This window comes from Vigna unguiculata, chromosome 8 (genome assembly GCF_004118075.2).
Source record: "Vigna unguiculata cultivar IT97K-499-35 chromosome 8, ASM411807v1, whole genome shotgun sequence".
Taxonomy (NCBI): domain Eukaryota; kingdom Viridiplantae; phylum Streptophyta; class Magnoliopsida; order Fabales; family Fabaceae; genus Vigna; species Vigna unguiculata.
In genome coordinates this window covers 5,403,991-5,548,169 of record NC_040286.1, presented here as the reverse complement: position 1 = coordinate 5,548,169, position 144,179 = coordinate 5,403,991, and the positions used below count along the sequence as shown (strand labels likewise).

The 144,179-nt window shown below is 30.9% G+C and overlaps 13 protein-coding genes across 22 annotated transcripts; 7 read left to right on the top strand and 6 right to left on the bottom strand.

The window, feature by feature from the left end:
- The first annotated feature begins 12,892 nt into the window (after nucleotides 1–12,892).
- Nucleotides 12,893–13,652, top strand: LOC114193006 (TPD1 protein homolog 1B-like). Its single transcript, XM_028082688.1, has 2 exons — nucleotides 12,893–13,008; nucleotides 13,153–13,652. The coding sequence occupies exons 1-2, from the start codon at nucleotides 12,954–12,956 to the stop codon at nucleotides 13,455–13,457; spliced, it is 360 nt and encodes a 119-aa protein (XP_027938489.1). The 5' UTR covers nucleotides 12,893–12,953; the 3' UTR covers nucleotides 13,458–13,652.
- A 10,055-nt stretch (nucleotides 13,653–23,707) lies between these two features.
- LOC114193134 (NADP-dependent glyceraldehyde-3-phosphate dehydrogenase-like) lies at nucleotides 23,708–27,859 on the top strand. Its single transcript, XM_028082838.1, has 9 exons — nucleotides 23,708–23,901; nucleotides 24,103–24,296; nucleotides 24,492–24,620; nucleotides 25,015–25,134; nucleotides 25,278–25,414; nucleotides 25,760–25,915; nucleotides 26,434–26,812; nucleotides 27,110–27,226; nucleotides 27,519–27,859. The coding sequence occupies exons 1-9, from the start codon at nucleotides 23,757–23,759 to the stop codon at nucleotides 27,630–27,632; spliced, it is 1,491 nt and encodes a 496-aa protein (XP_027938639.1). The 5' UTR covers nucleotides 23,708–23,756; the 3' UTR covers nucleotides 27,633–27,859.
- Nucleotides 27,860–36,782: 8,923 nt separating this feature from the next.
- On the top strand, nucleotides 36,783–40,516 carry LOC114194315 (ubiquitin carboxyl-terminal hydrolase 22). 6 transcript variants are annotated; one of them, XR_003606373.1, is made up of 5 exons: nucleotides 36,784–37,931; nucleotides 38,602–38,720; nucleotides 38,865–39,656; nucleotides 39,763–39,860; nucleotides 39,999–40,516. XR_003606373.1 is itself a non-coding variant. In XM_028084454.1 (4 exons), exons 1-3 carry the CDS (start codon nucleotides 37,162–37,164, stop codon nucleotides 39,638–39,640), a joined length of 1,665 nt encoding a protein of 554 aa, XP_027940255.1. In that variant the 5' UTR covers nucleotides 36,783–37,161; the 3' UTR covers nucleotides 39,641–39,656; nucleotides 39,999–40,516. The 6 variants fall into 6 exon arrangements, 3 of the variants coding, with proteins under 3 accessions (XP_027940255.1, XP_027940254.1, XP_027940253.1); XM_028084454.1 differs by lacking the exon at nucleotides 39,763–39,860 and having other exon boundaries at nucleotides 36,783–37,931; XR_003606372.1 differs by lacking the exon at nucleotides 39,763–39,860 and having other exon boundaries at nucleotides 38,865–39,762.
- A 5,924-nt stretch (nucleotides 40,517–46,440) lies between these two features.
- Nucleotides 46,441–50,003, top strand: LOC114193040 (probable folate-biopterin transporter 2). The gene is made up of 5 exons (XM_028082733.1): nucleotides 46,441–47,168; nucleotides 48,306–48,565; nucleotides 48,654–48,749; nucleotides 48,818–48,988; nucleotides 49,320–50,003. The coding sequence occupies exons 1-5, from the start codon at nucleotides 46,787–46,789 to the stop codon at nucleotides 49,920–49,922; spliced, it is 1,512 nt and encodes a 503-aa protein (XP_027938534.1). The 5' UTR covers nucleotides 46,441–46,786; the 3' UTR covers nucleotides 49,923–50,003.
- A 9,108-nt stretch (nucleotides 50,004–59,111) lies between these two features.
- Nucleotides 59,112–60,455, bottom strand: LOC114194292. The gene is made up of 5 exons (XM_028084421.1): nucleotides 60,445–60,455; nucleotides 60,277–60,327; nucleotides 60,078–60,171; nucleotides 59,793–60,023; nucleotides 59,112–59,690 (listed from the first exon to the last, which is right to left on the bottom strand). Exons 1-5 carry the CDS (start codon nucleotides 60,453–60,455, stop codon nucleotides 59,112–59,114), a joined length of 966 nt encoding a protein of 321 aa, XP_027940222.1.
- Nucleotides 60,456–68,110: 7,655 nt separating this feature from the next.
- Nucleotides 68,111–70,533, bottom strand: LOC114193012 (L-type lectin-domain containing receptor kinase IX.1-like). Its single transcript, XM_028082696.1, has one exon. The coding sequence runs from the start codon at nucleotides 70,507–70,509 to the stop codon at nucleotides 68,398–68,400; it is 2,112 nt and encodes a 703-aa protein (XP_027938497.1). The 5' UTR covers nucleotides 70,510–70,533; the 3' UTR covers nucleotides 68,111–68,397.
- Nucleotides 70,534–73,873: 3,340 nt separating this feature from the next.
- Nucleotides 73,874–78,834, bottom strand: LOC114193014 (protein phosphatase 2C 50-like). Of its 4 annotated transcripts, none has more exons than XM_028082697.1 (6): nucleotides 78,692–78,834; nucleotides 78,501–78,556; nucleotides 77,004–78,284; nucleotides 76,586–76,903; nucleotides 76,399–76,504; nucleotides 73,874–74,972 (listed from the first exon to the last, which is right to left on the bottom strand). In XM_028082697.1, exons 3-6 carry the CDS (start codon nucleotides 77,910–77,912, stop codon nucleotides 74,635–74,637), a joined length of 1,671 nt encoding a protein of 556 aa, XP_027938498.1. In that variant the 5' UTR covers nucleotides 77,913–78,284; nucleotides 78,501–78,556; nucleotides 78,692–78,834; the 3' UTR covers nucleotides 73,874–74,634. The 4 variants fall into 4 exon arrangements, with proteins under 4 accessions (XP_027938498.1, XP_027938500.1, XP_027938499.1 ...); XM_028082699.1 differs by having other exon boundaries at nucleotides 77,004–78,063; nucleotides 78,692–78,823; XM_028082698.1 differs by lacking the exon at nucleotides 78,501–78,556 and having other exon boundaries at nucleotides 78,692–78,829.
- Nucleotides 78,835–93,758: 14,924 nt separating this feature from the next.
- Nucleotides 93,759–95,831, bottom strand: LOC114193015 (protein ALP1-like). The gene has a single exon (XM_028082702.1). The coding sequence runs from the start codon at nucleotides 95,654–95,656 to the stop codon at nucleotides 94,019–94,021; it is 1,638 nt and encodes a 545-aa protein (XP_027938503.1). The 5' UTR covers nucleotides 95,657–95,831; the 3' UTR covers nucleotides 93,759–94,018.
- Nucleotides 95,832–103,739: 7,908 nt separating this feature from the next.
- On the bottom strand, nucleotides 103,740–110,877 carry LOC114194775 (peptidyl-prolyl cis-trans isomerase CYP57). 2 transcript variants are annotated; one of them, XM_028085183.1, is made up of 10 exons: nucleotides 110,550–110,877; nucleotides 109,076–109,254; nucleotides 108,501–108,599; nucleotides 108,291–108,397; nucleotides 108,047–108,188; nucleotides 107,588–107,798; nucleotides 106,609–106,654; nucleotides 105,526–105,721; nucleotides 104,713–104,850; nucleotides 103,740–104,418 (listed from the first exon to the last, which is right to left on the bottom strand). In XM_028085183.1, the coding sequence occupies exons 1-10, from the start codon at nucleotides 110,767–110,769 to the stop codon at nucleotides 104,278–104,280; spliced, it is 1,479 nt and encodes a 492-aa protein (XP_027940984.1). In that variant the 5' UTR covers nucleotides 110,770–110,877; the 3' UTR covers nucleotides 103,740–104,277. The 2 variants fall into 2 exon arrangements, with proteins under 2 accessions (XP_027940984.1, XP_027940985.1); XM_028085184.1 differs by having other exon boundaries at nucleotides 106,609–106,651.
- Nucleotides 110,878–116,962: 6,085 nt separating this feature from the next.
- Nucleotides 116,963–120,655, top strand: LOC114195413 (U-box domain-containing protein 34-like). Its single transcript, XM_028085877.1, has 8 exons — nucleotides 116,963–117,255; nucleotides 117,515–117,597; nucleotides 117,905–118,059; nucleotides 118,234–118,422; nucleotides 118,549–118,768; nucleotides 118,903–119,004; nucleotides 119,193–119,621; nucleotides 119,728–120,655. Exons 1-8 carry the CDS (start codon nucleotides 117,093–117,095, stop codon nucleotides 120,487–120,489), a joined length of 2,103 nt encoding a protein of 700 aa, XP_027941678.1. The 5' UTR covers nucleotides 116,963–117,092; the 3' UTR covers nucleotides 120,490–120,655.
- Nucleotides 120,656–122,574: 1,919 nt separating this feature from the next.
- Nucleotides 122,575–123,458, top strand: LOC114195415 (proline-rich receptor-like protein kinase PERK2). The gene is made up of 2 exons (XM_028085880.1): nucleotides 122,575–122,963; nucleotides 123,018–123,458. The coding sequence occupies exons 1-2, from the start codon at nucleotides 122,588–122,590 to the stop codon at nucleotides 123,260–123,262; spliced, it is 621 nt and encodes a 206-aa protein (XP_027941681.1). The 5' UTR covers nucleotides 122,575–122,587; the 3' UTR covers nucleotides 123,263–123,458.
- Nucleotides 123,459–133,381: 9,923 nt separating this feature from the next.
- Nucleotides 133,382–135,333, top strand: LOC114194290 (protein MAIN-LIKE 1-like). Its single transcript, XM_028084416.1, has 5 exons — nucleotides 133,382–133,673; nucleotides 133,767–134,404; nucleotides 134,492–134,573; nucleotides 134,670–135,079; nucleotides 135,151–135,333. Exons 1-5 carry the CDS (start codon nucleotides 133,382–133,384, stop codon nucleotides 135,331–135,333), a joined length of 1,605 nt encoding a protein of 534 aa, XP_027940217.1.
- Nucleotides 135,334–135,552: 219 nt separating this feature from the next.
- Nucleotides 135,553–137,969, bottom strand: LOC114194289. Its single transcript, XM_028084415.1, has 5 exons — nucleotides 137,537–137,969; nucleotides 137,153–137,399; nucleotides 136,706–137,077; nucleotides 136,120–136,267; nucleotides 135,553–135,717 (listed from the first exon to the last, which is right to left on the bottom strand). The coding sequence occupies exons 1-5, from the start codon at nucleotides 137,967–137,969 to the stop codon at nucleotides 135,553–135,555; spliced, it is 1,365 nt and encodes a 454-aa protein (XP_027940216.1).
- Nucleotides 137,970–144,179: the final 6,210 nt, after the last annotated feature.

The following is a 144,179-nucleotide window of genomic DNA, read 5'->3' as shown; positions in this document are numbered from 1 at the left end:
TTGGTATACATGACAGCCATTGATTGATTACAGCTAGCAACACACAATCACATCATGGAGTTTGTAGGGTAAGCTATATAAGTTATTTTGATTATTTTATACCATACTATTTTTGATTGGAATACTCTTATATGATACATTCTTATTCTTATTTTAGATTTTTTTTTTAATTTCCCTAAGCTAGTGTAATCCCTTTCTAAAAAAAACACTTCAAATCACACTAAACATTTTATGATATGTTTAATAAAACTAGCTAATAAGATTTCAAAGGGCAAAACCGTCAATTAAGCACATTTTTATTCATAACTCATTCATAAACTAATTTTTTTTCTAAACTCATCAATTCCACATTTACTTTTGCTATAATTACTGTACTCAATAACTGCAATTTTTTGAACACCACTCACGGTGACAATTATCAACCCGCGTTTCATGGACCATGTAAGGACACAAGGCCAGAAAATTATTGAACCCTGATTTCTTATAGTCCAAAAAAACAAGCATTTAATCTTACTTCTGGTTTTTAAACAATATCATGGTTTAAAAAACATTGTTGTAATGGTTGCATTGAACAGAGAAAAAAATTAGTGTAGTTAAAAAAGGAGAGTAGTTGAAGTAAAACTACATGTCGGTGCCAATCATTGAAGGAGGTGTTTGATGTGGTTGTTTTGAAGCCAAACACAAAATACATGTTGTGAAAAAAAGTAGAAAGTTGAAGCCATTGTCTCAGAGACTATGAAGTTAACCTTACACACATGTTTCTATGTGAAACGAAACCGACACGTGTATATGAACATTAAGTAACCCGAAAAGTTTGGTGTGTGCAATAAATATATCCGACATGTTTCCATTTTTTCCCCACCAAGATTTGACCATTGAAAAAACACAAGATTCTATTTTTCATTGTTTATGAATATTGGCATTGATATAAGGCCAAGAACACCTATTATGATAATAGTAATAGCAATAGAGAAAATGGTAAAGAAAATCTTTTATGAACTTAATTAACCATAAAAGCACATCCTTTTCCTCACCTAAGAAATCCACCGCCATGAAGGACTTGGAATGTGATCCTCTCTTGAGCTTATTGGTCAAATAGCTAGGCAGGATGCACACCAGTCGAAGGCCTCTTTTAGTTCTCAGGAAGGGGACCATTTTACCCCTAATGTACCCACTTAACTCCATTGGCTTAAAACAATATGTGGTTCTTCTCTTTTATTCTCTAGTTTTTTTTCAATTTTATTTTTTAAAATTGAATTCTTTGTCACAATATTTGATTCGTTTTGATTTTTATATTTGATGACTCAATAGAATCCTTATTTTTATAAAATGATTCATTGTAATTCCTCTTGTTAGATTGATTTTTAATTATTAGGAAGTTTCAGTTGTTAAAATCTAGGTTTGATAAGTGTCAAAATATGGTTCATCTTTTATCTTGAAATTCATTTGATTTTGACATGTTATACATTCATATTACAAGATTTACTTAGATTTTAAAACATGCTAAACCAAAATTTTGACACGTAATATTTACAAATGATATTAAGGAAATCTAACAAAAGGGATCTGACTCTTTTTACAAAAATAGAGACTTAGTTAATTTTTTTTAATAAGAATTCAATTGAGTAAAAAAAAGATATAGATACCAAAACCAATCAAAAGTTTAAATATAGGAATCAAATAACTAATTAAGCCACTATAATAAAATTCTTAAATAATGACTAATTTTAATGACAAAAAATATGTTTAGAGGACAATTTCATAATTAGAGATCAATTATTTTGGTAGTCAAAATCTTGATGGCTAATGTTAGTAACTAATTTATAAATCAATTCATAATATAAACTATTTTAGTTACCAATTAAAAACCAATTATAATTTTTTCGAAACTATTTTAATTACCAATAATTTTTAGTTTATAAATTGAAATCTAAATTGGTCACTATAATGATTACTTATTTTTCATCACTAAAATTGGTCATTTTTTAAGGATTTTCTTAAAATGATCCAATTTCATTTTATCAAATTTATTGATAGGTTTTAATACATAAATTTAAAATTGAAGCTTAACTTACTGAATTATAATTATTTCACTACTAGAAAAAAAATTAGCCACCAATGAAATCAGTCACTAAATAGTTAAAATCCTTATAAAGTATATATGGCGTGCATTGATGTAGGGACTCAGAATTTGGAAGTTTATCCTGACACTCTACTAATCATTCAAACTCATGTAGAGGAGAATGAATTAGGAGTGGAGAGTAGCAGGAGGTCCTGGTTGGAAGAACCATTTGTAATTCTAGGAATCTGTACAGGATTAACCTTGTGGGTGAAAGTTATCCATCACAAGTGCCAAAACTTCCAAGTAGTTCTACCTCAATACTTGTTATCCGGATAACTAAATCTAATGAGTCTTTTACAATGTGATTTGTGATTTTAATGGTGTGAATTACTTAGTTTCCTAATATGATTCGGTTCATGATTTATGACACTTCTTTTGTATACTAACTTACTCTCTCTTGTCCTTTTGTCTTGTGTTTGTTGTATTTCTTTTGCGATGATCACCTTTATTGGTAGAAGCAGATGAAGAAGTAGATAGTGAGGTACTCAGGAGGGAGATGTTGATGCAATTGTCTAGTTCTTAGATTAAAACTTCTTAGTTATGTGATGTTTTTTTTTATATATATAAGTAGTATATTGACCCATGCGTACGCAGGTGACATATTTGTTTTATTTTGTATATTAAAATAATAAAATAGTGAAAGTATTATGTAATAAAATATTATGAAAATTAAATTATATTGTTGTAAATGATGTTATTAAAGTAATTAGTAAATCTAAGTGATGGAATAGTAATTTCAATTTTAAATATAATAAATAGAATTGATATCACAATATAATATAGTTAATTGATTTATGAAATAATTATAATAGTCTATGATCCGTGCGAATATTTTTTTTTTATTTTTTTTATTCTAAATTTTTTTAGAATAATAATATAATTGTTATTATATTTATTTAACCATTAAAAATACTAATAATAATTGTGACATCCCATTTAAATAGATTAATCTACTAAACAAAACGTCGCATAGTTATAATATTTAAGAGCAACGCTGACAAAAGAAACCAGAGTTAAGGAGTGTACTTTAACAGTCATCCATAGGAGTACCTAGAGGAAAACTTGGGCATACAACCATGCCATAAACAACACAATTCTAAAGTTTAACAGTTGTGCAAAAGAAATGCTCTAGGAGCATGGAATTACAAGGCACTAGGGCCATAGAACTTCTTCGGAAATCATAGCAACGGGCCCACTAGGCTGCACTGCTACCACCCTCAGGCCTACCTCCAAAAGTATTCCCATCTGCTCCCACCAATGGTGATCATCGCAAAAGAGAAACACAACAGGAACATACACAAAACGCAAGGGTAAGCTAATATAATAGGAAACTTATCATAGTGTAAAAGAACAAGTACATAAACATTCTCAGGCATACAACACAGAGGCACATAAGTCATGTTATGGCAAACAAGCAGGACACTATGACTCAATTATCCGGATACATATACTAAGATCGGATTCATTGGACGCTTGCACTTGTGGTGGCCTCTACTGCTCTGCAGAGCCATTGCCAATGGGTTTCACCCTACCACACACAAGGTTAGCCTTTAAGCGTCTAAGGCCATTATCCTGCCAAAGACTAGGGCCTCCCGCTACTCTCACCACTTGGGTCAGTTTGCTCTACTTGAGACTCACTGACCCTTTAGAGTTTCGGGATGCGATCCTTACTTGAATCCTTATCTTAATATATACACTACACGCCACCATAGAGTCTCCCCACGAAACTCATGGAATTACGCCTATCTCACAATCAGAATCATGTTTCTCATACAATTCTCACCTCTTTTTGGTCATTCATCCAATTTTTATGTTAAAACATCACGAAGCCACAAAATCATGACCAATCTCATACTAAGCATGCCAATTTCGTTCATAAAGACCCAAACACCCAAGTATAATCACGTACATCATTTTTAGGAGGAAAAAGTCTAACCAATAATTACAACAAATCACCCAAACAGTTAAGAAAACATGTCACACATTCGCAAACTCGCTCAGGCGAGACGCTGGCCTCACTGACGCAGCGGATTCTCGCCCAGGCGAGATGAGCAACGTGGGATTTTCACGAATTCTCGCTCAGGCGAGACCTCCTCGCCTGAGCGAGACATGGCGTCGCTCAGAACGTGGACTGGTCGCCTAGGCGAGTTCTCGTGGCAGTGAGCACTCTGCTTCTCTCGCCTAGGCGAGACGAGCTCGCTTGGGCGAGAATAACAGATCTCACCACTGTTTTACGCATGCAAGGCAGAAAAACAATACTACCAACATCCAAGAGCACATGCAACTCAGTTTCATTTGATAAAACACACTACTCAAGCTTATAAACACAGATCAACCCAAAAAGAAACATACAATGACTCGGACTGGCGAATCTAGCTTCCCTTACCTGTTCAGGAGAACAACCAAAACAACAGATTCGAACTAAGGCACCACAGCTCCCGGAGTTAGGAAAGAGCTGGAACCTGCAGATTTGGTATAGAGCGAGGTCAGGAAACTAAAACCCTAACGTGACCAACGCGCACAACTGTGAGAACTGAGGAAGGAATGGGACAGAACCTCCAAGACTCCGCTTACCTGGGAAAAGGAAGGGTTTTGGTAGCTCGGAGACGAACGGAAGTTGTGCCCTAGCAGAGCACTTTGCTGGAGATTAGAGTGTTTTGAGGGAGGGAACCTGCTTCTGTAAGGGAGACAAGAGCCAATGAGACAACTGAAAGGGTATAAGGTCCTACTGAAGGGCTGGCCTTGGGCCTCCGAAAAGGCCAGGCCCAAAACTCTAAAGCACAGAAAAGGGGCTTACAATAATATTAATATAAATTATAAAAATTTTAAAAGATTAAAACTCTATTTAGCAAGTATTTAGTATAACAACATTTTCTATAATTAAAAAAAGCATACTTATAATAATAACGCCATTATGAATAGTAATAATAATAATAAAAATAATAATGATACCAATAATAATAATATTTATACTATAAATATCAATATTAATGCTAACACTAAGGCTAATGTCAACTATAATAATATATAATTATATATATAAAGATATACATTAACAACAAAACAAATAAAAATAAAAAGTAATTGAAATACAATCACGTAGTAAATTAGTTTAAGATGTGTGTCTAACTATAATAATAATACCATTATAATAATATCTCGTAGTGATAAAAATAATAATAATATAATAACTACATATATAAAGAGATATACATTTGTTGTTTATACAATTTTATCCTCTTAATTATTATTTGTTGAATTAAAATAATGATTCATAATAAAAAATATTTGTCCATTTTGTCATTTTAATAATTTTAGTAACTATTTTTTTAATTCAAATAATTACACAAATATAAAAATAAAATGAACAACAAAGTAAATAAAAAGTCCAAGTAATTGAGATATAATCTCGTAGTAAATAAATGTAAAAGGTGTGTTTAACTATAATAATAATAATAATAACACTAAAATAATATCGCGTAGTGATAAAAATAATAATAATAATAATAATAATAATAATAATAATAATAATAATACAACTACATATATAAAGAGATAAACATTTTTGGTGTCCTTTTTTGTTTTTTCAATTTTATCCTCTTAATTGTTATATTTTAAACTTAAATAATTATTTAAAATAAAAAAATATTTTTCATTTTTATTATTTTACTAATTTTAGTAACTATTTTTTTGAATTAAAAGATAACTAAACAACAAAACAAATAAAAGGGTTAAGTAATTGAAACATATTCATACATAATAAGTAAAAATAAAATGTGTATGTAACCATAATAATAAAAATAATAATAAATATTATACTAATTATAGTTCTAATTAATAATAGTAGTAGTAATAATAATAGTAATATAATAATAGAAATAATTGTAGTTAATAATGATAATAATAATACTTATATTTGGTAGTAATACTAATCGTAATAATTATTTTTCATAACAACAATTATAGTTAATAATAATAATTATTATTATTATTATAATTAGAGTTGATAATAATAATAATAACAATAATTAGAGTTATAACTGATAATAATAAAAATAATATAAAAATAAAATAATAAATATCATGAAAATTAGATTATATTTTTGTAAATGTTATTATTAATGAAATGAAGTTGTACATTCAGTTTAAAATATAATAAATAAAATTAATATCACAATATGGTGCAGTTAATTGATTTTACAAAATAATTATAACAGTATATGACCCATTTTTTTATTTATTTCAAATATGTTTAGAATAATAATATTATTGTTATTATATTTATTTACCATTAATAATAATAATATTAATATAAATTATAAATTATAAAATTTTAAAATTTTAAAAAAATTAAAAGTCTATTTAGCAAAAGTATTTAGCATAATAACGTTTTTTATAATTAAAAAAAGCAATTATACTAATAATATCACTATGAATAGTAATAATAATAATAAAAATAATAATGATACTAATAATAACAAACAAATGATAATGATAATAATTTTTATGCTATAAATATTAATGTCAATGCAAATATCAAGATTAATGTTCACATACTAATAATCTATAATTATATATAAAGATATACATCAGCAACAAAACAATTAATAATGACAACTAATTGAAATATGGTCTTGTAGTAAATAAAATTAAGATGTGTGTCTAACTATAATAGTAATAATAATATTATAATAATAATAATATCCTGTAGTTATAATAATAATAATAATACCATTATAATAATATCCTGTAGTGATAATAATAATAATAATTATAGTAATAATAATAATTATAGTAATAATAATAATAATCCACTAACTAAATATATAAAGAGACACATTTTTATTGGCCTTTTTTGATTGGGTATAGGGATGTACATATCCGTTTCGTCCCCGTCTTCATATCCGCCATAATACCCGTCCCGGCTATATTTCCGTCTCTGTTTAAATTATTAAAATATTCACAGTTAATTAATTAACCTTATATATATATATATATATATATATATATATATATATATTCTATTATTTTTCTTCTAATTATTTGGTTTGTCAATGAAATTCATTCGCATCTCCAATATATTTTTCATCTTAACCTTTATGTAATTATGTTAAAATGATGTATGTCAATCTAATATTTATGTCTCACATTTGAATATTTCTATTATTTTTTAATATTTTTATTTATTGTATATTTTCTTTTCACATCAGAATATTTAACACTCTCAATTTAAGTGTTTAATAGCGTAAATCTTTCATTTATTAGAGAATATAAAAATATTTCTTCTTTACTTATTATTATTAATTTCTATTTCATTTGAACAACTCTTTTTCTTCACTAAAAATTTTTTTGTTATTTCTCAATATATATGTTGATATTTAAAAAGTTTTCTTAGATCTCTAAGGTATTTTTTATTTTATCATATCCTTAATTATACATTTATTTTACTTTGTGTGATTTCATTCAATAGTCTGTCAAATTGTTTCTATTATTTCTAAGACACACAATTGTTAATTTTTTAATATTTTTACTTATTTTTTATTTTCATCATGTAGAATACTATTTTGATATATTTTATAAATTGTTTTTTATTTTCTAAGTCATTATCAATCATACTGTAATTTTGTCAGTATAATTGTATAAATAAATTTTATTTACTACAATATAAAAATTTAGTATAATTGCCATGATTTTTTTTATCACTATCCATTATATATTGAAGTTCAAAAAATACAAGATGGATGTTAAAATTTTATTATTATTAGTCTAATATTTGTTCTTTGCATCATTCTGATCAAGTTATGTATTATAACTTTTATTAATGTATAAAAAAGAGATTCATTAGAATTTGAAAAATTGAAGTAATAAAAAATTTAAAATATATTTTAATTTGAATATTTGTTTTTCATTTATGTTTTTTTAAATATTTATAAATTTTATCAAATAGGTTCTATTAATGTTTAAAAATTTAATAAATATTTTGATTCTCATAAAATTTTATTTGATAGTCTAAGTTAATATATATATATATATATATATATATATATATATATATATATATATATAAATGCAATCTTTGCTTTTACGTTGAAATTGGTACAAAAATGAGACATTTGAGGTTGTCGTAATCATATTTTATTAGGATTAAATATGTTTTTGTCTATTAATTTCAGTAAAAATTGTATTTTTTTGAAATCCATGAATTTATTCATTTAAACCAATTTTGTTTAAGTTTATTTGACGTTTTAAACGTATTTCATGATTGTATTTAAGTTGTTTATACCCTTTGATACACTTTCACTTTAATGTTAATTCAAATAATATCATTGAAATACGTTTGAAACATCAAATAAATTTTACAAAATTTGATTTGAAGGACTAAATTTACGTATTTCTAAAGTTTGAAAAACTAAATTAATCAAAGTTTTAAAAAGAAACTAATTTCAATTTTTACAAATTAAACTATAAAAAGATATTTAACCATATTTTAATATGATATAAAATATGTTACCCTAATTCTTTCTTAATTAACGACCATAACAGAAAATAATAATAATAAAACGATTCTGATTTCAAATACAGTAATAGAATTATTGTCGATAGTATATATCCAACGTATTATATATTTTGAAATATGAAGTTTTTATCACGATTAAAGCGTTTCAGAATATAAAAGAAAGGAAATAAACAAATAATGTTACTAGGATATCTCTGTTAAAAAAATGTTAACTTTTAACTTTTAGTATCCACGGAAGATGATAAATTGATTATTAGCTAATATAAAATTTGTGTATTTTTATTTGAAATAAACACTAAAAGTTATCTTTGAAAAAGAAATAAATGTAAACATCAATGAGATTTACTAAATTCTAGTTTTAAGAATCAAAATATTAATTACAGTAATTCCTAAGTTCCTAAAAAATACCAATGATAATTTTTTAGAGGGTCGCAGCATGTTTTTTTTAAGTGTTATATAGATCTTAAAAAAATGCACTTAATACGAGGATTTTATATTACAAGAAACTAACAACTTCAACACGAATTTAGGATTTAACTGTAATTTTCTCTTATAATGTTAGTATTTTACTTGCCATACAAAAATCGCTCCCTACCATATATGTTTCATATATGTTTGGGTATTCGTTATGAGAGTATTTGCATAATTTTTTAACATCTACGAATATTTACGAATATTCACGAGTATTTATAAAAAAAAATAATATTTAACCACAACTTCTAATTATAATTTCAAATAAAAATACAATACATAACATCAAACAAAGTGCAAATAAATCATTTAATAAATAGTGTTGAATGACAATTAACAAATAAATGAAGATATTTTAAAATCAATTGATAAAAAATGACCTATTTAAAATCAATGTATTAATGTTTTAATCATTTTTTAATTTAAATTAGAGTATAGTGGGTAAAGATATCTACGGGAACGTATATTATGATACCTGTACATGTTCCGTTAACATGCGGGTACAAAAAATACTCGTACCCGTTATCTACGAGTATACATTTTCAATATCCATTTCCTACCCATTGCAGATTTTATCCGCAGATACATATCTTTTTAACATCCCTATTAGTACTCGTTAATAGAAAAATTAAATCCACAATTTTTCAACCTTTACTTTTTATATCACCAAATTGTTAGTGGGAAATTAAACTCAGAACACGAATTTGGGATTTAACTATCATTTGAATTTGTTGAAAGAAAGTGTAAGCAACTTGAATTAAAATACAGTTCTGTTATTGCTTTCAGCTAGCTGCAATGTTAGACCAGAATAATGCATTGGTGAAAAACAGCAGAAATAATTTTGTTTCTTCTTCAGCGTATACATTCATTTGTTGAATGGATTCATGGCATGAGTATACATAGACTGATATAAAAAAGGTAAAACATGTGCTAACTTTTGCAGACTCAGACTGTTACTAAATGGGTCCACCTGATTCAACAACAAAACACAACCAAAGCAGTGACAGAAATTCCATTCTGATAAAGGGAGAACCAACTTTAACGAAGGGCACCATCCCAAGAATTTGTAGGGTTATGCTCATGAAAAAAATCTACTATTTTGGTTTTCAGTTATACAGTGTTATTTATATAACAGATGACACAATGTTTGATTCAAACTCAAACATTACAAGAGGGAAAAAGAAGATAAGTTAATTGGATAAGTATTTTTTTTTAAATGTTTAAATATCATTAATTTAACCGATATTATGAATAAAGTTGATGTTAATGGTCAATTAATACACTCCTTCGTCCTTCCACCATAGATCAATGAAGACCCTTACGCAAAACTTGCATTGTTGGTTTCGTTTTTTTCATGATCTCTCTTTTATTTTTTGGACGATTTAAAAATTTGGGAAGCTGAAATAAAATTAAGAATAAGACTTTTTACTTAAAATTTATTTTTCAAATTTTTGTTATATAAAATTATTTATTAAATTGTCGAAATTAATTTTATTTAATATTTTTTAAAATATAATAAAACTAATCTGTTTAATCTTTTTTATATATTTTTAGTTGTTATCACGAGTTTGTGAATCAAACTTATCTTCATTCAAAGAGTATTCACTCGTGTTTCTAATTCATTTTTCTTATCTATTTTATAAATCTATTCATAACTCCTCTTTGTTATGCAATTAAACCTTCAACTTCTCTTATGCTCGATTTCTGAATAACTTGATTCAAATTTTGTAGTTGACATATTTATATATTTTTATATGAAGTAAAAAGTTATAACATATAAAACACTACTAAAAGTAAGTATTGGATCTACCCGGCCCAATAAAAGATGCTAAGTAATGCTGTCTAATAAGGTCCAATTAGCCTTGTCACTAAAAAGACTACAAAATATTCTAAGATATATTTATCGGGGTAAATATTCACATATTAATAGTAATTATGAAAAATTTTGATAGTTTGATTACGTCTTGATATTCCTCTATACCAAATATTTACAACATAATTTTATATCAGGTAAGGTGTCACATTACTATTATATATTATTATTTTTTATTTGAGGTAAGTCGTTATTTTATTGATATTGCTTGATATTACATTACCTGTTTTATCACATGGATCAAAGCCCCAAAGACCCTATAAATACATATAGTATTCTCCAAGGAACACATCCTTTCATACTCATTCGATCTTACTCTTAAAGATCCAAACTCTCGTACTCATTTGAGCGTCAGAGAGTTTTTTGTTGGTAGATCTTTCCTTGTGTTTCAGTCCTCCGTAGCATACATCTCCAATCCATTCAGATCTTGCCACTTGTCCAAAAATTTACAGGTTGAATCCTGGTAAGAACATTTGCCTCTACACTTTATACAATCCTTGCATAATGGCATAACTCATTATTAAGATTAATGTTGAAGATTGTCCATAACTGCTCATAATTAGCTACCATTAATATTTATGGTCATAATTTTGCAATGCCTTGTAAGAATGTTATCTTGACACTTTATTTATTTCATTAACTATGTTTTATTCAAATTTGATAAATAATTAGTGTCAAAAATATGTTTTCCATTGCTTTGACAACTGACTTAACAAGTGCTCCAAATTCTAATGGTGGCCTCATAAGATAAAATGCATTGAAAATAACATTTGAGTTGCACAAAATATTTTTTTGGATATTTTAATGTTTATTAATTTAATTGAAGTTATGTTAATCTTATATAAGATATGAAAATAAAGAAATTACAAAACATCTTCAAAATAAGGCCAAATCACAATGGTGGCCTTGTGAGATAAAAATGCATCAAAAATAGCATTTGAGTTGCACAAAATATTTTTTTCAATATTTGTTGATGCAATGAAATTATGTTTTTAACCATCAAAATATAATAAAATATCGTAAAATAAAATAAAATTTTGTAACTATTTTTAGTCGTTAGTGATTTATTTTCTTGTTCAATATTATTGACAATCAAATATTTTTTTGCCATAAATTATTTTTGACATATGTAAGTCTCACCGATAATTTTAAAGCTGTCAAAAATTTCATTTATAATGATCTTTGACTTCTCAAACTTATAATTTTAATCGTGCCTCAGTTATCATCAACTAAGAAATTCTGCATTATAGCATCTAAAACTGATAATGTTATTCTACACAAAAAAAATATATGAATATATTAGAAACTAACCTTGTATTATGATAATAAATGATATTTAAATGTATTGATTTATGTTAATCTTATTTAGTTTTTAAAATATTTTATTTAAATGAAATACTTTAATTTTTTTTTTTGTCAATTAAAAATATATTTATTACCATTAAACGTAAAAAAATTATTTAAATATGAAATAATTATTAATAAATTAAAAATATTAATATCAATAATGTTATAATTGATTTTAATTAGTGTCATTTATCTGTTGAAGTTCATCAAATTTTTGAATTCATATTAATAAGGATTTTTCTATATTGATATCAGTTAAAATTGATTTTAGTTGGTACGTTTATTTAACTTATATGAAACAATAAAGAGCCACAAATTAGAACATGGTATTATTTGTGTACATTAATTAGGCTTTAAATTTATATAAATAATTTTTCTATTAATGCACTATCAATATTAATATTAGACACACAAATCCATTGGATTTTTCTTTACAACAATCAATTCGCATTAATTGTGATTGCTTTCCACGGAATCATAAAAACTTGTACGTTTTTTCTTTATTATGACTCTATATGTTGCTTTGAGTGTAATTTGTGACCTATAAATAATGCAGCTTATCAGTGTCAAACAAATCCAAAAAGAATTTCAATATCAAAGCTTGCATTTTGTGTATCTCTGCAATGGCTCGTTTGACAATTCTTAGCATCATTCTCCTCCTTCCCATCATTTGTGAAGGTAAATTTTCTTCTCACAAATTTTTGTATCAACTTTATTCTCATACATTATGAATGAATATATAACATCTTTAATTATTAATCTATTTTTTTTATATAAAATGTGATTCCTAAACTCTTCCATGGATCATGATACGATGTTCAGGTTCATGTTCTTTGAGAGATCTGTCTATTACCCAAACCCTAACTGGAGTTAAAGTAGAGGGAAAACCAGAATGGATAGTGAAAATCACCAATAATTGTGCTTGTGTTCAATTGAACGTGATCTTGAATTGCAAAGGATTTCAAAGTGTTGAGAAAATAGATTCATCAGTTTTGAGAAACTCCTCTGGGCGTTGTCTTGTTAACAATGGTCAATCTGTCTATGGAGAAGATGCTGTTCAATTTAAATATGCTTCGGATAAACAATTTCCATTCACTCCTATTTCCTCACAGATTGCATGTTCTTGATACTATGTAGTTTGTCTTACAGATTATAATCCATTAACAATACATTGCCTTTTCATATCTTAAATTTGCTTCTGCAATGTCATTTCTAAAAGAGAATAAATGGTTACTCTTAAATTAGAGAGAAATATTTGGACTGTTAGAATCCATTCTTACCTCTTGACAAATACAAGATTCAAAGTGTTATATATTATGTCCTGTGAGTGTATGTTTTTAGTCTATAAACTTTGAAATAAAATTAGAATTTGTCTTTATCTAAATTTTTATATATTTTTATTCTCAAATTTAAAAAATTAATGGACGTAGTATTTTAACCCAATTATATTAAATATTATTTTATGTGTAAAATGTATCTCAACAAACATTGAAACGTAAATGTGTCAAATGATATAAAATTACATTTTTTCATTAGACCTCGTAAAGGGAATGCGCCAAATGATATATATAATTCAAATTCCAGCATGAAACGCATTTGACATAAAAATATTTCACATAATTGGATTAAAAGAATTATATCTATTATTTTTTTAAGTTTGAGTATTAATATATAAGATTTCGGATACAAAAAATTTACAATTTTGTGTCAAAAGTCCAAATATATAATTTTATATTCTAAAGTTATATAATATGAAGAAAAAAGATTATATTTTGAATTATATATTCTAAAATATAAAAATTTATGGGATGCAAGTTGAAATTATGGTGATACAGGAAGAAATAACCCATCTTTATTCTTTTTTTCTCTCTCTTTTTATGTTATAAGTTAATGCATATGATGATGGGTTTTAAAGTGTAGTAACATCTTAAAATTCGAACTAAAACAAAACATGTTCTCATGTAAAATAATTGATGATTTAATCTTTTAGTTGTCAATAAAAATATATTTAAAATAAGGAGACAATGTACTTTTACTTACACCTCTCCATATTTAGTTTATACTAAAATGCATACATTCTTTTAGTTTTAAAATAGAATTTTATGTTTTAATTCTATAATAAATTAATTTAATTTTTATTTGAATTTTTATTAAAATTTCAAAATTATGATATAAAAATTATAACATTATAAGATTATTTTACTTTCAGTTTTATTAAAGATTTAATTACTTATCATTTTTAAAATTTATTATTTATTTTTTTATTTGTGGTTTAATGAACAAGTTTTTTTCTTTAGAATTTATTTTCTCTTATTTTTTACCTTCAAGCATAAAAATAAAATTATTGGTTCTAAATACAATTCTTATCATAACTTGATTTTGAATATATATATATATATATATATATATATATATATATATATATATATATATATATATATATATATATATATTCAAGGGTCTTATTCATGAACATATAGTGAGACTTAGAAAATTATTTTATTTATCAAGTGAACAAATTGTCCGTCCGTACATTTTTTTACCATTCAGAATCTCAATCCAACTATATATTAAATTTGATTTATATGTAATTTTTTTTTTAAATGTCAAGCTGAATTTATTTTTAAAAACTTATCTAGTATAAAATTAGTTCAAATGAAAACAATTTACTTTACAAAATTAAAATACTATTTTTTTTTATAAATACTTATTGATAGTGTTATTTTCCACCTTATATTTAAGTTAAGTTTTATGGATATAATCAACTCCTTCATAATTTTTATCTTGTTTAATCCTCAAGTTTGTCTTATTTTTGCATTGTTTTTTGTATTTTAGTTGTTTAGTGCTTTTTTATATCTAATATCTATTTTGAGTGTGTGAAATAGAAAACCATCTTAGTGGAGGAAAACAAGCTCGACCTCAAGAGAACATGTTTGGATAAGAAAAAAATTGAATTTTAGGTATATACTCGTGTCGAGCATAATGGTGGATCTTGACCCTCTTATTTAAAGGAACCAAAATAATTTACTCAAAATTTATATATCAATATATGATGAAGTAAGATCTGTCTTATTTTCATCTCTATGGGTATCCTTTTCTATCATTTCTAAAAAAAAATGAATCTATTATTTTATTCTTCATCTATATATCTATTTAAAAAAATAAAAAAATAGTTTATCAAAATCTAATACAAAATTGAGAGATATATCTATTAAAAAAAGATAGTCACATCATAACTAAAAAATGGTTATGAAAAAATATATACAACATAACTTTTTATTCTATATATATATATATATATATATATATATATATATATATATATATATATATACACACACACGATTGGGAAAAGAGAGACTGTCTGGGGAGCAAGCTATGACTTCAAAGCGCTTACGTAGGCTAGTAAGGTGCGTTAGCCAGCAAGCAGCAAGCAACGACCTATTACGTTACGTGAACACATTTTTACGAGTCCCGTGAGCCGGCGAGAAGAGTTTTAGTCTTATAAAAGCATTGAAGGGATAAGACTAGTCTAGAGCCAAAGTAGCAGTAGGCATAGAAGTTGTCTTAGGACCAATACTAGCTCTTTATGTCTAGCCTGTTGCTGGTAGCTCTATGCTAGCAAGAGCTAGCCGGTCTCAAAAGCCTAATTCCTGAAAGAATGGTATTCACTAGCCTTTCAACCATCGACATATCTGTTCCCCGATCCTTCCACACCCGAGCAAACCAAGTCACGTTGCAGGACCTGCTCTCGCATTTCTTTCATTAGAAAACTATGAAGCTCCGACACGGCGTCGGAGCCACGCTTCCCCGCGTCGGAGGCGCACCGGACACGGACACTTGCCGGAAGCGCACACGACGCGGTGTCAGAAGCTTTTTTTTTACCGGACACGGCCTTCTCTCTCGATGCAGAAAAGAAACGTTTGTGGTGCTGAAAAAGTGGAACGTGGACGCCTTGCAGAGTTGCCTGTTGCATAATTGCAACCAAATTCGCGGAGAGGAGAAGGGAAGATAGAAGATAGGAAAGGGAAAGTTAAGCAAAACAAAAAAAATCTGAAAAGAAATACATCTGTTCAGATTTCACTTTATCTAAAATTTTCTTAAAATATTTTATTTAAAGAGATTTTAACTTGTTTTATCATTATATAATATATTATATTATAATTAATTTTAATCTATAACATCTTTCATTTTTTATACGTAAATAAATATAAATAAATTACTAGATACATGTTCCATATTTCAAATAAATATAAATAAATTACTTTATATATATATATATATATATATATATATATATACGTGTCCGTGTCCTACATTTTTTCGATTTAGACGCTTCCCCGTGTCCATGTCCGTGTCGTGTCCGTGTCCGTGTCCGTGTCTGGGCTTCATAGTTAGAAAACTCCAGTTCGTGATCCTTTGTCTTCAACTAGCGGCTTTGATCTTCTCTTCCCGATTCCTATACCATACGCATCTATCCTCATTTAGAGCAATGTTGTGTCCATCTTCTTGAACTAAAGGACATATGCAAGTTTCAAGTCGAATTCCATATCCATCCCACAGACAATTATGAACCAAAAAGAGCAGGAGCAGGTTCGGGCCCATCTAGCTCAGCTTTTTATGGCAAGACAAGACAAGCAAAAGCCATAGGGCTGGCATTGAATGGTACACCCCCTTAGCTCGTTAGGACATGGAGTCTTAGTATTCGTAGCACTCATAAGAATAGCCTCGTCAGATAGAAAAAGATTGACGCTACCCTTTTCTTTATCTTTTCCCCTTTGCCTGTTTTTGACCAAGAAGAGAACCCGCTATATCCTGGGGAAGAAAAATCTGTATCCAAGCTATCCCAGTCGTGAATAAGGAAAGAAAGACATTATGGTTCGTAATAGATAAGCAGAAAAAGTTGCTATTAACCAAGAAGGGGACCCCCAGCTTTCATCTATCCAAACTATGCTAGGGTAATTGTAGTAGAAGCTAAGCCAATAACGTTGGGCTTTCATCTTTAAGAGCTATCTTAACTTAAGTAAGGGACCAACTGATTGAAGCTTAAAAACATGTCTTTCCATTCATATGATCCCATTCAAGGGGCTATGCTAATAGTAAACCAAGCTTTATCCGCGCCAGGATAGGATGTTCACTCATCAATCGATCATATTTGCCTTTCTTCTTTCTAACTCTTCCACTAAGATTTGAAGCAGATGGAAGAGAAGGCATTTACTGCATACTGGGGTGCTTTCTCCCGATTACTTATTAACAATTTCCTTCCACCAGCGTGTTAGTATGATTTTTTCTTACCTACTAAAGCAGTCAATCACGCTATCCTTCCTTACCCTTCAACCAACCCCTTCGATTTTGTTTCTGTAGTAGTATAGTTTATCGCCCCCTTACCTTGATGCCTACAGCTCAATTTGTTTTCTAGTAGTGATGGCAAGAATCTGCGAAAAAAATGTTATTTATCCTTTTTTTGTGTTCTTTCTGAATGGAGCTACACGAGGGAAAGCTCAGCTTTCTACTCTGCCGCAAAAGGGGGGCCGCTTTCTTCTCTAAAAAAATGCAAGTTCCGCCATCCGGGCCCAACAAGCAGCATAATTATGTTCCAAGGCTTCGTTCGTTTCATTCCAGCAAAAGCAGTATATGGTTCAAAGCGCCTTGTTCCATCCGGCGAGAATCCCCTAAATTCTTTTACTTTGAAAGGAAATACACCTCTATAGGAGGCCTAAGACGAAGAAACACAATTGCTCGATTGAAAGGTGAGGATGCAGAACTTCCCTTTTGGCTTTCTTCCGCTAGGAAATTGGACTCTGACTGAGTGTGGATGATCGACTTGGCATTCTCAATCGGCCTCCTTGCTACGTTGAAAGAACACAGGGAGTGGAGCGGCCCGTTTGAGTACATAAGAGATTGTTAACCAGAAGAGGTTGTTGGAGAAGTCCCTAGATAGGCAGATCTAGATAAACGAAAGGGGCATATATATATATATATATATATATATATATATATATATATATATATATATATAAGACTCGTGAGATAAAAAAAGTAGGTTTAATTATGCCTTTTGTCCTCATTTTTGTAGCAAAATCTCAATTTGGTCCCTTCCGTTAGTGGTACAGTAACATTGTTAAAGGAGGTGTCACGTGTCAGTTCTTGAATTTTTTTAACTTTTTTTAAATTTTTTTAATTTTTAATTTAAAAAAAATTGTCACGTGACAAATTGTCATCGTGCCAGTGGCAGTGATAGAGTAATGTGACAGTGACAATGCCATGTGTCAGTTATATGTTAGGTGTCATTTCCACATTCTCAATTTGGTCACTTTATTTTAATTTTTGTATCAATTTAGTCCCAATTTTTTAAGAATTGAGCAATTTTGTCCCTCTCCAAATTGAAATCAAATTTAATTTTTATATAAATGTACATAAATATTTCTATCAAAATTGATATTTCAAGTAAATATTTTTAACAAAATTAAGTTTATTTAATTTATATTTTACATTGAAATTTATTTAAAATTGTTAATAGAAAAAAATTCATAAATTATATTGATATTTTATTATATCGTACTTTAATATTTTTTTTTATTTGAATTTATATTTCAAATAATTGTATATTTTTAAAACGTGTAAAGTTCAATAATTTCTATACAAATATTTGAATTAGTGTAAAAATAACAATTTTAAAAATTTTAAAAATAATTTTAACTAGTTCATGTAACAATCAAAAACATATAAATTTAAATTTTGAAAATAATTTTAAATAAAGTTGAATGTGAAACACAAATTTAAATAAACTTAGTTATGTTAAAAATTTATAATAAAAATATCAATTTGAATAAAAATATCAAATTTAATAAAAATATTTGTATGAAATTTATATAAAAATTAATTTTTGTTTCAATTGGGAGATGGATGAAATTGCACTATTTTTACAAAAAATTAGGATTAAATTGAGACAAAAATTAATATACAGGACCAAATTGAGAATGAGGAAATGACACCTAACATAATACTAACACGTGGCATTATCACTGTCACATCACTCAGTCAATGCTACGTGGCAAGATGACAACAACTTGACACGTGGCAAATTTGTTATTTTTAAAAAAAAATCAAAAAAATAAATAAAAAAAAAATCCAGGAACTAACACGTAACACTCCATTTAACGTTGTTACTGTACCACTAACGGAAATGACTAAATTGAGATCAAATTTCTCAAAACAAGGACCAAATTGAGATAAAAATAAATAGATGAACCAAATTGAGATTTTGCTACAAAAATAGAGACCAAAGACATAATTAAATCAAAAAAATACTATTTATTAAATAATATTTCACTGTCAATCTAGACAAAATGGAGTTTTCTATTTTCAATAATGGAATACAATATATGAGAAATCAGAATACAAATGAGTTTGTGTCTAACTTTTTTTTTCATACACAAAAGAAAGCATATGAGATTAATAGATAGATATAATATGTGAAAAACTCAAAAGATAATGAGAGAGAACATAAAAATATTTCAATAAATTTATTTATTCTTTATTGCTTAATTTTATATTTCATTATTTATTAATATTAAATGTTATAATTTATAAAAGAAAAATAAGAATGTACATAATTTAATTTTCATAAATACAATATATATTACATATAATTTTAAAAAATTTTAAAATTTGGGTGGTGGGTGCATGAGATTGAAATGGATGAAATTTAGTCTTTAAATTTGGAAATACTATTATCTTTTGTTGCACACCAGTTATTTGATAAAAAAACTCAAAAAGAGTTTATTTGAGTTTTTATGGCTTTGTTATCTAATTGAGTTGTGAATTGCAAGAGTTATCAAGTGTTACACACGTTTCTTATGAGAGAACGATATGTATCACTTATTACATCGCGATCAGTGCACTTGGTGACCTATGTACTTGCAATTTCGTGCTAACAAACTTTTGGCGTTGTTGTCGGAGAACTGTGTTCCAACACAAGACAATTTAATCATTTTCTTACTCTTTTTCATTTTGTTGTGTTTGTTTTTGTTGTTTTCTTTTATGCAATTTGCTTGTAGATGTTTATGCTTTCTATTGGTTTGGTTTATATTTAATGCTTGAAAGGTCCTAGGGATGGTATTTCACACATCCATGTATCCTTTTCTCTTCCACCTATGATACACAGATACGATACGTGTATCAGATACGACACGTATCTGGTATGTTGATACATTTATTTTGAAAATAATAGAACACGATACGTGATAGATATGCGATATATGGATATTGAAAAGTGTGTATAATAATTCTTAAAAACATAATAAATATATGATTGTTATTTTGTTAATCCAAATTAAAACTATATGTACTAAAATTATCAACACAAAAAATATATATTATTGTCATCATAAAAGTATCACTATAAGAAAACTCTTAAATAATGATCAATTTTAGTAACCATAAATATGTTAGAGACTAATTTCCTAATTGGAGACCAATTTATAGACTAATTATTTAGGTAACTGAAACCTGGATAGCTAATGTTAATGACTAATTTAGAAACCAATTATTTTGGTAGTCAAAATCTTGGTAGGTGATGTTAGTGATCAATTTAGAAATCAATTCATAATAAAAATTATTTTAATTATCAATTTAGAGATTAATTATAATTTTTTGGAACTATTTTAGTTGTCAATAATTTTTAGTTTTTAAATTAATACTTAAATTGGTCACTATATAGTGACTAATTATTTTTATGGTATAAATACACATTTGGTACCCAAACTTTTTCGGAAAGTTCAATGTGGTACCCGAACTTTAGGAATGTTCAATTTGGTACCCCAATTTTCTAAAGAGGTTCAATTTGGTCCTCTCCGTTAAGTTGGAGTTAACACCGTGTCCGTACAGGACACGTGTCAAGCCATGAAATTTTTATTTTTATTTTTAATTTTTTTTTCATCAAATCACTACACCTAAATATTCAAATTATTTTATTTTTTACAAGTGTAAAAAATTTCATGTATAAAAAATTACAAAGGTTAAAATGAAAAAAATAAAATAATTTAAGTATTTAGGTGAAATGATTTGATGTATATATATTATAAAAAGTTATTGTAACATGTATATATAGGTTGTAATTAAGCTTATTTACTAATTTGGTCTCAAATGGAAGATGACGAAATTGAATGATTTTAAAAAATTGGGGTACTAAATTGAACCAAAAATTTAAATTGGGATACTAAATTGAAAACAACTATTACACTGCCACGTGTCATGCTTGTAAGCTGCCACGTGGCACGATGATAAACTGACACGTGGCAGTTTTTTAAATTTTTTGAAAAAAAAAAATTAATTTTTTGAGAAAAAATTAAAAAAAAAATAAAAATTTCATGGCTTGACACGTGTCCTGTACGGACACGGTGTTAACTCCAACTTAACGGAGAGGACCAAATTGAACCTCTTTAGAAAATTGGGGTACCAAATTGAACATTCCTAAAGTTCGGGTACCACATTGAACTTTCCGAAAAAGTTTGGGTACCAAATGTATATTTATACTTATTTTTATTATTAAAATTGATCATTATTAAAAGATTTTCTTGTACGGTATTACGACTTTGTAATTTAGATACTTAACTGATAAATGTCGATAAAGTATTTTAAAGTATCATATACGGATACGTGTAAGACACGGATACATGACCCTGACCCAAATTAAAGTATCGATACGTTATAGTCATCCACGCATAGCCTCCTTCCCTAATCGAAGCACAACTCCCTCCAACACTTTTTATTTTTTTTCTTAATAAACAAATATTTCGGATTGTAAAATAAAAAACACAGAAATAAAATTGTATTACGAAATACATTTTTTAATTTTTGTTTTGCATTGTATAATCAAAATATAAAATTTTATATTTCAAATCGTATTATTTCGAATGTAAAAATGTAAATTGTATTCCAGAGTGTATAATTTATGATTGTATAATTTATAATGTAAAATAAAAATAAATTCTGAATTATATACTCTAAAATGTAAAATTTGTATTCCATTTTTTTTATTTTATATATTGGATTGTATAATAGAAATAGAAATTTTATATTTTAGATTATATATTAAATATTATCGAATTGTGTACTTAGGAATTGAAAATAAAAGGAGTATAAAATTAGAATTAAAAAATGTATGAGGTGTAGGAAGAAATAGCCTGATCAAAGTTAATGCGGAGGCTATTGTTTTCTACATTCACTAACTGCGCCATACAATTATTCTCATTGTAATTCTCGTCGCCGCCGCTTCTATCACCACTCTACCGAAGAGGAAAAAGGAGAAGAAGACTACAAAGCTTATTCTACAATGCATTCCAGAAATTTCATTCTACAAAGCTTATTCCACAATGCATTCCAGAAATTTCAAAATTTCGTTCTGGAAAGTTCTATTTTAGAAAATTTGTTTCAAACATTCCAAAAAACTTGTTCAGGGAAAGTTTCTAAAATATGTATTTCGGAAAGCATTTTTAAGGGGTAACAGGAAGTAAAAGCCTAATGTAGATGGTGCTGCAAGATCTAATCTTAATCATTTTGCTAGTTTACGAGTTTACTTTAAGAGTTTACGAATTTACTTGCGGATTTACAATGCTAATAACATTGAGTTTAAGGTTTTACACATTTTAAGGTAATAGGGGTACTAATTGTCTTGCTTAAAATGGAGTGAAAAATAAGTTAGGTTTCTTTTGTTTTTTAATCTTTGTCCCTTCTCTGTATTTCAACTTTTTTTTTAAATAGACGTAACTTTCAAGAATTTAGATTTTATTAGTGTCTGTGGTTTTGGTGGTTGGTTTTTTTCTTAGCGTGGGTTTGGTTGAAACCTTGTGCTCGTTCGCACATTTCATGCTAAATCATTGTTGAGATTTTAAAGTGTCAAGTTGGCATGCAGTGATGTCTAAAGAAAATATAATCTTATATTTATAGATAAACTAAAAAAGTATTTAAATTCCTATTATAAATAAATCGTGTAAATCTGTATTACTTTTATGTTATCATTAAATTTTGAACTGACTTCTTGTTACATTTCTTAATAATTTTTTCACTCAATTTATTTGGTTAAGCAAATTTTCTGAGATATATTTTGGTCATGTGAGGTGTGAAAATACTAGTTAATAGGAGTGTGTCCTATATTTAATGAGCAAAATTAGTAATATAACAATGACTAAAAATTTTCATTTTAATTCCTACAAAACTGCATGAAGAGCACACTGATCGGTCAAGGACTAAACTAGACTTGGCACAAAATGTTAGCAGCATTTGTAGCTGTTCATTGACTCTGTCTGAACTCACTCCAATAAAAAATTTCCAACCACATCATCAATATCAATATAATCAATATAAATATATACATATGCAAGCCAAAGTTCACACCTCAAGTGATATAGAATCACTTGTTCAAGATGGCTGCCACTGATACCTTTGGAGAGATCATAGATGGTGATGTCTTCAAGTACTATGCACATGGCTGCTGGAACAAGTCCTCTTCTGGGAAATCCGTTCCCATCATCAATCCCTCCACTAGGAAACCACAGTTCAAGGTCCAAGGTATTCTTAACACACCCTAATATTCAAACCATGTCTATACCAATTTGGTTTCTGACAAAATGATCATTTAGTTTTTTCATGTTTTGTTGTTGGGAATCATGATCAATACAGCATGATGGTACTGTCTTTCTTGGAGTTTGTTTTAAGGGTTGTAAGGTGTGAATTGGGGATACTGATTCTCTTTGACTGAATCTCAAACAGCTTGTACCCGGGAAGAGGTTGATAGAGTCATGGAATCAGCAAAAACAGCTCAAAAATCATGGGCCAAAACTCCATTGTGGAAAAGAGCACAGTTGCTTCACAAGGCTGCAGCAATACTGAAGGAACACAAAGCACCTATTGCTGAGTGTCTTGTTAAGGAGATTGCAAAGCCAGCTAAAGATGCTGTCACTGAAGTATGTACATGTTCAAGACCTTGTTTTCCCCCTCTTTTTTTCTTTCATGTTTTAACTTCTAGCATTCAAATAACCATGCACGTAGCACTTAGGAATCCTTGATGGGAATATTGAGGTTTTAATTGCACGTTTATGAGATTTGTCCATTTTGATCTTGGTTTTCACTTTCCTTTTAAATGCTTTGTTTTTATGTAGGTGGTCAGATCAGGGGATTTAATTTCATATTGTGCTGAGGAAGGTGTAAGAATTCTAGGGGAAGGAAAATTTCTGGTCTCTGATAGTTTTCCAGGGAATGATAGAACCAAATACTGTCTCTCTTCCAAGGTATTTTGACCTTTCACTCTGAGAGAGATGTTGGCTCTAACACCAACCATTAACTATTGTTACTTTTTCCCTCACGTCGCTATGTCTAAAATCTTACAATTTTTTTCACCAAGTAATGACTCACATTCCACTTTTTTCACCAAGTAATGACTCACATTCCACTAGACAGTTAGTGATAAGATAAACATTAATTCTTATAAAATCTTTACAAAACCTATAAAATAATTACTATATTGAACATATCTCTGTTTCATGTGCTGTGGATTATCCAAATCTTATAAGGACTATATCAACCATATCTCTGACCCATGAGAGATCTCAACAATATCCTAGACTTTATGCATGATCTTGTTACTGTAAATGAGGCATTATTTTGGGATATTTCTGATTGTAGATTCCACTTGGAGTTGTTTTAGCCATTCCACCTTTTAACTATCCTGTTAATCTGGCTGTTTCAAAGATTGCTCCAGCGCTTATTGCTGGAAACTCCATTGTTCTTAAACCCCCAACTCAGGTATGCAACTATTTATTCAGCATATACTTATTAGTTATTGATAGTTGGTGTTACCATTATTTAATTCAGATAAAATCTCAAGGGCTACCTATATTTGAATGCTTCATGAGTCAGAAAACTTGCTTAGTTCTTAATCTTTACAGGGTGCTGTGGCTGCAATACATATGGTGCATTGCTTTCATTTGGCTGGTTTCCCCCAAGGTCTTATTAGCTGTGTCACAGGAAAGGGTTCTGAGATTGGTGACTTTCTTACAATGCACCCGGGGGTGAACTGCATAAGGTAATATGCACTTTTTTTTGCTATATTGTAATTGTTATCCTCCATTATTATATAATGGTTATTGTTTTCCATGTAATAATTCATGTGCTTCCTAATTTGCAAATGTAGTTCCAACTTCCAACTAGATATGTTCAAGCTAGATAAATTCATCATGTCTCATCTTTTGTATGCTGACATGTAGTAGTTGCAACAGTAATTTTAAGATATAACATGAAAACTATGAGTGATGTTGTACCAAATTATGAAGATAGAATAGTGACTGGGAGTTTTTTGGTTAGTTGAGAGGTGCTTTGTCATTGCATTTTTAACTGAGAATTTCCCCACCTAATTCACATTAATCCTAAGTTTTACTGGTGGAGACACCGGAATAGCAATATCAAAGAAGGCTGGCATGGTTCCTCTTCAAATGGAGCTGGGAGGAAAAGATGCATGCATTGTTCTTGAAGATGCTGACTTGGATTTGGCAGCCTCTAACATGGTGAAAGGAGCCTTCTCCTACAGGTAAATAATGGACTTTAAATTATGTTACAGGAGAAACTGCAAATTTGCTTCATTAGTCCTTTAGCATATGAACCTGCATTTGCCTATCGAAATTTGTATTACTTCCTTTCCATATGTTTAGATCTTTAAGGTTAACATTCATAGATGGAGAAATCTTTAGTGGAAGTAAAATGTTATTATATTATGACTAAAAATATCTTTATTTAATACCTTGAACCTGCACCACTAATAGTGTGATACTTCCTTCTCTAACCCCAAAAGGTAATTCATTCACTGAAGTTATTATATGGAATAATAATGTAAAGAAGGAAACAGTTCATGCAACAAAATCCACCAAAGGCATCTCTGAATTTCATGATTAATGTGGAACTTTCGCATATTCCCAAGTTTAAAACCTCAGTATGTGAACTTATTCATTTATACATTACAATTTTCTCATTGTGGCTGCATAAATTCCCTTGACAGCAATACAATACTCATAAATCTTAATACAAATGCTGTGAAAAATTTTATGGCAGTGGTCAAAGATGCACAGCAGTAAAGGTTGTTTTGGTCATGGAATCAGTTGCCAACACTCTTGTTAAGAAACTCAATGAAAAAGTTGCCAAGTTAACTGTTGGAGCACCTGAGAATGACTGTGATGTAACACCAGTTGTCACAGAATCCTCTGCTAACTTCATTGAAGGATTGGTAATGGATGCTAAGGAGAAAGGAGCAACATTCTGCCAGGAATACAAAAGGGAAGGAAATCTCATTTGGCCATTGCTGTTGGATAATGTTCGTCCTGATATGAGGATAGCATGGGAGGAGCCATTTGGACCAGTTTTGCCAGTTATCAGAATCAATTCTGTTGAGGAGGGAATCCACCACTGTAATGCCAGCAATTTTGGCCTTCAGGTATAGTACACTTCATCAATATGAATGCATACATTCAAATGTCAGAATCATTTCAAAAAAGGCTTCATTTTTATGTTTCTCTAATTTATTTTTTCTTACATGCAACAGAAAGTGTCTGTGGATTTCAATAGGATGTTTTTCTAAATAGCTAGTGTGTTAGTGGATTCTCCTTGTAAATCTAAACTTGTTTTCATCATATTCATAATCACATGAGTGACAGAGCATAATCCATTTTATCTACTCCAAAGCAGAAATGTTTTCTTTCCTTTGTTTCATTTAATCATATGTATAATGCAGGGATGTGTCTTCACCAAAGACATCAACAAAGCAATGTTGGTAAGTGATGCAATGGAGACAGGAACAGTTCAAATTAACTCAGCACCATCTCGTGGACCTGATCACTTTCCTTTTCAGGTGAAAATTGTTCTACATTTGCCAAGTCGCCATAAAATTTTGATACCTTTTTACAGGAAGCAAATTCAAAGGTTTCTACCAATGAAAAAAGATAGAAAAATTCCTTATTTATTTCAACACACCATCATGAATTGATGACTTAAATTTATATACACATGGAATGAGATTTATATACTGTGAGTGCAAAATATTCTGATGGACTATGACAGACATTGAATAAGATTTGATAACTTGACCATGTGATTTTATTTAATGTTTTTCTGTCTAAACAAGCAAATATGATTTGTGGCAGGGACTGAAGGATAGTGGAATTGGTTCTCAAGGAATCACCAACAGCATTAACATGATGACAAAGGTTAAGACTACAGTAATCAGCTTACCAGCAGCTTCTTACACTATGGGATGAGATGATTAAGAAACTATTAAGTTACTCAAAGTAGTGTTATCTAGTCAACCTTATAAATGAGGTGTTTTCCAATCTTCAACGTTTCATCTTAACATTAGAGTAGAGTGAGAGATTTGCTGCACGTAAGTAACTTTTGTTTTATGTGGCTTGTGTCTCTACAGAGAAATGGTAACGATTTTTTTGTACAAGTAGGATATGAATCTTGAATAAATTATGGTTTTCGCACTCTTTTTCTTCAACTTATGGTTGTTGGATCATCATGTGATAATTCTAGGGAGAAGTATGTGTTATAATTTAAATAACTACAAATAGAAATTGATCTTATGAAGAATGTTATTTCTAGACTAAATAAGTAGTTATAAAGGGGATAGTTGCAAAGGGAATATTTCACCATTGTCGTAGAAAGTAACATTTGACTAGAGATGTTAAAATGAGTTTCAACCCGTGAGTTAACCCGGCTCACCACGGGTTCGAGCCGGGTTGGGTTGAGAAAAATTTAACTTTTTCAAAAGTGGGTTGAACTCAACCCGGCTCACTTAACCCACAGGTTAAACGGATTCGAGCCGGGTTGAAGGTGGGTTGACCCACTTAACCCACCAACATTTTTTTACAATTTTTTTTAATTTTTTTTTAATTTTTTTTAATAATTATTTACTATTCCTATTATAGTTGTTCACAATTTCATATTTTTAAATACTAGAATGTTGCTTAATTAGATTTGAATAGTTTAAATGTTTAATTAATTTGATTGTCAAGTTATATATATGTTGATACTTTAATCTTTAACTATAATTTTTATAGTAAATTACTCAAGTAATCGTCTTATAAACAATTTTTTCTAAATTAGCATGAAAAAAATATATAATTTTTTTATTTATATTTTGTTGTATAGCATGACAGAAAATTTGTAATATTAGCCATGCTTCCTTAGACTAATGGATACTTTTTTGGAAATAATTCTTCATATATTGGCGGTGAGTATGATCAAAATATTGGTTCTTGATTTTAGTATGATTGTCATTTCATGAGTTACTTAAAAATTTATTTAAATATTTGAATACTAAAAAAATAAAAAAATAATTTTTTTAGGTGTGTTGGTGAGCCAACCCACTTAACCCACCAACCCGTGGTGGGTTGAACTGGGTTACAAAATTTCTGGCTCACCAGAAAGTGAGCCGGGTTGGGTTCATTCATTTTTAACCCGGCTCGTGGTGAACCAACCCGTGTGAGCCGGGTTGACCCACTTTGACATGTCTACATTTGACATTTTTCGTTGATTAGATTCATAATCAACATAAAGTATATTCTTTTCTTATTTTTAAGCCTAGAAATTGAGTAAATTGGAACTTTTTTTACGTTGGTTATTATATTGAAGTGACTTTTTCTTTTATGTAATGTAATATAACATAAAGGTGTTTTCTCTTTTATATCAATTCCGTTTAAGAGATTTAATTCGATCAATATAATTTTGTAATATTTTGTACCAATGAAACAATGAAGAATGTTATTTGTAGCCATTTATTGAGGTCGAAAATAATTATGTTGTGAAGATTGAAAAAAGAAACGAAATTTCAGTAAATAGGATTTTCTTTTAGGTTGAAAGTTTGCCAAATTAAATTTGGAGGCAAAATTTTTGCAGTGTAGTAGTGAACAGATTTGAATTTGAAGACAAAATAATCAAGTATATATCCAACTAATTTTCACAAAATAAAATTAAGTAATTCTAACCTTTTATTATGATTACTCCAAAATAGTTTTTCACACTTTTTGATACTTGCAACTGTTCTCAATACTAAGAAATAGATGTCCATAATGACAAATAAGTACAACCCCATAACTCATTCTCAGATAACCATAAGAAGAATTACATTAATTTTGTAACTCCCAATGATAGACCTAAATACAAGAAAAGAGGAAGAAGGTAATCTAATTCCACAAAACACCTTATTTATATACTATAAAATTGTCTTATTTAGAAGAGAATTTTAAGCTCAACCCCACAAAACTAGTTTGTAAGGCAAGGTTTGCAGCTCACTTATATTCTATGAAATTGTCTTATCTTTAGTTGATGTGGGACTTTCAACATAACCAAAAAGAACAAAGATGACACTTTCTGTAGTTGTTCTAATTATCATTCATGTGTTTATCTGAATATGCCAAATCATTATCCTTTTAACGATGTCAAAGTTAATCTAACGAAAAAAAAAAACTATATTAACTCATCTTAACAAAATTCAAGGCTATAAACATGTTAAATATGTTTTTTGTCCCTTCACAAAAATTGGAATCAGTTCATCTTCGAAACTTTAGCTTAATCTAGTCCTACAACTTTATAAATATGTGGATTCTTTTAACCAAATTCATGATAGTTTCTTAGCTAACATTAAAGAGTAAATGTGTCAAACAATGTAAGCAATTCAAATACTATCATGAAACGCGTTTGAAACGTCAAATAAACTTAACAAAATTTCATTAAAATGACTAAATCTATGCATTTATAAAGTTAGAGAATTAAATTTGGCCAAAGATTCGAAGATGTACTACTTACATTTTTCACTAAAAATAAAGAGACTAAAAACTTTTAGCATTAACTTAGCTATTGTATAGTGATGGATGTAAAAATAATTAAAGGCTGTCAAATTTCAAAATTTATATTTTTTTCTTGCTTATATTTTGTGCTCTAAATATATCTCATTTATGAATTTTAACTTTGTATATAACTATATATAGATTTAATTTTTCTTCTTTTTCTTCTCTAATAAATGCATAGTGTTATCATAAGGAATTAATGAGCTTATGTAAAAGTTTATACTCATGTTAGTTTGGAAGAAAGAGTTAATAAAAAAAAGTATACTTAAATGTTAGTTTGTGTGGAAGTAAGTAGAGATGGCAAATAAACCCGTGCCCGTGGGTATCACCCGAACCCGTCCCCGTTTTGACGGGGAATCCCCGCTTTAACTGGGTATGGGTATGGGTATGGGTAATACCCGAAATTTTCAACTGGGGATGGGGATGGGGATGGGGATATATATATACCCGCCCAAATACCCGTCTCCGCTTAAATTACTAAACTATTTATAATTTATTAAATAATCTAAAAAATATATATAAATAAATAATATATTTACACATAAAATATAATATAATATAATATAATATAATATAATATAATATAATATAGTATATATACATATAAATAAAATATACTTATATATATATATATATATATATATATATTTACACATATACATGTAATATAATATAATATAATATAATATAATATATATACATAATAATATAATATAATATATATAATATATACGTATAAAACAAATTAATCATTTAACTAGTGAGATCTTTTATAAACAAATTTATAACATGACAAATTTATAAAAATTTAAAAGAAATATATATATATATATATATATATATATATATATATATATATATATATATAAGCATAAAATATCTACGCATATACATATAATATATATACATAATAATATAATATATATTATTATATTTATATTATTATATAATATAATATAATATATACTTAAAATATATATATATATCTATAAAAATATATATATATATATATATAAACATAAGATATCCACACATATAATATATATACATAGTAATAATAATATAATATATAATATAATATAATATATATAAATAATTATATATATATATAAACATAAGATATCCACACATATAATATATATATACATAGTAATATAATATATAATATAATATATATATATATATATATATATATATATAACATATTTCTCATTCTCTTTGTTTTTTGTTATACACTTTGTTTACTCTCTCAATTGTCTGGTTTGTTTTTCAAGATTTAATTTTGAAGGTAATTTTTCTTCTTCTTATTACATAATTTTTACTCTCTGTACATGGTTATGTTCAAATAGGTGTTCCTCAATTTCATTCTATGAAATAATTTTTAGGTTACACATTTGATTATCTTTATTTATTTATTTATTTTCATGAAAATGTTTGACTCTTATTTTGTAGCTCTTCTTTTTGTTACTTTGGTTATACACTTTTTTACTCTCTTTTAATTGTTTGGCTTGTTCTTTAAGGTTTAAGCAGATCTTCAAGGTACTTTTCCTTTTATCATAATCTTAATTATACATTTTTTTTCCGTTATGTTATGTTCAAATGGATATTCTCAAATTTGGGTCACACATTTAATTATCTTTACTCCTTTATGATAATTTTATTTATTATTTATTTTTTGTTTCATGATAATGTTTAATTATTTACTATAGAGGCTTTGATGTGTACAAGAAGTTGGATATGAAACTCAAACCATCTAGGTAAGTTACTCAAATTTATTAATATTTTTTGTTAGTATTTTTTGTGAATTCTCATCTAATATTCTACATTTGGTGTTTGTAGGTGTTAAAAAATTAAAAGGAAAAGATGTTCTCATGAGTGAAAATGAATCTGATGAAGAAGGTACATTATATTCTAGTAATTAAAATTTTCAATTTCAATTATTATATCATATCTAATTTTTCATTTTTTTTCTATGTGTAGGTGGATCGAATGCAAATGAAACCACTGATCATTTGTAAAATTAATAAATATTTTGGTTATTATAAAATTTTAGTAATGTGTAATTTTTTAGCTTTTATATAATTATTTGAATTTTATTTAGTTGTTATTTGATACTTTAATTTGATATTTATACTATTATAATATTTTTCTTAATATTTGACATCATGAAAATCAAAAAGAGTATGTTATTTTAATATTGAATATTTTGATAGCATCATGATTCCGTTGGTGTGATTTTTAAATTTTTTTTATAAAAAATATTTAATTGATATATGAAACAATAAAAAAATGGGTATGGGTATGGGTATAAGAAAATACCCGTTACCCGGTGGGGATGGAGATGGGTCAAAAGTTGTATACCCGTTAGGTTTGGGGATGGGGATGAGGATGAATTTTTATCATGGGGATGAGGATGGGATCATGATACCCGTACCCGCCCCGCCCCGTTGCCATCCCTAGAGGTAAGTAAATCTAAATCATTGATATTCTTGCTAATATTGAGATTTATTGGTAATAGATATTAACTCTCATTAATTAGACTTGTATACCTTCTATCATTAATTTAGATTTATTGGTAATAGATATTAACTCTCATGTTTTATATTTGTATGATCGGTTTCTTTCATAAGATTGTTGCTAGTGTGAGAAGCTAACTAACATGTTAAAGTTTATAGTAATGTTTAATATATAATTTTTATTAACAAATTGATGAAATATAAATCTCGGTGGTATTAGTATATTATAATTAATAATTATATGCTTCAAAATTATTTGAAAAATTTGTAAAAGTTACTTACTTAATGCTAAATTTATAATTAATTAGTTTCTTTATGTCAATTTCCTATTCAGAACGTTTGTTAATAAATACGTAAATGAGTGCAAATAATATTGGTGAAAATGACTTAATTTATCTCTACAGAACATCAACAGTCATTCAGATCAATATGACGTATATTACAAAGTCAACATCAAAGTCTATTGTATACAAACAATATTATTTTGTCATCCATTAACTTATCACATCACCAATCAACTAACGACAACAAACTATAACTAATGTTTTCACTAATTGTGAAAAAACAGTAATAAGAAAGGAAAATGTGAGGGGAAAAAATCATGGCAAAGACCATGAAATGATAGAATAATTGAGTGTTTGAATTTGCAACTACTAAACCCAAATAGCGTTGATGTCTTCTCCAATTTTGTGTCAATTGCTTTTTGTAAAGAATAACAATTGCTCTTTTTAGAAAATATAATTATTAAAAAGGTTTGAAAGAATGTTAAAAATAATTTAATGAATCTAAATGTTGCTGATAAAAAATAACCAAGTTAAATAATATATAAAATAATTCATAAATTCAATACAGAGTTGAATAAAAAATGGTGTTAATTCTTTATCTTTATTAGATTAAAATTTTATATATATATATATATATATATATATATATATATATATATATATATATATATATATATATATATATATATATATATGTATAAACCTCCAATTAAAACACATCAAAAATAAAATATTATTAATCAGTTGAAAGAACAAGTTACAAGTAAAAAGATATATTTTTTATAATTATTGATCCTAATTATCTTAATTTTTTTATGAAACTGAGTTTTAATTATGGAAATAAAATTGATTAAATGAACACGAGTTTCAGTCTTACTTTTCATAATATATAGTCAAGTAAGCGTTTAGTGATTATCAACAATAATGAAAAAATATTTTATCATCATTCATGGAATTAACAGCACAAGGTCTGCACATATTCATGTGTATCAAATCAAAAGTAAAAACATTATATGAAGTACTATTTGGAAAAGGCAACTTTCATTACTTAGTTAAATGGCATATATCACAATTAGAATTGTTACGGAGTACTATATAAGGAAACCTCATATTAAGAATAGTCATCCTTTTATGAGAAGGGGGGATGAAGGCACATGTGCAAATATTGTGATTAATGACACTATTAAAGATCTTTGAGGAAAGATTCCATTGATTTAAGTGCCACCCTTCATCACGTATAGGCTCGAAGGAAGATTAGTTGTACCAATCCTCTTGGTAGCATTGACAACATTCGAATGAGTAGCTTAAACTTTAGTTCCATCTAGTAAACTAACATTTATAGGTGATATTTGTTTAAAAGAGATTAAATTTGAAAGGGAGCAACATATGTGATCCATGGCACCCAAATCTATGATCCAATCACTATGATTATTGAAACTAATAAAAGAGACGTGGTTTTTACCTTTGTCTATGCTACAAGCAACAATGGGACCAACCTGATTGGTAGAAATATTTTCATTGCCATTACCATTAGTTTGCTTTAGCATATTCATCAAGGTTTGGTATTGTTGTTGTGATAGTCTAAAATCATGATACTCTCCAATCGACTCATTCTTTCCTTCTTGATTAATGACAACATTATCATAATGGTGGTCTTGCTAGTTATTTTATATCTAAGAAGAAAACCATGCTTTTAATAGCAATTGTTGATGGTATGACCATTCAACCACAAAAAAGAGCAAACCTTCTTAACATACCTCATATTCTTGTTGTTAGTATTTTTGTTACTTGGAAACTCATTTTTCTTAAAGCAAACGATAGTGTGACCGGTCTTCTTATAGTAGCTACTAGTGACAACAACATTGTTGATGTTAACTTTAGCTTCATTCAAAAGGTTATTTCCTCCAATCTCCCTTTCTTGATGAACCACGTAGGAGAAAATCTTCAAAATGGGTGGAATCGAGTCCATCATCAAAACATGAGAAGTGACATTGTTGTATTGCTCATTCAGGTCCCTTAAGAACTACATAACGTGGTCTTCCAATCTCCTCTAATGAAAGGTATTAACCAAATTATAAGAACACTTAATAGAACAATTGCAAATTAAATCTAGACAAAAGTTGTCAAGCTCATCCCAAAGAACACAAATCTTGGTAAAATACTCAGTTACATATGAATTTCCTTGTTTAAGAGAAGAAGCTTCTAATTGCAACTTGGATATACGAAGTAAATTGCCTTGAAAGAACCTAAATTTGCGATCTTTCCATATTTGTTTAGACTTGCATCCATAGTATATTTTGTTTGATGGAAGGTGGGACAAAATGAGTCAACCAAGATACGATCATGTTATTACACCTCTTACAAGCCAAGTACATTAGATTTGTCTTAGCTGATTCAGTTAAAATAATAAAACTAGAAATTTATTATCTGTTTCTTTCATACCTCTTACTATGTCGAATAAAATTAATTTGAATTTTTAACTAAATTCAATCTTGCATTACTAAATTTAGTTATTAAAGACGTGGGTTGCTGAATTTTATACACCAAATGTTTCTTTTCAAACATGTTTAGGTATTTATTAGTTAAAACATTGTATAATGAGATTCCAAATTATTAATTTGTACTTATACACATATTTTCAAAGTTACTTGTAATATTAAAATAATATATAATAATAAAATAATTAAAATAAACATTTATGTTTTGATTCATTTCCATTATGAAAATTATGATAACTTTATTGTAGTATAGATAGATACTTATATAAATTACTTAAAAAAAAATCTTCTGTCACCATACTTGTTAAATACAACCATGCATAACTATAAAAAATTACCTAATTTATTTAAAATGTGACCTATAATCACGAAATAAATATTAAAGTATTTAATAATTCAATAATATAATAATACAATTACATATAATAGAGGTTCTCCTAATTTACTAAATTGAAAACAAATCTGACAATTGCCATTATATATAATAGAGTTTCTTCTGTTGCACACAAAAAAAAACACACACATATTTACAAATATCATTATATATATTTAAAAAATATACTAATAAAATGTTATTTTACTTATTCATCTGTAAAAATATTATTTATATCTTACCTAGTTTTTCTTTTTTTTTTTCAACTGTCATAACTTCCTTGCTAATCCTTAAATGTGGCCCTTAAATTGACCCAACCCAAACACCAAGAATTGGTATATAGCCACGTGACTATAAACAAGAAAGAAATGGTCCACAAACAAGATGATGACCAACAATTTTTTACCCTAAAATCAAGAACAATAGGAAGCCAACACACGCAACTATCTTTCTATCATCATCTTCTTTAACCACCGGTTCAGATTCCTCTACAATTCTGTTTCCTTTTCTTATTCTAATCTTCTTAATCAAATAAATACTACTAATGTTCTCAACCTTACTCCATAATCTAATTTCTTTCTATAAATTTTTCTTCATTACAACAAAATATGTTATTGTTTTAGAAACAATTATACTAAAATCAGATAAAATTAATATAACAGTAACTATTTTTCCTGGATGTTTGCTACAAAAGTAATCCATTTAAAGTTGTTAATCATAATTATGTGTTGGTTAATTACTGTTAAATTTATTCAGATTACTATAAAATGAGTTTAATGAACTTAATGTTATATTTACCCTCAGCACTCATCTCTTAACAAAAGACAATGATGTCTTTCCTTGATATTATATTATTATATGACCAATGACTTCAACAAGGTACTAGTCGGTTCTTTTCTATTTTTTTTTCATTTTTCATTTTGTTTTTTTTAATAGAAAAGCAAAAACCTCATAAACATTTCTGATGGGTCTTCTCTCCCCAACTCAAAAGCTGATAAAAAAAATATCCTTTGATTGAGGTGTGTTTCGGTTATTTTAGGTTTTGTTATTTGATGAATCTGATCATCTTTTCTTGACCGGAACAATAACTGTCTACTTCTATTTAGGTTTTCGGTTTCAATAGTTGTTGCTGTCCTTGTTCTTCTGATCTTCAATCATTTTTTTTTTTTATCACATCATCTCTGAAGAGACCATTAACAACCTTCAGTTTATGCTTCAATCATATATTTATATTTTTTGTTTTTTATTGTGTTTTTAAACCAAAAAGTAATGGAAATGTTCCTAAAAAACCCTTTATACACAAGCCCAGAACCTTGTCAGCACCTTGCTGAGTACAAGCTCAAGCATGGTTTCAATGGCTACAAAGCCATCCAAAAGCTCCTTGTGACCTCCCCAATTGGGAAAACCAGTGTGAAGAAACCCAACACGAAGGCACCCAGATGCAGCTTCTGTAATGGCTGTGAAGGGAGGTTGTATTTGTGTCTGATTTGCTCTTCATTCTCATGTTTGGATCACACCATTTTGCACCCTCAGTCAGAAACTGGCCATGCTGTTTTTGTGGACATTGAAAGGGCTGAACTTTATTGTGGGGTGTGCTGTGATCAGTTGTATGACCCTGATTTTGACCAAGTTGTGATGTCTAAGCACTCAACGGGGTTGACAAGTGGTGCCACTGGGAATGAAAGCATTGGGCAGAGGCTGATCAAGAGGAGGAGATTGGTTTCTGGGGTTGGGTTGAATTTTCAGAAATCTAAGTGTGGAGTTTCCACCAAAGATGTGAGAGCTAAATCATGTTATCCTATGGGGTTGAGGGGATTGAACAATCTTGGTAGCACGTGTTTCATGAATTCTGTGCTCCAAGTGTTGCTTCATGCTCCTCCTGTCAGGGACTATTTCCTTAGTGGTGGACACAGATTGGAAAATTGTCATCGTAGAAGAACCACAGACCTGATGTGTTTGCTGTGTGAAGTCAATGCTATTTTTTCAGCTGTGTACTCCGGGGATCAGAATCCATATACTCCTGCTCAGTTTCTATACAGGTCTGATACTGCTCTTTCTGTCATACTCATGCTATTGGGTTTTAGGTTTTGTCTAATGAAAAATAATGGCTGGCATTTATCAGCGGATCTAATGATCTGCTTCAGTATGCTTTTAAATGTTCCTGATAAAAAAAAAAAAAAAAACTGGCTGAGTTGCTTGATTCTTAGTTCTCTGATAGTTATTATGAGATACCTCATAGTGAATAGTAGTATCTTTTAGAATTTTGTCTTTGATAAAATTTATTCACATTGTGTGATCCATGTGACCTCATAGTGGGATCAAGTTTTTGTCATTGTTGAGTTTTCTGATATTCAATCAATAAGCTTAGAAAGAGGAAATTTGTTGATTCCCTGAGCCGGACATTTAGTATTATAAAAATATTCTATTTGGTCTGACTGAAGTAACAAAAGTAGCAACTTCTACAGTGAAGGTTTCTGTGAAAAAAGCAAGCATGTTTTTTGAGCACTTGTGTTATCAGTCAGCTCTAACTTGGTTGATGCTTAAGTTCGAAATTCATAGTTTGTTTGTATGAAGCTAGTTGCAATTTAGATGGAGCAATGCCAGTTAAAACCGAAAACTTTATGACTTTGGCTTTGCACCCATTGTGTTGCTTTGGTGATCAAATTCTTGTTTCTTTCGAATGGTGAAACTTTTTGTTTTTGTTTCAAGCTGGTGGCAGCATTCAGCAAATTTAGCGAGTTATGAACAGCAGGATGCTCACGAGTTTTTCATTTCGATGTTAGATGCAATCCATGAGAAAGAGGGCAAAGCAAGAAATGGAAGCAAAGGTAATTAAATATTGTAACTAAGAAATGGAATCAACAGAAAATATTGTAACACCAAATATTCATTCTGAAATTTTTTCTGTCTGGGAAACATTGTAACTAAGAAAATCTAGACTTGTTACATTACTCAATTGTTGTTTTATACAGGTAACGAAGACTGTCAGTGCATTGCTCATAGGGTGTTCTATGGGTTATTGAGATCAGATGTTACTTGCATGACCTGTGGATTTACCTCAACAACCTATGATCCTTGTCTTGACATTTCACTTAACTTGAACACCAGTGTCTCTTCAACAGAAAAGGGTAAAAAGCTTACCAAACGGAATGACGATGGAAGCATGTCTACACTTTCTGGTTGTTTAGATTTGTTCACAAGGCCAGAGAAGTTGGGTTCAGACCAGAAACTTTACTGCCAGAACTGTCAGGAAAAGCAGGACTCTTTGAAGCAAATGTCCATTAGAAAGCTTCCATTAGTACTTAGTTTACATGTGAAACGATTTGAGCACTCTTTCGTCAAAAAGTCTTCAAGAAAAATAGACCGCTACCTACACTTCCCATTTTCCTTAGACTTGTCTCCATATTTGTCCTCCTCAATCCTCAGAGCCAGATATGGAAATAGAATCTATTCTTTTGGGGGTGATGAATCAGATATGTTTTCTGAGTTTGAAATTTTTGCTGTGGTGACACATTCGGGCACGCTGGAATCCGGCCATTATGTTTCGTTCGTGCGTATAAGGAATCAATGGTACAAATGTGATGATGCTTGGATAACTGAGGTTGATGAGGCTACAGTCCGAGCTTCACAGTGTTACATGATTTTCTATGCTCAGAAAACTTTATATAATAAAGCAAATGAAGATCAGAGTCACACTCCAAATTCCCCTGGAAGAGAGCTATATTTTCCTATTGCTGGTTGTTGCTAGAGAGGATGATTACAAAGTGAGTACTTGTCATTCAAAGAGTGGAATATAATGTGTGCTTGTTGCTTTGAAAGCCAGCTTGATGTTCAGTGAGGGAATTTATTTCTCTTCCAATTTTCCATCAGGTTTGTAGAATCACAGATTATAGTTTACAAGATGGATTTGCAATATGCATCTCAGAAGTTTGTGCTGCTAAAATTCAGATATGGGAATGAGATGCCAGGTTGCTAATTTGATTCCAATTGAATATTTGCATGTGCTTATGTCATTAGCAGCATTGCAACAATGATCAAGGAGCCAGAAGTGACTCAACTCCTTCACAACTTTTCACACTATGCTCACTCAAATTCTTTAATTGCAGGTAGTCATGTACATGACCCTTTCCAATTGATGCTAACAAAAGCTGTTCAACAACCATTGTTACTCTCCTGTCACCACCAAGTGAAGTGTGGAGAAAAAGAAAGTTAAAGGGAAAAAAGAGACAATGTTGATGACTGTTTCTAATTCCTGTGTCTAACAAGGACACTGTAATAACACTCATGTCCAGTGTTCACTCTGCTTTGTTGTTAGAGTGCAGATTACTTAATTGGTTTGCTTCTGTGGTGCACAATAGACAAGGGTTTTGTTGAAGGCAAGTTTATTCCTTTAAAGATGATTTGAGGAATATTATCACTCCAACTTGAAGTTATGTTTGCTGGCTGAGAGAAAAATGCAGCTATATGATTAACAGTATCTTATATTGAACTCAAGAAAATAGTTAATTGATAATTGGAGGACAACATGTCACTGTATTCATATATGTTTAACACATTTAAAGATTAAAAAACATGCAAGATAAATTTGGAATCAAAGGGTGAAAATGGATTTCTCTTTGTCTGACTCCAGCATTTTTATTTTCTGTCAGTATCTTATATTATTTGGAGTTTAATTTCTATATATTGTTAAGATTATTTATGGATGAATGTTCTTTATATCACTTTGTTGTAAAATCTTACTGGATGTTTATACAAAAACAGTACAAATTCAGGATTTGGTGGTGTTTAAAGTTCAGAACCTGTCATCTGCTTAGTAACAGTAGTTTGGATGTGGTTACACATAGTAAAGGATCTATATTTTTGCAGTAGCAATGATGTTGTTGCAGTTAAAATTGGGAGAAAATAAAAGGAAAGGTGTTATAATAATAATGAAAGTGGTAAGTATTACAGAATAAAAAAATTCTGGTTCCTTCAAATGGGGCCTCCTAAAGCATAAAGAAGAGAAAAGATGTATAAAGGTTAATGTGAAGATGCTTAAAGATGAAGAAATGGTGAACTAAAAGGAAAAGCAATGATAGTCTTCCATAGACAGATACTTGATAGCAGAGGGTTCAAGACTGATACACTTTTTTTTTTCTATGTATGATTTGATCTAATGATGGCCCTCCAACTTTGGAACTATTCATCATTGAATGTCCTTCACCATTATTACTTCCACTTCTTGTTCTATAGTAAAAAAAGTACAAACAAATTGAGGACATAAAAAAAAAGATGGGGATTTTGGGACATAGAAAAGCAGGGTAAAACATGATCTCAATATAAAATTAGCAAATAAGAATGAAAGATTCTCTATATGCTAAAATTAAGAAAGAATATTTCAAAAATAACACAATGAAATACTAATTGAAACTGTGTGCTTAATATAACTTCTTGTGTATAAGAATGGAGCTTTCTAGAACATGGGATTAAACATAATAATGTTTTGAAAAGACCAATTTGTATGGATTCCCTATTTCTTCTAATATACTACTTAATATTATGAGAAGCATTTTAACTTGCAACAACTTGGCCATAAAATAACTATGATTATTAATAACATAGTCCTGGGAAAAAGTGATTAGATAAAGGGGAACCAAGTTAGTTGAACTACTTCTTAATGAGCAATGACCTAATGAAGTTAAAACTTTTTTTTTTATTCTTCGTAGTTTTAGTTATCTTATATAAAATAAAACATGAGATAAGAGTAGATACTAAAATATAATGAATATGTCAATTCGAATAAAAGTATATTCTTTTTAAAATTTATCTTAAAAAAATCAGAGTCTTAGTTTCTGAGAAAATTTATAACTGTTGGTTACATTATGAAGATTTATCCCTTGATCAAGCCCAATACTATCTCCATTCATTTGGATTCTTTATTGTCTTACATTCAAATTATGATGTTACAAGATTAGCTCACTCAATATTTTTTTTTTTTGCCAACAAAGTTCATATGTTTTTCGCACTATGTCACCGATTTTTCTAAAATCCTGAGTAAAAATTAATCTTGTTTGTGACACTGTAACTGTTTTTAAATAATAAGGGTTTGTAAATAATAAAAATTGGATTCCAGTTTTCTACATGAATAGCCAGATGAGTTAATATTTAACCTAAAATACTAAACGAGATATAAAAAGTAAAACGCTTGAAGAAATTATTTACGTATTATAGATCATGTCTGAATAAACTTCTCTATTGAGATTTCTTGGAGAGAAACATAAAAAAGGTGAAATAATTTATTTTATAAATTAAAATTATTTATTATCTAATTGCTCAAATTCATATAACTTCCTTAAAAATGTTAATTTGTTTTTAATTGTAATTTATAGAAAAAATTATTTTATATTTTTTCTTCTTATTTTGTTTTTCTTTTGATGGTTTTTTTAGAAGTTTATCTAAACATATTATAAATGTGTGTTTAATTTGATGTTTAGACTTTTGAAACCACATTTTGAATGCCATTTTATTTTATCTAGAGCATATTGTAAATGTCGACAAAAATCATGAACAAAGTCTACTTTTTTTAGATGTATAGATTTATTGTTCTTAAAGACTTGTCCGCGATGTATTATACAAGTTCTTCATAATACAACACGAACTTTTTGGATTTTCGAGAACCTCAGAATTGGCAAGAAATTCTCAAAAATTAAATAAACAACCTAGAATATAATACAAGAAATATAAGAGAGAAAAGAGAATGAGAGAGAGAGAGAGAGATTAGATGTGTGAAATTGTGTTGTAGTTTTGGAGGAAGAAGAGTGTGTATTTTAAGATGGAAGTTAAAAATAAAATTTTGGATTTCATATAAAATGTAATGCATCAGAGCTAGTATTAGCAAGTTATACGAACCAGTCCTAGAATGAGAAACGTAACACACAACATAGTTGGTATAACAAACTATATGAATAAAAAATACTTAGTGTGTGTTAGCGGTCTATCAATCACAATGCACCTCACAATTAGTGATGTTATTGTTGTATTACGCTTAATAGGCCATGTGCATGCCTAGTATTCATGAGTGCTTTAGAGATCTTGTCAAGATCTCATACAAGTGGTTCTACTCGACACTCATATAGGTGATTTTATAAGCATATGCTGCAAATCATACACCACCCATAAGGGATATGAAAATCATTAAAAACTTTGTCTAAACTAAAATTCTTACACCACACAGAATTTTAATTACAAAGTTTAACCTCTCAAGTCTCTAGCACACACACACCATAGGAGGACATAATTGATTTAAAATCAATTTAGTTTTATCAGAACTAACAAGTTACTTGTTTTTATCCATATGAACCTTATTATGGAATCTCCAATCACAAAGTTGGGTTACCATCACTTGTTTGTTTCCAAGTAGCTTGAATCATTCCCCTCGATGTTCTAAAATCATGTTTCTCTTTAAGGGTTTTGTCAAAGGATATTCTAGATTTCGTTCTGACTTTACACAATCAATGGAAATAGTTCAATTCTTTAGTAGCTGCTTCACCAAATATATCTACATTGTATATGTTTATTCTTTTCATTGTAGTTCTTATGTTTAGCTATAACTATTGTTGATTGACAATCACAATGCATTGACACAATGAGGTTGGTTTCATTTCTAGTAGAATGTTTGCTAAAAAAAATTTCAACCACTTAGTTTCACCAACAGCCATTTGAGAGCAACAAACTCAAATTACATTATTATAAGAGTAGGTTTATAACCTTGAGAAATTTGCATATAAATAGCTTTTTCAAGAATGTCATTTAAAAAGGCATGATTGGCATCTAATCTTAGGTATATTCTTCTTATAAAATTTGATTTTCAGATTTTCCCAAAATTTTGTTGTCACAAATTATTAGTACGGATCTAAGCACCATATGTTGGATCTTCTGCATAAGGTTTTGGAAACGAGTCATTCACAAATGTTATTTTGTTATTGATAGATATAAAGCCATCACCATAGTGTGACTCCAATAGTAGTGTAATTTTTGTGATCAAGAGTATGAAAAGTGAGAATAAGATTGAATCATCAGAGTGATAAAGAAATATATGAATTAAAGTTTTCAAGATATCCGCCATGGAAAAAAGAAAGAAGAAGAAGAAAACTAAAAAGGAAAAGAGAAAAAATACTACCAAGACAAAAAAAAAATCAAAACTTGAAACTAGATTCTTTTGATACCACATTGATACTCGATGAAAGAAAGAAATAAGAAAAAAAGGCAAGAATATATTGAAAAAACATAGAAACAAATACAAAAAGTTATATTTAGAAAGAAGGATAGCCTAAAATATATAAAGTACTAAATTCAAGAAACTAACTAGACTAAAACAAAACTAACAAAAATAAAAACCAGCAAACTAACGGAATTAGCAAAGATAAAAACAAGCAAAAAGTAGATAACACAATAATATTTCAAGTATATATTTTGTAAAAATGTAAAAAAATGAGCGTAAAATTCTTTAAGAAGTTTATAAATGTCAATAATATTAAATGGTTTCAACACATTATTAGCATCTTTCAAGATTTATCATATATAATTATGTTCTTTCAGAAAATAAATATTTATTCTTACAGGTAATGTATGCCACTAAAACAAAAAGGTTATGGGGATTATAATAAAAAGTTTGAATCGATTATTTTAAACATTCTACGTCAATAAAAAAATTCAATGTCATCATTATAAAAAGTAAAAGAATTTTAATATGAATGGAAAACTGATGTAGAAAATAAACATATTATAATTATTTGAAATATTTCACAATAACCATAACAAAATAAGCATGAATTAAAGAAAGGATATCAAAATAAACATGAATTAAAAAAGTGTGGTTATTGTGAATGAATAATTAAAAAAAAAAGATTAGAAAACATAATAGCAAAATAGGAGAAATCTTACATATAATAAGTCGTTTATTTATGTTTATTGATGACCTAGTTTAGAGATTAAAGTACTTAAAGAAACCTTCTGATAGAGGACACCAAGAACATTAACTTCGTGTTATGATCCAGAAGAAAGGTATTAATAAATATGAATTTAAGTCCTCTACAGTGTCAAAAAGGCATTTTAGAAAATATAATAACGATTGATTATAAATACAATGATTATGACTATAACTAGTTCTACGTTTTATTAAATATATTTGACTTCATTATAGTTTTAAAATGTTAATTTTGTAAGTTATGATTATAATTAATTTCGTGACTCATAAATAAAAAAGTTGAATTCTTCATCTTTTAACATTAGCTTGTTGTACGTAAGCTTCTATAGGCCTTTATGGTCTCACCTAATCACGTTTGACATATGCATTGCACATTAACACAACATATAATAATGTAACATTACTTACTTACGTTGACGTTAGACCAAACAGGGCAAATAGAAGAATGCGACAAAAAAAAGTTCAGATTGAGAGTAAAATAAATAGTTAAATATGTTTTTGTTCCTCAGTAAAAATTGGAATTAGTCCCTCTTTGAAATTTTGGTTCAATTTAGTCCTCCAACTTCAAAATTGTGGGAATTTAGTCATTTTAACCAAATTTTATTAAGTTTAATTGACGTTTCAAATACGTTTCATGATTTTTTCTTAGCTAATATTGAAACAAAAGTGTGTCAAACAGTATAAATATATCAAATGCTATCATGAAATGCGGTTGAAACATTAAATAAACTTAACAAAATTTGTTTGAAATGACTAAATTCACACAGTTCTGAAGTTAGGAGACTAAATTGGACCAAAATTTCAAGACTAATTTCAACTTTTATTAAAAGTTGAGAGATAAAAACGTATTTAATCCTAAAATAAATTGAAGAAAAAAAACACAACAAAGTAAAATGAAAAAGGTATTTCAACCCTATAAATTTATTTTTAAAATTTGAAGACCACACTTCTTCGATAACTTAACCCTTTCCAATGATGAGAAATGAAAATAATTCTATAATCTATATAAATTGTTGACTCATACGTATTATATCTTTGAAAACTAATTCTATAATCTTGAAAAATTTAGGTTTCTATTAAACAAAAAACTTTTGCTTTTGCACTCCAAGATCTTTTGGAATGGAATGAACCATCATCAGATCTAGTATTGGTGCTTTAACCTTTTGGACAGTTTGTGTTGAGTCAACAGCTACGTTGGCGTCAGCAGCAAGATCTTACCGATGTGGGGCCTCACTTTCGCTGTCTCCACCAATGGCGTGGCTCCACGATCTCAAAATCAACAAAACTGTTTTCCCTCTGATAACTATCAAACACATATGTCCAGTGAACTTCACAAGCACTGTTTGTTTTTACCTTAAACAATAACACCTTCAGAAAATCAACTGTGAAGGGTGGGGAAAATGTTAAATCTGAACGAAGCTTCTTGGTTTTGCGTGGTTGCTAAAAACTTAGTAAAAGGAACAAGGAAAGAGAAACATTAATAGAGGGAAAATGAAGAAAAAAAAAATGTAAATTTGACGTTTTCTCTTTTGATTTGTCGGATAGGGGAGTAATCAATATACCCATTTGTTATCTTAAAAGGTTAATGTTGACTTGTCTTTTAGTCTCTTTCAAGATTTCACCTACAGACACACTCAGAACCACAAGGCAAGAACCAAGTGGTGTGAACTTCCTATCCTACGCGTCGTACTCATGGTCGTTTCATTTCCCTTGATTTTATTCTTCTCTTTGTTTCCCTTTTCAACTGTGTACTGATCCAGCAAGCTAATTTGCTTTCCAAAGTCCCTTAATCATTCGTCTGGAAACTGAAATCAGAGAGAAACGTTGATCTCAGAGTTGACAGTGTTAGATTGGAATGATGTGTGGTTGAAAGAAGAAATCTTGGAGGAATTTGTTTGAAGGTGGTTTAATCTTTGGTGTGAAGGGTGCATGAAAGGTGAGATAATGCAGGAGGAGGGGAATCAGGAAGAGGCATATGGTGAATCTGTGGAGGAATATAAACCCAAAAGGGGGGTTCGGGAGTGTTTGTGCATCCCCATCCAATGGTTTAGCATGCTTTGTAGGGAAATGCATTGGAGCTTTGTGTTTGGGGTGGTGGTTATTTATGGAATAAGCCAGGGAATTGGTGTAGCTCTTGCTGAAGTTGGCACTAAGTATTACATGAAAGATGTTCAGAAGGTGCAGCCATCTGAGGCACAGGTTTATAAAGGAATCACATCCATTCCTTGGATTGTGAAACCTATTTGGGGTCTTCTCACTGATGTTCTCCCATTTTTTGGGTATCGCAGAAGACCTTATTTCATTTTTGCTGGTATGTAAGGCATTATGCACTTCTCTGATCTTCCCAATTTCAGAAAGGTTTCATTTATTCCAAATAATTATTGTTTTAGGTTGGAATTTTAGTAATTTTAGTATTTTTTTAAATATTTTGCAGCTTTGCTTTCTCTGTACCCTTTACTTCTGAATGTTTTTCCTAGATCTGTATCAGTTTGATAGAACTTAAATGATTGATAATCTGTCAATGCTGTTGCTTTTAAGCTCAATTATACAGAGTGAAAGCCCAACAGTGATAAATGTCTCTAATTGGATAGGAATATGGTCAAAATGTTCCTTATATAATAGTTTGGACAACCTTCCTCTATACTAACCTTTTAAGGTTGAGTTAAATTTAGCCCCATTTTCATTACACTCTATTAGGGGCTGGAAAAGTGATTCTGTGATATCAGAATAGATTTTGATGACTTTCCAAAGTACAGGGGGATAAGGACTACCATGGTCTTGGAGTGTGTCCAGCAATATAGAATAGATTTGATACTAAACCTAAATTAGACTTAGGTTTGGTCTTCTTCAGTTTTACAAGAATTGCATTGCTCAGCCTCTAGTTTAAATAAGACTAAACACATCTATTAAAGTGCAGGGTTGCCTAAACAAACTGCGATTGGTCTTTCGAGAAAGGATTATAAGAGAGATACAATACCAATAAAACATGAGCAATCCATATATTAAGAATTGATAATGCCTCCAATCCAAATTTTAAGACAATGGGTCTAAGAGTCTTATATGATGTTCAACTTTCTTATTTTTATTTAATGTGAAACTTAGACTCATATTTGGATTCCCAACTTCCCAACACTAAGTAACTGTTTCTTGACATATACGCTTAACAGGATATTGAGCTTGGAAATGATGTAAAATTAGGAACATCAATTTTTTACTTTTACTTTATGACAATGTGTATTAAGCATGAGTGTAATTAGCTTTTCTTCAAACAACCTTTGAAGGGTTACAACTAACAACCAGGATTGTTTGCATTTAATGAGTTTCTGATTGAGGATTAACTTTGTACTTTATCACATATCAATGATGCAGAGTAAGTATTGAAGAAGAGCTTCAGAAATTTCTTCACTGACATAGTAGCCTAAATTTTTTTCCTCTTTGATGGTTTCAGGTATCATAGGAGTAGTTTCCATGCTTTTGTTATCTTTGCATGAAAACCTGCATCTTGTGTTGGCCCTTCTGTCACTAACAGCTGGAAGTGCTGGGGTGGCAATAGCAGATGTAACCATTGATGCTTGTGTGGCACAGAACAGTATCTCTCACCCTTCACTTGCAGCTGATATGCAAAGTTTATGTGCCGCCAGTTCTTCCGTTGGATCACTATTTGGTTACTTCATCAGTGGTATCTTTGTTCACCTTATAGGCCCAATGGTTAGCCTCAGAAAAACCCTTCACCCGTTAAACATGCAAAACATTCCTTGTCTGTTACATTGTACTAAGAGAACATTTTTCATCATAGGGGGTGTTTGGTTTGATGACCATCCCAGCTGGACTAGTAGTTTCTGTTGGTTTTCTGCTTTCTGAGCCTCGCATGCACCACACATCATATAGACAGGTATAACTAGTTCATGTTATTCCATGATCCTAATGCAAGCATAAACTGAGTTTCCATGTCGTGTCTAGGTGAAACAAAATTTTGTTGATGCTTCCAAGTCCATGTGGACTACATTGAAGAGTGAAGATGTATGGAGGCCTTGTTTATACATGTATTTATCCATAACATTGAGTTTGGATGTTCGTGAAGGAATGTTTTATTGGTATACAGAATCAAAGGGTGGACCATCTTTCTCACAGGTAGTTCGTTTGATACATTCATCAATGTTGTGGTTGGATAAAAAATAGTATTCAGTATGTTTTGGTTCCTTAACTTTCGGTGAACATTGAAATTAGTTCATCTTTAAAACTTTAGACCAATTTAGTCTCTCATCTCTAGAAATACGTGGATTTACTCCTTTTAACCAAGTGCGTTTATTTCTAACGGGACTAAATTGGACGAAAGTTTCGAAGAGAGACTAATTTCAATTTTCACTTAAAGTTAAGGGATAAAAACATATTTAACTCTATTTTTTATAATTAAACTTTTTGAAGAAACTAAATGTGATGAACTAATATTAATGTGACACAGGAGAGTGTTGGTTTCATATTTTCAATCAGTTCAGTGGGGGCCCTTTTAGGTGCAATCCTATATCAGTATGCTCTGAAGGAATATGCATTCAGGAGCTTGCTGTTCTGGACTCAGTTGATATATGGTTTGTCAGGGATGCTTGATCTGGTTCTGGTGTTGAGATGGAACCTGAAGTTTGGCATAGCAGATTATGTGTTTGTTGTGATTGTTGAAAGCATAGCACAAATGACGAACAGGTTAAAGTGGATGCCTATGCTTGTGCTAAGTTCAAAGCTGTGTCCCTCAGGCATTGAAGGCACATTTTTTGCTCTGTTGATGTCAATTGATAACGTTGGACTTCTGTCTGCATCATGGGGTGGTGGCTTTGTTCTGCACATTCTAAGGATCACAAGAACAAGGTTTGATAATATTTGGTTGGCAATTTTGATCAGGAACATCTTAAGGATCACTCCACTTTGGCTGCTGTTTTTGGTTCCTAGAGCTGACCCCACCTCTTCCATTCTCCCAACAACTGAAACCATGGATTCCAAGGTGGCCATTGAGACCTCTGACACCACAAATGTTGAATTGGTGTCCCTTGTACACAGTGTTGATGCTAAATAGTTGAACCAAAGTTAGAGACATTCTTTTGCATTCTCAATTCCAAACACACCAAATTACCAAACTAGTGTAGCATTAAAATTACAATTTGTTTGCGTTTAATGAGAAAAATAAAAAATAAATGAAAATCTATGATTATGAGAAAACATAATGGTTAGAATGTATTATCACTTGGAAATATCACATTAGGGATAAATATGTTAGATGAACTATATATATCCTAAACCATGAATCAATTTGTTTAGTTGTTATTTCAAGCTTTAATTACTCTTTTTGGCTTATATTTTTTTAGTCTCAATTTGATTTTTAATTTTTGAAAAATGATATAATTTGATAGTTTTCGTCAAATTTTTTCAAACAAATCAAGGATAAAGAATTTTTTATCAAAATTGAAATTGTTAATAAAAATAGTTTGTTTTATTAGTATAATTAACATAATCTTATATAAAAAATCAAATTGCATGTAGAAATTAACAGAAGTTGTTTCAAGAAATTTAACAAAAATGATTAAACTATATCAGTTTTGCAAAAGTCGAGATCAAATTAAGACGACAAAAAAAATTAGATGACTAATTTACCATTTTTTGACGAAAATATAGATAAAAAAGAGTAATTAAATCTTATTTCAATTATAAATTAAATAATAACACGAATGTTTTTCCTTTTGAATAAACTTGGGAGTTGGATTTTGTTTCATCGGCAATGCGCGGTATATATGCAATGTACTTATCATTTTTACCCACTTTTTTTCAATCTTTAAATCTATAAATTTAGTAATCTTTAGAACTTTTTATTATAGTTTAATTTATTTTAAGATCTTAAAATTTAAATAAATAATTTTTAAACCTTTAAATTGGATAAAAACAATAGTTGTTACCATTTTAAAACATAATAGGCTTAATTACATTTTTAGTTTTAGATAGATTTGATAACTTTCAATTGATTCTTTATTCAATTTGTGATATATTGAATCGTTCAAATATTAAAACATTTCAATTAAGTGTTTGCAATTAGATTTTACCATTAATTATATGACTAGCAGTTACCTTATATTGTCATTCTGCTTATATATAATCACATTCCTAAAATATTTATTGCATTTAAAGAAAATAATTTTTAAAACAAATTAAAATTATAAAATATAAAATTAGATGATAATGAAATTATTAAATTATTAAATATAAATAAAAAATATAATTTCCTAATTTTAATTTCATATTTTTTTAATTATCTAATTTTATAATTTATATTTTATGTTCTATAATTTTGTAATTTTATAATGTCATAATTTCATAATTTAAAAATTTCTAATTTTTTAATCTAATAATTTCATAATTTTATAATTTTTTTAACTTTACAATTTCATAATTATATACTTATGTAATTATATATTTTTATAATTTTATATTTTATAAATTTATTATAGTTTAATTACAGAATATAAAAATATTAATGATATAATTACATAACTAAAAAATTATGAAATTATGAAATTAAAATTATATTTTTTATTTTATATTTAATAATTTTATCATTACTTAATTATCTAATTTTATATTTTATATATTTTTATTTTTTAATTTTCTTTAAAAATAATTTTCATTAAATAAAAGTTCTAGATTTTTGAAGACCGGACCACAATTATTTAATAAATATTAAATTAAAAAATTTTAAATTTATTAGAGACTCAACATAATTAAGTCAAAAAATGACTATAGATGTATAAGACATGTGACAAATTTCGAAGAGTATCACTTTTTACTAATTTTTTTTAATGTTAGGTATAAAAAATAGATATTTTTAAATTAAGGTTGATATTTTCTTAATTTAAAATATTCAACACATGTGATTAACCCAAACAACAGAAGAAATATAAATGTAATTGAAAATTGAATTTCGTAATGATGAGTTGTTACAGAAGGTTGATTCCATTTTAACAATTTTTAAGTTTTGCACCTTACGTCTACAAGCACTGTTAGAGAAAACTAATAACGTAATGGTGGGCTATTGGGCTTACTGTGAATTTGTGTGATCGGTCCTAAAACATTTACTCTAGGCTTTTACTTTCGACACCTTCATATTTTTACTCTTTGCCCCTATATTGTTTTTTCAAAATGTCCATATTGTTTTTTTTTTTCATAAATGAAAATCTTTGTTGATGCTCTTCATTGGTGCCTTACTTGTGATCCCTTGTTTTAGACATTGGATTTAACAAAAAAGAGTATTGTTGGAGGTGAAAGCGTTACAGAGGTTAACTAGTTTCTTTAGGTAAATTTTTCAATTTTTTTCAAAGGATTTGAGCAATAGTGAAAGTTACACCTGCTTACGACGAGTTATTTAATTCAGAAGTTTTCCAAATTAAAAAATATAAAATAATAATGTCATATTTAACGTGGTTATAAAGTAAACAATTTAGAAGACTAATTGTAGTATTTTAGATCGTACAGCTCGTAGTTTTGATGGATTAAGTTTTGAATTGCGGTTATTCCAGTTAGAAGAATTTTAGAATATGTAATGTTAATGGACGAAAATATTTAAACAATGAGATAAAAAATAATTAGTTACTATAATAATTAATTACATTTATTTTTTTATATTGGTTATTATTTAAGGATTTTTTTTTAGTAGTATAATTTTAATTTTAATTTTGGGATTGTGAAATTTATAAAAAAGAAAAATGTAAAATATTATGAAAAACAATACAAAAGAATAAATGGTTGAATTGTGTATAGAAAGTTTTTATAATGACATATAATATATGTAAAATAAAACTTTGCTTGATACACTTAATGTATTAAATACTGTATATTTCGATTTTCTTACCTTTGTGTACTTTCATTATGATATTATTAAAATGGAGAAACTTTTAAAATAAATTAAAACTTTGACAAAGTTGTGTCAAGTTAGCACAACTTTACAAAGAAGAAGTCATATCATGCCAGAGCGATTTTATTTTATTGGAAAGATTTCAGAATTAACACAAAAACATACAAAAGCAAAATTCAGATGAAATTTTTCCTAAATAAATAATATGTAAAATAATAAAATGCATAAAATAGATAAGGGAGGAACTAGTAAACACTAAAACCTGTTAACATGAACCTTAATATGGAGAAAAACTCACGGAACCTAGTCCAGTAAAATTTTCTACTAATAAAAATTAGGTTTAATTACTCTTTTAGACTCTATTTTTGTCCAAAAATGTTAAATTGGTCTTTCAATAATTCTTTTAAGTTTCAATTTGGTCCTGATTTTTAAAAAAGTGATTCAATTTTGTCATTTCCGTTAAATTTCTTCAAACGAATCAATGATTTTTTATCAAAATTGGTAACATGAATATGCTAATTATATCAATAAAGTAAATCATTTTTATTAACCACTTCAATTTTGATGAAAATTTCTTAATTCATTTTAAGAAATTTAACGGAAATGATCAAATTGCATTAATTTTTAAAAAAATAGAGACCAAATTGAAACTAAATAAACTGGAGGTCAAATTTGACATTTTCGGACAAAAACAAGGATCAAAAGACTAATTAAACCTAAAAATTAATGAGTATACCACAAATTTTTTTAGAGATTCCAAGGATCAATAGAGCATTATTCTTTTATCAACAAGGTGATAAGAAATATAGAGAGAACCCCAATTGCAACTTTTGTTTCTTTGTATCTCATCCCTATCTCTCATAACTCATAACAAATCAAATGTAAAAGTTGCATATTTAAATTATATAATAAATTGAAAGTCCATAAAAAATATCTCCCTTTAATTTTTCTTAATTAAATCAATATGAGCTCAATAAATTGGTAACTCATCTAACATATTTCAACTGAGATGAAGTCTTACTAAAATCAAGATGATTTTCATGAAAAAATTGAAATCGTCACATGTCTTCTGTGTTTTACAAAATATACGAAAATCGTATGATGTTTGCATATATTATTTTTTCTTTTTTTCAAGGTTTAATTAATCGTAAGGTACCCAGTTTGGTACTAGTGTGTCAAATTGGTACCCGCTTTTAAAAAAGTGTCAATTGCATCCCAACTTTTGAAAATTGCTTCAATTAGGTACCTTTCAGACAGAGTTGACTAACGTCGTTAGTCAACGTGCCACGTGTCAATCTGTGATTTTTCTGATTTTTTTTAAAATTTTAATATTTTTTTAAAATTTTTAATTTTTTTTAAAAATTTTAAAAAAATAAAATAAAAATGCCACGTGTCAAGTCCCTGTGTGACACGTGGCATTGTCAGTGCCACGTGACATTGTAATGCCACGTGTCAGTGTCACTATCAGATGCCATTGTGATGATTTCGATTTAGTCCCCATTTATGTTTTTTCGTTTCAATTTAGTACCTACTTATGTGTATTTGATTCAATTTTGACATAATAATTTTTAATAATTAAAATATTTTTTAATAAATTTAAAAGTAATTAAGTATAAAAGTTTTAAAAAAATTAAGTATTTAATATTTATATTAAAATTTAGTGGTAAAAGTCATTTTATTAAGTCATTTTTAATAAAAAAAATAGCATAACATTCATACAAATAATAAATTTGGTCTGAAATTGAGAGAAACATTATAAATATTAGTACTTAATTTTTTAAAAATATTTATACTTAATTATTTTTAATCTTATAAAAAATGGATTACAAAAATATTTTAATTATTAAAAAAAAAATTGGGACAAAATTGAATCAGATACACATACTTAGGAACTAAATTGAAACAAAAAGACATATGTGAGGACTAAATCGAAATCAACACAATGACATCTAATAGTGACACTGACACGTGGCATTACAATGCCACGTGGCACTGACAATGCCACGTGTCACACACAGAGACTTGACACGTGGCATTTTTATTATTTTTTTTTAAAATTTAAAAAAAAAATTAAAAATTAAAAAAAAATTAAAACTTTTTTTTAAAAAAATCAAAAAAACCACAGATTGACACGTGGCACGTTGACTAACGGCGTTAGTCAACTCTGTCTGAAAGGTACCTAATTGAAGCAATTTTCAAAAGTTGGGATGCAATTGATACTTTTTTAAAAGCGGGTACCAATTTGACACACTAGTACCAAACTGGGTACCTTACGATTAATTAAACCTTTTTTCAATAAACAGACAAAAGCAACGTGTAATACAGGTTAGATAGAGTTTGGAGGTTTCCTTAGGAGACTCGCTGAATACTGAAAACACAAGTGCACTTAATGTATGTTACTTTTGGGTTTGGAGGTTATGATACCAACCAATTGCATTTTGGAGAGAGTTTTTATAATATTTGTACTACTTTTTTCGTAATTATAATGTCCCCAAATTTTCATAACAAAAAGTAAAAGAATTAAGTTGATTATTTAAATTTTATACAGATTTATTTGGGTGGGTTCATCAAGTTAAATTAATTAATAAAAAATAACAATGACTGAATTTAAAATAAAAAAGAGATCAAATTTGGCAAGAACACAATTAAAATTTTCAGAGAACAGCTAGAACAAAATTGGAAACTTCTAGAAAAAAGAAAAAAAAAATTGAAACTTCAAAACAAAAAGAATAAATCGAAAACTTGAAACTCCCAAAAAAAAAGAACAAAATTGAAACATGAAACTCTCAAAATAAACATACAACAAAACAGACAACAAAAAAAGAAATAGAGGTAAATGTTGTTCTCTTCAATACCAAGTTTACATCTTCCTTCAAAACAACACGCATATCTATGAACACTAAAGTTGATTCTCACTAAAGTTGAGAATTGTCAAACCCGGCCCAATTCCTTGGCCCACGCCTTTCCTAAGTAAGCCACGTGCTTGAATAAAGAATTCAAGCTGTTGTCTAGCCACCACAACACACTAACATCATCCAGGGGCTTCGCGAGAGAGAAAAAGACAACCTCGTCTTAGGGTTAAGAACTTGGAGCGCTTCCACCGTCACACTCTTCCCACTTTTCCACTGTCACACCGACAACTAAGTGCTTGTCATTCACACCTCTCTATTTTCTCACACGCATATAACATACACACACAGTATGATATGAATGAAACTACAATTATTATTATTAACCTTGAAACCGTTTTATGGGTACTCTTATATATATAGGAGTACACCATTTGTTCTGATACAAAACAGTTACAACTGAAACAGAGTGTTTATAGACTAGGGTTGGAATTAATTTCAACATCCTCCCTTAATTCCAACGATGTAAACTCCTATTCGTTCTCTGAGCATCTTGAATCTCTCCTTCTTCAAAGGTTTGGTTAAGATATTAGCTATCTGTAGTTGTTTATGGCAATGAATCAATTTCAGCTTTCCATTGTTCACCTGATATCTTATATAGTGAAATCGAGTCTCAATATGTTTACTTCTCCCGTGTGAAACTGGGTTGTTGGCCAAATCTATTGTCGACTTGTTGTCTACCAAAAGCTCAATAGGTTTCTCCAATTCAATTCCCATTTCCTCCATAACCGAGTTCAGCCAAACAGCTTGGCAAGCTGCACTTGACCCTGCAATGTATTCAGCCTCACACGTAGATAGAGCCACCACTGATTATTTCTTACTCCACCAAGAAATTGGTGCTCCCATGAACAAAAAAATGCACCCAATAGTACTCCTTCTATCTGTGCCATCTCCACACCAATCTGCATCTGAATAGCATATCAGCCTATTTTGTACTTGACTGGGTTTTGGGAATAAAATTCCAAAATCCAGAGTACCTTTAATGTATCTCATCACTCTTTTAGCTGCTAGCAAGTGTTTCTTCTACGGTTTCTGCATGAATCTGCTCAATACTCCAACTGCAAAGCAGATATCAGGTCTGCTATTGCATAGGTATCTAAGTGATCCAATCACCTGTTTGTATAAGGTGCCATCCACACTCTCTTCACCTTCACCTTCTGCAGCGTCTGTGAACTTTCCCTCTGCTGGTGTAACAACATTGTTACATTCCTCCATGTCAAATCTGGCCAAAATCTCTAAAGCATACTTCTTTTGGTTTACGATCAAGCCCTGTTCTATTTCTATAAATTCCATTCCAAGAAAATATTTAAGTCTGCCCAGATTTGTCATCTCAAATTCTTTCATCAACAACTTCTTAAATTCTTCTATCTCATTGATATTGCTCCCAGTAATGAGCAAATCATCCACACATATGCACATCAACACCAATTCAGACTTCCTCCCATGTTTTACATACACTCCATGCTCCACTGAACACTTCTTAAATTCATGACTCACCATAAACGAATCAATTATCTTATTCCAAGCCATGGGTGCCTGTTTAAGGCCATAAAGAGCCTTCCTTAGCCAGTACACCTTATCCTCATTCCTTTCTTCTCAAAACCAGGTGGTTGAGAAACATACATTTTCTCCTCAAGTGGTCCATTTAAGAAAGTCGATTTGACATCCATTTGGAACATGGGCCACTTCCTCCCATTCGCCAATGCCACTACTGCTCCAATTGTTTCAATTCTTGCAACAGGAGCAAAGAATTTTGTATAATCCAATCCTTTCTTTTGTAAAAAACCTCTAACCACCAACCTTACTTTCCTTTTATCTATACTGCCATTAGGATTCAATTTCAGCTTGAACACCCAGTTCAAATCTATACTTTTCTTGTTGTGAGGCAGATCTGTTAGCTCCCAGGTTTTGGTTCTTTCAATGGCACTCAACTCCTCTAACATAGCCTTCTTCCATTTCTCTTCTTTCATGGCTTCTTCATACCCAACTGGTTCAACTTCTGCCATTAATGCAAAATGAACTAAATCTCCATCACTAGTTATTGCATCATCAGAATATACTTCAAAATCTACCAAGGATCTTGGTTGCCTGCGTTGCCTAGCACCTTTGTGTGTTTGTGGCTCAATATGTTGATCTGCTTCATTTGTTACTACATCTGTAACTGTTTCCTCTTCTTCAAGATACTCCATTATCTTCTATTGTGATCTTGTCTCATCCTCACTCCAGTTCCACGCTTCCTCTTCATCAACAACATCATCTCTGCTTATGCAGATCTGTTTTGTCATAGGGTGATACAACCTGTATGCTCTAGTAGAATGATACCCAACCAAGATCACAACTTCACTCTTATCTTCCAACTTTGTCCTCTTAATATCTGGCACATGTTTGTAGCATTTCGAGCCAAAGATTTTTAGATGTTTAACACCTGGCTTACTACCACTCCAAACCTCCTCTGGAACTTTGTTTTCCAGCTTCTGTGTAGGACACTTGTTCAACAAATAAACTGTTGAAACAGCTTCCCCCCATAACGAGTGAGGCAATTTCTTCTGTTTTATCATACTTCTGGCCATATTCAATATCATTATATTTCTTCTCTTTGCCATTCCATTATGTTGTGGAGTATATGGTGTTATAACTTCATGTAGCACACCATTTTCACTACAGTAAGCTTCAAACTCATTAGACAAATACTCATTTCCTCCATCTGTTCTTAAAATTTGCACCAGTTTTCCACTCTAATTTTCTGTCATCAATTTAAACCTTTTGAAAACAGAAAATACCTTTGATTTTGCCTTTATTAGATACAGTCAGATCATTCTGATGTATTCATCAATAAATGTGACAAAATTTTTATTTTGTCCAAGTGACAATTCTTCGAATGGTCCACAAACATTAGAATAAACCACTTGTAGCAACCCTTTTGCTCTCATGTGCATCTGCTTCTTGAAACCATTCTTGGGTTGTTTGCCTACCAAACAACCTTCACAAACCTTTCCTGGAACAATTAGAGTTTTCAGGCAGTCCAGTTACCATCCCTCTATCTGCTAATTTCTTCAAACTGGAGAAATTCAGATGACCATACCTCCTATGCCACAACCAACTCACATCCTCTGTTGTGGTTGCCTTTAAACATTGTTTTTCAGCACAAGTCATTTCCTTGCATCATAAACTTTCAACACTTCCTCCTTCATGGAAACTGAAAATCCTTTCTACACCAACTATCCTACACTCAGCAGGTTGCATTTCATTCTTGTACATATAAAACATCCTCAATCACCATAGTTTCTTTACCATCTTTCTTAATCACCACATTCCCGACTCCTTCAGCTTTAATCACATTATCATCTGCAAGTTTTATCTTGCTGGACCTACTGGTGTCTATGTTTGACAACCATTCTTTATGCCCAGTCATGTGATTAGAGCATCCAGTATCAAGAAATCAGTTTTCATGTCCAAACTACTCCTCACTGGTTGTCACCATTAGCACCATAGGTTCCTCTTCTGAATCATCTTGAGCCACATGCGCTTCAGCATCATCTGAGACCTTTTTTTGCTTCTCTTTTCCACGCCAGCAATCTGCTGCATAATGGCCCCATTTTTCACAATTATAACACTGAATTTTCTTCATGTCAACATTCTTTCTTCCTCCTCTTCCTCTATTATTCCAGGATCCACGTCCATCCTGCACTTTTTGTTCTGATTGCTCACTAGAACCTAATTCTTGGACTGAGGAATGAGCACCTCTACCAAATCTGCCACCACCTCTATTACTCTTCCATTTGCCCCTGCCAGAACCTCTATTCTTGCTTATCTGGGCTTTTAAAGCCTGTTCTTCACCCTTTTTCTCTGAACTTCTTACTGAATGCTTCATCTCATGTGCTTCTAATGTGGCCTGCAGCTCCTTTATTGACAAAGTCTTCATATCTCTACCACACTCTTCAATGGTTGTAACCACGTTATCAAATTTATCACTCAGAGTGCGTAGAACCTTTTCCACCACACTGATATCTGTGAAAGCCTCCCCACAGCTCTTAATCTGATTCACCAATAATTGCAGTCTATTAAAATAGTCTGCTACCTTTTCTGAATCTTCCATCTCAGCCAACTCAAACTACCTTCTTATACATTGCAACCTTACTTTCTTGATTTTTTCAGCACCACCATGAGCCCTCTGCGGGATTTCCCAACATTCTTTTGCTGTCTTGGCCTTGGAAATCTTTTCAAAATTCACTGGATCTACGCATTGATGCAAGAGACATCGAGCCTTGCAATCTTTCTTCTTATTTGCGGCTTTGTCTTTCTCCTTAGCACCCTCCGTGACAACCTCCCACAATTCTTGATAACCAAGAATGGCCTCTATTCTTATGACCTAATGATCATATTCCATCAAGAATAGGTAAGTTTGAAAAGAAACCCCCATTACCATTATCAGCAGCCATGCCTGCAGCTTCTCTTTCCCAGAATCGAACCTGGCTCTGATACCACTGTCAAACCTAGGCCAATTCCTTGGCCCACACCTTTCCTAAGTAAGCCACGTGCTTGAATAAAGAATTCAAGCTGTTGTCCAGCCACCACAACACACTAACATCATCCAAGGGCTTCGCGAGAGAGAAAAAGACAACCTCGTCTTAGGGTTCAGAACCTGGAGCGCTTCCACCGTCACACTCTTCCCACTTTTCCACAGTCACACCGACAGCTAAGTGCTTCTCATTCACACCTCTCTATTTTCTCACACGTGTATAACATACACACAATATGATATGAATGAAACTTCAATTATTATTATTAACCTTGAAACCATTTTATGGGTACTCTTATATATATAGGAGTACACCATTTGTTCTGATACAAAACAGTTACAACTGAAACAAAGTGTTTATAGACTAGGGTTGGAATTAATTTCAACAAGAATGAATAACAAACATTCAAATGAATCACTCAAAAAATAATAAGACGTAATATTTCAATAAAAAATAATGAAATATTATAGGTATGCACAAGTACATTTGAAAAAAATAACACTAACAAGATAAAGGTGATTGCTTCTAGTGAGTGCGAGGTGGTTCACATGGTGGATCTGCTCCAGTGAAGTCGTATTTTTTCGTTTGGGACAAATTAGAACCTCGTCTTCTCCAAACGTAAGGGTTTCAATTGAATGAATGAAGATGTTTGAGGCTCAGAGAGAGGGAAGAGATAAATTGTGTGGAGGCGATGGAAGCCACCAAGAGCAATCGTTTTAGAGATGGAAGTGTCGTGACAAAGAATTATGATTTTTGAAGTGAGGTTGGGGGCTGAGTTGGAAGAAGGGCAAGAAGGCTATTGGCGATCAAGGAGGAAATAGAGAACTTATCAAATTAAGCAAGGAATACAGGTTAGGGGAGTTCTTATTGCTTGTTTTTATTTTGCTATCGTTTGAATATATGATCTAAATCATAATAAAAGCGTAGAACACGTCCATTCTCGATTTTCTTCGTGTTTCTGGATTTCTCCAGAAACCGCCTGGCGGTAGTTCATGCGCCGCCAGGCGGCACATGTGTGTAAGCCCTATTTTTTTTCTGGGTTCCTTTGAACCGCCTGGCGGCTGTGCGTGGCCCGCCAGGCGACACTTCTTGCTTTGGCCAATTTCTGGTTTGTGGTGAGTTTTGCGGTATTTGTGATGTTGAAAATAATTATGTATGAGTGCAAAGATGCGTTGAAGGAAGAAAATCGGCCTGTGAATTGAATGGTGTGTGAAATTGGTATGAATTGGGTTTCCATGTGGGGTTGAGGTCTATGGGGCGTGAGATGATGAAAGGTTGTGTTGAGTTTGAGTTATTGGATTGCTTGTATGGTAATGGTATTGACATAAACTGACTTAGACTCGTGAAATGGAATCACTCATATTTTGATTAAAAACGCGGATTGGAATTGGTAGTACAATTAGGGTGTGGAAGCCATGGAAGGTGCGAACATACCTGGGAAGAACCCAGTTTTCACGCACCGCCTGGCGGCGCTGAGGCTGCCGCCAGGCGCCCCATCAGATTAGCAGAAAAGTTGTTGTTGGGTGTTTGCTTGATGTGAGGGGTCGAGTAGGGAATTAAAAGCGTTGTGATATATGGTAGACTGGAATTAGTAAGCATGATAAGGTTAACAGGTTGAATTATAATGTGGAATGTGAAGTAGAAGGGCGTTCATAGTTAATTAAATTGTATGTTAAAAACTGAGAAAAAGATAGGTGTAGAGTGTGTAAAAATGTTTATCAGATTTATACTTACAAATGGATTATGGAGAGTGATGTCTTGGAGTGATGGAGATTATATGCATCCATATTTGTGTATTCCAAAAGTACATATGTTTTATTGACAATCTTGATGGCATGGTTAATTGTTGATCTGCATTGATATAATATTTGGATTATATTGAGTGGCACAGGATAGAGTTCAATTCAGTACACGAAAGAAAATAGGGTGTGTATAAATGAGAATAATTGTCTTATTGACTTGATTAAAATGGTTGCATTGTGATTGAGTCGTTTTAGCATAAATGGATAATTGTACATGTGATGTGAGTTTGTGAAATGTGTGATTTGAGGTCCCTTAGGACTTGTTAATGTGTGATGCCTGCCAGGTGGTCTGGACCTAGTGTTTGCCTGGCAACGTGAGATGTGCGCCAAGCAGTTTTGGTTTAGTGATGGTGCACGAGGAAAGGTTTCTACACAGCTTTAGGTGATGTTCATGATGCGAGGCTTTGGCTGGGGGTCCAGTTACGAGTGTAACCCGTATTGGAGTAACACGTGACCACTCTTGGTTGTAGCCTGGTGGTTTAGGAAGTCCAGTGGAGTGTGCGAGTTGTGGCTCGTACGACGAGGTTCGGATGATTGCCCTCTTTAGAGTATTCTGATAGAGTTTTGGTAGTCTGGAACAGCTACAAACGTTATGTTTATTTCGGGGAGCTCCACTTGGTGTCACGGTGAGATACTGTGGCAAGGTTATTCCCACGTGTGGACTATCAGGTGGTGGCCTGTAGTCGGAGGGGCGAGTAGACACTCGTACAGCAAAGATCGATCATTGTTCTCACCTAAAGGGTATATAGATGATAGACGTCTAATGAAAGTATTGGAAGTGGAGAAGTAAGGAAAAAGGGAGAAGAATACTAACCCGGATTTAAATGTTTTGATGTTGTATTTAATATTTTATTTGTTGGTTTTATTTAAATGAGCTCACCCTATCTGTATGTGTGTGGCGATGATCATGTAACTTGTTACATGGGAGCAGATGTTTATGCAGGTGAGCGGATAGGTGCATAGAGACGAAGTGGGGATCTCTTGGGAAATTTTCTCACTAGTTATTTTATTGGACTATGGTGTTATTGTAATAATTTTATAGATCATTTTAATTGTATTACAAAATTAATGCGGATTATTTTATTTGTTTTGGCACGTTGAACTTAAGGTTTTAAATATTTCCCGCGTTTTGGGAAATTGTTGAAAGATAAATGAGGTTGTTTTATTGAATTTTATTTTTGTTTTATTTTAATAAATAATTTCCGGCTAGGACGTTACAAAATCCATATTTCAAAGTAAACACACCTTTGAAAATTTTGTCCATAAATATTATTATTGTTATCGATTCTTTCTTAAATTATTAAATTTTTATTCATTATATGATATTGTTTTTAAAATATTTATTTCGCCCAACTCATTTTCGTGATTGGGTTGGTTGCTAGTTTTTTATATATTAGAAAGGAAAACAATTAGTTGACACATTTTTTTTACCACTTTCTTTACCACATGACATGTCATCATATGTTTTATTTTAATTTGTTTTTTAATTTAGTCTAACACTGTGCACGGTGGCAGTAGAAATGCAAATCTCATTTCGCGCGTGGAGGAAAATACTCAATCTGTGATGAGGAACCCTTGTTCCCTTTTAGTGAAATTGCTTTGCACCCAGAAATCATTCTCGAAGGCTTGGCACATCAGGTTAGCAAATGAACCCAGCATTCGAACTCTTTTCTTGAACCTCAAAGTTTTCAAACAAAACCCTATTTTTCAACTCCAATTTTGAATTTCTGAACCCCATTTTCGAAACCAGTATCCCATTCTCGAGCCTTAATCTAAAACCTCATTGTCGTTCCATTGTTAAGCCTTCATTGCCGTGTCATTCTCTTATCCCAAACCACACAAATAAAACCCTTCCCTTGTAGCCTAAAAATTTGCTGTGTCATTCTCCTGTCATACATAAAACCACAACGATCCTTAAAAATAAGAAGTGTATAAAATATAATGGACATGGTTGAAACAAAGGATGACAGAAAAATTAAAACTTTCGTCCAAAAACTATCTGTATACATCAAACACACAAAACATAAACAAAATCAAACATGCAAACGGAGTAACCTCTAAGGGTTCCATCACCATGACAGAGTTCTGGTAGAAATTGGTGAAGCTGAAAGCCTTGGAGGTAGACATTGATCATCGAACGGTTTTGTAACTCGTGAGGAAGACTGTTTTTCTTCTTCGTTTCTGAACAAAATAACCTACAATCTTCAAATCTCCTTTTAACTAAACTAAAGGAAAAGTCTGTTGCAACTCTAAACGTTCTGACCTTTAGAATAATAAGCTGCAAAATATCAGTCTAAACACGTTGATAAGACAAACTATAATTCCTTTTGCCGCCATCTCTTCATATTCCCATCAATATCTTATTTGGAATTTAATGATATTATTAATTTAAACCAAAAAATAACGTTTCTGATATAATTTCAAATATCTACTAATAGGTTCAATCACCAATTAAAATCTTAATGACATTATATATGAAATTTAATAGTAATGACATCAAATTTAAATTTGGCAACAATTAATAAACTTTTAAATCATTAACATTACAAATATAACCAAAATTAAAAAAATTGAATATAGTACATCAAATTAATTAATTCTTCGTAGTTATAGTAGATTATATTTACTTAATAATTGTAATAATTTCATATACTCAAATTAAGAAATCAATCCTTTAAAATCATTTAAATAAAAATAAATCATTTATATACAATAACATTAAATAAAAATATGTATTACAACAAATCAAATTACATATTACATATATACTTAAACCTACCTTACAACTAATTCATCATGAAATATACTAAAAAACATAACATAAAATAATAATTAATTTCAGCTAATTATATCAATAATATATCCTTAAATCAATCTAATCGGTGCATATAATTAAATTAAGTATTGAACTCTTCAAAATATTTTTTCTCCTAATCATTTATTTATACATAAAAATATAAAAATCATTTTTTCAAGATAACCAAATTTTAAAAGCAAAAAAACACGACTGTGCGTATGCACGGGTCTCCTACTAGTTTGTTTTGGAAATGGAAAAGGAAACTTAGCGGAAAACATCCCTGACCCATTTTGAAAATTAACTTGTGTCCAATGAACAATTAAGTTGTAACTCATAAATAACTTTTTGTACACAAATCAAATAACAGATTTGAAAAGTACATCTTGAAACACAATTGTCTCCCATAAGTGGTGCATATCAATAACACACCTTATCCAATTTTTTTCTAAACCAACTATGAGTGCATTTGTGGCAAAACTTTCCTGACCCATTTTTAAATTTAACTTATCACCCAAGACCAATTAACTAGTAACTCACAAGTGACTTTTTGCACAACAAAAAAATACAGATTTGGATAGCATAGCTGGATACATAATTGCCCTCTAAACTTGGTGGACTCCAACCTTGCACACCAATAACACACCCCATCCCATTTGTTCTAAACCAACTATTTGTGTATTTGTGTAAACACTTCCCTGACCCCTATTTAAATTTAATTTGTAACCCAAGACCAAATAATTTGTAACCCAACAACGACTTTTTGGACAAAAATAAAATAATAGATTTGGAAAGTGCAGCTGGATACACAATTCCCTCCCAAAATTGGTGGACCCCAGCTAGTGCATACCAAGAACATACCCTATCCCATTTTTTCTAAACCAACTATTTGTGCATTTGTGGTGAAACTTCACTGACCCATTTTTAAATTTAACATGCAACCTAAGACCAATTAACTAGTTATCCACAAGTGACTTTTTTCATGACAAAAAAACACAAATTGGGTAGTGCAATTGGATACACAATTGCCTTCCAAACTTAGTGGACCCTAGCCTTGCACACCAATAACACACCCCATCCCATTTATTCTAAACCAAATATTTATGCATTTGTGGAAACACTTCCCTGACCCCTCTTTAAATTTAATTTGTAACCCAAGACTAATTAATTTGTAACCCAACAACGAATTTTTGGACAAAAATAAAATAACAGATTTGGAAAGTGCAACTGGATACATAGTTCCCTCCCAAACTTGGTGGACCCTAGCTAGTGCACACCAAGAACACAACTTATCCCATTTGTTCTAAACAAACTATTTATGCATTGGTGGTGAAACTTCACTAACCCATTTTTAAATTTAATATGCATCCCAAGACCAATTAACTAGTTACCCACAAGTGACTTTTTGCACGACAAAAAAACACAAATTGGGTAGTGCAATTGGATACACAATTGCCTTCCAAACTTGGTGAATCCTAGCCTTGCACACCAATAACACACCCCATCCCATTTGTTCTAAACTAACTATTTGTGCATTTGTGGGAACACTTCCCTAACCTATTTTTAAATTTAACTTGTAACCCAAGACCAATTAAGTTGTAATCCAAAAATGACATTTTGGACAAAAATAAAATAACAGTTATAGAAAGTGCAGCTGAATCCCTACCAAACCTTGGTAGACCCCAGCTTGTGCACATCGATAACACTCCATATCCCATTTGTTCTAAAACAATTATTTATGCATTTGTGGTGAAACTTCCCTTGCCCTTTTTTAAATTTAACTTGCAACCCAAGACCAATTAACTAGTTACCCACAAGTGACTTTTTGCATGACAAAAAAACACAGATTTGGATAGTGCAGCTAGATACACAATTGTCTTCCAAACTTGGCGGTCCCCAACCTTGTACACCGATAACACATTCCATCCCATTTGTTCTAAAAGAATTATTTGTGCTTTTATTGGAAAACTTTTTTGACTCATTTTTAAATTTAACTTGCAATCCAAGACCAATTAAGTTGTTACCATAAATGAATTTTTGGACAAAAATAAAATAACAAATTTAGAAAGTGCAGATAGATATACCATTTCAAACTAAGATGAAACTCAAGACAGATTAACTAGTAACCCATTGTTGACTTTTGAAAAATACACTACACATGACATGAAACTCAAGAGAGATTAAATTGTTATCCATATTACCACTATTTGGATAGTGCATTAAAGAATGGAATGGTGTATCCAAAGATGTTTGACAACAGTACACACAAAAATTTTCCTGTCAGAAACTTTTAACTTGTCATTATCACTTATAAGACATAACATCAAATACTATAAACTTTATTATAAGGAAAGGGTTTTGTTTGTGTGGTTTGGGATAAGAGAATGACAGAACAATGAGGCTCGACAATGGCACAAGAAAGGAGTTCCAAATTGGGGCTCGAGAATGAGACATTGGTTTTGAAAATTGGTTTCGATAGTTTGAAATTGGGATTGCAAAATAGGGTTTTGTTTGTAAATTTTGAAGTTCAAGAATGGGGTTCGAATGTTGGGTTTCTTCTCTAACCTCATGTATGCCAAGCCCTTCGAGAATGATTCCTTGGTGCAAAGTAATTTCACAGGTTGTAAAAAGGAACAAGGGTTCTTCGTCACAGATTGAGAATTTTTCCCACGCGCGAAATGACTTTTTCATTTCTCCTGCCGTCGTGTTCATTGTTTGATTAAATTTAGAAAAACAAATTAAAATGAAACTTGTGATGACACATAAAGTGATAAAAAAAAAAGTGAATTAAAATATAATTTTTTTTAAATAATGTGTCAACTAATCGTTTTTCTATTAGAAAATACCTTTGTGTCATTGTTGAATTTAGATGGAGAATAGAAGAAGAAAACATAGATTTTTGTCTGTTTGGTGGAATAGTTGGAAGCCAGGTAAGCGTACACCAATCATGCAATGAACCCGCACCCACTTGCAATATTAAAATACTCATAAACGCTGTCAAATCAAAATAAGTTATCAACTTCTACTTTATCATCACAACACAACCTCACACCGCCAAAGATAAAAAAAAAAGTCCATTCACTTTCCAACATTTTTAACTCATACAGCTTAATGTCAAATCCACTTATTTATGACCGAAAAATTATTTTTAACATTTACAATTCAATAATAGTCAATAAAAAAATTATATTTATAAAAGTAAATAATAAAAGGTAAAATAGTAAATGTTGAGTAAATGTAAAACTTTATAAATACTATAATAATAGTGTGTTTAAGATATATATATCTAATGGAATGAAATATAAGAGAGAATCTTGTCATACTAAAACGAATATACCAGTCAACAAAGAAAAATAAACAATGTATATTTATAAAGCAAGTCTTGTCATACTGATATAGATTTGTACATGTTCAATGTTTGACCAATAATAAAGACTTGATGGACTCAGCAGAGAAAAAAAAAGAAGCAAAGTGTAGAATCTACCTAGATCTCTGTCATACATAAACCAGAATGAACCTTCTAACTCAACAACTCATCAAATGAAACTAACTATACATGCAAACAAAGAATCCAAACCAAAAACCACATCTCCTGTTCAGAAACAAACATATTCACACTCCAAATCATCACCTTCCAACACTCACAAGACTGTTAGTAACGGGTGAAGATTGCCCTGAATGATGATTATTACTGTGATGATGGGGCATTCTAATGACTTGCATGGGAGGAGCACGTTCATACATATCAAGTGGAAGAAACGGCAATGGTGCTTCAAGCTGCAAAACCTTGATCACTTGTGCAGCCTTAGGCCTCTCTTTATCATTAGGGTTTGTGCACCACAGCCCCACCACAAGCAAACTCCTCATCTCATTCTCATCAAACTCCTCACACAATTTCTCATCCGCAGCCCTCAGAATTTCCCCTTCCACATAAAGCTGCCACACCCAATTCATCAAACTAACATGAAACTCACCATCTTGGTATGTCCTCCTCCCACTTGCTATCTCCAACGCCACCACTCCAAAACTGTACATGTCTGATTCCCTGCTAGCTCTTCCTACGTTCACATACTCAGGTGCTAAGTAACCGTAAGTTCCGACCACCCCTGTTCGTTGAGTTCTCAGCCTTGGATCCACCAATTTCGCCATGCCAAAATCCCCCACCTTCGTGTTGAATTCCATGTCCAGCAACACATTCGCGGATTTTATGTCCCTGTGTAGCACACATTGCTCTGCGTCCTCGTGAAGATAGTGAAGCGCTGTTGCAACGCCCAGAGCAATCTTGTACCTCGCACGCCACTGCAACATCCTCTTGTTTCCAAACAGATGAGAGTCCAGGCTTCCGTTTTGCATGTACTCGAAAACCAACAGAAATTCACCTTCTTCGTGACACCACCCTATGAACTGGACCAAGTTTTTGTGGATCAAACGGCTTATTATTCTCACCTCGTTGATGAAAACCCTCTCTGAATTCTCGAAGTCTGCAAAGATTCTCTTCACGGCCACTACTCTTCCCAGGTAACTCAACACACCCTTGTATACCTGCCCCGAAGCTCCTTGTCCCAGCCTTCTTTCATCTGAAAAACCGTTAGTTGCATCCACTAGCTCTTTGTACTCGAATCTTCTCGGGATAGTTCCTCTGTCCAGATCAAATTTAACTGAAGTTGGACCAACTTCATCGTCTCCGGCATCATACAACATACAATCATCCATTCTTCTCTTTTTCCTTATCAGCACGAAGACAAAAACACTCGCCGCCACAAACAGAAGAACCAGTGGACAAAGAACGGCAACTATTAACACGACCTTTGACCCTTTATGGTTTAGTTTCACACCATTATCCACGGAGGAATCTTTCAAAGTGGAATTGAACTCCCACGAATAAATAACATTGTGTTCGGTGTAAAGTCCGGTCGAGGCAGAGAAACCAATATTGACCCACTCTGGGAGAATTTTCTTGAGGTCGACCTGGTAAGACAGAGAAGAGTTGTTGTCGTTGTCCTTTGCGGTTGGTATTCCTTTGAAGGACCAAGCAACAAAGAGGGTTTGAGAGGAGGCGGTGTAGGTGATCAAAGCGTGACACTTTTTTCCGAGGTTCTTGTCGATGTCAAAGTTGGCAAACGCCACAGAGGTTAAAGAGTTGTCGTCTACACCGACATGTTTCATTGGGGGGTCAGTGGAGCCAATGAAGGTGTCAAACTCCACAGCAAAAACATGGTTTTCAGGGAGGTCACTGTTGGTGGTGGCGTTGAAGAGGGCAAAGGTGCCACCTGCGGAATTTGGTGGGATCTGGTAGCCGAGAGGGGCTAGGTAAAACGCAAAGCCATCTGCATAAAAGGTCTCAGAGTTGTTCACTCTGTCAATGGAGAAGGTGAAGCGCGTGACAAAGTCGGTGACAACATTGGAAGATGGGTCCCAGAGGTGGAGGGGTTTGGAGTAGAGAGCCCTTCCGACACGAAAATAGTAGCTAACTTTGTTGAGGTCGATGGAGCCGTTGGTTGATCTTCCATCACCCTGGTAGGATATGTCGGACGAGGTTGTTGGATCATCGAAGTTGGTAATGTTGAAGAAGAGGGAATGATTGGGAGAGAAGAAGGAGAAGGTGGTGAAGAAGATGAAGAGAAGGAAGTGATGATTGCCGAACATGGTTTGATGAGTGAAGATTGAAACTTGGAAAAATGCAATCTTCAACTTGTGAGTGATGAATGAATAATATATGAAAAAGAAAAGCATCATCATCGTCACATTTGCTTGGCGTGCTATCTTTTCTGCACATTCTTCCAAAATTAGACTTAGTTTAATGTGGAAAAGAAGGGCAGAAAGAAAAGATGAAAACAAGAAGCAATAATAAAAATAATAATATAAATATATATTAGTTGACTTAAAGAATAATATAAAGACTAAGAAAAAAAAAACTTTTGCAAGTGTTCATAAAATATTTTGTTAGGACGAAGTGCAAATGGCATTACTGTATGTAAAATGGAATCCACACTTTCCTGAGTTCCAATTTTCTTGTTTACTTTGTTTATCTTATTTAATACTCTCTTTTTTCATTTTTTTTTTGTAAAAAAGTTTGTCAAAATTTAATTAGGATATACTATTTTTTAATTATGTAGATGAAGATAGTTAACTTTAATTAATAATAATGGAGTTAAGTCTAAGATGGCTATTAATTAATTAACTAATGTTGGTATCAATAAATTAAAATTGTTGTCTATATACTTAAGATCTATATATTAATTGATGCCATGAAAAGCGTTTTATAAATCGATGTTGGACAATAAAAATTATCTCATCTAGTTTTGGGATGGTATTTTATATGCATGTATCAAATAGTATATATATTTTACATCACATCCAATGCTGATTTTTTAATGCTTAAATAAAAAAAAGTAAATAATATAGTCTAACAAGGAAAGTTTCCTTCCTCTGTCAATTCTTAGCTTTCTAATTCTTTTTCTTCTAAAAACAGTATAAAAAATTAATAATTCATATAAGTTTTATACATCTATTCAACCACAAATTATTAATAAATTTATTAGTTTTTATAATAATTATCTTTTAATGTTTAAGAGTCGCCATTTTCTTTTTTTTCAGTGACAACAAAGAGTGTTAAACTAAACCTAGTATGTCGCTTTAAAACATTCTCCAAATTTACGTCCCTTTTTAATTTTCAAGAACTTTTTTTATTATTTCTTTTTCTTTTTCTTTAACTGACAAATGGAAGACCTTGACATAGAAGTGACCTCTCTCTGGTCTCAATTATTTGTCTTCATTTTCGCGTTGTTTTTTTTTTTGTCAAGAAATTCGAAAATGAACGAAAGTGCAAAGAAGTAGCACAATAATGCCATAACAAAAGTGAATAGCAAGCCTAATTCAAAGTAGTCAGTGGGATACTAGAGTTCTTTTCTGACCAGAATATTTTAAAGCACAAATACATAATTTTATTATTAAATCAATTAAGCTTAAAACAGTGCTAATTTATGCACAAATACTTATATTTGATTTTATATATAGGTTGATTACTCTTTAGACTTTATACCTTGTGTATCAATGTATATTTATCTTTTGCTGAAAAATAAAATTATTCACCAAAGATTCAATTTGTTAAAGGAGACAGTTTTTGTGTTGAGCCTCTCTTTCTGTGTATTTTTAAAATAAATTAAGGGTGGTGATATTACATTGACTACCATAAAATAAAAATATTCACTTCCCAATTATTATTTAACTATACTTCTCTTTATTTTTTAATTTAAAATCTATATATATATATATATATATATATATTATTAAAGTGGGTTGTAACGTGGGATTAATTTTTATCAAGAGTGTCAAAATAATATTTTCCACAAATTAACTTTAAATTATAATGTATATAACTTTGGTCAAAAAAACTGCGCCTACTTGGATGTTGATAGTTAAATAAATAGGTGCCACGTTTTTCAATAGGGCGGTTACACCTCATCGTAGTTACCATGCAAGTTCCTACAATTATATATATATATATATATATATATATATATATATATATATATATATATATATATATATATATATATTCATATTCATTTAGACTTTGTGTAGTCCCACACACAAATTAATTTTATTTTATATCATATTATTATTGCAAAATATTTTTCTAGATTATAATCAATCTTTCTAAAATAATATAATTAATTATTTTCATTGAAGTTTTTTTTTTCAATAAATCACATTCTTCCGGTTTACAAGATTAAAATGTAAAACTATACTTAAAATTATCAAGAGCAATTTTGTTAACATCAATGAATATGGTGTGTTAGGAGCCAATGAAATATGTTAAAATTAATTTATACACAAATTAAAAAAAAATAGTTTTAAGATATAAAAATAATATATAAACATGCTTTATACACTTAACTGAAACAAAATAGCAGGAATTAAGAAAGTGGAAGATGTCAACTTGACCACAAGAAAATACAATTGATAATTTATAGAAAAGTCATATAGGTAAAACATAAATAATCGAAAGTCATAACTGAATCCTAAAAGGTGAAAACGATTTTTTTTTTTAATTAAAGCAGTAATTAAATATTAAATAATAGGAAGAGTTTAACCACTGTAAACTACTTAAGTGTCTGCACGTAACTTATTCCCTCTTATACTTGCAATCTAACATATTAATAAACTAAGAACTATTTTAAGCCATCACGTTAACTTATTAGTAAACTATGTCATATTAGTAAAAATCCACTATTATTTCTGATTATAATATGAATAGTTTAAGCAAATATTTCAATAACTATGTTGTCGATATTAGGTATAAGATCGATAGTAAAATATATTTCATAGATAAATTTTCATAAATAATATACAATTTTCTTGTAGGAAGTATATCATCCTTATCTATTCAATATTGTGTCTTAGTAAGGATGATAATAATTATCTCCCAGAAAATACTTTTAAAATGACATTATAACTATAAAAAAGAAAACATAAATATTGATACTTCTTATTTATTATGTTGTAGTGTGCTGTGCATGAAAATGATTTTGTGAGAACATAGGGCAAATCGTGATGTAATGTGAGCCTCCAGCAAGTTTAGTCTTATTTAAAATAATATATAATTTGACTTAATCTATGTTGATGGACAATATTTAATTTTGAATAGTTTATTGGTGTATCAATTTATACCAAGATAGATAGTGTGCATTTATTACAAAAGATTGATTATGTTGAATGACTAAATTAAGGAGCAAGATGGTGGACAGATACTAATAAAAATCAATGCGAAAACTGTTGTATGATGGTGATTTGACAGCATACAATTACCAAAATAATTCATAATATTTTAAACAGAAATTGGTCTTTTATCATTTCTAATGCAATATTCAGTGAACATTCCTCTGCAAAAAAATTGAAAGGTCTGTCAAATTAACACCAACACTTTTGAAATGGCTAGTAAATGTTGTTCTAAAAGACCTTGTATCAGTTTTTGGTGGAAAAGAATGAAAAAGGTTTTTTTTTATCGATAAGAACATTTTTTTTTCTGAAGGAAAATTTTATTTAATTAAATTTAAACAACAAAAAAAACAATTTTAAGTTACATGGCTAATCCCTGGAGTTCAATGTAAACCAAAATATTAAGTAAAACAACTTCAGAAAACTTGTTACAAGAAAATACAATATTCCTTGGGAGAAGAATGCATCAAAGATCAGTGTGCACCAATTAATCAACAACCCAATTCCTATTTACAACTAGTTACTTTCTGAAATTTGTGGATCATGATCAAAACATTATGCACAGGTACACCATTCATAGTCCCCAAAAAGAATAAAGGAACTGTTATTCTTCTTAGGCACCCCTGTTTGTCCTTGTCCCCCACCATCATTGCTAGAGTGTAATGTAAGCACTGGACTTTGGATCATGGCCATTGATATGAATCCACCACCTACAAAGACTTCTTCACCAAGCTCCATTTTGCTGCATCATTGAAATGAGGAATCGGGAAACAGTAAAACCTGAGAGTGGATCACACCTTAAAAGCCACTTTTGCCAATTAGCTACTGTTTCTTCATGAACACACAGGCTAAAGTCATATCAAGTAAAATGCCTCAGAGCCTTTGCACTCGGAGGCATAACAATGAATACAATAAGTCCCCAATGCAGCACAGTAAACAAGGAGACTCTTTGATTAGTTGAGAGTTTCTAGGGAAGGTGGATGGATATGTATTATATAGTACATTCTCCTAATCTTTTTGAGCTAAGGGAAATGCCCTGCTGAAAAATTAGAGGGCAAAACTATATTGGATTATATTATATCTTAAGATTTCTATCATTCTTCAAACAACCAAGTGCAGTTCAAGTTGAAGAGCATCATCACATCATGACTTGCTCTTATATTTCCTTTGGGGTTTCAAATCAATCACAATCACAGTGATGTTATCTTTGCTTCCTTTCTGAAGTGCCCGGTTTGATAGGTATTCTGCTGCTGCTTGTGCAGCAGGATCAACTCCCTCTCCCCTTTCTGATGAGGGTTGTTCCAAGCCATTTTTCTTGTACCAGAGAACTATCCGTCGCCGGGCGAGGTCACACACCTCTTCGTTCGTCATAACATCCCACAGACCATCACTGGCCAGAATGAGACACTCGTCGTCTTTTGTGCGGGGAAGAAACTTAACTTCTGGTTCTGGAATAATCCATGGCTTCAAATATCTATCACCTGAAAATCACAGCGAGGATGAGCAGAAGTAATTTCTGTTGCTTAAAAGTTACAGGATTCCTAGTTGCATAGACATGTTGGCTGGTCCTGAACCTTTTGCATGACAAAATATTAACTTGTAAAACAAAATTAAGCTATCTTTGTGCATTGTAAATCCAAATCTAAACAAAATTAGAGTGCATGGATCCTCTTAAGAACTTTGGTGCAATATAGGCTTTCAAAAATTTTAATACAGGGTCAATTTTGATATGGGGCCATATTACAAGTGGTGCCAAAACCACTAGCAAAAAGAGAATGATAATGTGCTAACATAGTTTCTAATAAGATGTAGTCAACTTTTAACACAACAGATATTTACATAAAACAATAAGATAGCAATTGTAGCCAATCAGATTTTCTCTTTATTAGAAATTAAAAAACAGGCTTTTACTTAGTCAAAGTCCCAATTTATCTCATAAAGGAGCAGTATGAAAGGGAGAGGATGAGAGAAGGCAATAGGGTTAATACTTCAAAAATTGCCTCGACCCCTTTGGCCTCATATAACAAAAAAATTTGCCCGTACTAGTACATTTCCCACCACCTTATTATCTGAACAAGCAAAAATAATCATAATCTCTTACCAGACACTAGTCTTTCAGTTATTTCAACTCTACTAACAAAATTCAAGCAATTAGGTCTGGACTCGGAACGCATGCAAATCATTGATTTTACTTCCCGCCTGCAATCATCTTAGGCTTAGACTTAACAGAACCTTAAAAAAATGGTATTTTGACAGCCAAATATAACACGTAGAGAAGCTTATAGCACCATGATTTGTAGCTTAGGTTCAACAGGACATATTTTCAATAATTGTCACAGATTGACAGCAAAGGGCTATGTTCAGCAGTTCTAGAGGAAACAGGATGGAATTAGAAAGTTTTTTTCCCTGTACCTGGGTGATTGATAAGGGTATAAAGGGAAAGTTAAACTTTTGTAAGTACAAACATTCATGTATATGAACACCTAAGCAACCCAATATAAGTGAAGTTGTAGAAGACCTTTTTTAAATTAATGTACAGATATTCCCTCTCATTACTCCAATTAAGAAGGGAACAAGTTATTTTCAGAGGGAATAATTCCCGTTGCATTCATAAATTCTTAAATTTTAAATTATCTTTCAACCATTTCCTGTTCCATCTCTTTCACGATCCGTGATCCAAGCAAATTGTATGGTCCTATAATAATACTGAATACATAAGTACACCTACAATTAATTTTCAGATGGTGAATCTCAAATTTCAAATTAGCTTCCTCGTCAAAAGATGAATGGAAGGATGCTCAACTGTTCAGTATTACTGTAGTCTAGGTATTTACACGTTTCCAGTAACCAACAAAATACAAAGGGGAAGAACACTGAAAATTAAGTAAATGACTAAAAAGTGCATACCGATAGACCTTGACATTGCAAGAACACCAAATACACGATGACCATTCCATTGAATCACTTTTCCTCCAGCTGCCTCAATTCTTGCATATTCATCAGGTCGGTTAGGCTAACATATGACAAAAACGAATCACCTGTTAAAAATTTAAAATATTAAAGGAGATTAGTAACTATAAATGGAGTAACTTACTTTATGGTCCACCGATAATGCAATGGGTTCTTTTCCACGACATAGAACCACTCTTGAATCACCACAATTTGCAATTATGATATGAGATGAACAAATAACAGCAACAACAGCAGTGGAACCAACAGTTTCTGGGGCAACAGGTTCATTATCAACTTTCCCTCCAACTTCAGCATCAACCTTTATGAAACAATTGGTTAAAGCTTTTTTCCACTGATCTTGACAACTTTCCTTCATACTTCCACTGATTTGAGCTTCCTTGAAAAATTCTATTTCCTCAGCCAAAGCCTTGTGGATACGATCTTGACAATACTTTGCAACCTGAATGAAGAAAGCATGCACCAGATGAAGGGTATTACAGATAAAGCCAAAATCGTTGGACACAAGAATCCTGACGATAAAGAGCAAAATTGAATTTTACCTGAGAGCCACCATGGCCATCATAGACTCCAAAGAAATGAGTCGTCTGCTGACTAAAACCCTTGTTTATTCCATCAAGCACCCGATCACCAATTAGCATCTGAATAGGAATTTTCAAAAATCGAGGTACAGTTGCAAGTGCATCTTCCATCTCAGGTCTTCTTCCACACACAGATATGAATCCATAAAGTGGGGTATAATCCAATTCAAAAACACTCCGACCAACCATTCCACTCACCCCCTTTTCATGAGGCAACTGATGAAGAACAACATCAGAAGGCTTAGGGCCAGTTGTAATTCCGTTTTCTTCTTCAAGGGTCACTGCCGCCGCAGTAAGAGGTTCTGTTGTAATATCTGTGTCAACATTTGATTCCTCCAAATCAACTGCCTCGGCAGCAATATTGACAGCACCAATGCTCTTATCTACATAAGCAGAACATGGTGTCCCAACATCTGAAGTAGCATCGAAACACAAGGACTCCTCTCCACACACACTACTGTTCTCACTGACCGCCGAAAGAGAACATGAGCTATCAACAACCTGGTCACCTTCCAATGACAATGAATCCTCCTCAATTTCATCGGCTAACACTTCATCATTAGCAACCAAAGTGCTTCTATTTTGGGATATCATATCTAACATAGGACTCTCTCCTTCTCTATCCTGTTTTGGTGGTATAACCTCAGTAATACCAGCTTCATCCTCTAAATTGCCACTATCATCACAATCATCGGAACCTGCAACTGTCTCGGTGAAAACCTTAGTTACAGAATTAGATAACAACCCTGTATCCGCCATCAGCTTAAACCTGGACACATCCATGTGGGGAACTATGGTTGGGTTATCACAGACTGAACAACAATTACCTACTCTTAATGGCACTGCAACCACAAATGACATCTCCTCCATTGAAATCCCTATCTAGGCAAGACAAAAAGTTACCCTCCCACCCCTCTGCTATCACAAAACCTGTCATACTTCAACTAAATTTGCACCTGCTTTTGAGATTGAATAGGATCTTAGAATGTGAAAGGGTGGCATTTTCCATTCCTAATGAGCCCTACAAGACAAAAGGGGAAGCAAATTCAGGCGATGCAAAGCATGAACTAGCTAAAAGGTGGTGAAAGTGAAATGGGGCACTCAGATCTGGTCAACATCAAAGCATCCCAACTTCCATTTTCGGAAATGTTAATCATAAATAGTTATGCCAATTGCCACAACACCCTTCTCAAGCATTACAACCCCATCCACCTTTGTCAACTCTAATGAGAGAGAAACAGCCTGAAAACAATAAAACAAAAACACAACCTTTTATGTGCATAAAAACATATTACACCAAACCCCACCAGTTAAAAAGAAACAAATTTCAAAAACAAAGACACCTCTTATCCCTAAACACAAGAAAGAAGAAATGGGTCATGAGAAAGAAACCCAGAAAAGGTAAAGTCTCAAGAATCACAGGGAAACCCTAAAAAGATAACACCCTTTTCCACATACCACCATTAGTTGCCTGGATCTGAGGCAACGCAACGCATCACAGGCGCGCGCGAGCTCTAGTAATAATAATAACAATATTAACATTAATTTAATAACTATTACTTCTACAAAATCAATGAAGAAAAGAAAGCATAAGAAGTGAAAAGAAAGAAAAAAAAAAAGAATTAGAAGAATGAAGAGTGAGCCACTACCTAATTTTGTCAACGATGTAGGGTCTGGTTCTTTCTCTTCTCTCTCTCTCTCTCACACACACACACACACACTCTTTTTCTCTATCTTATTTCCTCCTCTAGCTTTGACACCTGAAACCCATGGATTGATAAAAAAAAAGGAACAAAGCATCATTAAACAACAAAAGCCAAGACATAGATGTTTATTTATTTCTTTATTTATTCTGTTAATTCTGACCTATTGAACAATAACAGCTCAGCTATGCATCATTACTTTAGTGTTATGATTTTTGACTTTGTGTGATCTCAAATTTTGTGTATTCAATTTAGAAAAAAAAAAGAAAAGAAATTATCAATGCTTGCCACCTGGTCCTCATTTGAAAAAATGTATTGAATAATTTAAAGTTATGTTATAAAAATTAGTATTCATAAATTTGATATGTTAGAATTAAATTGAGTGAAAAGAAATATGTTCATAAATTTGAGAAATTATTATTCAAGTTATGTTTGAATTAAATTGAATGAGAAAACTATGTTCATAAATGTGATAACATGATTGATTCTTGTTAGACATTTTTTAAAAAACAAATGCAAATTAATAGAAACATTATTGTTAGAATAGATAATCTATCATCCAACAAAATATAATTTATTAACGCGAATTTTTTTCAACGATTTTAAATTTGTTTATCTTGATGGTAATTAATTACAATTTTGTTATATGGTAAAATATAAAACATTAGACAATATCAACAATTAAAGATTGTTGTCCATTAAATTATGCTGTCTGAAATTAAACAATTTTGAATTAAGGGTTATCTCTAAGTAAAATTCGAAATTTGTTATTAATATGTATTTGTGTGAAATGGTTATTTGAACTTAGGACTATATTATTATGTTAGGTTAAGTGTTTATTATCTAAATATTCTAATTAATAGTTACAATTCACCGTTCACAATAATTGATTTACAAGTAAGATTTTAGTGACAACCAAACATAATTTAATTGTGATTTAGTTGATATAATATTTATCACCAGATAATGGAGATAATTGATGTAAATTGTACCAATCTCTTTAATAAGTCTACTAGGATTTAATTTTTTTACTCAACATCATTTTTTTGTCATAATACAATTAAGGTTAAATTACTCAGTTGATCCCTCTATTTGTCAAGGAACTTCAGTTTGGTCCTCAAGTTTTTCATTGTCTCAATTTGGTCATCATTTTCTTAAAAATGATTCAATTTGGTTATCGCCGTTAATTTTGACCAGGTGACGTTAAAGTCAACGCCAAGTGTCAATTTCTGATTTTTTTTTTTTGAATTTTTTTTGAATTTTTTGAATTTTTTGAATTTTTTTTGAATTTTTATACGTGTTACTTCGCAGTTGTGTCACGTGTCAAAATGACTCAATTTGATCCTTATATTTATTTTTAGTTTCAATTTAGTCCCAATTTTTGTAAAAGTGAAGCAATATTGTCTCTCTTTAGATTGACACTCAATTTAATCTTTGTCAACTTATGATGATATTCTTAATAAAATTGACATTTTTATTAAATATTTGTAGAAATATTTTTAAACAAGTTTATTTTTTTAATTTTATTATTAAACAAAGTTAAACCCCAAACTTAATTTAAAAAATTAACAATTTTGTCATCATATATAAAGGCATCAAATGTATCATACTATACAAACTTAGTGAAGATTAAAAATCAAATAACTTGTCACACCTAAGTTTAGGAACTAAATTTAAAGTTTAAAACAAAACCAAAGTTTAACGTTTTGTATAGAATTTAAAGTTAATTTAAAATATTTATAGAAATATTTAATAAAAACGTTAATTTTAGTAAGAATATCACCATAAGATTTATAAAAAGTAAATTTAGTGTCAATTTAAGAAATGACAGTATTACTTCATTTTTACAAAAATTGGGACTAAATTAAAACTAAAAACAAATATAGGAACCAAATTGAGTCACTTTGACACGTGGCACAACTATGAAGTGACACGTGTAAAAAATAAAAAAAAATTCAAAAAATAAAATTAAAAAAAAAAACATAAATTGACACGTGGCGTTGACTTTAACACCATATGGTCAAAATTAACAACGGGACCAAATTGAATCATTTTTAAGAAAATGAGGACCAAATTGAGACAGCAAAAAACTTGAGGACCAAACTGAAATTTCTTAACAAATAGAGGGACCAAAAGAGTAATTTAACCTACAATTAATGTAAACGGTTACAATTTCTCTTTAAGCAAGTAATTGGTGCACTAACAATCAAAAACAATTTGTTTATTTGTGACTTGGTATGATCTTTGCAAGACATAATTGATGCAATCTTAAATAATCTCTCCCTGAATAATTATCCACTATAAATTAAACTTGTGATCTTTGATATCAATTTCTCATGCATTTTTCATCTCCAAATTACTTGAAACAATAAAATGAAATTTTTTAGAATAGACAATATGATAAGTGACAAACGATATATTATGGAGAGTTTAATCCTTAACAACCAATACAGTCTTGTAAAGACAACCTATGATTTTTTATCATAATAAATAATATTAGGTGTTGCTTAGCTAATAATATCTTCTTTTTTTTAAATATGCATCAAGAAAAACACATTTTTGTGATTGAAGAAAGTAACATGAGTATATACATATATCACCGGACCATCCAAAATAAAAGTGTGTATGCCAAATAGAACAAATGGACAATGATCACCAAAAGATATAAAGAACAACTAAGTAGACGTTGAAAATATGTGCATAACACAAAACACAAATTAGTTTGTTAGATGTTTGCTCTTCAACAAACTTGACTCATAAATTTTCATGTTGACTCTAACAAAGTATAGCAACTCATCTTAAGAATGTACACTCAATTTGGTGTTGTCTATACTATAAATGGATGTCTAGAGAAAAACTTGCTCATTACATAGAAAATTGTGAGAGTGAGTGAGATATATATATATATATATATATATATATATATATATATATATATAGAAATCTTTAGTGCAAAAAAAAAAAGAAAGACATTTGACTTTGCATGAAATAATTTGAAATATTATTTAAGTGATAATGTGTCAGACGATGTAAACGACTTAAATGCTAGTATAAAACATGTTTGACACGTCAAAGAAGTTTAACGTAAATGGGTTAAAGGAACTATATCCATTCACTTTTAAAGTTTAGAAACCAAAATGTATCAAAGTTTTAGACAGGGACAAATTCCAATTTCATGTCAAAGTTTAGGGACTAAAAACATATTTAACCCATAAAATACTTATAATTAGTTGTTTATTAGTGAAATCATTTAAATTTGTAAAGGATGACTAAACTTAGCTCGGTGTCAGGTGATCAATATAAAGATCTAAATATTGTTTTGCCTTATCTATTGCACATGTATCAACCTTTATTTGTCTTTTACAAGTTGCTTGCATAAAACTTTTGAAAACATTCTTCAACCAACAAACGATTATTTGATTGCCATCAACTCGCAAAATATTAGTAAAAATATTTTAAGTTCAATTCAACTTTCATTTCTATAGTTGAAATATTTCTTTTCAATTAGATACATAGTTAACCTCTTGGGATTGATTCTTTACATGATAAAAGGAGAAGATCCTACATGACAATGAAAAGCCAAGAATAGGTTGTCAACATAACACCTTTGAATTGTGTTATATGAGTGTGATGGTTGTGGCGAAGAATGACAATCATGTTTTTGTAAATGATGAGAATGTGCCCTTCATAGAATCATTTGGACTAATGAGATTAAACAAAGATACTTCCTCAACTCAAAAGCATAAAGCGCTCTCATGTGGGACTTATTAGAAGAATATTGAGGTAAAGTGAAACAATATTAACTTGTTTCCTTTATAGTTAAAACTCTTTAATGTGGAAACAAAAGAGAGCACACAAAGCATGTTCAACAAGTTTCAAATCATATTGAATGAGCTTCATTCATTGGACAAGCACTATGATAAATATGATAACATTAACAAAATTCTAAGAAGTTTGTCTAGGCAATAAAGATCATAGGTGACAATGTTGAAGGTTTTTAAAGGCCTAAAGAAAGATAAATGCATTCCCCTTAACTCACATAATAGAAGATATACTCCAACCAAAGCTTTAAAGTTTATAAAACAATCATATGCAACCTACAATGATGATAACTCTTAGGAAGAATATGAGATCTTTCATATAAAAAAAAATATCCATAAGAAATGAAGAAAATAAGGCAGATTCATTGGTTGAAGAGCCCAACCTCAACCAATAAGGGATTTAAATATTTTTGCTTCATACCCAACATATAAGTGGGAGTTATGTCTAATACCCTTGTTTAGTGAGACTATTTTTTCTCAAGTGGAGATATTGTCTTACGTCTCTATTTATGTGATATTCCTAATTTTTCTTAATATTTAGGTTATGTGTGTATATGATTATATGTAAAAAATATTGAATTGCATACTTGGATGATTTATTACCCTAATTCAAGTGAAATGTGATAGATATGTGCATGGAATGGAAGTGTGAATTACATGTTTATTGTAATTCGTGAATTAGAGTCATGAATTTGAGATGATTTGCGAAGTATGATCTTGTATGATGTATTAAATGTTGGAACTTGTATAAGAGATCTTTAACTCCATTGATGACCTAAGTCACATAGATTAAGGTATTAGGTATTAAGTATGGAGAAGAAAGTTAAAGAGGACTTTATTTTACATTTAGGATGCTATGAGTCTTGGAATCTAGATACCTTTACCTATGGAGTCAAAATGTGAGATGCTTATATGGTAATAATGTTAGTCTCTTATAGAACTTGTTTAATATTGGTCTTCCATAAGGTGTGTCAGTAGATATTTTGTGAAAAATATCATTTGATATATGAATTCATGTGTAGGTCATATGTATAAGAGTGTATATGCATTTAACAAGGAAGCGATAAATTGTGATGGATTGTAAATTTCATTGTTAGATATAATGATCTATAATTCTATCATTTTCATATTTATTCTCGATAGCTCACCCTCATACTTGTTGCTTATGTAGTGATCTTTTATAAATATATAGGCAAACTTAAATGTAAACTTTGAAGTTGTGTCTAAAAGTACATTTAGAATGGTGTAAAAATTTAAGTAGGGGTAACAAAATGGACTGGGTCCGACAAGCCAACCCATTAGCCTGTTCAAAGTGGGATGGGTCAGATTGAGAATTTCAACCTGTTAGTCCATTTTGGCAGGCCCATCTAGCTCGTTAATTTGACGGGTCAAAATCTGGACCGGCCTGATCCCTGTTTGTTGGCTTTTTTATTTAATTAAAAATTTAAATACAAAAATAATTTAAAATATTAACTTTTCTGTATTATATTTTTCAAAATGTAAATATATAATAATATTGTAATTTAAATCATTAACACTTACAAATTAAATTTCAATTATTAGTTACAATAGAGTAATTTAACATGTAATTGCAATAACTATTTTAATTTGTCTAACTAAAAACATTAAATAATTAATTAAAATTTTAGAGAATATTTTATATGCTTTTAATATTCATTCATTTTTATATATATATATATATATATATATAAACCAATTTTAAATATAAAAAATATAAAAGAAAAAGAAGGTTGACCAGCCAATCCGGCCGGTCGGCCCTGTTGTGTGCGAGATGAGTTATTATTAGTGATCTATTTTTGTTTGACGAATCAGTTCGATCCAATCTATTTTAAAAAGACTAGATTACAATAGACTGGATTGATCCATTTTATCACCCTCTAAGTTTAAGATATATTTGGAAGGGTATAGAAATCAAACCATAACATTTTGTTTTATTTTGAAGATGAACCCACGTATATACACACATTTGTTTTTGTTGTTGTTGAACTCAATCGAGTGTAAATCGTGTAAGTTGTTGAACAAATTCTTTATTAAATCTTGTAAATCTGAAAAAACATTTATTGGACATTACAATTATTATTCTTATTATTTTATTATTATAATCATGACTAGCATTGATATTAGTTTTAATACTGTTTCCTGTCACTACTATATATTATTATTATACTAATATTATTAGTACCATGCTGATTATATATATATATATATATATATATATATATATATATATATATATATTAATATTTATCATATTATATTTAAATCCTTTTATTATATCTCTATATTTTGTCTATTGTAAATATCTCTAATTGATCAGTAAATCCTATCATTGATTATCACAAGTGTATGAAACCTCTCTTGTTCACTCTTGCTATAACTACATGTCGTTGTTCATTTCTTTCTTTTCTTTTTTTAGTTACCTCACTCATGTGAAATTCCAAATTTTGAGTTATCATTTTTGGTCACGGTAAATAAACAAAAAAACAATGGTATCATAAGAAAGAATGCAACCACAATTAAAAAGTTATTGAATAATTTAGTAAATTATCTTTTATGACGATAATAATAAATGCTCATAGAGTAAAAATTATTTTTGTAATTAGACATTAAAACAAGAATGATATGTTTTTGTGGCAAAGACTAATACTATAAAAGTAAATTTTGTTATTATGAAGAATATACTCCCGTCTAATATTATATGTAGACTAATATGAAGACTAATACTATGATTTTACCTATTTGAATTCGTGTACTTGCAATTAAAAACATGATAAACTATCAAACAGTAACAAGAAAAACAAATAAAAAAATTGAGAAAAATAAAAAAATACATAAAAGGAATAGTGATAGAAGAAAAGTATATTTCAATGAAAGGTGATAAGAGACAAAAAAAAATTAAAAATATAAAGTTTATCCCATTAATAAAGGATGATAAGTAGTTTTTAACAAAATCAATTATAATTCAATCAATGTAAAAAAACAAAGGCTAAAAAAATATTTGACTTGCAGGTAATATCCATTATACCTCTCACATTTTGCAATAAAAGACAAACATATAATAAAATAGCTTTTTATTTATTTTTTATTAGCCGTGTGTTGTGTGTGTGTAAACTAAAATAAAAGGGTGTATTTGATAAAGAAAAATATAGATTTAAGTTTTATTTTGTACATTATTCTATTATATGCGACACTGTTTGTTGTTTGAATTAAAAAATGAATATGATATATTTTTGTAATAAATAAATAAAATTGAACTTTTTTCTGCTACAAATTTTTATTTTGGTGGAGACTATAAATTTTACTTCAACAATTTGTTTCTCAATTTTTTAATTGACCCATGCATCCAAAAATCCTTTGGCCCAATTCATGTCATTTCACTGGGCTTTCTCTTCCTACACTTCATTATTACTAACTACAGCACCATACAATCCGAACAAACTAAGATACCCTCTTTTATCAAACCATGCTGTTATTACTGTTAGAGAAAAAAGAACAAGAAAAGAAGAAAGAAAGCTCAATTAAAAAAAAAAAAAGACTTATTTTTTCAGAAAAAACGTGTTCTAAAACGTATTTACTGTGAACATTATTTTTTATTGTACTAGTGCATTAACTCTTTGTATAGTACACATACCATGAAGACCAAAATTCCCTACACCGAGACCTCTAAATCAAGATCCAGTAGAATAGACTCAGAACATTCAATCACCATAAATCTAATTAAAGAAAGTTCAAATTAACGTAACATGAAACCTATTAATCCGAAAGCACCGTGGAAAGCAACAAAAGTCCACAGACCGCCTAACTGACACCAACAGGTAAAATTTCCCTGTGCTTCAGGACCCCACAGTATCAACAAAGAGTGTGCTAAACTATTAGCGGGAGTGGAAACTGCAGCGGTTAAGAAGTTGCAGCCTTCTAAATAAGAACTTGCCAAGCCGTGAGTATACCATAAAGTTACAAAGGTCGTACCTGTAAACCAACCCCCCAAGACGAAATAGGCCCAAGGAAAGAGTAATAGACCGGACCAACCCACAAAAACGAAACGGTCCCTCCGCAACCAGTCATCCATAATATCAAATAAATCATTTTCATCTTTGGTAAATTTACCAAGAGCTATAGTCATAGTGATCCTCCTATTCAACTACTTCAACCATTTCCCAACACCTCATAGAGCATTTTCAAAGATGGGACGGACCTTTATCATTTATCTCTATTCATTTCTCTCTCTATATATATATATAGAATATATAAGTATACTTTCCCTTGTTTTCTAATCGGTCGCATAATTCTGAATAGATCATCATCACCATGTAAAAATAATGTTATTAATTGTAAACCAAATTCACTTAATTTTAGAAAATTTATGACTTAAAATTGCTGAAAAGTTAATTTGTAACTAAAATTGTAAACTAGTTAAATTATTTAGACCAAAAAAATTAATTTTACAAAAATTCTCTCATAAGTTATTTATTTATTTATTATTTGTATATAAATTAATTTTATTTTATATTTAGTTTTTTAAAAGTCTTGAAGTTTATACAAAGATCGTTATGTTATATATATATATATATATATATATATATATATATATATATATATATATATATATATATATATTATAAAGGAAAGCTACTAATAGAGAAAAGAAAGGAAAAAGAAAGAATGGAGAACAATTTAATTTTTCTCTCTGTGATAGGAAAATGATAAGAATAGTCCTATGCAAAATATAATTCATAAATGATCCAAAATAAATAGTTGAATACAAATATTTAAACCCCTTCATATAGCAATTAATAGTATGAGTAATTTTAGCAAATCTGATCTGTAGCAAATCAATCAATCATATAAATCATATGAGTAACTGTATCAAATTAATGGAACGGTCATCAATTCATAACACTTTCCCCTCCGGTGTCCATCCATAAAAGAATGTGTCTCATTAAAACTTTACTAGAAAAAACCCTTTGAGATGAAAATCTAGTGAAGGAAAAATAGTACAATATTATTTATTCTTTAATACAATATTGTTCATTACATATTTTATTCCCTTCGTGTAAACTCACATCATTAAGATGGTGAAGTCCAATCTTGTGAGCCAATTACTCATAAGTTTTCCTTGGTAAAGACTTTGTAAACAGATCTCTATATCATCCTTTCAATTGAACTATGCACTAATGTATTCATATATGGTTGTGGAATCCATTTTTCCCGAGGATACCACAAGTTGTCGCACATATTGAATTATAGATCTTAATAAACACATCCACGACTTGCCTCATGTACTGCTACATTTTTGAATGATTTGACAATGTTGTTGTTATGATTTGTTTCACATACCATCATGAAATCATTGTTTGCTACCACATGTGAACAAATATCTTGTTGGTAATCAACCATTGTGACATTGAGAGGATCTGATAAATGAAATGCATGCATAGCCCATTAAATATGATTTTGAATCATTTGGATAAAATAAACCCATATTCGTAGTACCCTTAAGGTAACGAAGTATATGTTTTACTCCAATTCAATGTCTTCTTGTAGATGAAGAACTATATCTTGCTTAACAAATTTACAGCACAACAATTGCAATATCAAATCGAGTATAATTAGTAAGATACATTAATGCTCCTATAACACTAAGATATAGTACTTCTGGATCTAGAAGTTTTTCATCATTTTCTTGAGGTCTAAAAGAGTCTTATCAACATCTAATGACCTTATAACCATTAGAATTCATAATGGATGTGACTTGTCCATTTAGAACCTTTAAGCACCTTCGTTATATAAACCTCTTGATATACAAAAAGACATTTATTTAAATACTCAATTTCTAATCTCAAACAAAACTTTGCCCTTTCAAAATTCTTCATCTCAAATACTTTTCTTTAAGCAATCAATTGTCTTTCTAAGCTCATTTAAGAGTTCCAACAATGTTTATGTCATCTACATAAATAACAATTATGACAAATTCATTTTCTAATATTTTGATATAAATATAAAAACAAATGAAATCATTTCAATACTTATGAGCAAGAAATATTGAACAAGTGATAATAATATTACTCATTATATATATATATATATATATATATATATATATTAACAAGATTATAAATCAAATGAACTTATCTCAATTTTCATAATTTTTATCAAGGGATGTTCTCTCCATCCCGATCCCAATACTTGTTTTCAATCACACAAGAAATATTGTTCTAAATTACTAAAACATTTTTATAGATTTAAGTAACTTAAAAAACTTATACTAACTTTTCTTTTATTTTTAATTTTGTATCTTGTTTATAGGATATACATTTAATATTTTTATTTCAAATACGATTATATTAGACATTACTATGAACTTTGACATCTCAAATGTACTGACATCCTAAAGGTCGTCAATTATTTGCCATCACATGAAAATTTTTTAAAAAGTAAAAGTAAAACAAAACAAAACATGAGGGGACCACACCAAACTCATGATAAAAATTATACTTCAGGAAACATAGGCAAACTAATAAAAATAAATACATGGAAGTAAAACATTAAACCACTTGTATTGTTTTTTATGAATCAAACATAAATTAGCTAACTTATTGGCACAATGATTTTTCTCACAAAAAATATGAGAAAGTTTGAACTGCATATGTTGACAAAAATGCAATCATCGATGCCATATCCCTCTAAGATTCTAAGGAATCACTCGTTGATCCAAAAAATCATGACAACCTAAAGAAGAATCACTCTCCAACCAAAGTCTTTGAAAATCCTCCCTCCAACCATGTTTCAAAGCTTAGATGCCCCCATAAACTCAACATAAATAGAAATTTGCACCAGTAAAAAAGTTGAAAAACTACCAATATATTTACCCCGACTTCCTCTAAATATATCAGCACATGAAGCTAAACTAGGATAACCCCTAGTTGCACCATCAGTATTCACCTTGAGCCAATTAGCGAATGAAACTTTCCATATTATATTCGTAAATGAAATCACTCTACCCTCTCTAGTCTGAATATTGAAAATTTTAACACTAAAAAATCAGATACAATATTACTCATATGATTCTTAGATTTATTCCTCGTCATACACATTAACTCTTTAATTTGAAGAATAAGCAGAAGAAAAAGCAATTGGATCTTAAAATCTACTATGATTTCTCAACCTCCAAAACATTCATATAATCAGAGTAATTGTGGCCAGTTTAATCACTTTAAGAAAAGAACTACAAGAAGACTTCATAAACTAAACAACCAAATCTAAAGAAGAAAATTGTAAATCCCGAAAAACTTTCTACAACCATTCCCATAACAGTAATAGAACAATGAAAGAACAAATGAGACTAAGATTCAACATTATTTTCATACAAAGAACAAAGAGCATAAAAACACTCATTTTTTGTGAATCTCCAAATTAATAGGTAAACGACCATACAACAACTTTCAAAGAACCAAAATTTTAGGTGATGACACTTCATCCAACCAAATCAAATTTCCCCATTTCACACTTTCCATAGCAAAAGAGTAAAACTTTTTTTACAACTTTTAGAGAAAACATACCAGTATTATTCAAAATCCAATTAAGCACATTTTTATCCTCTATAACCATTAAAGAAGAAAAAATCATATAAATTAACAATAAAAAAAATTCCAGTGAGTACTTAATATTTTTATTAATGTTTATACTTATTTAACCTTTATCTAATTTTATTTAATATTTTGATTTTATATTTATACAACTATAATCTCTTTTTTAATATTTGACATTGGAATAAAATAAAATATGGAAGAGTGAAGATGATGATACATTTCTACTTTAAAAATGGGATGATAAAATAAATTTTACACCCAATCCCACCATTACCATTCCTAAGTATTAATGATAGAGTTTACAACAAACTTTAATACATTTCCTCTTAACACACATATATTAACATATGTTTAGTAATAATTGAATGATACATTTTAAGAGTGGTTCGAAATAGTTTAGTCTTCAAAATTTGTGAGAATCATATATGCCATTAAAAGTAATAGAAACTAAAAGCGCGTATACACACATTTATAAAGATATAAAATTGATTATTTTTTATTTTCTTTTATAAAACTTTATTGAAAAATTTATCAAAAATTTGTTGAACTAACTTATGTAATTTTGACTGAAGAAAAAAGAAAACATAATTGTTGATGCATGAACATGGATTGACCTAAAGCTTCATTAATGCACAGCAATTCCGAGATCAACGGCGCCTTGGCCTCTCCACCAACAACCAACGGCAAAAACAACTAAATGTTCAATGCTCCAACATTACATTCAATATCGAAGAAAAAATAATATATAATCTGTACAATATTTTTAAGGATTTTTTTTTTCTTCTGATTCGTTATTTATTATATATGATAATGATAAAGATAGATGAACATGAAAATAATAGGATTAATAATACTTTTTTCTTTATATTTGTAATAATAATTTAAAGTTTTTCTCTATTTATCTTTTTATTCAATATATTTTTTATTTAATAAAAAGACCATATTAAATCTTTTTGAAAAATTATAGAAACGTGTAAAAATAAATATAGAAAAATATAGTAAATTATTATTAAAAATATAAGAATAAAAAATACTATTAAGTCAAAATAATAATAATATGTAAAATAATTTATGTACTATTAAATGTGTATCACATCTCAATATGAAAACCAAACCCACTCAACTCTCGTTCTTCCTTTTTTCTACATATTTTGTCTAAATTTCATGCATATTTGTGATTAGAGGCAGATACTACTTGGGATCAGATAAGATATTAAAAGGTAATATTGAAACATATAAAATACTTTTTTGTGTGTTATCTTTTTATGTTTTTTCGATAGGATTGTTAATAAGAATTTTTTTTTTTTTTATAAACAGATCATAAGTAGTATTAGTAATAATCATTGAAGTAAGATTAAATGATTTTATGTATATTAAAAATAAAAGTAAATAAAAGATTAATTATGTAAAATCGTTATACTCTCTTATTATTATTTTCTTTTTCATATGTAAAAAGAAATTAGAATCACACTTATTAATAAAGAGGATGGGATACCATTCTTTCCATTTTGAAATTTTCATAAAGATGTCAAATGAATCTGTCCTGTAAGTATTTGCTTTTGACTCGTACAAGGATAGGTAAAATATTTTAAATTGGATATGATAATATCTACCTCATCTTAATATTCGTCTTGTTCTTATTTTCATTTTCATTTTGATTCTTAATTCTATAACTTATTTCTAAATATATATATTTTAACATACTTTTTCTTTTTATAATTATTTGATATTTATCTAGTTGTTTTTTACAATCTTATTTGATATTTATATGTTAAATTTGAAAAAAAAATATCATTTTGATATTAAATAATTGATAATATTATATTTTATTTGTTATTATATTTTTGTAAAAAAATATTTAATTAATATTTGGAACAGATATAAGTATGTATCATTCCCGATCAAAAAAAATATCGTATGAGATATGAATGAAGATAATTTTTTACTTCAAGAACAAATGAGAATAATTTTTTACTTCGATAATAAAGATGAGATAATCACTCGCATTCGCAATATTTCAAATCAATTAAGAGAAACGATGTTGCTGAAATGAAACAACTTCCTTAGAATATTCTTATGTTCTTTTCCATTTTCTAGATACATTATTAAGTATTCTAAGAATGTGTCTTATTTCACACTCTTTCCATTCTTGTGAAATTTTGCAAGATTCTTTTTCCAGTTATTTATTGTTTTCAACATTTATGATAATATTAGTTACTCTTTTAACCATTCCTCTTCTACTTTCCACCTAATATGACATAAAAAATAAAATATAAAAACTCAAACATTTTATTATAAAATAAATATTACCTTTTTCTTTTCACACAAATTTAAAATAAACCGGTAAATATTATTAGAAGAAAGTAAACAAAAATACAGATTTAAATATTATCGAAAAATTAACTAGTCGGTGTGTCTTAGTTTTTTTTTTTTGTTTTTCTTTGTTAGCTAAGTATATTTATGAATAACTGTAATGATTGATAAATACATACTCTTTCATCTTAGACCCTATTTCATATTATATTTATATGATGCGTTATTTAGTAGATTTATTCTATTAAATTGAGATTTCAAAGTCTCTTTAATCTCGTTACTTATGTGTTAAATATCTCCTGTGTTTACTCGGAAAGAACTCATGTGTATCTCTTGTTGATCATAGAGCCAACAAGAGCCAAGTTATTGACCTAGTTGGAAAACAGAAACAACCTTTTTTTTTCAAAGCAAGGTGCACAGAATCACAGAAATTTGGATGGTGGTAGATATGCAGTTCTCAATCTCAACCTTATGAGTCAAAAATATTTGCCATAAAAGTCTTTCCAACTGTGCCGAGTTGAAAAGGAACTATGACAGATAGTTAAATCTTGCTGGTCAACAATTTAAACTAAACAACTGTTCCCAAGACAGAGAATGTGTAGAACTATGAAATTAGAATAATGCTGTTCACACACACTTTTCATGACATTTGAAGTTGAATGATGCAGAAGTAGTGTCAGTAAGCATCAACATCAAACACTTGATAAAACTACCATCTGTTTATTGTACCATTTTCTTACATTTCAGTTGCCAATTATGTCACCATCCCAGTCAAAATTTGATCACAGTTGACTTTAATCACATAAGGAAAACTACTCCTAGAATGATTCTAATTTTGGTGTAGGTCCATCAGCAATGCATTTTTGTGGCTAAAAGACAAGAAATACAATGTACTGCACCGATAGAAGCTCCTCTCAGGAGTTCAGAAGTTTATTTATAATGATGTATTCTGTCTTCCATATAGGAAGGTTGCGTCACTCCTCTGTCAAGAGAGTGCTTCTGCAAACTGATGCATTTGAGGTATATATTATTTAATCTTCAGATAGTGATGGATGGGATAAAAAACTCAAGGGTGAAGTTAGGTAAACAACTTAAAGTAGTTATGAATAAGGATTGTTTAGAGAAAACTTCTCCATAAACAGTTGAAGTTTTAAGCATACTAGCTTCCAATTCTTGGAACTTGTGTGAGAAAAAGAACATTGGTGAAGTATATGATTGTACAAGTCTATATGATATCAAGTTACCAACAGAAACCACGGAAGAAAGGAATGCTACAAAAAGAATGTTTCTAGTTTTATTATTCAATCTCTTATTTGGCAATTGAAGTATGGAATTGTGTTACAAATTCAGGATCTAACCCTGTGCAGACTATCATCATATATCTGTTGAAAGGACCTATACATCTTTTACATTCAAAATCCCTTCAACAAAAAATGACCAATTACTTGAACATGTCATAAACAAGCAAAAGAATGATGGCCTCAAGCAGAAAAACGGTATACATGACTTGATCAAACACAACCTTTGAGTTAAAGAAAAGAAGTGCCAGCCAAACCATGATGCAGAAGATTATGAGCAATTGCATCCCTGGCCTTCATGGAGCTCATTGACCTCAAGGAAACTTCAGGCACCATCTCATCATCCATCAGATCAATCTTCAACTCAGGGTCCATCTTTTCCCCCTTCAACTCACATATATTATGCAGAACACAGCAAGCCCCAAGCACAACCGGCAAGTCCTGCAGTTTCACCTCAGTCCTCTTCTGCAAACAACTCCACCTCCCTTTCAACCTGGCAAAAGCATCCCTAGCCACCTTCTGAACCTCCCCAATCTTCTCATTGAAAGCATGCTGAGTCCAAGTCAGATTCTGCTGACTATAAGGCACCAACACCCAATCCATCAAAGGGTACCCTGAGCTCCCCACAATCCAAACCCCCTTCAGAAGCCCCCCATTAGCCCTTTGAAAAAGGGCACTTTTTTCCAACACCTGATCATCAGGCATTGAACCAGGCCAACCAATGCACACATCAGTGAAGACCCCTCTGTGATCCACCACCCCCTGAACAGTAATACTGTAAGAAGTCTTCTGATTCCTCTCAGTATGCCTCTTGTTGAAATAAGCAGCCACACTAATCTTAGGAGCTATGATAGGCACATGAGAAGTATACATAGAGCCCACCACATTAGGAATCCCAGAAACACCCTCAAACTCACTCTTCACCCTCCTCAATGCACTCTCATCAGGCCAATTCAAATACTTGTGCATAAGCACAGTCTTAATTGCAGTGCAGACCTCAAGCACCAACTTATGGCATGTTGATATGCCCAATCCAAACCTCTTAGACACAATCCTAAGAGGGTCCCCAGTGGCCAATCTCCACAAACACACAGCCACCCTTTGCCTCACAGGAATAGCATTCCTCAAAGTGGTGTCCTCCTTCACAATTGCAGAATTCAACTCCTCACATATCATATCAAAAGTTTCCCTTCCCATCCTAAAAGCCTTCCTAAACTCTTCCTCAGGAAAATCCTCTTTGTTACATTCATCCCACCACGCCCCTGAACGATCCTTCACCCACAACCTTCTCTGAGACCCCCCCACACCAGATTTCGCCCCCTCAACACCCCCACCACCTTCACCACCCTCCCTCTCACACGCAGCCACCGCCACCGCACGTGCCATTCCGCGTGACTTCTTCCTCTTCACCCTCTCCGATTCCTCCACCTGGCTGTAATACTCGTCCAAATTGGAGTAATACTGAAGCATGGCCTTCGTTTTCTTCTTGTGATTTGTCTCCAACGAAAACTTCTCCTCCTCGGAGGCCCTGTTGTTCTGTTGCTGCTCCACCTTCTCTTGCTCATCCAACAACAGTATCGAGGTTAGGAGACCCTTCAGCTCCTCCTTCTTCTTCTTGCTCCTCCTGCTGTTACTCTCTCCTAGGTTGTTGTTGTTGTTGGATGACCCATCATCACCACCATCACCATCGTCGTCATCGTCACCATCTTGGTTTTTTCTGCGGCGCTTTCTGCCTGTCGTGGAAGTCGCGTTGTTGCTTATGGCGTTGTTATTGTTGTTGCTGTTGCTCATTTGATCAAAGGAAGATTGGAGCAAGGTGTAAAGGTAAGACAAGGATTCGGGGTCTGCAAAAGTTGTTGGGAGTTTCATAAAGACAAAGAAAACAAAACAAAAACAAAACCCAAACTCAGAAACAATCGAAGAAAGAATGAAAGAAACAAAGCCAGAGGCTTTAGATTTGAAGGAACAGAAACACAGTTTAACAACAACACCAATTCTTGGGATTGTGTTGAGTTTCAGTTTGGTTTGGTGTGAAATTATTATTATTATTAATTAATATATATAGTTATAAATTGTGTGAGGTGTGAACACACGGTGTGGTGTGAACGCGGACATTGAAATCTTATAGAATGAAGAGATGCCAGAGAAATGAGTGTTGTTTTAACTTCTTAATTAATTAATTAATTAATTATTTTTTTCATTAATTAATTGTTTAATTGATTAATCAGCGGAAATGAAGCGTATGATGAAACTTTGGACTTTCCGGTTTTGCGTCCATTTCTTTAATTGACAGATCGATCAGAGAGTGTTGCAAGTAAGCGAGTAAATATCATAAATTAATAACTTTATTTATTTATTTTAAATCACAGACTTATTTCAGTTTTTCTTAATTTCAAAGACCAAGATATAATTATAGGAATTAAATAGACTATTTAGTTTGCTATAACAAAACCAATGTCATTGTTTTTTCTATTGGTACCAACTCACTCTTATTTTATAATGAAAAACAAATATTCCTAATACTTTTCCTATTTTCTTTGCATAAATATACCATACAATGAATACATATCTATTTATATGTACGTTTAATCAGCATCAACATTAATTGGATCGAAATAAAAAGTGAAATTATTATTGTTCATAATTATGAGAATTGTGATGGTGAGTGAGTAAAGAATGAGGTGGGAATGAAAATTAGGGTTATAGTGTGAACACGATTTGGGATTGGAATTTTTTGAGATTGGATTTGGCTGTGTCAGGTATGATATATGACAGACGCAGACTTGGAATTTTCTTAATTTATCTTCTTATTCTCTTCACTTTCTCAATCATCATTAAACTTTTTTCATCCATGGGATTCCCACGAATAACGAACAAGATTAAACATTTTTTTCATTATCATGGTATTGTTATTTTGTTGATGATTAATATCAATAATTACTACATAAAATCTCTTCTTTCAAACCACAATGCTTAAAGTTTAACCAATTTAAATTTAAATACAGGCTAATAATAATATTGAAAATGTAAAGCCAAACGCCCAAAATTAATTTTAATAATTAAAAAATATTTCAGCTTCTGATATAAAATTTTGACCGGTCAAACCTGTTAGTCTTTGTTGTCAGAGAACTAGTTGATGACGTAATAACAATCACAGTTAGTGTCTAATAATCATGATATTAAGATGTATTTTTTTAAAATAAACTGTGTTTTTAATACCTATTATTTTCTTGAAAAAAAAGAATTTTTGAAAAAGTTGAAATATTTTGTAGTGAGATTAGGGTTATCTTTTAGAATATTGAAGTTTTGGATTTTGTGAGACCGAAACACAAAGGTATCGATGAGAAAAGAAAAAGTGGGGTAAGAGCACTAATTGAGGATAATGGTATAGAAGATTAAAAATTTGGAAATCATCTAAACCTGTTAGATGATAAGATCTTCATGTACTTGTGTAGTTGGTTTATGTTTATTTTAGTCAAGAATGTGATGATAGTAATAAAATATTAAGAGGAAATTGGTACATGTGTTTATATATGTTTAATTTCCTAGTTCAGATCTCATGTCAAAAATATTGTTATGTCAAGTAAGATTCTCTTATATGAAAAACGTTTTTTATTATAGACAGGAAAAAAAAGTGTCATGATTAATATATATATATATATATATATATATATATATACACACATATATATGGCATTTTGAGAAAAAAGGAAAACTACTTTTTAAACATATTTGTTGGAAAAAATATTCCACAAATGTGGTAAATTCTAACAAAACCTGATCAAATTTGAGTAATCCCTTTCTCTATTTTTTTCAAAATGTGTTTAATTAAGAGATAAAATTAATTAAAGTTTTAGTTCATCATAAATTTATGTACTTTAATTGGGTTCATGTTAATTTTTTTTTCTATTGGATATCAATACATTTTTATAGTTTTTAATTGAATTATTATGTTTTAGTTTTTTTTTTCCTTCGATGATGTTTATTGTTATTTTACATTATCATCTTATTTTCTATCTGAGATTTTATAATTAATATAAAATAATATTAAAATAATAAACAATATTTGTCATTTTACATTAATTAAAAATTCTTAATTTTATTTTAATAGACGATGACAGAAAAATAAGATGACAAACTTAAATAACATTCACATTATCTAATTAACAGAAAAATTAAATAGCTATACTTTCCGAATGTTAGTATTCAATAAACAGACCAAATTTTGATAAGAATTCAATTAAAAGTAGGGGTGACAATTAGGACCTGACCCGTCAGGAGGGCCCGCGAAAAAAATGTGAGACGAGCCAGAGTAGTGAACCTGCAGGCCTGTAGTGTCCTAGTCTGCATAAGCCTGCAGTCCGTCTGGGCTGGCTCGCGTTCCTTGCGGACCGGTTTGCAAGTCCGCATAAAAAAGAAGCTTGCACTTGTATATATTAATTACTTTTTTATGGACTTTTGCATTAACGTTTAAAATTCTTGTATAACTGGAAAAGACAAATATTATGTATTTTTTAATGTGCTAAAATTTAAAGAATACATTTACTTAATTTTGTGAACTTCTTAAAGTTTTCCAATTTTTAAACATTGAAAATTTTATCATAAAAATTAAAAAAAAAAAACGGGTCAGTCCGCGGGCCCACGGGCCCACGGACCCACGAGTCAAGGAATGTGCGGGACGGACTAGTGTTTGCAGCCCGCATAAAGTGTGCGAAACGGGACGAGCCAGTCCGTATTGTGCGGGCCGGACCGACCCGCATTGCCACCCCTAATTAAAAGTATCCAAAGTTATGAGAAAAAAAGAAGAAGTAAAACTTAATAAAACCTAATAAAATTATTTAACATTTATACCACTATTAAAAGAACACATTTATAATTTCCATGGCAATTGTAAAACAATAACCACATCAACCCGCCTAAAAAACTTGAAAAGAAATCTCTTAAACAAAAATGTCAAATTCAAACAAAAATCTGACTTAAATATGATGGGTGAGCAAAGAAAAATCATGAATCAAATGGAGGAATGTTTTACATTAACAACATATTTATTAAAAAGCATTATTCTTGAAAATCTTGGACTCATTAGAGGCATTTATTAGTGAGGCATAGGTTTGGTTTAACCTTTAGCCAAAAAGTTGTGCTTGTTGGGAGTAGACATTTTTTCTTTTTTTTTCCAAGAAGGCGTGAACATGAAAGACTTTGACATTTTGGCATGCATGTTCACACTTGAGATTGCCCTAGATTACAAGGACGATGGGTCCCACACTCCCAAAGCATGATATCACAATTCAACAATATACGCTACTTTTGACCTTGTGTCTCTCTAGTCATAGCCCATCTAACAAGTAAACCAATGTGCTAAAAGCTATGAATGTCATAACTCAATTTGCAATCTCCAAAAATGCAAAAAAGTATAATGTCATGTGCATCTACCAAAACGATACATAAAAAGTCTCCTCATAAAAACCCCATTTCATAACTTAAAGGGTTTCGATGTTTAGGGTTTTGTGTAAAAGCAAATGGGTGATTCATGGAAAACAAGAATCTCAACTACTCTTTCTATGTTTTATGTGTCTTTATTTCTGGACTCTTTTCTTTGAGCATCTGTTTATGTTATATAAGAACAAGATTTTTCAAGGAATTGTGGAAGAAGCATGGCTTTCACACACTCATTTGGTGGTATTTTTAAATTAAAACTTAGTTTTCCTTGGGAATTTATCCATCGTAGTTGTTTCTCACTTCTTCTTTTTTTCATTATGCTTTTTGTGGTTTTGTTCTTATTGCTATTTTAGTTGTGTAAATTTAGTTTTTTTTTTTAATTTGACTATTTTAGGTTACCTTGACCATTGATATTTAATGAAAAAGGTTGAGATGGAAGTAGTTGTGTGACGTTTCATATTTAATAACAGACAGAATTTTGTGAAAAACAAATACTAAAATTATTAATCTTAAAAAGTTAAAACAGTTGGGAGTTATTTTTGTTTAGACTAATAATGTAAAATTTTAAGTATGGATGGATTGAAAGCTGTTGAAGAAATATTTATAAAACATAATAAACTCTAATACAGCAATTTAATTCAAAGATATTTCAGAAAAAAAATGAGCTTGCATAAAGAAAATGGAAATACAATTCTACTGAAGTGAATAAATGAATTTGAGGGAATAAAGAACAAATTGTGATGTTTGTTTTAAGGGATGAAAAAGTTAAAATGAAGAAATTTGAAAGTAAAATTTAAAAAAGATTGTGAATAATTTGATATATATGATAGATATTTTTTTTAATAGATAAAATTGTTGGATTACAATTTTATTCTTATAGTTAAAATTAATATAAAATAAAATATAATAATAATAATTATTATTGAAAGCATTTCACCATACAATTAAAATTCAAATAAAAGTGAAATAAGTTAATTAAAAGTGAATGATATTTGTGTAGAATGATTTATGTCGGACAGTTTTTCCCTTCTAATCTTTTCACTCGTTCAAGGATGAGATTCAACTCTTCTTCAAATCCATGGAAACAAATGCCGTTGGTAGTCTCTCCCCAATCCTATGTAACAATACATTTATGGAAGCAAACATAAAAGAATACAAAGAGAAAAATAATGTAAGTTTCAAAAACTAGAAAAAGAATATTTTTAAAAGATATAGTGCTCCAATTATAAAGAAAGATTTTCAAAGAAGAAAAAAGCAAAAAACACAAACATAGAGAAAAAACTAAAAAAATTTCAATAATTAAATAAATAAATAAACAAATAACAATACATAACTAATTATTAATGCTAACAAAGATATATACATGTCATCACGTGCATACATAAGTGACGACATCTTTTTGTCAGATAAGTAAATCCTTAATATTATTTGATGATTAAAATTACATCTATTTATTTTTAAAATTTTAAAAATAAATTGAATAAAAGATCGAAACATAGACGAAACCAATGTCATAATTTAGAAATTAAAAACATATTTAATAATATATTTATTTTTGAATAAAAATATAGAATTACATTTATTAAATTTATTCTTAACAGTTATTTCCTAAAAAAATATTGATATGTGGCCTCTAACTACCTTTTCACCATGCACTTGTCACCTTTTTGGGAGAGACACGTCATAGAATATTTTTATGGTGACGATATAACTATGTTTAAGGTTTTAATTCTACTTTAACTTGTCATTTTTTATACCTTATGGTTGCCTTAACTTGGATGAATATCGACCAAAGACTCATCTTAATATTAGGGATGTCAAAAATATCTGTATCCGTGGGTATCCGCGAATAAAATTTGCAATGGGTAGGAAATGGATATTAAAAATAGATACCCGCTACCCGTGAGTATGGGTAGTTTTGATACCCGCATGTTAATGGGTCGGGTACGGGTATTACAGTATCCGTACCCGTGGATACCTGTACCCGCTAAACTTTAACTCACAAAAATATCCTTATATATATGTATAATATATATATATATATATATATATATATATATATATATGTATATATATATATATGTATATATATAATATATATATGTACATATATACATATATATATATATGTATGTATATGTATATATATATACATATACATACATATATATATATATATATATATATATATATATATATATATTAGTAAAAAATATTTTGTCCTAATTTTTTATAAGTTGTACATCTTGTCTTCTGTCTTCATCATTAGTATTGATACGTTATCTTCTTTCAAGTATATCCCTTGACATTTTTCTCTTTCCCTTATTTGAAATTGGACATATACATCAAACCCTATATAGATAGTGACATTTATGGTATGCTTGTTGTCAAATGATGGAATCAAAACAAGAATACTTGACACGTGACAGTTGAAGTTTATTATTTGATTATTTTTCAGGAATCAGTCGAAGAAAGTAGGCTTGTCGATCAAAACACTAATTAAAAAATTCTCATTGTGTTGAATGTCATTCTATATTTATTTTTATAATTATTTGGACTTGTATGAACTTGAGTTAATTTGAAATTTATTTAAAATTTATGACAATGATGTATTTTATTTTATTTTAATTTATGATTAAATATTTATTTTTTAAATAATTTTATAAATACCCGCGGGTACCCGTGGATATCCGCGAATATGAAAAAAATAGATGAGTACCCGCATAACGGATACCCGACGGATATGGGTACGGGTACGGGACGAATATTTATCCAGCGGATAAGGTACGAGGGAGCTACTACACGTACCCTACCCGCTCCGTTGACATCCCTACTTAGTATCCTCGTCAATGTTTCCCTTTAAGAATCTACCCAAATGAGTTGATTTTACGGTCCAATTATAATCATATCCATAATATATTCGAAATGTCATAATATATAAGTTATGACTTAACAATCAATATCAAATATATTAAAAGGTACATTAACGTTGTTATTGATTTTCTTGCTGATTTAAAAGTTAAAGATGGTTGTAGTAAATATAGTTTGTTATTCCCCATATGAAATTAGAGACCTAGTTTTTTTTTTTTTTTTTTTTCTTGACTTAGCCACATTGACATAATCTTACCGTTGTTTTCTTTTTCCTTGAAAAAATAGGACATTGTCGAGTTGGAGTACCATAGGGACCAATACATTCACTCGTAATAAAGAAAAGCACAAAAAGGTCAACAGAAGTATTTTTAAAAGCATCCCAAAGGATACAGCTATCAAAACAACCCAATTAGATCAATAAATCGACCAGAAAAATGAAATTAAAAATGGTAGGTGTAAACCAGTTAAGAGTTAATGGCAAACTACCCAAATTCTTCTTCAACAAGAGACATAGAGGTCTCACAAAAATGCTAGTTTTAGATTTTTAAAAAGGTTAGTTTAATTAGTAGTTCATATATTATTTGAGACTTTTATAATAGGCTATTAAATTTTAGGATAATGAAATTTTAACCCATTTTTTTATTTATTTTTAATTTATCATTCTTATCACCCTAGATCATCACATTACATTATTATAAAAAATTTGAAATAAATCATTTAAGAATAATAAAAGTGATAGATTAAAAATGAGTTAAAAAAAATGGATTAAAATATCATTTTTCTAAATTTAATCGCTTTGCAACTCGGTTGTTCCAAAAACTTAAAAACTTATATTTAACTCAATCTGTGTAATCATTACCTTAATGGTAAGGTACTGTCAGAAACACGAAGTGCCCACACAGTAAAACAAGATTTCAACCTTTCACCATCAAACATTTGGCACTGACCTCCATATGGTAGTAATCGAAATCGAAGCTTCCGTGAATGAGCAGAGCGACATCTGGGTACAAATGAAAGGCGTGCGTTAGTGTTTGACGTCAATAGATTTGCATCCACATCTTACGTTGTAATTGATTCATCAATAATTGCAGCATAACTGGTTGAAGTGACTTCAAAGGAAAAAATCCGATTTTCTACAAACACTCGTTAACAGACACAAGCAAATCTTCTCAAGTAAACTCATGGTCCCTAAACCCTAAAATTTTGTAAATCGCTATCACATTAGCTCTTTAATTTTAAAAAACTAATAAAAAATCTCTATGGGTATAAATTGGTAATAACAGTACTTAAAATGTTTTAAAAGGGTATTACTCTGATAATAATAATAATAATATTAATAATATTCACACATATTTCAAGAAGCCTAAGTTTAAGGACTCGTTTAACATCCCAAAGACCTGAGTAACATTTTCAACTTCAGAAATCAAATTCGCAGCGGGTACCACTTTCAGGACTAAAGTAACTCTATCCGTCTTTAATGTGGCACGTCAACTTTACACGTTAACTATTAATACGTATTTAGAAATGTGCCCCACTTAACAAAACAAATCACGTCAAATGAGTCTTCAATATTAAAGGTAGAACTAGGAACTTCTACTCTAAAGTGAAAAACCATGTGCATGATGCATTATCAAACATGCTATATTGGAATACCCACGACCATAATATTAGCTGAAGCTTAGTTCCCTAGAAAAGAAAAAAACTCAATTCAATGGATATCTTTGTAAATACATGCCCCCAAAGCTCCACGTCCAACCATCTCAACTAACATGAAATTCTGTCATTCAACTAAAGTCTTCATCTGCGAAAAATTGTCAGTCCCACAATAATACAACATCTTCCCGATTCCTAATATTAAAATAAAACAAATGTGTTAAAGCTACACAAAACATCTGTTAAGATTGGACAAAGATACAAACTCAATTAATGGATGAGGGGAGGCCCTCACATGAGTTCCTCGTTGGCTTTAATTGAAGGAACACTTGTACGGAAACCCTACATCCCAGTTCTCACTCACCAATATCAGTGTCCTTGTCTGTCTGCTACACTCCGCAATGCATCGACTTTCTGCTTAGTTCCTATTAGCGAAAGTTTCCTTTCCCAGCACAGCAGCAGAGACATGTTAACCTTTAAAACCAATCAACTTGTATATTTACATAGCCAAGTTGGCACATGCATGATCAAGTAAGAGACCTCCCAGCCCACTCTCGTTCTCGTCTCTTTTGTTTGGCAATCATCCTATTAAACTTTTCTTTTCCCTTTTCCAGAAGTGGGTCGTGCACAACATAGTCATTTGGGTCCTCATTACGTGACATGCGGTCCTGCACGGTTACAAGAAAATTACAGGCAATGTGTAAGGGTGTAAGAAAGCAGGGATGTTATTTCAATAGAATTATTGCAGATATCTTAGAGCACGCGGATATTTATTTCAATAGAATTGTCTAATTTCAAAAATTTTCTTCATGTATGTAGAAGAAATTTTCAGATTATTTCTGACAACTGACAGATGAAAATGAAAAGACAGGTGAAACACATAATTTGGAGGGAAAATAAAATGATTTTAAAATCCACAGTTTATACAGCCCATCTAGAAGAAATGCGAAAAGAAAACTCACCTTGCCAGACTCGGGGGCAAATTTTAAACTGACACCTCTCCAGTCAGACAAATCCTCATTTTTAACATCTTCAGATTCGCTTGGGGGTGTCTCCTTTGCTGCATAAGAATTCTTAAACTTTTGAAGTTTAGCCAGAACCTAAAGATAGAGATACAAAGGGAACAATGTTACTCGGGAAAAGTACTTGAAAACACACAAGCATATTATGATATTATCTATCACAAAAGAACCCTCAAACGACTAAAAATTTAGAAACAAAAAATTAACCCCATAATCCGGAAGGTTCAGACAATAACAAATGTTCAATTAACTGTCAATCTTGTTTATCTAGAAATTGAGTCAACTACTCTTAACATGTCATGGTAAAGTATTAGTCAGGGTATCGTTTCCTTTTGTTAGAAGTGGGCTTTAAAGCCAAACTCAACCCCACAAAACCGGCTTGTAAGGTGACGTTTGCACCTCACTTATATACTATGAATTGGCCTTATTTCTAGTCGATGTGGGACTTCCAACACTCCCCCTCACGCCAAGGTATATTCATCTCGTGCGTGGATAAGAAATTAGTGGATGGTCCGTTAGCGGCCCGATATCGGGTAAAACATAATGTCCAAAAAAGTTCGCTAGAATACGCTCTAACTTGGCTCTGGTTTGCACCTCACTTATATACTATGAATTGGCCTTATCTCTAGTCGATGTGAGACTTCCAACACCTTTCAATTACATTTTTGATAGTCTAGAATGCTCAAGAACACAAGAAAAAAAAAAGACTACAAAAGGAATAAGAAAACAGAAAATAAAAAAATTAAAACATACTTCATCTTCGCGCCCTTGAAGTCGGCGTTTCTTCTGCTTCTGCAATTGTCTTCCTCTCTCAGTTTCATTTAATAGTTGCAGATCTGCATCTGCATTAGCCATTCGTTCAGCTCTTGCTTCAGATCCCACTCCCTTTTTCTTCATGGACAACTTTTCCACCTTTGGTTGATCCTCATCAACACTGGCAGCATTGGACCTAACAAGTAGACAGTCAACCATTTACTCAAGTTTAGACCAATTACAAAATGCTTGAATAATCACACAAGCCACGAAACAAGCTTACATATGCAGAAAATCCAATAGATACAAAAAATGTCTACTTGGAAATCCAAGCAAGCAAACTTCATAGGCAATACAAGGCTAACAAGAAGCCACTTTAAAATATTTCTGGGGCAGCTAATTGATAGATTATGTAGCTACTTTAAAAAAATGATACAACTAGGAGTATAACTAGCAATTTTTCAAATGCCAGAACGTAATCAAGGCACAGTAACCTGATTACAGTGGATTTCTCAGGTAATGCAGCCATGGGTTAGGAATCTCCATATTCTTTAAGGAGAAATGTCAAACGTCAGAATGATATCTATATGAAGAAATATAGACATGCATATGCATATCCTGGGACTTTGGACTTGGAGAATTGAACTACAGACTAGTTAGTAAATATTATCCTTTTTGTATGAAACTAAGAAAAAAACATGCAAGCACAATATGTTTTCATTGCACAGGCATGGTTCCTAAGGTGAACTAAATGTGATATGAATCCAGCACAACCATCTAATAATTTCCTCTATGACTCTAACTTGGGTCCACCTTGGCCACAAGTTCTGGCTTTGTTGCCAAGTATGATATATAAGGAACATAGAGTATGTAAGGGGCCACAGGCTCCCCATAATGAGCCTAATAATATATCATTCTTGTTTCACAGCCACATTTTACAATTTAAAAGAGCTGAAATTTTTTATCGCATTATATATCATGCCATTCAAAATATCCACATTGACACTTTTGTGGCAACAGCTAAAACACATACTTGAGCTCTAAATGTTGCCATAATAGAATTTCACAGATGGATAGTTTTACCTTGGTGCTGAAGTATCATGATTCTCTGGAATGGACCTTCCTGCTGCTTAAGAAAACAATGATGTGAGTCTTAGCAATAAAAAAAATATTTTGAATACGAATAGTACATAAAAAGAAGGAAAATTATAAAATGTTCCAAGGAATCAACAGTTTAAATCTTAGTAAGCATAACGATTATTGCATTCACAAATAAGACAAACTTCTGCCACAGATTTATAAAAAAAATAGATCTCTATTACCATAAATGATTACTGCATTCACAAATAAGACAAACTTCTGCAATAGATTTATAAAATAAAATACATCTCCGTTACCATTAAATTAAATGCATCTTAGAATGTTGTCATTTTATTTGCTCTTGTAATGCAAAAAGTAGCAAACATTCCCCTCAAGTGTTGAGAACACGAAAATGTATTTATAATTTACACTCAACTTAAAAGATCTAATATGCTATAAGCAGTTGCAAAGTGTCTCAATCAATTGTTCCTGCAACAATTAGCATCTTCTAATCATTTTCTCCCTTGTTAGGACTAGCATTTTTATTGTACACGTTTAGTTTTTTATTCCATTTGACAGGTGCCATATGTCACTTCTACAACTTGATTCTTCCACATACTATGCCTTTCAAAATTTTCGCTATTACATGTTTGTTATATTCGTGTTGATGCAACAAGCATTACAAAAAGAGTGAGAGTTTAATTTCACACATCAAAAGTATCTCATTCCTATGTTTTGTTTTCAAAATTTACAGATGGGATGCGGAAGTAGGAAGTGGCCTAATTGCTACATAATTTATCTTCTGTTGGAAATGAAGAAGGAATAAACATGGAAGTCTGACAGTAACTGTAATAGTATAATGTCACAGCTATAAGACAATTGAACCTTGCATGAGTAGAACATGAAAGGCTTCCTTGATCAGAGGTTGAGATGTTACAACTAAGAAACTGCAATAAAATATATTGAAGACAATTTGAAGTACCTTTTTGCGACTTAGGCTTAGGAGGGAGATCACCCAACTCCTTCCTCTTTTTTAGTATCTGCATGCGCATTCTTGAATCAAAATCCGCTTCATCATCATCACTTGAATCAAGACGGGCAACGTTACCAGGTGCTGAATCTTTCTGAGGCTCTTCTTTCTTTGCATTAAGTGTCTCCCTAACAGACAACTGCAGATCTCTTCTTGACGAACTCTGCAAAATAAATACAAGCAATTTATGTTTGTGACAATTTGATGTAACATTTGTATTGTTAGTTTCCATTGAGATATGAACTTTCAGGTTGAAATTATCAAATGACTATGTCAGATGGAGTCTCTTGGAGCTGTAAGCCAAAGCAGTAACCCGCAAATAATTAACAGATAAAGTACTAAAAATTGCCATTATCAGGTAAGAGTTGTACTATAGGAACAAAAGAAATACTATAAGAAAGGTCTTATTACCAATTCACTATCAGGTGTTTCTTCCTTTAGAAGACGAGGATCATTCAAGACATCGTGACTGCTCTTGATCTTTTGCTTCACCAACACCAATTCCTTTTCCTCTTCTTCAGCTTCTTCCCCAAATGAAAGCAAGTTCAATTTTCTGTAATTGAATTTACAAATCAATAAGCAACCTGCTGCTTAGAAAGTAAGCATTCTGCATTGAGTTCTAAGACATTTTTCTTCAACAGGAAGTTGAACTTACTTTACACCTTTCTTCTTTGGCTCTTTACTTTCAGTATCAACTCTAGCTTCAGTCCGAGATTTCTGAAGTGTTCTTGGAACAATATCTTCAAATGGATTCCATAACACCTAAAATATGCATATTAAGATGACATTAGTGAGGATTAATTATCTGTCTGCACTGGACACAAACTTCAATGTTTTAGCAATACAAATCAAAAGCACAACGAACCTCAACTGATAAAATCTTTGGCGGATCTAAAGGCCTGTCATTCTTATCAGTTTCAACTTCACCCAGTCTCAAAAGATTATACATTGTATCTCCTGTCACCTGAGTCAAATAACAGTGAGAACAGCCAATCATCCTTAAATATCACAAACAGAAAGTTTTACTTCAGCATAACTGCAATTGTATTCTTTAGGGATTTTTCACTTGAATGTGGTGATATGGAAGGCACGGTATCCGCTAACGTCCCATCACTGACTTGGCCCAGGCTAAGTGAAAATGAAGTGGTGGGCCTACCCATCCCAACCAGGGGTATGCTGGAATTGATTTTTTTTTTTTTTCATTTTCTGTTTGCAATTTTACATATTTCATTTTGTTTTCACTTTGTTTCCATTTTCAAAAGTGTAGCAAAACGAGGAACACAACCTTTCATTGTTTTCAATTTTATTTTATAATCTCACCATTTCTTATACAAATCTTGGAAAACATGAAATAAAGAAAAAAAGAGTGACACTACATAATTAAAAGTGCACACAGAAAATAAAAACAGAAATTGTTTCCTTGGACAGAACTCCTCTTACTTTTCCAAAAATGGTATGCTTGCGGTCAAGCCAGTCACAACGATCGAGGGTGATGAAAAACTGACTTCCATTGGAATTTGGAGATCCAGCACTTGCCATCGCAACTATTCCTCTGTGCTTGAATTTTAAACGAGAATGAAACTCATCAGCAAAAACACCACCATAAATGCTTTCACCTCCTACAACAACAGCAACAAAACAATTAGTTTCTTTATTAAAAGACCCACTAAACAGTCAGAAGAATCACAAACAAAACAGTATCCACAAGTCACATAAATCAGCTAGCAACAATGGTGGAATATTGCAGTTTCCTTAAATCAATGCAAAACCAAACCCTATTCATGGTGGAAAATCTGAATTGATTTTGCCTCCTATTAGACGTTATTTCAGTAAAAAAAGACAATATTTGTTTACTGTTAACCAAAATTGATTTTGCCTCCAAACCTCAGCTCTATTGTAAGTGATAAAAGGTAGTTTCTACTTTAGATTGAAAAGCTTGTCAGAATAACTCTTACATCAAACTTGTCTTCAAGATAAAAAAGAAGCATCCCAAAGCAACCTAAAGTTGCTTGAAGTTAAAATCAATTATGAATCAAGAATTAAGGGTTTGTTTGGATGAGTTTCTCCATAAGTTCATTCTAAGAGAGAAAAATAAGGAAAAAACTCAAATTAGTTTCTCTAGAAGATAAAATTAACTTGTGCACAAGTTACAGATAAAAATTTAAAGAAGCTATATAGAGAACTTTTACAAGTTATGCATAAGTTAATTTTAGCTTATGAAAAAGCTAATGTCAATTTTTCCTCTTATTTTTCTTTTGTGGAAAGAACTTATGGAGAAACTCATCCAAACAAGTCTTCAACGTGCATACATTTCACTAAACTCCGCTAACTAATAATTTCAATTCAACGTGATTCCAAATAATCCAACCACAAAGCTAAAAACATTAAAGTGATAAAAAAAAAAAGCAGCTTCTGCTTTAGACTGAAAAAATTGCACTAAATTTTACATCAAACTTGCTTTCAGAACAAAAACGCATCCAAATCAAGTTAACCAGTATTTCAATGTGATCCTGAATTATCTAACACAATCTGTAAACACACTTTAAAGTGTTAAAAAGATAGCAATTTGCTTTCGATTGAAAAAAATTACATTATATATTTTACATATCCAAACATAAATCAATATAACTAGTATTTCAAAACAATTCTGAATACTCTAACACACATTAAAGCAATACTGCTCTAGATTGAAAACGTATACATTATGTTTTACATTTTACATCAAACTCGCATTCAGGAAAAAGCTAATCCAAGCACAGATCAATTCGCTACAACTTCCATTTTAACTAAAACTAAGCCAATTTCCCAGAACAAATTCATATAAAATCAATTACGCAAACGCTCACTCATAGTTTTACGACCAATTACGGAGAAACGAAAGCGGAAGGGCGCTAATTAGAGCGCGTGGACTCACCGGTGCCGGAGCCGGAAGGGTCGCCAGCTTGGACGAGGAAGTCCTTGATGACGCGGTGGAAGATAGTGTTGTCGTAATAGTTTTCGAGGCAGAGCTGCACGAAGTTCCTCACGGCTTTTGGAGCCTCCTTCGGCCATAGCTCGATGTCCAATGGTCCGCGCGTGGTGCTCACTACCACTTTCCCCTTTGTTGGAGGTTCTAGAACGTAAACCGACGACATCTTCGACTGTTTCGATCGCGTAACCACCACCAGCACCACCACCCACGGTAACTCTGTGTGAGGGTTTTGGTTTTGCTAAGGATTTCAGAATCAAATTGATTCTGTGTTCTTAGCACTCCCGATTCTTTTTTCTTATTATTTATTAAACAAATAATATAGTTTTTCGGCAAATTAGTTTTTTCGTATTTAATTTCTTTCCGTCGAAATAAATATAGAATAAATTTTTATTTTCAATTACATAAAAAAAGTCTTTAAATTTTGTAAAATAATGAATTTTTTTTAAATTTCAAAAAACAATTTATAGTTAAAAAATAGTGATCTCAACTTTAACGGATTTATAAAATACGAAATCATAATAATTGTAATATTTTTATAAATTTAAATGTAAATATTTTATGTAATTAAAAAATAAATGATAAAAATTATGTGTATTTATAATTTATAATGGTAAAATATATTTTTATATATTATCTTGTTTTCTACATCGTATCAAGAGTCTCAAATTATTCATGACTACATGATATCAAGAATTTTGAATGATCCATGATTCATATGAGATTCTTGCATTAGTTTCTCTTTCCTAAATCCTAAATTTTAAGTCCTTAGTCTTCTTCGCAAATTTTATAATTGAGAAGGATTCTTGCAGAGTTCCCCTTTCCTAAACTCCAAGTCCAAAGCCTCTTTTGCAATTTTTTAGGTTTCATCTGATCACAATTTTATCTTTTGCTTTGAGGCGTTTTTGGAGAATTTGCACCATGTTATTTATGCCATTTTATGGTATTTGCAATCCTCTAATATTGAGTTTGTATTTTATTTTGTTCATTGTTTCCGCTATGTGGTTTGTATTTCTCTTTTTTGTATTCGATGATTTGTTATGACGACTTGTAAAGATGATTCTCTTCCGTCTATTAGTGTGCAGTTGGATGGTAAAAATTATTCCTACCAGAGTTTTGTTATGAAAAAATTTCTTCGTGAAAAGTCCGTGTGGTTTTATATTTCAGGTGTTAAGGCAAAACTGATTGACACCAAAGTTGATGATTATGCTATTGCTTTAGAAGTATGGGAAGTTGATAACTCTCAAATTATCACTTGGATAATAATTCTGTCACACACTCGATTGAAGCTCAATTGGCAAAATATAATACTTCAAAGGAGGTATAAGATCATTTATCTCGATTGTATACACTGTTTAATAATGCCAAATAGTATCAACTTGAGACAGATATTCGTGCACTAAAGCAAAATGACATGAGCATTTAGGAATTTTCATGACAACCTTATGAGATCAACTTGCTTTGACTGAGCCTGTAGAATTGAGTGCTTTTGCATCGTATATTACTCGTAGGGAATCACAACGTTTGGTTCAATTTTTTATGACCTTGCGTAGTGATTTTGAAAGTTATGTGATTCAATTTTGCATCGTAACCCTCAGCCTTTATTGATGATGTTGTCAATGAATTATTAGCAAACAAAATTAGAATTGCTTCCCAACCGCGGGCCAACATAGCCTTGCAATCTCAAGGTACATCATCACTAAATATATCTTCTAACGAATGGATCATTGACTCAGATGCCACTAATCATATGTTACATCATTTGTCTTTTTTGTTTCATTATCACCTAACTCATCCATGTTAATTGCAACTGCTAACAGTGATTCAGTTCCATTATCTGGTATTAGTACCATTGCCACACCATCTTTATTGTTGTCTGATGTTTACTACATACCTAGTCTTACTATGAATCTTGCTTTTTATTGGGAAGAACTGTGATTCTGGATATAATGTGTATTTCACTCCATCTGAATGTTTTGTACAGGACTGTACATCTCAAAAGGTGATTGAGATAGGATGTATGCAAGGTGGATTATATCTTCGTTCTGTTTGTCTTCTTTTTCACCTTTTTATTTGTGTCATTGACAATTTTGTCGTGAAGCGATCAAATTAATATTATTTATCTATAACAACTTTAGCATTGTTAAGAAAGTAGAAAGGGTAGAGTAACTCAAAGTCGTCTCTTAACTAACACATAATTATTTTTTAACAAATTAGTTCTTATAAAAACTATACAAAAGAGTTAGTCAAATTATAAGAGAAATAAGATAAATGAAAGAAAGAAATAGAATTGAAAAAAGATAAAAACAATAGTAAAGAAAACAAGTTAATTTCACTATTTTTTCAAAATAGGATTCACCATTGGTTTTCTAAAGATTATTGTTATTGATTTCAAATTAATCAATGTAGCTTCTCAATTAATTTGTTGGCGTCCTCACTTTTAACCAAAATAACTTATCAATCAAAAGCAAGAACTTTATAGATTAATCATAGTAAATCTAATCAAAGTAACTTCTCAATTAAATATTACTGTGCCTAATCATGTTTATTCTCTTACCCCTTGTATATAGTAAAAACCCAATTAACTAAAGTAACTTCTTGATTAATTATAATTAGTGTTTTCACCTTTAATCAAAGTAACTTCTCAAATATTAGTCAAAATTTATTCAATCATATGAAAGTTTCTAAAATTAACCAAAGTAAATTCTCAATTAAAATTTAAAAACCCTTAGCCAACTTGCTACAATGCAAAAATTATTACTTTTACTATATTAAGAACCAAAAGACATAAATGAAAATAATCACAACAAGAATAAAAAGAACAAACAAATTACCTTAGAATTCAATTAAGAAATTACAGTGGAACTAACCTTTGAAGCCTAGCCTCCATGTAATGCAAAAGTAAGAAGTTGGAGAAGAAAGTAAACAGAAAGAACGGAATTAGGCCTCCCTAAGGGATCCTAAACGCCAAAGTGTCGAGTTTCTCCTTTTCTACTTTCCCTTGGTCTTTTTATACAGGCCTTGATTAGACTTGAATCTTATATTTTATGTTGCTTAAATCTTTTATCTTTTGACATACTATCTCTCAAATAATTAACAGATTTCATCAGTTTCTAAAATATTTGGAAGATTTTCTCTATTGATAATTTGAGATATACCAAAGATAATTAATTATTCAACAACTTAATTTTTGTTCAATTTTTAATTCTAGCTTTCTTGTTTGACCATTTGACAACCTTTAACCAGAATTTACCCAGAGTTGATTACTTTGACCAATTTTGACCCATTATCTGTCTAATTAGAGGCTTTCACGTGGCATACCTTTCTTTCTCCAAAATTTGGGTTTCTCAAGTGTTGTTGCCCGATGATTCCATGGTTCACGCGTGGCTGCTAGTGGTTGATTTCGCAAGTTGCTCGATGGAGTTCATCTTGCTGCGTTTAATGCAGGTTTTGATGCGAAGTCCATTGCCACCAACAAAATGTCCTATTAGATCTCGTTGGATATACAAAATCAAGACAAAAATCAGATGGCTCAGTTGAAATTTATAAAGTTAGACTTGTTGCTAAAGGATATACCCAAGAGTATGACATGGATTATGAGGAAACATTTGCTCCTGTGGCAAAAATGATTATTGTTTGTACCTTGATTGTTGTCCCTTTTATTTTTCAAAGATTTCTCAAATGAATATGAAGAATACCTTTTTGAATGGGGATCTACATGAGAAAGTCTACATGATTCCACCACCAGGTGTCTCTTACAAATCTGGTGAAGTTTGCAAACTTCAAAAAACCCTATATATGGTCTTAAATAAGCATCTCGTGCTTGGTTTAAGAAGTTTTCTATATTAATTATCTCTTGGTTTTGTTGCTAGTCATCATCATTTTGCATTATTTGTCAGGAAAACCAATGTAGGACGTATTTTGCTATCCTTATATGTTGATGATATGATTAATATTGGTGATGATTTTGATGGAATTGCATTTTAAAAATTGCAATATCCCATCGTTTTGCTGTGAAAGATTTGAGTGTATTATGTTAATTTTTGGGTATTAAGTTTGTTTCTTCGTCCAAAGGTTATCTTTTGTCTTAGTCTAAGTATATTGCTGACCTATTGGAGCGTGCTCGACTTATTGACAACAAGATTGTTGATACTCCTCTTAAGACAAGTGTACGATATTTCCCATCGGATGATGTTCCCTTAACTAATTCTACTTTATATCGAACTATTGTTGGGAGTTTGGTTTATCTTATTGTGACTCGTCCAGACATTGCATATGTTGTTCATGATGTTAGTCAGTTTGTTTAAGCTCTCACAACAGTTCATTAGGGTGTTTTTCTTCGTATTCTTTGGTATCTTTAGGGCACTCAATTTTAGTCTCTTTTGCTCTCTTCTACGTCGTCTTTAGACTTGCATGCCTATTGTGATCTGGATTGGAATGGTGATTCTAATTATCAAAAATCCACTACTGGTGGTGTATTTTTCTTGGTGATTCACTTGTATCACGAAAGAGTAATAAACAAGATCTTAAATCTCGATCCTCCACAAAAGCTGAGCATCACACCATGGCTTTGACTGCCTATAAGATTATTTGACTGTGTTGGTTACTTGCAGATATGAATGTTTATTTCAAATATACTACACCTCTACATTGTGACGATAAAAATGCTATTCATATTACTCGCAACTCTATTTTTCATGAGCGAACCAAACATATTAAAACAGATTTCTATTTTACTAGTCATCATCTTCAACTTGACATTATATCTATACCATTTGTTTCTTCGGCTCTTCAAATTGCAAATATATTTACCAAGTTGCACTTCGTTTTACGCTCTCTTTTTTTATTTGATAGACTTTCAATGCATTTAACCGTAATATTATGAGTTTGAGGAAAGATGTTAGTATAGATTCATGTTTTAGACCTATTTACTTGTGCCTTCAAATGTTAGCTTTGTGTGTATATATAACATACCTCTTATAACATTTTATACATAACCAATACTACACAATCTCTTTCTCATATATTTCTTTGTTTTCTATAAATATATGTTAGAGGATGACTAACATCTTATAGAAGATAATAAATTACTTTTATGTAATAAAAAATATCGCTAATGGTTCATGTATATATAGTCCTAGGTGTCATAAACTATCTGATGTGTCATTTTTCTTCTCGGACTAGATTATAAGCCCTATTAAATGCTTGAAAATATTATGATTAGACAAGAGCTGGAAATAGGATAAATAGACAATGTGGTGGAAAACAGATTGGTGCAGGGGATTTGAAAAAGTGGAAATCTGAAATGCCTATGGCAAGACCACTGGCTAATACAACAATTAGAGTGGGTGGGTTGGTTTGAATCATGGGTGAGAATATCTATATTATTTCTATTGTGTGAGTAGGTATTTTGATCATAGGATTAAACAATGCTAAGCAACTTCACTGGTGTTTATTGTTGTTGGATTCTAAAAACTTCGTCTAACTTGCTCATATATATATATATATAATTTTGAAGTTTTATGAGTTAAAAAATATATAGTTAATTTTAAAAATTTATTCGAAAATACAAGCTCGATTAGTATAACTATAAAAGATCAGGCAGGATGTTAGAAAACTAAATTATAAAAAACAAAAAGTTAAAAGATTAAAATTGCGAATCAGAAATTAAAGGGGTCAAAATAAAAACGTGGAGGTTTAATGATTAATGAAGTATTTTTTCGTAAGATAGTTTTAAATTATTCGAATTAAATAATATAATCATGATTCTATAAAAAGATAATATTAAAGTTTTGAGATATAATAAATAAATAAAATTGCAAAAAACTTAAAAATACATTTCACGGTTCTTGATCTTTTATATATATTTTTTAGGAAATATAGTTTGATAATTTTCTTAAAACTAAAAGGAAAATATAGTTTAACAATGTTTCTTTTAACAAACTTTCGCAAACTATCTATTTGTAGGCAGAGGTAAACATAAAGTTAGGATTTTATAATAAAAGGTAAAATTCTAAACATTTATAAACATTCATATATTTATTTGACAAAACTTTGTGTTCAATAGTCTCTCCTGAGGAAAACAATGAAGACTGTTATAATAACTATGGTAAAATTAAGATACATATTCATACCAATTTTGAGAAGCATGAAGTAATAATTTATTTAGAGAAAAAAAAATTCCAATAATGAACGAAAATGAAAAAAGAAGGTTGTGGTGTGGGGTGTTAGGTCAAAGGCCTAAAAAATGTAAGGATGAGGTTGAAAGCATGGTGCGTTGGGGGTGAGGGTGATGGAAAGGTTGCAACAGGAAAAAAGTTGGAAAGCATGGGTTTTCTCATTTCCATCTGCACACCGCATCAAGAGGAACAAAAAACAAAAGGACACAAACTATCCGACACCTTCTGTCTCCGCCCCCGTCTCTCGCAGCGGAGCAGGAGGTGGCAGACAACCTCCGACACGACCTCGGCCAAAACCACAACCACGGCCATGTCTTCTAATGGCGACACCAGCACGTCGCAGCTCTTAAATGTCACCATGGTCGCCGTTGACAAAGGCAAGAGCAGTGGCCACGCTTTTCGTTGGACCATCAAAAACATAGACAACCCTGTCATCATCGCACTCCATATCAAGCACAAAAACATTACTAATCGTAGGTACCCTCTTGCATAATTTACCTGTCTCTCTCCCTTCTTTCTTATTCCATTCTCACAAAAAAAAAAAAAAAAGATAAAACGACACTTTTTATGGGCATGCATGTCTCGTGTAACTTCCAATAATGAAACCTTAAATAGATGTTTGTTTGACAGATAAGTTTTTGGGTGTTAAGACGCCTATGTATGTATGCACGATGATTTTGTTGGTGTTGGTTATTTTATATAACTATTATAATATTATAATTATGCATGCAGAGAGCACCGATGTTGTACCTCCCGACGAAGAGGATGTAGCAAATGTTTTCAACAACTTTCGTCAAATGTGTCAAGGGAACAATGTATGTAATTGATATCCAATTTTGAAGAAAATTTCCATTACAGTATTCTAACAAATAGTTTGTAATGGATAAATAAGTTGATTAATTTTATAATAATTACATCACAACTTTTTTTAACAGTTAATTTTGATTAGTTGACGCATACAAAATTTTATACAGACCATGCATAATTATTAAAGTCTACGCTAATAACTAGTTCATGTATAATAATAATAATAATAATAATAATAATTGTTGTTGTTGTTGTTTTTGGTGATACATGAATCTAACTTTGAAGTGATAAAGATGTTGCACATTCTTAACTCAGGTTCAGTTGAAAGAAGCGGTGATCCATGACGGTGATATTGTGAGAGGAATAGTGGAATATGCACAGAGAAATCGCGTGAATACTATCGTCGTTGGTGCAGGCTCCTCCAACAAGAGTAGCTTTGCAAGGAGTCTTTACCTGAGGAGTGGAAGCAAGTTAAGTGTTAATTGAGACATTACTTACCAGTTTTTCTACTTTGAACTCTTCTATATATACATATGAGTTTAATCATCTTAAAATTTGGCCTTTGCATGACAATTTTGTGTTTCCTTTGCATGTACAAATGTTATGTAATGTTTTAAAGTTTCTTAATGTGGTGGCTGTCTCAGAAAATTAAAAGGCCCTGTGTCAACAGGCGTAATGAAATCAGCACCAGATCATAGCTCAGTGTTTGTGATCTCAAAAGGAAAGATAGTGGGAGCTCGACCAGCAATACGACCAATGGTAAACATGGTTCAAGCACCAAGTGAACATGCAATAAGAAGTCAAAATGCAATACGAAGTGAAAATGCAATAAGGTGCCACACAATTAAACTTATGAGTACCTTTCACATTTTCAATGCATATATATTCCATTATGATGAAATATGCAAGTGAAGAGTAAATAATGTCAGAAATCATTTTCATATTTTGGTCGGCTACAGTGAGAACAGGACACATGCAATTAAAAGTGGGAGCATCAATGGAAGATCAGAAAGATCACTTCTACTTGAAATGCCAAGGTCTTCTTCAGTTGGTCAATCAATGGAACACAGGTTAATATTTTGTCGTAGCTCGGATGGAAGTGACTCATCAACGTCGAACAAGATAGTGTCATCAGAAGGAAATAAACAAGAGTCTGATCTATCAGATTCTCAATTCACAGTATGTGTCCAAGAAAACAAAAGCTTATCATGGATTAAATTGTCTTTGTTGTAGAACCAGAACTACTAAGTGATCAAAATCAGTATGGTAAAATTAAGTGGTAGAAATTAATTTACTATTTTACTTCATTCCAGGAAGAGATGGAGAATGAGATGAAAAGGTTGAAGCTCAAACTGAAGCAAACTATGGATATGTACGGTTCAGCCTGCAAAGAAGCAATGTCAGCCGAAAGCAAGGTAAAGTAAATTATGTGATCACTGTCAAAAAATTACCCTTAAAATGATTTACATAAACAAACTGGTAAGGATAAAACAAGGGTAGTGATTAATAAGCTTGAATGTTACACTGATGAAATCAATGAAGTGTTGTTAAATGAAATTACTCAAAGGGTGTTCTATAATATATATACATTGGGACTTGGCAGGCTAAGGAGATTAACCAACGGAAACTGGACGAGGAACGTATGGCTGAGGTGGCTAAGTTGTCTAAAGAGGCAGCACTTGCATTGGCAGAAAAGGAGAAATTTAAAGCCAAAGCTGCCTTGGAAGCAGCCGAGGAAGCCATTAAGATGGTTGAAAAGGAAGCACAGAGAAGATTTCATGCAGAGATGAAGGCCAGAAGAGAGGCACATGAAAAGGATCGAGCATTGAATCAGTTGGCATGCAAGGATATTCGATGCAGAAAATACAGTATAACCGATGTTGAAGACGCCACTCAAAAGTTCTCCCCAGCTTTGAAAGTAGGCGAAGGTGGATATGGACCTGTCTTTAAAGGCCAACTTGATCACACCCCAGTAGCAATCAAAATTCTGAACCCTGAAGCTACCCATGGAAGGAGGCAATTCCAACAAGAGGTATGTAATAATAGGTCATTCCAAAGATTCACACCACTTTTGACACAATGAATTTACATGTCTTTAAATGTGACAACTGAGTGTGTTTTCCTTCTGACATGTGTAGGTTGAGGTATTATGCAGCATAAGACATCCTAACATGGTTCTCCTAATTGGTGCATGTCCTGAGTACGGATGTTTAGTGTATGAGTACTTAGAGAATGGTAGCTTAGAAGATAGATTACTGAGGAAAAATGATAGTCCTCCAATTCCATGGTGGAAACGTTTTGAAATAGCTGCTGAGATTGCAACTGCACTGCTTTTCCTTCACCAAACAAAGCCAGAACCAATTGTGCACAGGGACCTCAAACCTGCCAACATTCTCTTGGACAGGAATTTTGTGAGCAAAATCAGCGATGTGGGTCTTGCAAGACTAGTGCCAGCTTCTGTGGCCGATTCTGTCACACAATATCACTTGACTGCTGCTGCTGGAACCTTTTGTTACATTGACCCTGAGTACCAACAAACTGGGATGCTAACAACAAAATCAGACGTATACTCATTGGGGATAATGCTTCTGCAAATCATCACAGCCAAGGCTCCAATGGGGCTTGCTCACCACGTTCTGATGGCCATTGAAGATGGAACATTTTCAGAAATGCTTGATCCTTCGATCAGTGATTGGCCCCTCGAAAAGACTCTTGAATTTGCCAAACTCTCGTTGGGTTGTGCAGAGCTCAGCAAAAAGGATAGGCCTGATCTTGCAACTGTAGTTGTGCCAAAGCTTAATCAGTTGAGAGACTTTGGGTTAGCATCACATAACAAGCTGAATCCTAGTCTCCCTCAACGCCCTCTCTCTCCTACAAGAACTCATCGATCAGATCCATAAAATAGGTTCCGTTATGGAATCATGGCTGTGCCATGTTATTTTGTGTAGAAACATTTACTCTAACAAACTTGTTTCCAGCACTCATTGCAGTGTTGTGAAGGCTAGTTTCCAGCAGTTTTCTTGTAACGAAAGAGTTCCTTTAATCCAAATAGATGATGATGATGCCTAAACCCTAATTTTTCCTTGCAAGAGATCATGAATATGCATTATGTATGTACGTAAAAAAATTAAAATAATCTTAAATTGATGTTAACTTGTTACTTTAACTAACTCATCTTACATGATTGTGATAGAAAGATAGTGTAAGTTTCTTTCACAATCTCGATGCTTAAACTATTGACTCTTAAACTTATGTGCTGTCAAGTTTTCTCATAAGATGACTATCAGAGTCTCACAAAGTTCATATTAAGATATGTTTATGTTTGTTTAAATAAACTTAATCAAAAGCGATGTAAGAGAAAAAGTTTAGTTATTTCAAAACTATTTGTAAAAAATAAGCTTTAACTCACTCGATCGTTAAATATATATACTAACAAAAGGTAATTCATCTTTTTAGAAAATTTAAAATGCTTTATGATAAAATATATATGTTGTTTGGTTAAGAAATTTCAAAAGAAATTAAAACTATAGAATTTCATTAAAAATATTTGGATTGTTTAAAATTAGAAAATTTCAAATTTTAAAAAGAAAAGTAAGAACTTAAAATTATTTTTATTCTCAAATTCTCAATATTTCTCTTTAGATTTTTCCTTAGTTTGATTTTGGTTTTGTACATCATTAGCTTTACTCAGATCAAGACATTGTCGGGATTATTATTGTTCAGTTGTTGTCAAGGTGTGCTTGTTTATTGATGTTATATAAGAGTTATCTTGTAATTTAAGTTTTTGTTAGAATTTTTCCTTATATCACTATATTGTTTTCTCGACTAAGGTTAGAAAAACCATATTCTTACGAATGTGAATTAATTTTTTCCCTGTTGATATCTAAATTGATTTCTTTATCATCATGAACAAAGATTTTTTGTATTTCTTTTCATAATTTATTAGTTTTTTTTAAGTTAACTAGGAAACTTTCGACCAACATTAATTAGTATTTCTTTTATCAATCTCAAAATGAAAACTTTTTAACCGACATTGTTAAAAAAAGTTGGAAAAAAGAAAAACTCCTAACCATCAATATTGTAAAAATAATCTTGCATAAAAATCACCAAGCGATGCATAAAAAATCACATATTTCATACAAAAAAAAACATGCAACATAACAAATGTAGATTTAACATTTCCAAAATTTTCAATTAATTAAAACATTAACAAGCAATAAAAAGTTAACACTACTTGCGACTAACTAGTTGACAACTCATTTTTTAATGGTTATTAAAAAAACTAACTTTTTGTATTTATAAAAAAAGAAATTAAAAAGTAAAACAATAATATAAAGTATATAAAATTTGTTTAGTGCCAAAATAATATTATTCCTATATATTTGTATATTTGTATAGTTTCACAAGAAACCTTGACTCAAAAATTCCAACAACAACTTTTATTAAATATAACACGTCATATTTTATTTTAGGCTTAAATAATAGTTTGATCTTAGTTTTTATTCAGTTTTTTTAATATAGTCATACTTTTTTTTTTTTAATTTGGTCTTAATATTCGTCAATTTTATTCAATTTGATCATTTTTACTAATACTGCTAAAATAATTAACGAAATGTGAACAGTGATGGTAACTATTCACATTCCGTTAACTATTTGAACGATGTTAAAAAAATGACTAAATTGAATAAATTCACGAATATTAGAATCAAATTAAAAAAAAAATCATACTGAAAAAACCCGAATGAAAACTAGGATCAAATCATTATTTAAACTTTTTTTTTTTATAACTCACATATATAATAAACCAGTATAAGGAGAATTAATACTTTTCCATGCATGCAGCACACCCCATTGTTAAGGAAGCATAAAAGAATATAACTCAAACTTCCAAGTGCCGCCATATAAAAAATTCACATATTCTTCCATTGTTTGTGTCTATATAATAATAACTAAGCCAAACCCATGCTTCTCCAAGCTCATTCCATCACAGCAAGAATCATGTTTGCATTGATGACAAAAACTGGATTCATGTTGCTGGCTCTGTGTGCATGCATGGTGGCATCAGAAGAAAACATGGAAGACCCTTCAACTGGTTCACTCTGCATCAGCGAGTGTGCCTCATGTCCCACCATATGTTCACAACCCCCTCCTTCTGATCTTGTCACATCATATTCAAACCATCCACCTCCTTCACCTCTTACACCACAACCACACCTTCCTCCTCCGCCACAACAACACCTCACACCACCATCATATCCACCGCCTCCACCGCTCCTAACATCATACCCCTCCCCTCCTCCACTCTCAACATCAAACCCACCACCTTCTCCACTTCTTACATCATATCCACCACCCCCTCCTCTCTTAATATCAAATGACCCACCCCCTTCTCCACTTCCAACATTCCCTCCACCGTCACTGTTACTACCACCACCGCCAAAACCCTTACAACCTCCTCCACAAACCCCTCCATCACTGCCCTCTCCTCCACCACCACCATTGAAGTCCACCAACAACAACCCTTCTTCATCAGGTTCAGGACAACCTACAGTTATTTCTGGCCCTAACTACCCCTACTACTACTATTATTCCTCAGCTGTTGCATCTTCTTTTTCTCCACATGTTATATCTTTTTTCCTCTTCGTGTCCTTCCTTCATGAACTATTCTTTTGATGGTTCGCGATGAAACAAGTATTTGTACAGTGTACAGCAATTTGACAGACATATATGTTTCTTTTTTCTTAATTCATGTTATACCTTTGTTGGGAAAATGCACGTAATGTAAGTGTAGTAGTATATAGTAAGAGGAAATTCTTTGTAAACTGTGACAAATTTAAGTTTGTTATTGATTGAATGATTTTTTTTTATACTATGTTGTGAGATGAGGTTGTATATTATATGTATAGAGACAGTTCTGTACAGAAAGTAAACACGTAATTATTGTTAAGAAATACTTGCTTTGGTTTTTGTTTTAGATATTGAGTGTCATGTGAATTACCATGAGAAACTAATATTGATGATATAATATACACGAGTTTATTCAAATTTTTATTGTTTCTGATGAATATTGATTAACATTATGATTGCTGTATAAGGAGCACACGTGTATTGTTTTTATAATTTAGTCATAAAATGGTTAAAATTAATTTCGCATCTTACGTTTTTATCAAAGCTAAATAGTATTAACTACATCAGAAACTTTATCTAAGTTTTGTTAAGAAAAAAAAAAAAAACAAACTTCATAAAATAGGTTAAAGTGTTTGCTTTAACCGTGGTTTATCTTGTGATAATTTAAGGTATAGGTTTATCTCAATAAAAGTATATATTCTTCTCTTTGTTGAAAAGAAAAGCAAATATTAAAAGACCAGGAAAAAAAGTTTTACCAGGAATCCGTGATAAATCCTAGCTGAATTTGAAAAATAATGACAGTGTGAGATTAATGAAAGAAAGAGCCAAAAGTAAAATTAGATGAAATATATAATGTGATAAAAAATGAGGTAAAATTAAATTTGTATCTACATTTAAAAATTTATTAAAATTATCTGTGAATATAAATATTTCATAAGTTCTAGTTCCTTACATCCTTATTTTAGTTAACATGTGTATTTTTTTTAAGGAAATTAATACTTTGACACAAAAAAAAAATCTTAAACATTCTTTATTAGTATGCTTTATTTGCCTTTTTAAGAACCTATTTTTTTTAAGAGAAATGTTAATTAACATATTTGCTAACGACTTTAAATAATTAAACTTTATCCGTGCATTGAACTTCACTCACCCTCCCAATTTCTCTAAATCAACTTTTGCATATTTATGCTCGTTTTTATATCCATCGTAATAATGATCGTTATTAATGAACAAAGAAAAGAACAAAATTATAAACATACTTAACCTTGTGTTTGGGTGAGGATATCAACAATTTCAAAAATTGAAATATTTGATAATTGAATTACTTACAATTGAATTATCTTTATTTCTTAAATATTTAGTTTGAATGAAATAATTGAAATATTTTAAATTTTAATTTTCATGTTTGGGTAAAACAATTTAATTTCTATTTTACATCAACTTTCACTCTATCTTTGAGTCTAACTTAATTTAGCTCGATTTTTAATTTGGTACGACTCATTTTAACTTTTGGTTCAAGTCAACCTTCGTCCCAACTCAACTTTCGGTCTGGACCGACCTAACTCGACCTTCGGCCCAGACCGACTCGACTTTTGACCCGATTCGACATTCGGCCTGACCTTCAGTCCCACCCAAACTAGTTCGACCTTTGGCTCAGTTTGGTTTGACTCGACCTTTGCCCAGGATATGAGTCTAGTAGCCATCTTCATGTGAACTTTTTGTGTAATTTAGCAATTGTGGACTATTGTTTAGAATATTGTTGGTATCTGATATGAATATGAATATGAATATATATATATATATATATATATATATATATATATATATATATATATATATATATATATATATGTATGTATATATGTATGTATGTGTGAAATGTGATGTGATTGTAATAATTTCAAAGAGAAATTCTATGTGGAAGCATTTCGTGTATGCATTGACACAAAGATTCAATATGGAGGCATCATTTCTCTAATAACTACTTACACTCAAGTAGAGTAGAGTAAGTTATGTCATGAAGAGATGAAGGAGGTCCTAGTCACTGGACTTCTAAGCACGAAGGGGACTTACCGTGTGAATGGTTGAGTGATAATCCCTTGAGATCAAAATCTGTAGAGTTTTTGAACCACCACAAGTGCACACCACCAGTAAGTGATGTCAAGTGCATGTATATAGATAATCGAGTTTAGTGTCAATTGTTTCTATGTTTATATGCATACCTATGCATGTTATCTTGTAACCTGATTTTATAGTTTTCATATGAATACTAATTGTTTACATTAGCTTACCCTTTTTTCGTGTTTACGTGTTTATTTATGGTTATCTCTTTTGCAATGATCACTTAATTGTGTGAGTAGAGAAGGATACATGTAAGAATACTCCTCTTTTGGTTAGTAATAGGACAGTAGAATAGAGTTTGATAATCTCAAGGCAATTTTCGTTTTGTTTAGAGTTAGAAAACTCTTAGACTCATATGTTTTGGTTTAGTATATATTTATATTAGTATGGTTATTTTGGAATGACTGTATTAATACTTTTATATTAGTTTTTCACTATCTGTTATGTATTATCGTTATATAATATTTTGTTTAGTCATTTATAACTATTATATGATATGTTTGTTACAAATACTAATTTTAGGATATATTTTTTCAACGTAGAAAAGTGGTATATGATCCAACAATGTTTTGTCCGTTAGTTACCTTCATGAGAGTGTGTAAAAGATGAAAATATCCTTAGTATAATAGATATACTTAACTGAATTTATCATCATCCTATCAACTGTTATTGATAAAAATCGGATTGCTTGATCTATCAATTTCATGGCTTGTTGCGAGATTCGAGAATGAGTTTTAAATTGTGGAATTTGATAATGATTTCTAAATTATGCAAAATTTGAAAGTGTTTCTTTAAAGTAGTTATTTGGAAGTGTTTTTATAAAATAGTAATTTTTATGAATTATGAAATTTGAAAATAAATATTAAATTGAAAATTTTTATGATTATTTTTGAATTACATATTCTAAAATTATTTTTTAAAGAGTACCTTTGGGATTTTGTAATTCGAAAGATACTATCAAATCTAAAAGTCACTTTAAAAAAAAAGGTTTAATCATACGAAGGTTCCTGTTTTCATTACAAAGTCTCAATTGAGTCCTCAACTTCTAAGTTGTCTTAATTGGGTTCTATTTTTTAAATATTTGTTCCAATTTAGTCCTTTTCGTTAGAGTATCATTGACGACTGAAGATGTTAATTGTATGTCATGTGTCAGCTCGTGGTTTTTTAATTTTTAATTTTTTTTTTATTTTTTTCTTGAAAAAACAGTTGACACTTGTCAAATCAAGGTTTTTACCACGTGTGAGCATGTGGTTTTTTTAGTTTTTTTATTAAATTAAAAAAAAACTATCATATGTTAAATTATGATTCTGCCATATTTCAATTATTTATGTGAAAAATCTCGGGTTGGTCCCTGTATTTATTATTTTGTCTCAATTTAGTCCTAATTTCTTTTAAATCGGGAATAATTTCATCTCTTTCAAATTGAGACCAAGTTTATCTTTATATTAATATTATAATTATATGTTTATTATAATAGATATTTTTTTAACTAAATTAAATTTATTTAAATTTAAATTTAGCATTGAATTTTATAACTTATATAAAACTATTTTAAAATTCTACTTTTGAATTTATAAAGTTGTTTAGAAATTATTAAAACAAATTTTTTAAATAAAGTTCAATGCAAAATTTAAATTTAAATAAAATTAATTTGGTTAAAAATATATATTGTAATAAAAATATCATTATAATATTGATATACAAATTAAATTTGGTCTCATTAGAAGGAATAAAATTACTCCTGTTTACAAAGAGATTAAGACTAAATTGAGACAAAACAACAAATATAAGGACCAAATAAAAATTTTTCACATAAATAATTGACACGTGGTAGAACCATAATTTTACACGTGGTAGTTTTTTTTTAAATTTAAAAAAATAAAAAAAAAACAAACTGACACATGGCAAAACCCTAATTTGACACGTGTCAACTATTTTTTCAAGAAAAAAAAAGAAAAAATTAAAAAAAAACCATAAGCTGACACGTGGCACACAGTTAACGTGGTTAATGATATTCTAACAGAAATGATCAAATTAAAACAAATTTTCAAAAAATATGATCCAATTAGGACAACTTAGAAGTTGAGGACCCAATTGAAATTTTGTAACAAAAACGGTGACATTTCATCTGATTAAACCAAAAAAAATACTCAAATTCTACAATCTAAAAGCATTTTTAGATTCAAAATATTCATTAGAATGAAAAGTTATTAATATGAAAAGTTCTTTTAAGTTGTACGATCCAATAGTCATCCCAAATTTCATAATCTCAAAAACTCATAAATAACGCAAATCAGAAATCAGAGTCTCAAAAACTCATAAATAATGCAAATCAGATATTAGAGAGTAAAGCGGAGATGACCATAATAAATTAGATTAAGAACAAAGAGGATGCTAAATTAGGTTATATATATACATATATATATATATATATATATATATATATATATATATATATATATATATATATATTGTACTAAGGTTATTTTCGTCTTTTCAATGGGAGGTTAAAAAAGCATGGGGATGCAAAAAGTATTTATCATGAAACTCCTTCCATATCAATATCAAGTGTTGGGTCACAAATAATTGGGTTGTTTGGCAGGCCATTTTGGTGGCCCAAATGTATTTGGAGCACCTGAGATCTTCATCCTCTTTAGCTCTCCTTCTCCTACATGTGAGTTACTCCAACCTTTGTTATTTATAACAGTTTTATTGTATTTGAATGAGATTATTTCACAAAAGAAACTATTTACAGTGTTCAAAATGCAATTGTTAAACCTTTTTTAGAATATCTTCCGTCAAACTTTACTTTTACGACCTGCGTGGTCGAAGAAAGTTTTTTATTTATTCAGGAATTTACGATTCAGAAAAATTATGTCTCACCATATATTTGATTTACATCACAGAGTCTTAGAAAAAAAAAATGAGGCGCTTTGTTTTTTTCTTAGATATTCAAATTTCATAACGGATATTACCTAGAACAGTGTTAAGGGTATTGAAAATTAAAACATCGAAAGAGAAAAACGAGCTAAGGAGATTAAAGGAAATGATATGATTTAAGCAAAAGAAAAATATATCAAGACATGGTCTAGATAATAGTTTACTAGTCCAAATTAAAAAATATGCATGAGTTAATTCGGTTCATAAATGTAGGACAAAGAATCAAACTGAAATTCTATAAGAAAAAACTAAAAGTTGTTTTAATATATGAATCAATTATACAAATCATGACAGAAAACATATTTATAAATTGAAGCATAAAAAAATGAAATTAAATTATCAGACGACGCAGGAGCTATCTTTAGAACTTTGTTATAATCTAATGCTTTTATGCTAATATCATCAGGAGCTCTGATGTTGTCTGATGCATTAATGTCTGATGTGTTGATAAAAAATCAACATATTTTCAATCTGTTTTGAGAAATAAAAATTAAATATATATTTTGAAAATTTAATTTATTTTAGTGAATTAAAGTTTAAATTTAAGATATTATAATTTAATAAATAAATATACGTTATAATAAATCTATGTGTTTTAAAATTTTACTAACAAAAATGATATTTTAACATTATTTTTTGACTTACTTTTGACACTGTCATCTCATTTTCATTTTCTAATTTTTCTTTTTAGTTTTTTTTTTTTTTCAAAATGTCACATGTTTGGAAGGAAAGGAGGCAAAGTATTTGGTTCTGTGAATATGAAACCTAATAGTTGAAACCAGCAGCAGCAGAGAGAACTCATTTTTGCGAATACAAAAGCAGGGCATGTGGTAGAGCTCGACAAACAAAGAACTCATTTTTTGTTCCTGCCTTTAGTCCTTTGGCTTTGTTGAGATTTTGTAGGATATTGCCACCTTTCTGGTTCATGTTTTTTTGGGTGCATTGTAGGGTATTCCATTCTATTCCGTCATTCATGTTATTGAAGGAAATTTGGGTGTTCGTTCACTTCCTGCAAGCATTGATGATTCATCTCGTTTGTCATATTCGTCTTCGTTGACAAATTGCTAGGTCATTTCTGTTAGTACTTTGTTAGACAACAACTCTATAATCTTGTGAAAAATCTTTATTCACTTCTTGTGTTATTGTTCATTCATACAATACATAATACAATTTATAGACTCACATTTTCTAACCATTGTACTCTCAACGGCTATAAACGGTTATAAACGACTAACTCATTAACTATCTAGACTCCAATAGCTAGTGCATTAACCACTCAACGGCTAGTTTCTTACAACGGCTAGTTACCCATAATGGTTAACACATTTAAGTTTATTAAAAACCTAACAAAATTCCCCCGTAAACTTAAATGCTTCTTTTATTCTCAATCTCCATTCCTTTATTCTTCATATCGTCTGCCCACATGCAATAACTCTTCTCACATTCTCACATTGTGCTTGTCCCTTTCATGAATAGTTAAGTTCTTCGCTTTCTTCACGACTGACTCCCCTTTCACTTTATCTATGGTCGACTTGTACTTCGCTTTCCATGTGGCTAACTTGCTCTCTACTCTCTCAATTTTTGCATTCTTACTGGCAAACTTGTTCTTCTCTTTGGCCGACTTGTTACTCATTGGGTTCTTTGTCTTTGTGGTCGACTTGTCGTTAACTGAGTTCTTGTCAATAGGCCGACTTCCTTTTGAAAGATTAGACCACACTCATGTATTGTTGTGCTCAATCTCCTCATCCATTTCAAGTTGTCACTTCTCATCTTGCACCTCCAGTGCAGCTCTCATATCCTTCTCAACTTGTAATTGTTCTTGCAAACTTGAAACATTTTCTTCAAATTCCAAGCGCCGCTTTTGCAAAGCCTATTTCCTTCTCTCTAAGCTTGCTTGTAAAATTAAATTGTCTCTAACCTCCTTTTCAATACTCTGTTGCAAGTCTCTTTTTGCAATTTCTAACCTTTGGATTAGAAGCTCTTCGTCTTCAAATCATGAGCTACTTAATCTTTTCACGTGCTCCACCGAGCTATCTGAGTAATCCACTTGCTCCACCAACTTATCCGAGCTATGTAGGTGTTCCACCAAGTTAACCGAGTTGGCCTCATGTTCCACCATGGTGTCCAGGGTATCTACATGCTCCACCACCCTGTTCAGGCTATCTACATGTCTCACCAACCTATGCAACCTTCTCTGTTGTCTTTTTGACCTATCCATGCTACTCGACTATCTTGTCGAGTTACCAATGATACTCAACCTTCTTGCTAAATTCTCCATGCTACTTCGTCTTCTTGCCAAGTTCTCCACTTGCTTATGCTCGACCCCCGAGCTACGCGCCATCATCAACAATGTCGCTTCTTCTTTTCCTTCTTCTGTGAGGTTAATCGTCTCTTCTTTCCTATTTTCATATCGGCAATTTTTAGCAAAATGTCCAGACTTACCACAATTGAAACATTTGTCTGAGTAACAGTCCTTTGCATAATGGTCATATTTGTCACACCTAAAGCACTCAACATTTGAGTTGCTCGATCCTCCTCTCCATGGACCTCGTCCTCTTTCGTGCCAATTTTGTTGACCGGATTGTTCTTTTTCCTCTTGTCCTCGGCTTCTACCATCAGGACCGCTTCTAATACCTCCTTGATATCGTCCTCTACCTTGAGTGTTATGAGCTTTCTCATCTTTAATTGACATCTTCATTTGGAGTAATTGATCAAGTGGCTCCCACTTCTTCTTCTTTCGTTGTTCGTGTGCTTCAAGAGATCCTGCAAGCTCTTCAACTTGACTCCTCAATCACGCACACCACATTCTCGAAGTCGTTTGTCAATGACCTCAAGATCTTCTCCACAACTCGGCTAATGGGTAACGTCTCTCCGTTTCTAGCAAGTTGGTTCACCACGATTTCAACTCGAGTAATATACTTGGTTACTCCTTCGGTCTCTTTCATCCTCATGCTCTCTAACTCGCCTCTAAGTGTTTGAAGTCACACCTACTTCATCGGTCATCTCCCTTATACGCCTTCTCCAAAATATACCACGTTTCTTTTGAAGATTTAGCACTTCCAATCTTCTCAAAGCCAGACTCGTCCACAACTTGGTACATGATGTACAAAGCTGCCTTGTCCTTCACACGTGTGTCTTTCAGCACTTTCAACTGGGCATTTGACCAACCTATAGTGTTGGCTAATTCATCGAAACCATCTTCAACCACCTCCCAATTTTCTTGGGATCCAAGAAGGGCCTTCGTTTTGAGACTCCAATTGTCATAACTAACAACCTTTGTCAACTTGGGCAGGGAAACACTATTTGTAAGACTGACCATCTCACTCTTTTTTTTTTCTCAAACACTTAGGTCTCTAGCTCTCTTTTCTCAAACACTCAAACTCTCTAGCTCTCTCTTTTTTCTACTCAGACACTCAAGCTAGCTGGCTCTTACTACCACTTTGTTAGCACTTTATAAAAAACAACTCTATAATCTTGTGAAAAAACTTTATTCACCTCTTGTGTTGTTGTTCATTCATACAATACATAATACAATTTATAGACTCACATTTCCTAACCATTGTACTCTCAACGGTTATAAACGGCTATAAATGGCTAACTCATTAACTACCTAAACTCCAAGTGCATTAACCACTCAACGACTAGTTTCTTACAACGGCTTGTTACCCATAATGGTTAACACATTTAAGTTTATTAAAAACCAAACAATTTCCTCGCTGACTATATATTTCAATTGGTGGGCAATGGTTTGGTGTTTTCCATTTCGTTATTTTTGGTGTGTATTGTGGGGTGGAATTTTTCGTTGTTTGCGACTTGGGTTACAAATGTGGTGTAGGTGTGTCTATTATGGGTGTTTTCCCTTTCGTTGTTGTTGGTGTGTGTTGTGGGGTGGAATGTTTTGTTATTTGCGGGTTGGGTTAGAAATGTGTTGTGAGTGCGTCTGTTATGTCCATTTTACGTAGCCTTCACACACTCTTCTTCTCTGCAGCCTCCCCTTTTCTCCTTTCGCGCACCTTCGCAGCCTCTCATCTTCTCCTTTCGCGCAGCAATATAATCCAGTTAAGTAATCTTATACCATCTTTGTATATTTTAATTGATTTTAGGAATGGTTGTGCAATAGACTACAAATTCGTTTCATAAAAATCAGAAACGGATCTCGTCTTAATTTTTCACCGAAATGGCTTTCCAAATCCGTTTCGCACAAGCCTAAAACGGAACACACAATCCGTTTGTTTTTTTTCACCAAAACGGATTGTGAAATCCGTTTCACAAAAGGCTGAAATGGAACACACAATCCATATTTTTTTTTTCACTAAAACGGATTCTGGAATCCGTCTCGCAGAAGGCTAAAACGGAACATGGAATCCGTTTTGGTGTTTTTTTTTGTTTTCAATCGAAACGGATTGTGAAATCCGTTTTAGAATTGTGGAAAACGGATTCTCAAATAAAAAAATACTCAAATTTAACGACATTCATAACTAGCCAAAAAAAGTAACAAGTGTTTAGAAGTAAATGACCAACAAAAGTCGAAAACATTGTAGGTCGGAATTATCACTCATCATGTTCTAAACTCAAGGCATTTTTATCTATTAAATCTACAGATTTCAATTTTGGGATTCGAAACTCCCTTTGAAAATAGTCCTAATAATGTCTGTTTTCTATGGTATTTTTCGGAATCAACAAAGTGCTTTCTGTGGTGGCCGTTACGGTTACTTTATTAGACGCTATTGGGTCTGTTATGCATGCAATACCATATCACCCCTGTATCTGGTAGGGTTGTTCCTCGTCGCTACATTGCTATAGTGGCGTTATATGTAGCTATTTAAAACCATGATTTATGTGAATGTGTTAGATAAATTTTTGGGGCATGATTAATATCTTGTTGCTTGTGGCTAAGGGATAACCAGGACAGGATTCTTACATATATATATATATATATATATGTGTGTGTGTGTGTGTGTGTTAAACTATAAGAAAATAAAATAATATATATATATATATATATATATATTGAAATTAATTAGATAAAAAACAAAAACAAAATGGCTAAGACACGAGGAAATTTATATTGGATTGTAATGTTTCAAACTTTGAATTATAGATATGGTTAGGACACGAGGAAATTTATCTAGACGTGGTTCACATGATGCACCCGAGAGTTTCACACAGGGTGCTGCATGGAAGAGACCGACAACTTCAGCTCGTAGAAGGGGTCAGCATGAGGCTAATGTTGTTCAGGATGATGTTGTTGAGAATGAGGTTTCTTATGTTCCTCAGGACGAGGAGCAGGGGATTGATAACGATGGTACAGGATTTTCAGGTGGCCCGTCTGATACATCTTTATTGACTCGGTATCAGGATCATGTTGCACGCATGATATGGGATGGTCAGATCAGTAAGAAGTTTTTATATATGTTTAATTTTGTTGTTGTTATGTATTTTTATTCTTTTTTATTTCTTTTATGTTAGTATCGAGTTGTGAAAATAGTCTCCCATATTAAAAAAGTGAAGAAATTAGGACGTCCTCACCCTTCTGTTCTACCCTTTGTGGTAGCTTCTGGATTATCGCCTCTGTGCGATATTTTATATGAATATATCGATCTTGGGTTAGTATTGGGTTTCGTGGAGAGATGGCATCCCGAGATGAATACTTTTCATCTACCCATTGGGGAGATGACCATCACTTTATATGACATCTGGTCACTCCTCCATCTTCCCATCACTGGAAATTTTTGCTCCACTGAAAATCTTGAATATGAAGATTCAATTGAGATTTTGATGACACTTCTTGGTGTTGATCGGGCCATGGCTTGTGAGGAGCTGAATCAAAGTCGGGGTGCACAAGTCAGACTTAGCTGGTTGAGAAAGTTGTATGATAGCTGTTGTGAAAACGAGCTATGGGAGTTTGCTGCACGTGCATATCTTTTGCACCTTGTAGGGTGCACGATATTTGCTAATAAAAGCGCCACCTATGTTCGTACACATTATCTCGAGCTATTTAGAGATCTCCTGACATGTCGTAGATATGCTTGGGGAGTTGCTGCTCTTATCTACTTATATGAGCAGCTAGGAGATGCCAGCTTTGCAAATACAAAGCAATTAGCTGGATATCTACCTCTTCTACAAGTACCCATTTATATTACATTTTATTCAATATTTTACTTGTTTTTTGTTTTATATCATAATAGTTAAATGAAATGTTATTTGATACAGACTTGGATATACGAGCACTTCCCTACATTGGAAAGGAAGCAATTACGGGATACATATGTGGAGACCGAACCCCGTGCCATACGTTATGTCACTAGACGCGCTATTTCCGCTATAACTAATGTTAGACTCTAGTTGGATGCCTTGACATATGATGGGATGATTTGGAACCCATATGTAGCACACAGAGCTTCTCGACCACTTCTAACACATGGCATGTTTTCTGGCTTCCTAAGGCTTGGTACCCTCGTACACCGTCATCTGCCGGAGCGTGTGTTGCGACAATTTGGCTTCATGCAGCCTATTCCACGACCGTCAAGTTCGCTTCCCATGATGGACTTTGAGGCTATTGATGATCGGTGGAAAAAGCACGAGCAGTATGTTGTACATCAAGTGGTCCAAGCACCAGCTCCTTTTTCATGTTCAGATGGATATTTGCAGTGGTTTAGGAGAGTCTCCCATCCATACATTTTACGTGGAGCTGAGACCGACCGACCTAGCCTTGTGATTGTGCCCCGACTTCGTCGAAATTTGCCAGATGACATAACAGTTCAGAGGACGTCACCGTCATCATCTTCTAGTGGTTTATTGGTATGTTACAAATTTATTTGTTCATATTATTAGTAACTTTAATATTTGAAATTAACTTGTTATTATCACAGGGTCTCGTGAAACGCATTGTAAGCGGTCTCCAGCGGATGATAGATTATAGAGACGTTACTGAGGGCACAATTGCTTGGGATCGCACGCATGAGTTATTGCAGATGGCTCGTGATGACGTTGAAGAGGAAGAGACTAGAGGAGGACGAAGAGTTCGAGGTCGACGACCATCTACGTCTGGATAGTCGATTTACTATTTATTTGTATTTGATGTTAGAATTTACATTTTTATTGGATTTTATATTAAGATATTTCATCTATATATGGGATTTTATATTAAGTTATTTAATGTTAGTAATAAGGCCAAAATATATTCGTCCCTTGGCTAGAGGAGTTAGAATTTTATATATTAGTAAAATAATTACAAACTACAAGAGTCAAATATTTAACACAATTAACAAATATCAGTCTTCCATGAGATCTACATAACTACGATCCACTACGTGTAAATCTAGGAATGCTTGCATCCTATCTCTATAAAATGATGCCCACCCTTTTGCCTTTGGGTAACAATTGCTAGATGATATGATATCCACTGTCGGTAATGGACAACCTTCTTGTAGACGAACCTGTAAATATGCAATTAGTCAATAGAGAAATAAAGTTCTTTAAAAGAATAATATATATATATATATATATATATATATATATATATATATATAAACATATATACCTACACAAAATGAGAACTATAAACATGTCCGATACAAATTAGTCGATGTTGACTTTGCAAAATAGGTGGGGATGTACGAAGTGGGAATATCGTCAAATTCTGAACTGATGACAAGCACATAAGGATTACATTATACCTATTAGCAATCGCATACCCCATTTCTGGTATAGTCATCCACTTGTCTTGATTAGCTTGTATATAATTAATTAGATTATAATAAAACAAAATCATAAAAAACTTTCAATACATAAGTTTCAACATTAGTGTGTAGAAGTTATATCCCTGATGGTGAATGAACTAGCAAAGACTTTCTCAGTTCTTCCAGACGATCATAGCCTCCAACTAATGTTGCATATTCATCTCGCCATTGACTAAGTTCTTTGTATAGATCATGTCTGATTAGAGGCCACGACTCCTCACCCATACCCAACAATGCAGCAATGCATCTATATCCACAATGACCATCCGCCACAACATCGACAACATCGAGTATATAAGGATGAAAAACATGATTGAACTATTCTAGCATGGGTATTACTTTTTCTTGAATTACACCTTTGGTCTTCATCTTGTTTTCTGTTTTTGCAACACATTTGTCTTATCTTGATGACTCAATGAAGGCGTCCACATGCTCAAAATATGAGGGATCACGTTTGGTTGACTTCTTTGATCTATGATTCTTAGGTGCACCTTTCGTCTTAACTTTACTCGGTGGCGGTAACATCGATGTCATCGAAGGGCAAACTATGTCAAGTAATTTATGTTTTATGGTCACTTTTCCTGCAATATCAACTTCTTTGAAAAGATTAAGCAGTAGATCAACCTCCCTCTGAATAGATAATTGTCCTTCGAATTATGAAGACGACACATTTGAGAAGCTCAACCTAGTCCACATGACATGAATTTCTTGGAGAGGAATCATCCCAGGATCATATCGTGCTAATTCACACGCACATGGTAGACCATAAGTTTGTCTGAGAATGCAGCCACAATGACTAGTATCGAATCCAATCTTCTTTACTCTTTCCAACTCTGGAGCAAGGAGTTCTAAGGCACATCTAGAAATACTTCCCACTAATCTTCTATAACTCAATGCCTTGTAAGAGTCACTAATCAGATTTATACTTCTTTCAAAAGACGCCTTAATTTCGTTATGTTGCAAGATAATAACGTTGTGAATTCCATCCCAACACGAACAAAGGTCTCCCATACTACTTCTAAGAACTTTCTTCAGACTCCAGTGAGCAGACTCAACTCTAGTACAATTTATACAAGGAAATCATATAAACCATTAATAAAAAAATTTAATTAATAGCAAAATGCAAACATACATGTTTGATGTTGTATTCCCAAAATGTATAACTTTGTTCGTCCATGCCTTCACAAAGAATTTCTTGTAAGGAATGATCCACGAGTCATTAACATATTCAAAGAATACAGGCCATGACTGGCAAACAAGCTCAAGACGATTAACACAATCGTTAAACTTTAATTCATCTTCACAGTCCATGACATTCTCCCAGGCTTGCAGTACAACATCCCATGCATCAACACATTTACTAACATTATGCACTTTGCCTGCACATTTTTTTGAATATGGAAACGACAAAGAAGATGATAACACTCAAGGAACACAATGCCAACAGCATTCATTAGAGTCATATCCCTATCAGTTACAATGACTTGTGGACCACCCTCGGACGTCATAAACAAACCTCTTAGTCTTTCAAGAGCCCAAATGAAATTATTTTGCTTTTCACTAGATAAAAATGCAAACGCGGCTGAGAAAGTTAATCCTGTTGAGGTCACACCAACAATCTCAAGCAATGGCAACCAATATTTGTTGGTTTTGTAAGTATTATCCATTAAGAACACAATATTGAATGAATTTAACAACTTCACATCATCAGGATGGGTCCAAAACAAATCGCTAACCACATCAGATTCATCAAGACATCTACTAAAATGGATGTAGTGATCACGTTCCAACATCAACATTAACTGTTGTAACTCAGTTCTTGAACCTCTTATTGAACGTTTGTACCTATATCTTGCATTATACACTTGCTTTAGAGTTGTAACATTACACTCATCTTTTTCTTTGAGAGTGAGAAGTATATTTGCAGGTTTTACTTGACTTTTAGTCATATCAACAAGCAACGACTGTTCAGTAGACTTCAACCTACTCGCATAGGGGTGACCAACTAGAGTAGATGAGACATCGTGATTATGGTAACCACATTTTACGTTCAACACTCATCCCTCCCCTTGAGAGATGGGTCTCCCTCTCAATCTAAAGGGACAATCACATTTTCTTGTCCCAGATAAACTCGGTTCTGCATCACATTTGTATTTTCTATATTTTCCACCTCTTTCACAACCTAATAATACATGGGTCTTTCTTCCTGGTTGTCCATTATATTTATCTGATCTTAGAATAATAACAACAAATCCAAGATTATAAGTAACCCCTCTAACCCACTTAATTAAATCTTCACGTGTTGGGAAGATATCATCAGTTGTAAAATGAGATATATAATCTTGTTCGCAGATATCATGAACACAATCAGAAAAGTCTGACATGAGACTACAATTTAGTTGTGAATCCGCTTGAGAATCCAAGAAACTCAAATAACTAAAATGATGATCTTCCATAATGAGCTATAATAAAAAAATATTTTAATACGTCAAAGAACTCATCTAGGGCAACCACATAATACATATAATAAGACATAAGAATATTAAATAAGAATATTAAAAAATAATGCAATTAAAAAAATAATGCAACACGTATTAGAGAAAAGAAAAGAATTCAACACGACAGCTCAATCGAGTGTCTCACCTATTACACAACACACATTACATATGTAAAGTAAAGTTCTCGTACATATCCAAAGTTCTGAGACAAATACGAGGTGAGACAGGAATTTTGACAACGTTTAATCAATTTTAAAACTGTTTCAGTCAATTAACATTCAAAACCTCAAATTGAAAATTGATTGCATGGTGATATTCAAAACTGATTGCATGATTCACATTAAAAAAGTCACCAATCACACAATATACATTCACTCACAAACTCACGCACACCACTGCAGTCACTCACCTATACACTAAATCCACATTCAATACCAACACACTAAATCCACAATCAACACGCACATAAACACATAAACAACATTATTCTATTTCATAACAAAAACAAAAGATTAATAAATCATAAGAACCCTTTATTTAGAAATTTCAATAACTGCATTTAAAAATTACAAAAACGGAATACCTGATTCGTTTCAGAAACATATGAAACGGATCCCAAAATCCGTTTACGAAAAAAGAACATGAAACTTGATGAAACGGCTTTTGAAATCTGTTTCAAATTTTTCTGAAACGAATCACGTATTCCGTTTCATGAAAAAAATTTAAAATTTGTGAAACGGAATACGAATTCCATTTCAGAAAAATGTGAAACGGAATTTGGAATCCGTTTCAAAAAAAAATTGGAAACTTTTTGAAACGGATTCTGTAATCCGTTTCATACTTTTCTGAAACAGAATTCGTATTCCGTTTCACAAATTTTTCAATTTTTCCGGGAAACGGAATACATGATCCGTTTCAAAATGGTGTGATACGGATTCCAGAATGTGTTTCATAAAGATTCCATGTTTTTTTTTTGAAACGGAATTTGGAATCAATTTCATACTTTTTGAAACGGAATACGAATTCCGTTTCACAGAATAAACAGAAAGAAAATGAAAAATTAATATTAACATGCCAACTCCGAAAAGGCTAACTTGGAGAGAAGATAAGAGGACGCACAGGGAACTCACAGTACCACCTTCAAGCACAAGCACAACGGACAATGACAGAGAATAAAGAAGATTGCTTTCAAAAATAAAATGAATGAACCTCAAAATAGGGACCACCACGAGAGAATGAAAGAATGAAGCAGAGAAAATTAAAGCTCAGATAGGGACCACACGAGAGAATGAAATGGAGAAAAATTAAAATGAAGGCACAATGATGAGAATGGAGAAGAAACGCAGAACGGGAAGAAATACGTATGAAATAATTTGGGGGTGCAGAGAAGTTGACAATGCAGTAAATGAAATTTACTGCTTTTCACCCACTTTCACCTATAAATTAATGAAGGGTATAATAATAAATTTTGGGGTGCAGAAGAAGGCTTGGAGGTGCAGGGAGAAGCCCCTTAATTAAGTTGACACAATGGCACATACTCAACACTCAAAACTCTTCAAATGATCTTAAAGTTTTTATAGAATCATAAATTATAGGTTTCTCATGTAGAAAAGTAGTTGCTTGAGAGTTGAGAAATAGTATCTACCAGGTCTTTCTTTCTAAAATATTTCTAATTTTAAAAAATGAAATGAATGAAATTTCTATAAACTAAAATCAACTTATATATAAATTATTTGTAAAACTTTTTTATATAATTTATTTAAATTGTTATTTTCAATTTATGTGTAAGATCTTTTGAATTAAAAAATGGAATGGTTGAAGAAAAATGATGAATCCATAAAGTCAAAGATTGAGATTGGCATGGTGGTCCCTTCTTGAAAACCAATTCACTCGTCATCACACAAAGTCTTATATATAAAGTAGTAAGGTGTTCAACTTGTACTATCCCTTATCTTCTACGGCACCACTTCAGCACTGAATAGTACCAAAATTGTTGCATGCTTTTTCACTTTCTATTCCAATCATTGCCCTATGATCGGGGAGTAGAACCATGAAAACCCATTCAAACAAACACTTGCTACTTAATTTGGAACACCACTTATGATCTACACCACTATTATAACATGAAGAAAAATACTAACTTCATTATTTGGATTGGAATTAATAAGGAAGATCTTTGGTTGAATATTTATAGGTGAAAAACATGTAATTGAAAAAGAGTTCTTACTAAAAAAATGTTATTAATTTATGTTGGAAATTCAAGTGTGAGTTTAAGTTTCAAACTGAGTAAAAACGAAAAAGTTGAATATTATATAGTGAATGAAGGTCATAAACTCATCGTCTTAAAATTTTTGACTAAAATTGGTATCAATATCTTATGTATAAATTGGACTCATGTCTTATTGGTATTGTAACGGTGATTCTCTCTCAAAAATTCATGCCCCGTGTTAATTGTATATTACCTTTCCAATGAACTCTTAGTAGTAGTATCTAGTAAGCAACTTTTTATCTTTACCAACCATAGTTCCTAGTGATAATGAATTGTGGAGAATGATGCACGTTGTTCAATTTTGACTTTGACGTGTCTACGATCTTCTCTTTTGTGGTTCGTTTTGTGGGAGGTGTAGGTATTTGCACATTTGAGTGTTTTGTACTCATTCCCTTTCTTATTTATTACTTGCGTAGTGGTTTCAACTAAAATTTCCTTTTTCTTCCCACGTCTTATATCCCTTTTCAACAATAAAATCTTGGTAAGCCATTAAATAGAAATGGACTTTCTTCACGAGTGCAAAAAGTAAAGAACAACATTAAATACCAACTTTTTTATATTGAGATCAGCAAAATAGTCAATACTAAATTTTAAATAAATAGAAGTTTTCCATAGTTTTGATAGAAATTCAGCTCGGATTTTCTTATCTAAAGTGTTGGACGTACATTTAAAAAGAAGTCACTATAAAGTAATCAATAAAGTTTTATTTAAATAAAACTGTTCATTTCATTTGTACACTTAAAATACATTTTGTCTTATAGTCTTTTTACTTAAAAATCATTATCTCTCATTTATATATACTTTTTTTAATCTCTTTTAGTCCCTATAACTTTAGATGATATAGGAATTGAAAATATTAAAAGAGATATTTTTGAGGACTGAAATGATTAAAATAATATTTGTAGGGATAAGTTTGTTAATTTTTATAATAATAATTTTATAATTCTATCAGTCATATTAAAAATGATATTTGATGATTGGTAGGGTTTGACATTCACATTTTTATTTTCAATTTTACTTTTTAATAAATAACTATTTTTTAAATTAACTCTATAATAACTAATTGAAATATAAATAAAATGAGGGAAAATTGCACTTATATTAATATTTATTGTAATTGAGTAATATAATATGAAAATTAGATTGCCTTTTTGGACTAAAAAGAGGTTAGAGTTATCGTTCTATCAGTTGTAATAAGTTATATAAGTGAGATTATTTTAAATGACATTCGCATCCTCTCCAATTTTAAAATAGATATTAATCTCTCTTATATTTTAAATAAAATGACACTTATATTATATACATCATGTCGTGTGATTTTAATTAAATGTGTCATCTAACTAAAGGTTTATGAGAAGTTCTTCTACATACATGGTTCAATGTATGTATATGATATCATCTACTTATTTTATTTGTAGATCCAAAAAGAATCTTAATTCTCTTCATGTTTATCTCCAACTCATTTTACATAAGCTTATAAAATTTCTCACATAAAGTTCGTTAGATATTTTTACATTTCATGAAACGTAAATAAATTTAGTTTTCAATATATTTTAACCTACGTTTCAGCTCTAAAAAGGACAAACACACTCTAAACAAATTTTGAATCCAAATCTAATAATTCATTATCAGTTTTGTAGTAATTCAATCTCAACTTCTTCAAGTATACATGTTATAGAGTTGTAGACTTTATAGGCATTAGATGTTTTAGAATATTCAAGCAAAATTTTATCATCAGAATCAATTTTTTAAGACTTTCATTTGTTGTTTATGACAAAAAATATTGCTAGATAGAATGGTAAAAATAAAATATGTTATACTTCCTATCTTTCTACACAATTTATAAAAAAAAAAATCCTTTTAATCAATGGTATAATATAAATTTTATTTTGTAAATTGCATATCATATTAACCCCTTCATCCCATAAATGTTTAGGAGATGAATTTACATTTAACACCGCTTTAGTAATTTTTTTTTTTGTAGTTTTTTTTAATTAATGTGATCACGAAATTAGGCGTTATATTTTTTCTATTTTTTTATTTTACACTCAACTTATGAGTTATACATTTTTTTTATTTTTTTTTAAGGATTAGATTGAGTTGAAATGTTTAACTTAATCATAAAATAAGTTCAATTCAACTTGATTTTTCTTTTTCGACAATTTGTGTTAGGTTAATCTATTGATACGCAGGAGGTGTGATCCTTTGATGGTGGTCCAAAATTAAATTCCTACACCATATAACCCTGCTTAGTCAGATTTATTAAACTAGTATTTGATTTATTATTTTATATATAATGTAATAATAAAAACGTTTATAAAAAAACAATATGAAATTATATTTAATCACTATCAGCATGACAGTGATTTAACAGATTCAGACCAATGAATTGCGAACCAAAATCTTCGGTTTTCTGATGAAAATAACCTTCACTACTTTAATGAGCAATACAATATATAAAAAAAAAAAAAAAAAAGTTGTCCAACTTTAAGATTGTTTTACAAGTACAAATATTTCGTTTTACATTTAGTAACCTAAAAATAATTTATACATGTTATTTTATATTGACTCATAACCACAAATAAGAATTCTCCAATTTCTTGCTTTAGAAACTGACTGGACCGACCACGGTTCAGGGAAATCACAAAAAAATCAAAGAAAAAACAACCAGGCAGTTAAAAAATATTCAATAGTAAATTATTTTAATTTTTTCTTAAAAAATTAAAATAAATCTAGAATCTTTTATTTCTTTTTATTCTACATATAACTTTATTATTGTTATTAAAAAAATACTGATAAATGTTATCAAAAGTTTAATATAAATAAGATAACATTTTATTTTCATTTTTACATGTATTTTAAATATCAGGAATATATAAGTTTTAAACATTAACCTTTTGACACGAATTGTTAAATTGAAACATAAGTATCAATTAGAAAAACAAGAGTATAGTTTCTGAAAAATTGAGGTTTTTTCTAATATGATAATCAAGAGTAGTTTTTGTCTCTTTTTGACCTAGACCTTGCTAGTGAGTTGTTCAGCCACTAAAAGTTACTACAAAAAATTATCTTAAGTAGGAGCATCATCAACATAAACTTTGATAGAAACATTTAAAAATTAAAATACCCTTATTTAACTCAATACTATTATAGCAGCCCCACCACCTTTTTTTCCCAACTTTTAATATGAAACCAATTTGTTCTTCTTAATATCAATAACTTTGAAACTTGAAAGGGCAATGCAATTGTCAAACCCTAATTAAATGAGCACCCCTTTAAGCCATTGAATGAATTCCATTTTCCAAATGATCACTTCTTGTTTTGCAACATTTTCCATGATCGATGGAAGTGGTTGTGAGTTAGCTTAATTGGTTCACCCTTTCTCTTTGACC

Bases quoted from the DNA above. Each gene is read 5' to 3' on its own strand.
- LOC114194289 (XM_028084415.1), bottom strand. From the start codon at position 137,969: ATGACTAAAAGTCAAGTAAAACCTGCAAATATACTTCTCACTCTCAAA. The intron at 136,268-136,705 runs GTTGAGCTTCTC...TTGTGGATATAG, and splicing joins ATTCATGTCATGTGGACTAG to ATGCATTGCTGCATTGTTGG. The intron at 135,718-136,119 runs GTTCATTCACCA...GCATATTTACAG, and splicing joins AACTGAGAAAGTCTTTGCTA to GTTCGTCTACAAGAAGGTTG.
- LOC114195413 (XM_028085877.1), top strand. From the start codon at position 117,093: ATGTCTTCTAATGGCGACACCAGCACGTCGCAGCTCTTAAATGTCACC. The intron at 117,256-117,514 runs GTAGGTACCCTC...TTATGCATGCAG, and splicing joins GCACAAAAACATTACTAATC to AGAGCACCGATGTTGTACCT. The intron at 119,005-119,192 runs GTAAAGTAAATT...GGGACTTGGCAG, and splicing joins CAATGTCAGCCGAAAGCAAG to GCTAAGGAGATTAACCAACG.
- LOC114193006 (XM_028082688.1), top strand. From the start codon at position 12,954: ATGGCTCGTTTGACAATTCTTAGCATCATTCTCCTCCTTCCCATCATT. The intron at 13,009-13,152 runs GTAAATTTTCTT...TACGATGTTCAG, and splicing joins CCTTCCCATCATTTGTGAAG to GTTCATGTTCTTTGAGAGAT.
- LOC114194775 (XM_028085183.1), bottom strand. From the start codon at position 110,769: ATGTCGTCGGTTTACGTTCTAGAACCTCCAACAAAGGGGAAAGTGGTA. The intron at 107,799-108,046 runs GTAATAAGACCT...TTTATTTTGCAG, and splicing joins AAACACCTGATAGTGAATTG to AGTTCGTCAAGAAGAGATCT. The intron at 105,722-106,608 runs GTAAAACTATCC...TCTACTTGTTAG, and splicing joins CATGATACTTCAGCACCAAG to GTCCAATGCTGCCAGTGTTG.
- LOC114194315 (XM_028084454.1), top strand. From the start codon at position 37,162: ATGGAAATGTTCCTAAAAAACCCTTTATACACAAGCCCAGAACCTTGT. The intron at 37,932-38,601 runs GTCTGATACTGC...TTTTGTTTCAAG, and splicing joins CCTGCTCAGTTTCTATACAG to CTGGTGGCAGCATTCAGCAA. The intron at 38,721-38,864 runs GTAATTAAATAT...TGTTTTATACAG, and splicing joins AGCAAGAAATGGAAGCAAAG to GTAACGAAGACTGTCAGTGC.
- LOC114193012 (XM_028082696.1), bottom strand. From the start codon at position 70,509: ATGATGATGCTTTTCTTTTTCATATATTATTCATTCATCACTCACAAG.
- LOC114195415 (XM_028085880.1), top strand. From the start codon at position 122,588: ATGTTTGCATTGATGACAAAAACTGGATTCATGTTGCTGGCTCTGTGT. The intron at 122,964-123,017 runs ATGACCCACCCC...CACTGTTACTAC, and splicing joins CCCTCCTCTCTTAATATCAA to CACCACCGCCAAAACCCTTA.
- LOC114194292 (XM_028084421.1), bottom strand. The intron at 60,172-60,276 runs GTTGTCTTTTTC...TACTTAGGAAAG, and splicing joins GTTCTGAACCCTAAGACGAG to GTGTGGGCCAAGGAATTGGC. The intron at 60,024-60,077 runs GTAATGGGGGTT...TATGATCATTAG, and splicing joins AGGCATGGCTGCTGATAATG to GTCATAAGAATAGAGGCCAT.
- LOC114193134 (XM_028082838.1), top strand. From the start codon at position 23,757: ATGGCTGCCACTGATACCTTTGGAGAGATCATAGATGGTGATGTCTTC. The intron at 24,297-24,491 runs GTATGTACATGT...GTTTTTATGTAG, and splicing joins CTAAAGATGCTGTCACTGAA to GTGGTCAGATCAGGGGATTT. The intron at 26,813-27,109 runs GTATAGTACACT...TGTATAATGCAG, and splicing joins CCAGCAATTTTGGCCTTCAG to GGATGTGTCTTCACCAAAGA.
- LOC114193040 (XM_028082733.1), top strand. From the start codon at position 46,787: ATGAAAGGTGAGATAATGCAGGAGGAGGGGAATCAGGAAGAGGCATAT. The intron at 48,566-48,653 runs GTTAGCCTCAGA...TTTTCATCATAG, and splicing joins TTCACCTTATAGGCCCAATG to GGGGTGTTTGGTTTGATGAC. The intron at 48,989-49,319 runs GTAGTTCGTTTG...AATGTGACACAG, and splicing joins GTGGACCATCTTTCTCACAG to GAGAGTGTTGGTTTCATATT.
- LOC114194290 (XM_028084416.1), top strand. From the start codon at position 133,382: ATGGTTAGGACACGAGGAAATTTATCTAGACGTGGTTCACATGATGCA. The intron at 134,405-134,491 runs GTACCCATTTAT...TATTTGATACAG, and splicing joins GATATCTACCTCTTCTACAA to ACTTGGATATACGAGCACTT. The intron at 135,080-135,150 runs GTATGTTACAAA...TTATTATCACAG, and splicing joins CATCTTCTAGTGGTTTATTG to GGTCTCGTGAAACGCATTGT.
- LOC114193015 (XM_028082702.1), bottom strand. From the start codon at position 95,656: ATGAAACTCCCAACAACTTTTGCAGACCCCGAATCCTTGTCTTACCTT.
- LOC114193014 (XM_028082697.1), bottom strand. From the start codon at position 77,912: ATGGAGGAGATGTCATTTGTGGTTGCAGTGCCATTAAGAGTAGGTAAT. The intron at 76,904-77,003 runs GTAAAATTCAAT...TTCTTCATTCAG, and splicing joins ATGGCCATGGTGGCTCTCAG to GTTGCAAAGTATTGTCAAGA. The intron at 76,505-76,585 runs GTAAGTTACTCC...GTCATATGTTAG, and splicing joins CATTATCGGTGGACCATAAA to CCTAACCGACCTGATGAATA.